The sequence below is a fragment of the Rana temporaria genome, chromosome 2, assembly GCF_905171775.1.
Source record: "Rana temporaria chromosome 2, aRanTem1.1, whole genome shotgun sequence".
Classification (NCBI taxonomy): domain Eukaryota; kingdom Metazoa; phylum Chordata; class Amphibia; order Anura; family Ranidae; genus Rana; species Rana temporaria.
Genome location: NC_053490.1, coordinates 434,335,023 through 434,446,196, shown reverse-complemented (window position 1 = coordinate 434,446,196; position 111,174 = coordinate 434,335,023). Strand labels below are relative to the sequence as shown.

General features: G+C 43.6%; 1 protein-coding gene across 2 annotated transcripts; it reads left to right on the top strand.

Moving 5' to 3' along the window:
* Positions 1-18,370: 18,370 nt before the first annotated feature.
* Positions 18,371-94,021, top strand: SARM1 (sterile alpha and TIR motif containing 1). 2 transcript variants are annotated; one of them, XM_040338352.1, is made up of 10 exons: positions 18,371-18,604; positions 20,587-21,094; positions 41,764-42,382; positions 64,315-64,527; positions 66,506-66,597; positions 74,251-74,486; positions 83,305-83,407; positions 90,321-90,510; positions 90,784-90,905; positions 93,198-94,021. In XM_040338352.1, the coding sequence occupies exons 2-10, from the start codon at positions 20,640-20,642 to the stop codon at positions 93,322-93,324; spliced, it is 2,157 nt and encodes a 718-aa protein (XP_040194286.1). In that variant the 5' UTR covers positions 18,371-18,604; positions 20,587-20,639; the 3' UTR covers positions 93,325-94,021. The 2 variants fall into 2 exon arrangements, with proteins under 2 accessions (XP_040194286.1, XP_040194285.1); XM_040338351.1 differs by having other exon boundaries at positions 18,371-18,739.
* The last annotated feature ends 17,153 nt before the right edge of the window (positions 94,022-111,174 follow it).

Genomic DNA, 111,174 nt, shown 5'->3' with positions numbered 1-111,174 from the left:
TAGAGCGAGGGGACCCACGTCCAAGTTTCCTGGGAAGAGTTGCAGGAAGGATCTGGGCTGGAGGCATACAGTACAGGAACTGTCAGGTACTGGCAGAAAGCATTCCAGTATCCAGGGAACATTGAGTACAAGCCTGACAAGATCCCAGAGACTGTCCTTGCTAATTTTTGAGAAAGCTGCTTCAAATTAACTGACTAAAGCCTCGTACACACGGCCGGGAATCCCGTCAGGAAAAAAACTTTGGTTTTCCTGACGGGATTCCTGGCAAGCTTTCCTTGCTCGCCGAGTGTACACACGGGCCATTCAGAAGAACCGCCGTTCCTTTGAATGGCAAGAACGCGGTGACGTCATCGTCTACGACGAGCATGCACTCGTCACATTCGATGTCGTCGTCGTCGCCGCCATCTTGCTACACCCTACACTGCCCTTGTATGCCACCGCGCATGCGCTAAAGTCTTTTCGAGCATGCGCGGGTTTACCTGGAGACAGGTAAGCATACACACCCTCGGTTTTCTCGGCAGGAAACACCCTGCCGAGAATCCCGATGAGAAAATAGAGAGCAGGTTCTCTATTTTTCTCGTTGAGATTCCCGACAGTTTTTGACGAGAAACCATACACACGCACAGTTTTCTCTGCAATAAGCTCTCCCAGCAGCTTTCTTGCCAAGAAAACTGTGCGTGTGTACGAGGCTTTAGGTATTACTTTTGCAATGGAGTCCACTTAGCTGTAGGCCGCTCCCTGAAGAGCCAGTACAGTTAGGCTCCGTTCAGACATGCTGTGGCCACAGCTCACAGCATGGGGTCCGGTGCATCCCTGTTCACCGATTCAGGTGCGAATCAATGCCGAGTTTTTGCCTAAATTTACACCCGAATCGGATCAGAAGAAGCACAGGACCCTTTCCAAATGTGGAACGTAGCCATTGAGAGCCCGTCGCACACTTCTGTCATGCGAATTGGATGTGGCGAAAACCCAAATCCAATTTGCGTGTCCTCCATTATTGTTTAAACTAAGTAAGGCTCACCTTGTACCCTATCCAAGTTAAATCACCATTAAACACTAAAAAGACATGAACTGCCTGATTATTTAGTTGAGAGACTGAACTGCCATGGGCCTCACATTTAATGGAACTTGGCATAATACAGCCAGCCTGGTCTGGTTTCGGTGCTACACATGATATTAACATGTATTGGAAGGCGGCCCATGTAGGATGCCAAGATGCTCATTGTGTGGATATTTAGCAGAGGTAAGCTCTAATCACTAGTGTTGCTCACGAATATTCGCATTGCGAATATTCGTTACGAATATGGCATATTCGAATATTCGCGAATAACTCGAATTTCACGGCCAAAATTCGCTATTCCGAATATTCGTATTTTTTCAAATTTATTTTTAAAACAGATCACATCCTATCGACGTCTAAAAGCATTGCTGGTATGATTAGAGACCCTGGGCCGAGTAGCTAAGCTGAGGCGATCCTTTTATGTTGCCGAATATTCGCAATCGCGAATATTCGATTTCCGAATATTCGCGAATACTTTCTCCGCCCTTCTTTTGCATCAGAGCCAATCAGAGTTCTCCTACCACAGTTGTCAAAATTTCGCAATCAATTTCGCATTCGCATTAGCGAAATTTCGATAAAATATCACGAATATTCGCGAATACTTTCTCCGCCCTTCTTTTGCATCAGAGCCAATCAGAGTTCTCCTACCACAGTTGTCAAAATTTCGCAATCAATTTTGCATTCGCATTAGCGAAATTTAGATAAAATATCACGAATATTCGCGAATACTTTCTCCGCCCTTCTTTTGCATCAGAGCCAATCAGAGTTCTCCTACCACAGTTGTCAAAATTTCGCAATCAATTTCGCATTCGCATTAGCGAAATTTTGATAAAATATCACGAATATTCGCGAATACTTTCTCCGCCCTTCTTTTGCATCAGAGCCAATCAGAGTTCTCCTACCACAGTTGTCAAAATTTCGCAATCAATTTCGCATTCGCATTAGCGAAATTTCGATAAAATATCACGAATATTCGCGAATACTTTCTCCGCCCTTCTTTTGCATCAGAGCCAATCAGAGTTCTCCTACCACAGTTGTCAAAATTTCGCAATCAATTTCGCATTCGCATTAGCGAAATTTCGCAAAAATTTTTTTTTGATAAAATATCACGAATATTCGATTTTAGCGAATATTTCACGAATATTCGTCTATATATTCGTGATATATCGCGAAATCGAATATGGCGTATTCCGCTCAACACTACTAATCACCTCTCATTAGCAATGCTTTCACTAAGCAGAACCTTTCACTAAGAACCCAATAGTATTTATAAAGACAATGGGTTAAAATAGAAGAAATGGGCTTATGTGGACAAGTTTCCAATCCTGAATCCTGGGGGAGTTATATGAGGAACATTAACACCCCAGCAAAATCAATGATCATTTTAAAAGGCAGATGATGGCAGAAGTATTCTGAATATTCTGAATATGTCGCTTCTAATAGATATTTACTTCAATAACAATCTGCAGTCACTGTGAATTTGTTATTATTTAAACTATTCACGAAAACCTCAGTTTTGCATATAGATTTGTCTACAGTTATGAACACCTGTCTGTTTATATGGTAATTAGATTACTGTATTTATCGGGGTATAGCGCGCGCCGGCGTATAATGCGCACCCCAATTTTAGAAGGGAAGTTTAAGGAAAAAAACGTACATTTTGGATGTCTTGCCCGGCGTCTGTCAGCGGCCTTGTCCGGCATAGCGGCCTTGTCGGTGTCTGTCTGCTGTCTTGCCCGGCGTCCATCGGCGGCCTTGTCCGGCGTTCGTCTGTTTGAGTTTGGCGCCTCGGTCGAGCTGTGCAGAGCCGGATTTCCGGTGTGTTCAGCTCCTCTCGGCTTCTCTCGGCTCCTCTCGGTCTTTGACGGTCTTTATCGGCGGCGCTCTGAGACAGCCGTCAAAGACACAATCGGCGTATAACGCGCACCCACGATTTTCCCCTGATTTTAAGGGGAAAAAAGTGCGCGTTATATGCCGATAAATACGGAATATTTTATATGACGCTGGGTCCTCGTTCACATGACTACGGCTTTGAAATTGTGCGACTTCATCTGAAATCACACTATTTCAAAGCTGCATGTCAGTGCGACTTCTTGTGAGAGTAGCGATTTTACAGCACTGATAAATAGGTTACAATTACTGTATAGCTTCCCTTATGGACATAATTAATTAAAAACTGTGTATAGAAATAAGCTTTTAAAGGGGTTGTAAAGGAAAAAAAAAATCATAATAAATTTACTTTACCTGCAGACATTCCACTTTTCACTTCCTCATTGTTCGTTTTTGCTCAGAAGTTGCTCTATTTCTTCTCTGTTCTGTTCACTTCCTGCTTGTCTGATTTTACTGACCACCGTGAAGGGAGGCTTTACTGCGGTGGTCAGTAACGTGCTCGCCCCCTCCTGGGAACTACATCTGTGTGGCAGGACGCTCTCTACGTGTTAGAGACTTCAAGGAGGTGTGAATTACTGGGCGTGCCGCAATTCCTACTGGGAAATGTAGTTCTTACATGAACGAGTGCCGCAAACCAGGAAGTGAATGAGGGAACAGAAACTAGAACGCCGGAGGTGATATAGATGAAGGAATTTAATAGGTATTTACTCGTTTTTTAACAGAATCATTACACTATTCTGTTTGTCTAGCTTGCAGACATTAATTTTAGGCAAAACATTTTTTTCCTTTACAACTCCTTTAAAATCATAACACTTTGAGAAGATTTTTTACTATAAAACTGGTAAAATAATTTTAGAATATTATAAAAGAGACTATTAAAATAAGAAGCCGTGTTCTACCATGTTATATTTCTTCCTATCCTTGAACATAGAATTAAATAAATAGATCTCCTCCTTTCCCTTCTCTCTCTCTCTCTCTCTCTCTCTCTCTCTCTCTCTCTCTCTCTCTCGCTCTCTCTCTCGCTCTCTTTCTTTCTATGCTGTTAAGCCAAGTATTTGACACCCAAGAATAGCCAAGTGTCTTCTGTACCTTTTTTAAATCTGTTTAATAATTGATGCTGTAATTGCTATTGTTATAACATGCCAGAACTCTGTTAAAAGGAGCACTGATCATAGTATTCAGCTGCCTGGAATATGGTTACTCAGAGATTGATTCATGGCCAAGTGTACTTTGGTAGGACAACAAATGTAATCAATATCTTGCTAACCCATTATTCAAATAATATAAAGCTAAATTCTAGTAAAACAGCTAAATACACTGTGGGCCAGATTCAGATAGGTCAGCGGATCTTTAGATCCACGTAACCTATCTGATTTACGTTACGCCGGCGCAAGTTTTTAAGGCAAGTGCTTCATTCAGAAAGCACTTGCCTCAAAAGTTGCGGCGGCGTATCGTAAATCCCCCGGCGGAATTCAAATTCCGCGGCTAGGGGGTGTGTAACATTTAAATCAGGCGCGTCCCCGCGCCGAATGAAACTTGCAGCGGCAGCACCCCCCCCCCCCGGTTCTCTGCTCCAGGGGACCCATGCCTGAAGCCATAGGTGTGCGCAGCCTATTGCATTAGGGTATGCACTCCAAAGATCAAACACACAGTACCGATCACTCACTGTGTTCATTCAGAAAGGGAAGGGGCTGGTTAATTACATATTTACAGGCCTCTTTCCCCACTTATTCTAAAGCATTCTGCAGTGTGTGCCTGCAGCATCAACCAGTGTAAGGGAGGAGGAGGGAAACCAGCACCGCTGCAGGGGGGGGCTGGCAGTAGAGGGAATCTGTTATATCCTCTGTGTTGTGAGGGACACAAGACTCTGGTCTGGAACAATGGATGTTTATTCATTACAGGTTGTACACTGCAACATGCATCTCGAGATGACAGTACAGGTTATCTGCTTCCTACATGTGCTCTCTCTAAGATGGCTACTATGCCCCTTGACCCTTGTCATCACTGCTGGGTGGAGCCAGCCTTAAAGTGCCAGTACATGTGGAACCCTTCAGGTATAACAGAATCTGAACTGCATAGGGGGATTAGGGTGTGCCCAGGCATCATCAAGTATGCTTTACAAAGGAAACGCTAGATTTCTGCAACGTTCAACAAGGTATCTTTTTTTCACTTGTTGAACAGATAAGATATGTTTTCTGCTGCAGCATCACTAGCCAAACAGGAAGTGAGAGAAAATCTATGCAAATTAAGGTAATCCATTGCCCCCCTCCCCACCCCCACCCAGGCCCTCAGAACTAGTGTCCCCACTTGAAAATTTCAGGGCTGGTCTTAAACAGAAAAGGAGGTGGCCTTGACAGGAATGGGTGGATCATATTTAAATTAGGAGGTGCACGAGTTTTGTCAGGCCTAGATCAGCACAAAACCTAAATACACTACTGCCAATGTGGACCAAATAAAATAAGTTAATTGTTAGGATTTAAACAATGCTCTATTTTTCTAATTTGCTACTATTTAAATTTGCATGCTGCTTATCTGAAGCACACACTCTAGAAATGATTATGTGTGATTGAGGTCATATTATTGTACTGTTACACATTTTAGAGCTCAAAAGTAAATGACCGGATCATACCACAAACTGAGAATACATCAGGATGTAGCCACAAGTTAATCAATGTTTTCTCTTGATTTAAAAACTCCACACTACAAATGTAACCAGCTTTTTTGAAAATATTTTAGGCTGAGCACTTAGAGTCGCCTCAATGCCATTTTTGCAGTATGCGAAATGTTAAATTGCGCACACTTTTTAGAATGATAACTTTGTATACTCTTAGCTAGATTCACGTACGGCGGCGTATCTTTATGCCGGCGTAGCGCATCCCATTTGCACTACGCCGACATAACTTGAGGCAATAACTTGAGGCATAAGTGAGGCAAGTGCAGTATTCACAAAGCACTTGCGTCCTAAGTTACGGCGGCGTAGCGCAAAAGGGCCGGCGTAAGCGCGCGTAATTCAAAGTAGGCTGTAGTGGGTGTGTTGTATGGTAATGAATTGTGACCTCACGTAAATGACGCGCCTAACGAACGGCGCATGCGCCGTCCGCGAGCGTATCCCAGTGCGCATGCTCAAAATCACGTCGCAAATAGTCAATGCTTTCGACGTGAACGTAACCACGCCCAGCCCCATTCTGAATTGGCTTATGCAAACGACGTAAACGACGTGAAATTCGACGGCTGTCCCGACGTCCATACTTAACATTGGCTGCGCCATCTTTTTGGTGGTTTATCTTTACGCCTGAAAACGCCTTACGTAAACGGCATATCTTACTGCGACGGGCGTGCGTACGTTCGTGAATAGGCGTATCTTGCTCATTTGCATATTCTCAGCGTAAATCGCCGTACATGCCCCTAGCGGCCAGCGTAAATATGCAGCTAAGATACGACGGCGTAGGAGATTTACGCTGGTCGTATCTTAGCAACAGAGAAGCGTATCTCAATTTGAGCATACGCTTAAAGATACGACGGCGCGGATTCGGACTTGCGACGGCGTATCTACTGAAGTCTTTGTGAATCTGGCCCTCTGTATTTTCTGATGGAGACCTGTGTAGCAAGGTCCCATGCCTTCTTTTAGTCTAATGAGAACCTCCAGAGCCAGGGATAGCTGACATCCTTCTGTATAGAGTGGGTTGCAAGGCATAGTGGGTGTAATGCAAGGTAGACTCATGGGCGCCAGACGCTTCTTGAATGCAAAGAGGTTTTATTTCTCTTGAACAGAACTGTGGGAGAGAGGGTTAAGGGCCAGGATACCCTTAGGTAGTTGCACTGTTAGTTGGCAGACTCCGAGACTTCTACAGGTAGACAGCCATGCAGGAAAAGGCATCCAGCAAGACACCACATCTGTATGTGTAGGAATGCTGTCTCCTATGGCAACAGTCTTAAAACTGTTTCTAACACAAGTTGTAACAAATTCCTTTACTTTTCTGCAATTACTTCTTGCAGGTTTCAACCCACTGAGCTCACAGTCTCTCTCTCTCTAGACTTTCTGATTCACTACAACTGAATCCCATGAGGTCTTCCAATCTTCACTTCAGTATCTTCCTCAAGCGTCACCCCCGCTTCCCTGCTGGGTCCCTTGGAGGAAGAAGTGAACTGTATATAGGACTGTACTTGGGAAGAATTGTCCCTGAAGCTGTTGAAGTCAAGTGGGCATCCCATACTCTCCAGTCCCTATCCACGTTTATGTCCCTAAATAAAAAAATAAAAAAACAGTCGATGACTGGAAATGCGGTGTGCCTGACTGTGGGGATCCCATTCTACTTGCAGCTCCTTAGGGAGTGCACTACATTAATAAAGTATAAGAAAAATGTAACAAGGGATCTAATTATTTCCTATTCTATCCAAAACTAAAAAAAAATTTGCACTAAAAAAATATTGCCATCACATACAGTGCCTTGCAAAAGTATTCACCCCCTTGGCATTTTTTGTGTTTTGTTGCCTCACAACCTGGAATTAACATGGATTGTTAGAGGATTTGCATCATTTAATTTACAGAACACGCCCACAACTTTGAACATTTTTTTTAATTGTGAAGCAATCAACAAATAGAACAAAATAACAGAAAAGGTCAATGTGCATAACTATTCACCCCCCTAAAGTCAATACTTTGTAGAGCCACCGTTTGCGGCTATCACAGCTCCAAGTTACTTTGGATACGTTTCTATGAGCTTGCCACATCTTACCACTGGGATTTTTGCCCATTCCTCCTTGCAAAACTGCTCTAGCTTCCTCAAGTTGGATGGTTTGCGCTTGTGAACAGCAATCTTCAAGTTTGACCACAGATTTTCGATTGGATTGAGGTCTGGGCTTTGACTAGGCCATTCCAACACATTTACATGTTTCCCTTTAAACCACTCAAGTGTTGCTTTAGCATTGTGTTTGGGGTCATTGTCCTGCTGGAAGGTTTTGCTCAAGAATATCCCTGTATTTAGCACCATCCATCTTTCCCTCAACTCTGACCAGTTTCCCAGTCCTGACTGCTGAAAAACATCCCCACAGCATGATGCTGCCACCGCCAGGTTTCACTGTGGGGATGGTGTTCTTTGGGTGATGTGATGTGTTGGGTTTGCGCCAGACATAGCGTTTTTCTTTGATGGCCAAAAAGTTCAATTTTAGTCTCATCAGACCAGAGCACCTTCCTCCATACATTTTGGGAATCCCCCACATGCCTTTTCGTAAAGTCAAAACATGCCACTCTGCCATAAAGCCCAACTCTATGGAATGTACGGCTTATTGTCGTCCTATGTACAGATACTCCAGTCTCTGCTGTGGAATGCTGCAGCTCCTCCAGGGTTACCTTAGGTCTCTGTGCTGCCTCTCTGATGAATGCCCTCTTTGCCCAGTCCATGAGTTTTGGTGTGCGCAGTGGCGTATCTAGGGTATGGCAGCCATGGCAAGTGCCATGGGTGCCATGGGGAGAGGGCGGCAAAAAGCCACCCTCCTGGATGAAAAAAAACCCACCCGTCCTCCTGCAGCCGCCTCCAGCACTAATGTAGCTCCCGGCGCCGCGCCTACCCTGCTGAAGCACGGCGCCGGCAAGGCAATTGCTAATATTTCTTCTTCTGCCTGGGGAGGGGAGTGACAGGTGCACCCAAGACAGCCGATAACTGGCCAGACCGGATCCACGTAGGGTAGTGTAACAGTGGCGGAGGCAGAGCCTAATGCTCCATCTACCCTCCTCTGCGCGGCATCATCTTATCCCCAGATCGGGTAATGGAACAAAATAGGTAAAAAGCCAAGGGGGTGAATACTTTTACAAGGCATTGTACTACACACTTTAACACTTTAATGGCACGATGTAATTCATGTGAATTCTTAAATGATCCTTTTCCTGTAGGTTTGACATCACGCAATGCTGACTGTGAACAAGTAAAAAAAATTCTGTTCTGTGTATAAATGTGAATTATGCAAGAAGCAAATTCTCACTCTGACATTTTTTCCATTTTCCTACCAGGGACACATAAACTAATTAAGTGGTGCTAAGCAAGTTAAGATAATATCAACATATATTGACCAGAGACCTTGACATGGCAGTCTTGATGTTTCCCTACACAGATAACATTCCTTCATGAAAGGATACAAAACCCTCCATGTAGAAAAGATAAAGACAATTGACACATTTGGACTTAGTAAAAAGTGAATTAAACAAAGTGATAAGTGCCCAGTGCAGTCATTTATTACAGCCAATCAGCATTCATGCTGCTTCAGGTTAGTCCATCTAAACCCTCTTGTTTTTTCTAGGCGAGCTGGCATGGTAAATGTATTAAAAGAAATGCCATTTGCCTTTTTTTTTTATTATTGTAAATGTGACTGAAAAATGGGTCAGGAGGAGGTTTCATATGTGGTTTCATGTGTGTGTGTGTGTTGAGTGGGGGATGGAAGTGGTACCACATGGTGAGCTGCACTCGCCTCATCACAAAAATCTGCAAAACTTTTGCATAGTGGCAGCAGGGTGCCGGGTGTCGGGTGCCGGGTGCTGGTACTCTTTCTGCATTCCAGCACCTGGCGCTGAAAGAACTCCTGTAGTTATTACTGATAGGCCTCGTACACACAACCGTTTTCCTCGACAAAATCCATCAAGAAACTTGGTGGCAGAGCTTTTTTGCAGAGAAAAACAGTCGTGTGTATGTTTTTCGTCGAGAAAACTGTTGTGGATCTCGACGAGAAAAAAAGAGAACAAGTTCTCTTTTTTCTCGACGGGAGTCTCAATTTCCTCGTCGTTTTCCTCATCGGGCTGGGAGACGGGAGCGCACCTTCGGTAAAAGTAGCGTTTGTAATGGAGATAGCACATTCGTCATGCTGTAACAGACTGAAAAGCACGAATCGTCTCTCACCAAACTTTTACTTAACAAGCAGTAACATGAGATTAGTAAAAGCAGCCCCAAGGGTGGCGCCAGTGGAATCAAACTTTCCCTTTATAGTGCCGTCATACGTGTTGTACGTCACCGCGTTTGAGAACAACGAGATTTTGTCTTGACAGTGTGTACGCAAAGAAAGCTTGACAAGATTCTCGACAAGCCTGACAAGGAACTTGCAGAGGAAAATGATGTTTAATTTACGACAAGTTCCTCGGTCGTGTGTACGAGGCCTCAGGTAGTGTGATCTCTGCAGGACAATACAAGTATAATCCCTGCTGGATTTGAGAAAAAGTGAGGAGAGCGGCGTGGGAATATGTGATCAGGTAAGGACCACAAACACAGGGGGGCGCGGGGGGTTAAGTGCACTGCCACTGATCATCAATGCATGGTGGAGAGCAGGGCCGGACTGGCCAACCGGGATAGCGGGAAAATTCCCGGTAGGCCGCCTGCTTTTGCCTTCTGTCACTCAAATATAATCAGCGGCGGGCCGCAGCCGCGATCGCCGCGGCCGCCGCTGTTTTCAATTGTGCAGAGGTGACGGCTGCACTGAGTTTCCTGGGGCTGCTTTTTCATACCTGCAGACTGCGGTAGTTAAAAGCAGCCACAGGCCGGCAGGTTGCGGCCGCCATGCTCGTCGCCTCACTTCCCTGACTTGAACTAGTCCTGACGTTTTTTTTTTCTCCTGCTCGGCTCCTCCCCGTAGACACATGATCAGTGATGGTGCTCACTGATTAGCTAGGTAAGAACTTACCTAGCTAATCAGTGAGCAGCATCACTGATCATGTGTCTACGGGGAGGAGCCGAGCAGGAGAAAAAAAAAACGTCAGGACTAGTTCCATCGTCCCGTGCGGCGCCAACACCGGCTCCTAGTACAATGTCTCTGCAGTGTCTGCCCGGTCACGAGTGAGGGGAGAAGTGAACGGCGTCGCCACCCTGCCTTGGAGCACAAGGTGAAGAAATACATTTAAATTCAATAAAAACGATTCTCTATCTTACCATATCTGCACCCCCCGGCCCCCCCCCCTTCTCTCTCTGTCACCTACATTTGCTGCCCCTGCAATAAGATTAAAATCTGTAAAATAATCTCAGAGAGGAGGGGGGGGGGGGGGGGGCACCGTGCAATGCCTCATGAGAGAGATTATTATACAGGTTTAGGTTACAATTTGCACCCCCCCCCTCCTCTCTGTCACCTTGCTGCCCCTGCAAATTGTAATAAAAAAAAAAAAAAATTCCCACCTGTCCTCCTGCGGCTGCCTCCCGCACTATAGCTCCGGCGGTACGGCACTTTACCTGAAAAATTTGGTTACTTAAAGTGGAGGTTCCCCCTAAAAAAATTCTAACAATACATTGAGAAGACTGATTACACTGCGGGTATGCTGTTGTTTTTTTTTCTCGTACATACCTCGTTATCGCCGTTTCATCCCTCGGCTTCCGGGTATGATTCTAGTGGGGCTGGGCGTTCCTAGTTGATTGACGTTCCTCCGACCGACGCATACTTGACGTCACGACTTTCCGAAAGAAGTCGAACGTCGCTGCGCAGGCGCCGTATAGAGCTGACTCTATACGGCGCCTGCGCAATGACGTTCGGCTTCTGTCGGAAAGTCGTGACGCGCAGTATGCGCCGGTCGGAGGAACGTCAATCAACTAGGTCTTCTCAATGTATTGTTAGATTTTTTTTTAGGGGGAACCTCCACTTTAACTGTTGGCAGTATGGAGGAGTGTGACAGGCACTCCCCATGCTCATTTACGAGTGTGACCGGCCACTCAGCCAGATTGTCATTTGTTTGACTGGAGGAGGCTCCACCTAAAGTGTCAGTATTTTAGCAGCGCTTTACTGTCATTTTTGCGGCGCTATTCAGCCGCTAGCGGGGCGCCTCATAGACTTTGAGCGTCCTGCCAGCACAATGCTAGCGGCCCAAAAGGATAAAAAAAACGTCCGCAAAGCGCCGCTGCAGCAGCGCTTTGCTGGCGGTTCAGCACTGCTGCCCATTGATTTCAATGGGCAGGGGCGCTTTAGAAGCAGTGTATACACCGTTCCTACAGGGCCTCAAAGATGCGGCTAGCAGGACTTTTTTGAGCATCCTGCCAGCGCACTACTCCAGTGTAAAAGCTTTTGCATTGGAGTGAGAAGAGAGGCTCTTTCAGGGCATTTTGCAGGCGCTATTTTGTAGCGCCTGCAAAGCGCCTCAGTGTGAAAGCAGTCTAAGACCCCTTTCACACTGAGGCGCTTTGCAGGCGCTATAACGCAAAGCAGAGCAGAGCGCCCTGAAAGAGTGGTTCCACTCCAGTGTGAAAGCCCAAGTGCGTTCACACATGAGCGGTGCGCTGGCAGGACATTAAAACATTTCCTGCAAGCAGCATCTTTGAGGCGCAATAGGAGCGGCTCCTAAAGCGCCCCTGCCCATTGGAATCAAAGTGACACTTTGCGGCCATTAAAAGCACCCCGCTAGCGGCTGAATAGTGCCACTAAAAATAGCGGCGCTTTACTGCTGATGCCCCCACCGCCCCAGTGTGAAAGAGGCCTTAAAGTCATTATCATGTGCGATTGTGCGTGTGTGCTAAGCAGATGGGGCCGCTGGTGATCCTACTCCCTCTCTCCCCCTGTACAGTGTCAGAGGCACTGGCTCAGCATTGGCAGAGGACTGTATCCATTACAAGGAAACACCCCCTGCACTGCTGCGCAGGGTTGCCAACTCATCCCTTTAAAACAGAACACATATTAATTACACAGGTTCTGTGGCTGATTAAGGAGGTAATTAAACTCACGTGGTGCCTTATTTGCATTAAATTAGCCTCAGAACCTGTGTAATTAATATGTGTTCTGTTTTAAAGGGATGAGTTGGCAACCCTACTGCTGCGTGTCCCTGACCATCACAGTGCCAGTGAGTGTGACCTGTCTGTGTACCACTGCGTGCAGTCACTGTCTGATGTTCCATTCCATTCTGCCTTTCTGCCCAGTGCTGTGCCCATGATACACCGCACCATTCCTCTGCATTTATGGGTGCTGATATTGCTGCATTTAAGGGTGCTGATATTACTGCATTTATGGGTGCTGATATTACTGCATTTATGGGTGCTGATATTACTGCATTTATGGGTGCTGATATTACTGCATTTATGGTTGCTGATATTACTGCATTTATGGGTGCTGATATTACTGCATTTATGGGTGCTGATATTACTGCATTTATGGGTGCTGATATTACTGCATTTATGGTTGCTGATATTGCTGCATTTATGGCTGATATTGCTGAATTTATGGGTGCTGATATTGCTGAATTTATGGCTGATATTGCTGAATTTATGGGTGCTGATATTGCTGCATTTATGGCTGATATTGCTGAATTTAAGGGTGCTGGTAAGGCCATATTTATGGGTAATGGTAAGGCCGCAATTATGGGTGCTGATATCACTGCAATTATGGGTGCTGCTATTACTGCAATCTTGGGTGTTTTTTTTGTTATGGTTATCTGAAAGATGGGTTTCAAATGTTTTGACAGGGGCACAGTTTCAGTGCTTGCCATAGGCGCCATTTTCACTAGAAATGCCTCTGCTCTCGCCGTTGCACCCTCTCTCTCTCTCTCTCACCATTGCAGCCTGGCCCCTCTCTGGCTCTCTCATGGATTTCTCTCTTTTTTTTTGGGCTGGTATATTAATGCTGTGGGGCTGGTATGAAATTATTTCCAGGGCTGGTTTTCATTCCCAGTCCGGCCCTGGTGGAGAGGAGAGGTTAAGGCCCCGTACACACCATAGAATCCATCCGCTGAAAAATCTCAGCGGATCGGTTTCAGCGGAGAGATTCTATGGTGTGTACATTCCTGCGGATATTTATCCGCGGAAATTTCCCAATTCCAGCAGATACAAATTTGTAGACATGTCTACAAATCTATCCGCTGGAATTGGCTCCCGCGGATCGATCCGGTGGTCTGTACAGACTCACCGGATCGATCCGTCCGAAGGGATCCCCCGCATGCGTCGTAATGATTCGACGCATGCGTGGAATTCCTCATCGCGGCGACGGCGCGACACGTCATCGCGAGGGGATTTGGGCGCGGATTTCGATCCGATGGTGAGTACACTCCATCGGATCCAAATCCGTGGAAATCCTCGAGAGGATTTATCCGCGGTATCCGCGGATAAATCCTCTCGTGTGTACTAGGCCTAACAGTATAGTTTAAAGCTGAATTCTGGGGAAAGTGCAAAGGATAAATATTCTTGATGTCTATGGAGCCCAAAACACCTGTAATCTGCCCAAAAAGAAGCTCCTGTGCTTTTTTTGAGCGATGGGCATTTTGCTTCAAGTGACAGAACACTCAGGGGCCATTGAAATGAATGGCAATTGTCTTGTTGGGCGTTTTTAGAGCTAAAGCTTAAAACCAGAAAAACGCCCAAAAACACCTAGGTGTGAACAGAGCCTTACATCTAGGGTACCAGAAACAGCAGCTTTACCTTCGCAGTCCTATGCTACTGCAGGCTTCTCCACGCTGCAAGACCAGCCCCTGCAGCCTCTTCACCTCTAAGCTCTGGCAGTCAGATCCTCCTGACATTAAAGTGGTTGTAAACGTGAAAAAAAAAAAAACCTGTATGACAAAGGCATAATAATACTTACCTTAGATCGAAGCTGTTGCAGCGGCCACTGTGACCGGCGACATGTCTCCCGGAGTTTTTTCTGGGTTTGCGGGCTCCGGCGCTGTGATTGGCCAGAGCCTTGATGATGTCACTCACACGCATGCACACGGAGCCGCTGGTCACAGCAAGCTGCTGAAGAAATGGCACGAGCGAACCGTTTCTTCAGTGCACATGCGCCGATGACGTCTAGGTTTAGGAGATATTTACAGTACCTACAGGTAAGCCTTATTATAGGCTTGCCTGTAGATACAAGTGGTGTAAAAGGGGTTACAACCACTTTAAGACTGATGCAGAGTCAATAGCCCTACATTGGATGGAGAACACAGAGGAACATCTAGTTGAATGACTTTGCAGTCTTTAACTACTTGTCCACCGGGCCTATTCTGGCACTTCCCTCCTTCATGTAAAAATAATTTTTTTTTTGCTATAAAATTAATCAGAACCCCCAAACATTATATATTTTTTTTAGCAGACACCCTAGGGAATAAAATGGCAGTCATTGCAACTTGAATTAAAAAATAACAAAACAGTAAAGTTAGCCCAATTTTTGTGTATAATGTGAAAGATGATGTTACGCTGAGTAAATAGATACCTAACATGTCACACTTTAAAATTGCGCACACTCATGGAATGGTGCCAAACTTCGGTACTTAAAAATCTCCATAGGCGACGCTTTAAATTTTTTTACAGGTTACTATTTTTGAGTTACAGGGGAGGTCTAGTGCTAGAATTGTTGCTCATGCTCTAACGCACGCGACGATACCTCACATGTGGGGTTTGAATGGCATTTACATATGTGGGCGGGACTTAAATGCATGTACGCTTCTGAGTGCGAGCTACCAGGGACAGGTAATAGGAATCACTGTGACAGGTCCTCTTTATGGAGAGATGTGGGGTCAATAAGACTCCTCCAGGCTTGAAAGCATGAGATTGTGAAAAAAAAATCACGATCTCATGCTGACAGCCGCGATTGCGGCTTTGTTTACTTCCGGGGTACCCAGGCGTGACGTCACAACATCGCGTGCCTCCGACGGTCATAGAGATGACTAGTGACCAGTCATCTCTATGCTTCCCAGTCAGCGCCGGCCAATTCGTTCTCCGGGCAACCGAAGGCATCCGGAGAAGCACCGGATGGCGGCGGGAGGGGGGGACGTCCCCTCCCGCTGCCTATAAGAACGATCAAGCGGCAGAGGTGTGTGTAAACACACCTTCCCTGTTCTTCGTTGTGGCAGTGTCATTGATCGTGTGTTCCCTGTTATAGGGAAACACGATGAATGACGTCACACGTCCAGCCCCGCCCCATACAGTTAGAAACACATAGGAGGTCACACTTAACCCCTTCAGTGCCCCCTAGTGGTTAACTCCCAAACTGCAATTGTCATTTTCACAATAAACAATGCATTTTTATAGCATTTTTTGCTGTGAAAATGACAATGGTCCCAAATATGTGTCAAAATTGTCCGATGTGTCCGCCATAATGTCGCGGTCACGAAAAAAATCGCTGATCGCCGCTATTAGTAGTAACAAAAAAAAAATATTAATAAAAATGCAATACTATCTCCTATTTTGTAAACGGTATAAATTTTGCACAAACCAATCGATAAACGCTTATTGCGATTTTTTTTACCAAAAATAGGTAGAAGAATACGTATCGGCCTAAACGGGATATTTATTATAGCAAAAAGTAAAAAATATTGATTTTTTTTTTAATTGTCGCTCTATTTTTGTTTATAGCGCAAAAAATAAAAACCGCAGAGGTGATCAAATACCGCCAAAAAAAAGCTCTATTTGTGGGGAAAAAAAGGACGCCAATTTTGTTTGGGAGCTACGTCGCACGACCGCGCAATTGTCCGTTAAAGCGACGCAGTGCCAAATCGCAAAAACTGGCCAGGTCCTTTACCTGCATAAAGGTCCGGGTCTTAAGTGGTTAACCCCCTTAGCGGTATCCCCGAGCGTGACTCGGGGTTGTTTTTCAATGCTACTATCGGTATCCCCGAGTCACGCTCGGGGTAGATGTGCAGAGCGTGCAGCAGCGCGGCTTACCTTCTCGCTGAATCCACAGGCTTGGTTTACTTACCTTGTCCCTGGATCCAGCGATGTATCCCCGCTGTGTGAGCGAGCGGGTCCTCGCTCGATTCACAGTGTCCCCGTGTGCCGCCGATCTCCGTTCCCTGCGACGTTAGTACGCACGGGGATGGAGAACGGCGCCAAATTCAAAAAAGTAAACAAACACATTACATACAGTATACTGTAATCTTATAGATTACAGTACTATATGTAAAAAATACACCCCCCCCCCCCCTTTTCCCTAGTGGTCTGCCCAGTGCCCTGCATGTACTTTTATATAATAAAAACTGTTCTTTCTGCCTGCAAACTGTAGATTGTCCAAAGCAACCAAAAGTGTCCCTTTATGTCAAAAGTGGTTTTAGAGCAGCTAGAAAACAGCGATAATAAATTATAATCACTTGCAGAATTGTGCGATAGTGATTTGTGGGGAAATTCGTCATAAAAAAATAAAAGTAATGACAGCGACAATTCTGCAACTGAGCAAATTTCAGTGATTTTGAGTTGATTACATTATTGAATATTTTTTATTATAAATATATTATTATTTGTTATAATTATTTATAATTATTTATTATATTTATAATTTTGTTTTTAAAAAAAATCATACCCGGGATGCCTACTAGACTCTTGTTTGGTCAGATTTAACCTGCCTGGCGGTCTTCCCGAGTCTGACTCGGGGTTAGATTTTCCTGCTGCGAGCGGAAACCCCGAGTCAGACTCGGGATCGCCTCGCTAGATCCACAGGCACAAGTTACTTACCTTGTCCCTGGATCCAGCGATGCCACCGCGCTGTGTGAGCGAGTGGGACCTCGCTCGATTCACACAGTGCCTCCGTGTGACGCCGATCTCCGTTCCCTGCGACGTTACGACGCACGGGGACGGAGAACGGCGCCAAATTCAAAAAAGTAAACAAACACATTACATACAGTATACTGTAATCTTATAGATTACAGTACTGTATGTAAAAAAAACACACCCCCCTTGTCCCTAGTGGTCTGTCCTGTGTCATGCATGTCATTTTATATAATAAAAAACTTTTTTTCTCCCTGCAAACTGTAGATTGTCCATAGCAACCAAAAGTGTCCCTTTATGTCAAAAATAGTTTTAGATCAGCTAAAAAACAGCGATAATAAATTATAATCACTTGCAGAATTGTGCGATAGCGATTTGTGGGGAAATTCGTCATAAAAAAATAAAAGTAATGACAGCGACAATTCTGCAACTGAGCAAATTTCAGTGATTTTGAGTTGATTACATTATTGAATAATTTTTATTATAAATATATTATTATTTGTTATGATTATTTATAATTATTTATTATATTATAATTTATAATTTTGTTTTAAAAAAAAATCATACCCGGCATGCCTACTAGACTCTTGTTTGGTCAGATTTAAGTGAGTTATTCCTAAGAATTGCAGGCCTACAGTATAAAACGCCAAATTTCCTTGCAAAATAATTGTACCGCTTTTGGTACGTAATTCCAGGCAGAATCATACCGCCAGGGAGGTTAAAAGAATCTATTTAGAAAAAAAAAAACGAACCTTTACAACCCCATAAGACAATCTACTTCTATGTTTCATTCCGCAGCCATTTCTATAGAGTTATTGTCTAGGAACAATCACTCGCAGGACCATAAACATAGTATCAGTATATAATAAAGCTCTGGAGTGTCTGATCAATAGCACGCACTCCTTTCCTTGTGTCTGTAGTCTATAGGTACAAGTAATTATAAATAACAGGAGGATGTCCCTGTGATCTCTTTGTTCTAATGTATTCACTTCTCGGAAAACAACTCTAGATCTGGGCTGTCCCATTGTCTGCAGCATGCATCCATAGCATGGCTGATTGGAGGAGACGAGAGAATCACCTCCCAACTCTGCTGTATAGCTGTAGCTGAAAAAAGCAGAAGAGGATGTTGTCACCAAGGAAACGAAAAATCTGACTGTTGCCAAGAGGCTGAGCAGAAGATCTGTGACGTCACCCTGCGGCTGTCCATCTGAGATGCTGAAAAACACAGACAAGAGAGCAAGAGAGAGAGAGACAGGTACAGAGGGGGGCAGAGGAGACTCCAAGGCTGCAACACCAGACACAAAGCTGGAGCAAAATCCTCCTTGTAGATATATTTCAATGATTGCATCTTATTCAGGATGATTACGCTTTTATGAAACTGCAGTATTAGGTGAGATGGGGATTGCATATCTATGAGGGTTTGGCTGCATGTTATCATATACAATAACATTAAAATCAAGAACCTAATCATTTTTATTTTAGCCTGTTACGGTTTCCAGGTTGATATTTGAGCATTTTTATGTAATCTTGACATGGATTACTTGTAACTTTAGTTTTCTTGGATATTCTTGCATCTGCAACTGTAAAAGTTAGTGTTACTGCATCCACTGACCCTTTCTACTGTAAGTGATCCTTTGTATAATTTGTGATGACAAAGCATTTTTGTAATGTAATGCGATTGCGCCCAACAGCCTTGCATGTTTTAGTTTATCTGCTATTTACACAGAGGGGGGTTATTTACGAAAGACAAATCCACTTCAAGTGCAGTCGCTGTAAATCTGAGGGGTAGATCTGAAATGAGGGGAAGCTCTGCTGATTTTATTACCCGATCATGTGCAAGCTAAAATGCTGTTTTTTATTTGACTTGCATGTCCCCCTCGGATCTACAGCGACTGCACTTCCAAGTTCACTTTCAGTGCAATTTTAAGTGCACTTGTAGTTTTCACTTGTGAAGACCGGAGAAAAGACTGGATAGCCGCACTTCCACGAAATTCTTAAAAAGTTGCTTTTATTGGGGAGCTGCGGTGGCTCAACGCGATTGGCACTGCACTGACAAGCCATTCACCCAGGGGTCAAGTCCTGGGGAAAAAAGTGTGGGAACTCCCACCCAAGATCCAAAAAAAAAAAATGATACGCTCATATACATAATTACTAAACCGCATGTTTTTTTTTTTTTTTCTTCATTGTGGAGGTCTGCTGCGGGTTATCGCGGGATTTAGAAAGAAGCAATGTCTCCTGGGAACAATGACAAAAGCTCCCAGGAGACATTGCGGCATCGAGGAAGTGACAGAATACCCGCACACTACCCGATGAATCCATATACAGGAAGCGGCCAGTAACATAAAGCATTACCAAGGTTCGCCTGCACCTCACAGTGACTCGAGCTGGGCATCGCCACTTAGTGAAGGATTGGCTCGGGCGGCTCGGCTGCTCTCGGCTGCTCTAGTCCTGCAAAGGGAACTGCGTTCCTGCTGTGAAAAAAGTGCAGGAACTCCGTTCCCACGCGTTCCCGCAGGACTTGAGCCCTGCATTCACCTCTGCAGCTAGGGGTTTGGATCCCGGTCTCAGCTACATGTGAATTGAGTTTGGTGGTCTCAGCCCGGCTCCCGGTGGGTGTGCTATGCGAGGTAAGCCTGCGCCTAGTACGCCCACCCCCCTCCCACAAAAACCACCACACTTACACGCACTCAAAATTGGGTTAACATGCATGCACTTTGACCACGCGGTCTCTAAAAAGAGAGGCGAAGGACTAACGGGGCTGGTTGAGCGGGCTAGATCCTCTCACTCCCTTATAGGGAGTCCCTCTGCCCCGTTGGGCTTCAAAGCGGAGCAGGTAGGGCGGGATGTGTGGGAGGACCCCCTCACACACCCGCCATTGCCACCCGGGGCATGGAGAAAGGTGGCAGATTGCCTCTGGGGGAGGCCTGCCGGCTCCTCTCTCGAGTACACGCACAAAATACACTTTAGGAAAAAAAAAAGTTGCTTTTAATTGTAAAAAATGGAAACAGCACTACAAGTCACAGCAGACAGTGGGGTGGATAGCTGACGCGTTTCGCACTGGGGTATCAGCGCTTAGTCATAGCTCACTTGTAGTGCAAATTGGATTTGCATTTAGTAAATGACCCCCTGAATGTCTTTAATGAGACATTTTGAAGATCTAATCATTGCATGTTCTTGTATGTGTTAATGGTTATTTTTAGATGGTAATGACCTATCTACGTTGATGTTTTGTTGTAGGCTGGATACCTTAAAAATAGTTGTATGACTTCAGCAATGCTCTAGGAAGATCCATGGTCCTCACCCTTCTCATCTCAGCCTACAAACTCTGCAGGCATATCAACATGTTTAACAACGAGCGCCTTGTTGTGCCTGGATATGTAAACAATATGTGCTGGTGGCAGACGTCCGGGGGTACAAGCAAGAGTCAAGACGTGTCCCCAGGAGCTACCGTAGATGTTCAGATGGCTTTGGACAGGGTCCTTCCTGACCTGCATGTGGCCATTTCTAAGCTAAAGCAAGCTATGTGTGAAAAAAGCATCTGTGACACCATCACAGAAATTTTCCAAATGGTGGAAGAGGCATGGGTGATGCCAGCAGTGGGAAGAGAGGTCGCCCAGGGCTTGTGTGAAACTATCAGACTGGAGGGCGCACTAGACCTTCTTTTGAGTTTTCTTCAATCAACAGAGAAGGAGGTGCAGTACAAGGCATGTCAGCTCCTGGAACAAGTCCTGGTGGCAGAAAACCGGTAATTACTTTTAATTACTCTACATTACATTATATAGCCTGGAGCTTCACTATTTAAGTGAGTTATAATGAGTAAGACAGTCACATTACTTTACAAGGAGAGTTATAACACAATTTGGACAGAAAATATATCCAGTTCAATTCTCATTTTACACAGAGCAATAACAGAATCTGAATAGATGACATAGAGGTTTATTTACTAAAGCTAGAGAGTGCAAAATCAGACTCATATCTCCATAGAAACCATTTAGCTTCCAGGTTTTATTGCCAAAGCATAAAGGAGTTGTAAAGGTAAAAGTTTTTTCACCTTAATGCATTCTAAGCATTAGGATGAAAAAACATCTGCCGATTAGAGGCCCCCGAACCCCCCCCCCCCTTTACTTACCTAACCCCTCAAAATTTCCGCGCCGTAAACGCGCAGGCCGTCTTCCCGGCTCTGTCATTGGTTGATTGAAAGCAGCGTAGCCATTGGCTTGCGCTGCTGTCAATTGCATCTAATGACACGGTGCGCCAGGGGAGGGGCCGAGTGCTACAGTCGGCTGCTACGGCTGCCGGCTGTATTACGGAAGCAAGCCTGCAACGACTCAACACCATACAAGCTCGCTCACATGAAGGTGTTGAGTCCTTGCGGGGGGAGCCGAGACAGCTGCCGAGGGACCCCAGAAGACCAGGTTCGGGGACACTGTGCAAAACGAGCTGCACAGTGGAGGTAAGTATAACATGTTTGTTATTTTAAAAAAAAATAATAACTTACTGACAGGGGCGGACTGACAACTCATGGGGCCCCCGGGCAATAGAAGAGTATGGGCCCCCCGGGCTTACAGATGGCCACCAAGCCAGGAGGCAGTACAGAGGCGGGGCAGCTAAAATCTCTGGATTTTCACATCAAAAGCATGTCGGTTTTGGACATATCAGGGACAGATGTAAAAAAAAAAAACACAGATTTTTACATACTGTCCCTGGTTTTACTGAGCCTGGTAACCCTGATGGGGCCCCCTAGTGGCATGGGGCCCTCGGGCAGTGCCCGAGAGCCTCAGTGGTCAGTCCGCCCCTGCTTACTGATCCTTTAAAGAGGAAGTAAACCCTGATGGGTTTTACTTCCTCTTTTGCTCTGTGCAAACCTTGCAAATGAAAAAAAGCATAATGGGTTAGTATGCATCGCATACTAGTCCATTATGTGACACTTACCCACGCTGCCCCCTGTGAACGCCGCGTCCATCTTCGCTCCTCTTTCCTCAGGGGCCACGGACTCCGGCTCTGTGACTGGCCGAAGCCACGTGACGTCACTCCCACGAATGCGCACGGGAGCTGTCAGTCACGGGACACGCTGGGGAAGAAATGGCACGGAGGTGCGTTTCTTCACAGCGCATGCGTCGATGACAACATTGGCGCACTACAAGTGAAATGTCTCCTAAACGGTGCACGTTTAGGAGATATTTCCACTATCTATAGGTAAGCCTTATATTCTAGGCTTACCTATAGATAAAAGTAAGACAAAAGGGTTTACAACCACTTTAATTGAACAAGCTGAGGTTCGAAGCTGATTGACTACCATGCACAGCTGAACCTGATTCTGAGTGCGCCAGCCTTAGTAAATCGACCCCATAGTCTTTAAAATAAAAATATATAAAAAAAAAATATATTTAGAAAGTGAGACTTTTTAATACTACTTTGGGAAAATTATTAGTAGTAAATTACAATATTACAAGTAGTATATTACAAGTATATTACAAGTAGTATTTAAACAAAAACATGAAACTACCTAGTGAATATAATGTGTGTGTGTGATCTTCTCATTTCTTACAAACCTGACCAGCAACAGAGGAAGCAAGTATTAGTTTCCTGCCCACTGGATATCATCATGCGCTTAGCCGTTGCAAGAATCTGTTATGCTCGGCAGTTTGTTGCTTTGAAGATTTGTGTGTATGGTATACATTATTAATGATGAGATAATGTTATACTATGCTGGTTTGCATCAGGGCTCAGAAGACATAACCTTTTCCCCTTTATAAATTTTGGAAAATAAATCAAATAATCCTAAATAATAATGACATTGTTATTGAAAAGGAGAGCTATTTACCAACAAAGTAAAACTTTAATTTCACTTTTGGAAGTTTGTTTTCGTACTCTAAGCTCCCCCATGTAGCAATGGGGTTGTAATCTTTACCCCTTTATCTGATCCAAGTTGGGTAGGAAACCTACAGTTCACAATCAGGAGAAACAAGGTCTAATTTAGTAGAGTCTAAAGGTGGCCATACACTATACGAATTTCGAAAGAATTTTCTTTCAAAAATCCAATCAAAGAATTTTCGTACGAATTTCGCACCGTTAGTGGGCTGCAGCAACATCCAATTTTCGTGCGGCAAACAAATTAAAAAAACCGACATGTTGGAAATTGTCGGAAAAACAAAACGATTTTCTGATCAATGCTGGGAGAATCGTGCGAGAAATGTAATAGAAAAAAAAATGTGCAAGAAAAGAAAATTCCCGGAGAGAAACGAATATCTACGGAGAGAAAATAATATTCCCGGCAACATGAAAGTTTGGTCGGCCAAATTTCGAAAATCAATGGTGGCATCATCGGATCACAAAAAAAAGAACGTTCTGATTTTGAAAAGAAAATTAGTTTGAAATTCGACCATGTATGGCCTGCTTAACCTTTCATCTTCATGGCACATGGAGGGCAGAGCCCCAATAAAGTCTCATGGCTCTTCAAGTGCATTGTTAAAGCAGATTCCACCCGCAATTTTTATTTTTTTTTAAAAGTCAGCAGCTACCAACACTGTAGCTGCTGACTTTTAATAAGGACACTTACCTGTCCTAGGCGCCTGCGTTGTCCCCCCCCCGACAGCGATCGCTCGGTCCTGGCACCTCCATTCTCACTAAGGGAAACAGGCAGTGAAGCCTTACGGCTTCACTGCCCGTTTCCTACTGCTCATGCATGACTCACGCGGCGCTTTACGAATGGGCGGCTGCTTCCTGGGATACACACAGTTCCCAGAAGGCAGCGCGCCCCATTCACCAGAAGACACCGCAACGGAGGACGAGGAAGAAGACCACCACGGTGGAGGAAGAGGCAGAAGAGCTAGTTCCGCATAGCAACCGCCCTTTTTAATGAGTATAAAAAAAAAATCTATTTTTTTTTCCAATTTTTTTTATCAATTCTTCTTTTCAATTTTTTTTTTAGCTTGTTGGGGGAAAAAAATCAAGGTAAAAACTCCACTTTAAATTCAAATCCACTAGAAGGATCTGTGCCATTGCTCATCATATCTTTAATCATTGAGTAATCAGTGGCATCTTTTAACCTTTATACTGGTCCACTTTGATGCTGAGCTCTTTAGAGGTCGCATGAACTGTCTAGGGTATTTTTATGAAGTCCCTGTTTTTTATTTATTTTTTGGTTTTAAAGAAAGGATCAGTAACCTTGGTGTCTTTCTCCTAAGTTTGTCAAATATAGGGAATTGTCTAAATACCCTACATGCCCAACCAGTGGCCAGCAGAGCCCTCTGATGTGGCCCACAAACTCTTGCTCTGGGATGGCGGGTTGGCAAGCCCAGATTGTGGGTTGCTGACCCGCCATCCCAGAGCATCTGTGTTGTTAATGAAGCTGGCGGTAGAGAAAGCAAGCGGCTGCAGAGCCGCATAAGCTGATGCTTCCTGTATAGCGCCACCTATTGTCATAGGCGGAGTGATACCAAATGCACTCTGCCTGGGACAGCAACAGCCGGCGATACCTGAATTGAAGTCTAAGGCAAAGTGCAGTTAACCCGCTGGAAAGCCACAGGTGTACTGCGCTGCACCTTCGGTGTGGATAAACCTCCACGCATCAGTGTGAAAGCAGCCTTAGACCTCTTTGGCATTAACAGTCAGACCCAACCGAACCCTCTGTTCACCTCTATTAAGCCTCAGATGAAAACCGTCTTTTGGCCATATACACCCAGCTACCTCTAAACCGATCCACAAAAAAAACAAAAGGGGGGGATCTGTGTGCCATTCCATCTGGGCAGATCAAATCGGAGGGCCCATAGAGTAGAGCGAACCATGTCCGTGTCCGCTCTGCATATGCAGGGTAAGACATGGACCTGTCATCCGCCCGCTTCACTCATTGTGGCCCATGACTGGTTACTAAGTCGCTTAAGTGGCCCTCTCTCTTTAAAAGGTTGGCCACCCCTGCCCTACACCATCATACCTAGCTGAATGTGAAGTACTTATTTAAAATGGACCTGTCATACAAGATCAGTGGGGGCTGCTAGTTTGTATGCTGGTCATTAAGAGATTGTAGCCTCGCAATGGTCATGTCACTGAAAACTAGCGAATGAATAGGTTGAAAATGATTTCAGCGCACAAAATTAGTGGCAGTGGCAGTAGGCCTGAGCGAGTGCATTTTATTTATTTTATGGCTTAGCCATGGCTTAATAACATTAGTCAGTAGAACCAAATTAGTATCAATAATCAATTTTGCAAATGCAAGAGAATAGAACACAGTCAGGTATCCAGAGTCATTTTTTTCTTCTTCAGCTGAAGCAGTATTATATAAGAAAATGTGTTATATGTTTAAACAAAAGAAGGAAGTTCACAAGCCGCAAGAATATGGTTTCTTTAGCCCCCACAACGTGTCAACTAACAGAATGGATGTACTTTAGCACAAGCAATAAGCTCATTTTTTTTGTTCCTTAATGCCTAACTTGATAAATAATTATTTCCAGGTAGATTCTAGTGTGAAATACTTGAGGTGATAAAAAAACATACGAATAATGAATGATTCATGTAAAGGTTATATGCTAGCTAGTGCATATATACACCTGCGCCTCAACTATTTGTCTCCAAATCAATAATTGTCACAGCAATTAATGGTTGTGAATTTTTTTTTACTGTCTGTTTGCATGTTGTCACTTTAAGCCTAGGTTCACTTAGGTTCACATTGGAGCGATTTGTTATGTGATTTGAGAGATCAAATCGCATGACAAGTCGCAGCCCATTGGCGGCAATGGCACTGTCCCAATAGGTGCGACACTGATTTTGCGGTGCTGCACCGATTTGCAAAAGTAGTTCCTGCAGTACTTTTGCCGATTTAAGGTGCGATTTTAATAGACATCTGTGTATAAAGCCACACAGATGTCTATCAAGTAGCAGCTGAAATTACGCTGACCTTGCTACTTTGAAATCGCGCTACTTCAAGTAAAGTACCGCAACATCAATGTGAACCAGGGCCAATACTAATTTGTAATTTTGTTGCATACACAGTAGCAAGCGCTGTTAAAGTGGTTGTAAACCCTCGATTATAACATTCTTGAAAAAATTAGCACATAACACAAGCAGCTGATCGCTGCATGTGAAAGTTTACTCACTGCTGTCATTAGCTGTAAATCATTTTTTTTTTCGTTTTAATGACGTCACCGAGCTTGCGCATTGTAGCCCCGCAAATCCGGCCATTTGAAGCCTTGCCGAGTTTTCATCTACATTTCCGGCAGTAAATGTGAGCGAGCTCCATGAGCGAGCTTCCCCTCTGTCCTCAGAAGAGAAGTCTCGCGATGTTACAGTCCTCCTGTTTCTGATAACTCCTCCCCCCCGTGTGACTGAACAACACTGCAGCCTCAGACATTGGAACGAGTATATTGGTTGCCGTGGTAACGGCAATCCAGATCGAGGCTTGGTTACGGCGGTACGATGCATGCGGAAGATTTCTAACAGAGACCCAGTAAGGGCGGAAGTGACATCAGAAGGAGAAGCAATGAACAGGAGCTAGAATGGCGATTTCTATACCCGGAAGCATTGAAAAAAAGAACGCTAGCCAACAGGTATTTGCGGGCCTCGTTTTTTTAAATAATACATGTAATAAGCATTGCAATGACCTTGGCTAATAGAATAACAAAAAATAGAAAAAGTAGCCGAGGGTTTACAACCGCTTTAATCACTAGGCTTCTCTCCAGTGTATTATCACAATAATGAATGATTACTTTAAATGTAACATAACTTGAGAAAGATACAAACCTTCAATTACAGATTTTACAGCCTAAATTAAAGGGACACTAAAGGCAGAAATGTTTTTTTTTTTAAATAACAAACATGTTATACTTACCTCCGCTGTGCAGTTCGTTTTGCACAGAGTGATCCGGATCCGTGTCTTCTGGGGTCCCTCGGCGGCTGTCTCGGCTCCTCCTCGCAAAAGCTTTCCACGTTCATGCGAGCTCCCTCGCTTGGTGGAAAGCTTTTGTGAGCGCGCTCTCGTGATACATCGGCGGCCATAGCCGCCGACTGGATCACTCGGCCCGCCCCCCCGGCGCGCCGCGTCATCCGCTGTGATTGACAGCAGCGCCAGCCAATGGCTGCGCTGCTATCAATCCGCCCAGCCTAGCCAATCAACGGCCAGGCTGGGAAACCAAGAACATCACGTGAACGCGCCCGGGAATTTCGAACGGTCAGGTAAGTAAAACGGGGGCTCGGGGGGGGGGGGGGGCGCGGTACCATCGGATGTTTTTTCACCTTAATGCATAGGATGCATTAAGGTGAAAAAACTTTTACCTTTACAACCCCTTTAAAGTTTTGTCAAGTTTTGGGGACATGGATATTTCCTTGTGACTTCACATACAAATGTAGGTATGGATATATTTCTGGGGGGGTGTCACTTATAGCAGCCAATCATTTATTCTTATAGCACAACTCATTAAATAATAACAATTTTAATGGGGAGATTAATAGGAAGTTCTAATATTTTACACTGTAGGATTTATTTTGTAAAAATATTTTCCACAAAGAATTTGACCAGCATATCATCTCTGCATTAGGACTGCCAGGGGCAACACAGTCACCAGCACATCATTTTTCTGACACAAACACTTATGCCGCGTACACACGATCATTTTTCTGGTTCTAAAAAATTAAGTTTTTTTTTTAATGTCATTAAAAATGATCGTGTGTGGGCTTCAGAGCATTTTTCGGGTTCTAAAAAACTGGGGGGGAAAAATTCGAACATGCTCTATTTTTTAACAACATTTTTCGGGTTCTAAAAAATGGTTGTGTGTGGGCTTTAACGACGTTAAAAATCCGCGCATGCTCAGAAGTTATGAGACGGGAGTAAGCACATTCATCACGCTGTAACAGACGTAAAAGTGCGAATCGTCTTTTACTAACACAACATCAGCTAAAGCAGCCCCAAGGTTGGCGCCATCCGCATGGAACTTCCCCTTTATAGTGCCGTCGTACGTGTTGTACGTCACCGCGCTTTGCTAGAGCATTTATTTTTCACGATCGTGTGTAGGCAAGGCCGTTTTAATGATCAAGTTGAAAAAAAAATGTTTTTTCTAGAGCCTGAAAAACTTCATTTTTTAGAATCCGAAAGATGATCGCGTGTACGCGGCATTACTTATGTGTAATAAAAGGCTCCAGACCTTTTATTACACAGTACCCTGCTAGAGAAATTTGGCTGGTCCCTAATAGTTTCTGTCTCTGCACAGTTTGTGTATTTTAATTGGCAATATAGTGTACTATGTACTTCTACTTCACCTACGCTGGGTCAGTACACTTAGGACTGAACTGTTTTGAAAGTAGCATGATCAGTCGCACTACTTATCTAGACGTTGGTTCAGGGTACAGTATATCAATGTAGACCAGTCTCATTTGGACTCTCTAGTCTTTGCTTACCTTTGAGGCCTTGTACACACGGTCGATCCAAACCAATGAGAATGGTCCGACGGGCCGTTTCCATCGGTTCACCGCTGAAGTGGCCTGACGGTCTGATGTGCGTACACACCATCGTTCCAAAAACCGATCGGGTCAGAACGCGGTGACGTAAAACACACGACGTGCTGAAAAAAACGAAGTCCAATGCTTCCATGCATGCGTCGACTTGATTCTGAGCATGCGCAGGTTTTGAACTGATGCTTTTGTGTACTAACCATCGGTTTGGACCGATCGGTCAGCGGTTAATCGGTTCGATTTTAAAGCATGTTTTACAATTTTGGACCGAAGGACAACAGACCGATGGGCCATACACACGTTTGGTTTGGACCGATGAAACTAAACTTCGGTCCATTCTCATCGGTTTGGAACAACCTTGTGTACGTGGCCTGATTGTTACAAATGCCTGATCTTGATAATGTACCACTAAACAAGCCATTCACCCATGGTAGTAGGGAAGGATTTGCATTTAGCTATGCATGTGGGCCTTCCTCAGTGCAGTACTGCAAAAGGCCAACAGACTTGCTACACTGGGTTCTTTTTGAAATGCAAGTTGTCTATCATTTATGCCGACTCACTGGCTTTGATACATTCTAAATGACTAATCAGCCAGTAGATCAAATCAGAGAAAAGTCATCATTTGCAATCTGGTTCAAGGTCAGCGACTTAAAGCTTTTTTAAAAGAAGATTATTAATTGCATCTTCTATGTACTTCTTATGATAGGTTTCCTTTAAGAATTGTTTATAATTCTTATCTGTAGAAAACTTAATTGACAGAGAGATAGCACAAGCCGATCATAAAGCTAAAAAGTAGTGGAAGAAAAATGTATACTTGAGAAAAAGTAAAAAGGGTTCATTTATAAAAAAAAAAAAAAAAAAAAGGGAAAACTGGGAAAGCAATTTTTTATCTGCTCCAAAGAAATACATGTAGAATATGATCGTAGATGTGGAAAATACTGTAATTCCAAGTTTCTTTGTTGCATCTTATACAGTATAGCTAAGACCCTGTGGTAGCAAGTGAGCTGTTCAAGCCGGCCATAGATGGTTCGAATCTCTGCCGATTCAGCATGGACCGGCAGAGATTCATACCATCTATGGGCAGGCTGAATGTACCCAAATCGATCCATCGATCGCCTTAGGTACAGCCAGCATGTTGGATTTTTGGCATGCGATTATTTGCAACAGCTATAGCTGCTAGAAACAATCGATGTGTTCCCCTGGCAGGGACGGCTCCCTGCGCCCCCCACAAGGAGAAGACAATAGCTCTCTGGGAGGGATTCCCATGTCAACACTGAGGCCTCATACACACAACCGTTTTCCTCGATAGAATCCATCAAGAAACTTGGTGGGAGAGCTTTTTTGCCGAGGAAAACGGTCGTGTGTACGTTTTTTCATCGAGGAAACTTTTGAGGAACTCGACGAGGAAAAAAGTTCTCTTTTACCTCGACGGGAGTCTCAATTTCCTCGTCGTGTTTCTCGTCGGGCTGGTTTTCGACGAGAAACGCGAGCGTGTGTATGCTAAGAAACCCGCACATGCTCAGAGTAAAGTATGAGACGGGAGCGCACCTTCGGTAAAAGTAGCGTTTGTAATGGAGAAAACACATTTTTCACGCTGTAACAGACTGAAAAGTGCAAATTGTCTCTTACCAGACTTTTACTTAACACGCAGTAACATGAGATTAGCAAAAGCAGCCCCAAGGGTTGTGCCAGTGGAATCGAACCCCTGCCATTGTATGTGTTGTACGTCACCGCGTTTGAGAACGAGGAGATTTTGTCTTGACCGTGTGTACGCAAAGCAAGCTTGTCGAGTTCCTCGACAAGCCTAACAAGGAACTCGTCGAGGAAAACGATGTGTCTTTTCCGACGAGTTCCTCGGTCGTGTGTACGAGGCCTGACTGTGTTGATGGGGGAATTGAGCGATTTTCTTTCCTGCAACCCATGTTTGCAGGAAAGAAAACCACACAATCTATGTGCTGCCCTAGACTTTGTTGGCAATACGTTAGTGGGATGTCATGACTAAGGCCAGCCATACATTATACAATGCATTTTCCCACAAAAAAATGGAAGAAAAAAAACGTATTGACTTGAGTATAAGCCTAGGGTGTCCATCTGCATGCCTCACTGTGCCTCACTGTGTCCATGTGCATGCCTCACTGTGTCCATGCCTCACTGTGCCACACTTTGTCCATGCCTCACTGTGCCAATGCCTCACTGTGTCCATGACTACACTTACGTTTAACATGGGAGTACATAGAAGGGGTGCCTGGCTTTGGAAAATCAGTGCTTCCCAGCCATTGGTCCCCCAGACAGAAAACTTTGCACACTTGTAGAGGAGAACTGGGGCTACATGTCTGCCAAGTCCAGAGTCTCAGGTCCAGAGGACCTATGGCCGGCTGGTACCGGGTCCCCAAAGTTACCAGAGAAATGACCGTTTAACATGAGAGTCTATGGAAGGGGTGCCTGACTTTGAAAAATCTGTTCCCCCCGGCCATAGGTCCCCCGTACAACAAACTTTGCACACTTTGCCGGCCGGTACTGGGTCCCCAAAGTCCGGGAGATTAGGCACAAAAAGGTGACTTGAGTATAAGCCGAGGGGGGCATTTTCAGCACAAAAAAATATGCTGAAAAACTTGGCTTATACTCGAGTATATACGGTAGTTGAAGGTAAATATAAAGGAGACTGAATTAGAGTATAATAATAATAATTGTATAATATACAGTTCCTTAAAAAAAGTATTAATACCCCTTGAAATTATCCACTGTTTGTCATGTTGCAACCAAAAAATTGAAATATATTTTATTGGAATTTTATGTGGTAGACCAACACAAAGTGGCACATAATTGTGAAGTGGAAGGAAAATGATAAATGGTTTTCAAATTATTTTACAAATAAATATCTGAAAAGTGTGGTGTACATTTATATTCAGCCCCTTTCAATACTTTGTAGAACCCCCTTTCGCTACAATTACATCAGCAAGTCTTTTTAGGTATACCCATTCTTTGCAAAATAGCTCAAGCTCTGTCAGATTGGATGGAGAGCGTCTGTGAACAGACATGTTCAAGTCTTGCCACAGATTGTCAACTGGATTTAGGTCTAGACTTTGACTGGGTAATTCTAACACATGAATATGCTTTGATCTAAACCATTCCATTGTAGCTCTGGCTGTATATTTAGGGTTATTATCCTGCTGGAAGGTGAATCTATACCCCAGTCTCAAGTTATTTGCAGACTCTCACAGGTTTTGTTCTATGATTGCCATGTATTTAGCACCATCTATCTTCCCATCAACTCTGACCAACTTCCCTGTCCCTGCTGAAGAAAAGCATCCCCACAACATGATGCTGTCACCACCATGTTTCACAGTGGGGATGGTGTGTTCAGGGTGATGTGCAGTGTTCATGCCACACATAGCATTTTGCTTTTAGGCCAAAAAGCTCAATTGTGGTCTCATCTGACCAGAGCACCTTTTTCCACATGTTTGCTGTGTCCCCTACAGGGCTTCTCACAAACTGCAAGCAAGACTTCTTATGACTTTCTTTTAACAACATCTTTCTTCTTCCCACTCTTCCATAAAAAACAGATTTGTGGAGTGCACAACTAATAGTTGTCCTGAGGACTCCTGAGCTGTGGATCTCTGCATCTCCTCCAGAGTTACCATGGGCCTCTTGGCTGCTTCTCTGATTAATGCTCTCCCTGCCAGCCTGTCAGTTTAGGTGGATGGCCATGTCTTGGTAGGTTTGCAGTTGTGCCATACTCTTTCCATTTTCGGATGATGGATTGAACAATGCTCCTTGAGATGTTTAAAGCTTGGGATTTTTTTTTATAACCTAACCCTGCTTTAAACTTCTCCACAACTTTATCCCCAACCTGTCTGGTGTGTTCCTTAGCCTTCATGATGCTGTTTGTTCACTAAGGTTCTCTAACAAACATATGAGGGCTTCCTAGAACAGCTGTATTTAAACTGAGATTAAAATACACACAGATGGACTCTATTTACTAGACTATTTTACTTATCACGCTAACAATTCCTACCTTTTCCGTGGAAATCTATAGTTATGAACACACAAAGATGATCAATCCTGATAGAGCTGAGAACACAAACAGCCTGATTATTCAGGTTTTGCCTCGTGTTTACTGTATATACAGCCTCAATTTTAACTAGCTAGATTGGCTCACGTATGTGGATGATTTGAGGTTTGAATCTGAGCCTAGTTTGTTTTACAGTCATTTCTAAGCTATACTCAATCTACAAATGGCCACTACCTCAGCACTTTCCTACATGTGGTCAAAAACAATTTCAGCGTGCTTCTCAAGCAGACATTACTGAACAAGGCATAATTTCAGACAAGCTCAGGGTACTACATTGCTGTAATTTCCATTCACTTGAATGGAGGTTAATGTACTCTGTTAGTGCTTTAGAGGTTTCTTCAGTTTCCCAAAGACGATTCTTAGGATTTATGTATTCAGTGCTAAACTGTTTTTATAAGAGTGATATTACACACACACACCATCGCTGGTAAATGGATCATATTTAAAAAAAAATAAAAAATTAAACACTGAATTAACCCAAAACTGATTTTTCAGAATTGAAGAGATACTGCTGGGTTAAATCACCTATTAGCTGTTCATTTGTTTGGGACTTTGGCAGCAACGTGTCTTCACTAAAGTACCTAACTTCCAGTGGCGGTCCGTCTATAGAGGGCGCTGGAGCGCCGCCCCCTCTGGTGGCTCCGCACCGCCACTGAAATAACATACATTCATGCATTGCATGAATGTATGTTATTGTTGCCAGCTGCCGCTGGTCTAATTCAGATGGCCGGAACTTGAGCGCAGACCACCTAAATAATGGCAGCTGGTTGGCTGTGCGGAAGAGCCTATCAGAGCCAGCGGCTCTGATAGGCTTTCCGAGTACAGCCCTCGTCTCCCGGAAGCTTATCCTCGGAATGTACGGGGGGTGCGTTCCTTGGATAAGACTGACGGCCGTCCCAGCCAATCAGGTTCACTGATTCTGGTTATCGGTAACCTGATTAGCTGAAGCGTCACCAAGGCGGGAGAAGACATCGACGGACGTTGAAGGAGGAAGGTAAGTGCATTTTACAGGGCACAGCAGCGACAATGGGCACAGAGGCGACAAAGGGCACAGTGGCATCAATGGGCACAGTGGGGACAAAGGGCACAGTGGCATCAATGGGCACAGTGGCGACAAAGGACACAGTGGCATCAATGGGCACAGTGGTGACAATGGGCACAGTGGCAACAATTAAAGGGCACAGTGACATGCACAGTGGCAACAATGGGCACAGTGGCGACAATTAAAGGGCACAGTGGTGACAATTGGTACAGTGGCAACAATTAAGGGGCACAGTGGCTGCGTTTGATGGCATGGCACAGTGGTGACAATTGATGGCACAGTGGCTGCGTTTGATGGCATGGCACAGTGACTGCGTTTGATGGCATGGCACAGTGGTGCGAATTGATGGCATAGTGACTGCATTTGATGGCATGGCACACTGGTGATAATTGATGGCACAGTGGCTGCATTTGATGGCATGGCACAGTGGCTGCGTTTGATGGCATGGCACAGTGGCTGCGTTTGGTTGCATGGCACAGTGGTGCGAATTGATGGCATAGTGACTGCATTTGATGGCATGGCACAGTGGTGACAATTGATGGCACAGTGGCTGCATTTTATGGGCACAGTGAGGCTGCAATTTTTTTCTTTTTTTTTTTTTCGTTTGCGCCCCCCCAAAAATTTTGAGCACCAGCTGCCACTGCTAACTTCCAAGCCACCACTAGAGTCATGTTTTTCTTTAGGTAAGGCAAGATAATCAGTACATCTCACGCTACTGAAGCCCTGTACACACCCTAGGTTTTCTCGGCGGTAAAAAGTCTGCTTGGAAAACCGAGGGGAAAGCCGAGAACCTGGCAGGAAAACTGCTATGGAGCTTTGGCCAGGAATCCCGGCCGTGTGTATGCTCCATCGGCACTGCCTCGCAGTCTTTCCCATAGGTGAGTAGTAGATCTGGCAGAAAAAAAAAAAACGCCGGGAATCCCGACGGGATTCCTGACTGTTTTCCTCACGGGAAAACTGCGAGGAGCATACACAAGTCCGGTTTTCCCGGCCGAAAGCTCTCCTGGCAGTTTTCCCACCGGGAAATTCGGTCGTGTGTACGGGGCTTTACAGTATTTTCAACTCTTTTGTTTCAATGTGGGTCAGCACATGAAATATTGTAGAACTACAAACCGATTATGCATTGCAGTATAGTCCCCTTCTAGGGAAGGAGGTTGTGAGAAATGGCTCTCTCCAAATAGATTGTGAAACTCAACCTGTAGGTAACTAGGACCAGAGCCTTCCCTTAGTGAAAGAGTGGGTTTGATAATAAATGTTGCCTATGCATGCTCCTGTTACATTCGTTAACAAACACACCTCTATTACAAGGTTCCAAAACACATTCAATATCTTATGCAATAAATGCATCAAGTCTCTAACAACCCATAATTCCTTTGTGTGCAACAATATGCTGGTTATTGTAATACCAGTTGTTAGATGAAAATATTGATGCATTTGGAACAGTTGACATAAGACACAACTTTAGTCCCTGCATGCAAGGATGCTACAAGAGAAAGGGACCACCCTGAATCAGGAAACTTAAAGCAGCAGTCATGGCAGTACTTAAAGTGTTCCTAAACCCAGGAGCCTGCATTAACGAATGTGATTCCCCGAAAATAAGCCCGGGTCTTATATTAATTTTGGCAACAAAAGACACAGTAGGGCTTATTTTCGGGGTAGGTCTTACCATGTAATGTGCTGTCTTCACTCCCCCTTTTCTCTCCCTGCCTGACAGGAATCCCAAGTGATAACTTAGTTAAAATGCTTGTAAAATCCTATAATCCACTCTATTACAGTAGTATATGACGTACAATGTGTGTGTTTCTGTAATATAATGGTGGCAAATTCCTTCGTTATAGTGCCGCTCTGCTCTTTTGCCCGCAATTATATTACAGAAACACACACATTGTACATTATATAGTACTGTAATAGAGTGGATTATAAGATTTTACAAGCATTTTAAACAAGCTTATTTTAGGAGTAGGGCTTATATTACAGTCCTCCTGGAAAATAACGCTACAGTAGGTCTTATTTTCTGGGTACGTCTTTTTTTCGGGGAAACACTGTATATCTGGTCTTCCACAGTACACAGAACATGGAAATGCAATTATTTTAGTAAATACTAACGCCTAGATACCTTTCTTATCAGCAGTATATAACAGTCTTGCGACTTCTATCAGTGTCTGGTTAAAGCTTGTAGGAGGAGTTTCCATTCTCCCCTGATTGTCCTATGGGGCTGCAGGACCCCTGATCCTCTGTCTGGACAGTGCTGATTGGCCCTGTGCTGATCACGTGTGCTCTCTTAAGAAAAAAAACATAACTCTCTAGCACTACACACCAAACTGAGCATGCACAGAGTGTCCCCAAGGCTCTGTTCTATCAGGAGATAAATTGGGGACAGTGGAAGAAGGGGAGGATCAGAGAAGTCAGGCTCAAACAGCCTTTTTACACAATGCAGAGGATTAACCCCTTAGGGTCCACAGTGAGTATAACAAGCATGCTTTACTGCATATACAGACTGATTTTACTGTTGTGGGTTTAGTAATTCTTTAAACTAAAACATAGGCAAGGATTAAAATACTCACTAAGTGATTAAATCAGCTGCTGAAAGTTATTAAAAATTAGGGTTAAACTTAATTTTAAGGGTGTGTTTATAACTTTTTTTAGCCCCTTCAGTACACCCCTCAGACCCGTAACACCTAATTCAGGGACTTAAAAGGATGGCTGCAATTGGCAGCTGCAGCTCTTACTTACCATCAGAACTATGAAGAAATACTAAAGTTAGATGTGTGGCAGACTTTGCTGCCCCTCTAAAAGGCGATAAATGGTGGGTCAATTTTCAGAGGTGTTTGACAGGTGAAATGTCATTTCCTCACTGCCCGTTTGAACCCTATAAATGTTGTACCACTGTGCTGCAACCCTGTGCATTAAATAAGGTTGAAGGGCAGTTGTGGCATGGTCATGTTTGGTTGTGGTACTGCCTGCTAAATGCAACAGGGGGGGTATAATGTTTGCCACAGCCACAAAGTAAAGTATCAGGGCATATGTATATCCCCCACCAACCACCTGATTTTACCACCCGCTACCTACAAGCTTAAACAAGCTCTTAGGCCCCGTACTCACGACCAAACATGTCTGCTGAAACTGGTCCGCAGACCAGTTTCAGCAGACATGTTTGGCCGTGTGTTGGCCCGAGCGGACCATTTTGGGACGGATCGGACAGGTTTCCAGCGGACAACTGTTTCCCGGACTTGTTTTAAAACAGTCCGCTGGAAACCTGTCCGCCCGGACATGTACGGTCGTCTGTACAGACCTACCGTACATGTCCTGCCGCCCGCCATCCCTCGCATGCGTCGAATGACTTCGACGCATGCGTGGAAGCATTTTTAAGGCGGCCCGCCCACGTCGCCGCGTCATTGTCGCGGCGACACCGCGTCATCGACGCGGCGACACCGCGGACACGCCCCGCGTAATGTTTACGCGCGGGCTTCTGTTCGATGGTGTGTATAGCCATCGAACTGAAGTCCCCGGGCAGTCCCCGGCCAGACATGTCCGATGGAAACGGTCTGCAGACCGTTTTCATCGGACATGTCCTGCCGTGAGTACAAGGCCTAAGAGTCATTTATGAGAGCCGTTGACTCTAATATATCAGATGGGACTACTCTGCTAGTGAATTGGACTTGAAACCAGGGCTTTCAACTCTGCAATCTGTACATATCATGCTCCTGAACTCTGCATTCTGTATGTAGTGCACTCCTGAACCTTGCACTCTATACATAGCACACTCCTGGACCCTGCACTCTGTATGTAGCACACTCCTGAATTCTGCACTCTGTACATAGCACACTCCAGAACCCTGGACTCTGTAGGAAGTACTCCTAAACCTTGCACTTTGAATGTAGCGCACTCCTGAACTCTGCACTCTGTATGTAGCACACTCCTAAACTCTGCATTCCTGATTTTTGCACTCCAGAACTCTGCACCCTGTACGTAGCCCACTCCTGAGCACTACACTCTGTTTGTAGCACACTAGTGGACCCTGCACTCTGCACATAGCACACTCCTGAACTCTTCACTCTGTATATAGCACACTCCTGAACTCTGCATTTCGTATGTAATGCACTCCTAAAATTCTGTGCTCTATATGTAACGCACTGCTAAACTCTGCACTCTGTACACAGCACACTCCTAAGCTCTGCACTCTATACGTAGCACACTCCTAGACTCTGCACTCTGTACGTAGCACATTCCTAAACTCTGCACTCTGAACATAGCACACTCCTGAACCCTGCAAATTGTGCATAGCATACTCCTGAATGCTGCACTTTGTATGTAGCACACTACTGAACCCTGCACTCTGTACATAGCACACTCTTGAACTCTAAACTCTGTACATGTGCATTTCTGAATTTAGGCAGAGTTGGTTTTGGATTTAATACCTCTTTCAGCCGATTGGCAGATGTTATTCTGGCATGCCCCTTCGACAGAAGCCAGACGTTCGGCCAGCTTCTGTTGGACAGAAGCGGTCCGGCTAATATTGGGACTATGTGTACAAGACTTTAGGCTTTTTTTTTTTATTTTTTTTTATGAAAAAGCATTTTACAATAAATAAATATACATGAACATGACAATCACCTAATTAATATCTAAGTAACTTGAAGAACATTTTTTTGTACTAAAAGCTAAGTGGATAGAGCTCAGGATATGTAACCATGGTTTATTATGGCATACGCTGCAATATTGATTTGTTATTGTATCCTGGGATAGAGCATGTTGAAAAGTACAGTGTGTACTGGGCCTTCAGACAGACAGACTCACTTCCTCCTCAATGACAGTCAAAGTATATATATTCCAAAAGTGCTGCTGGGCTACAACATATCTCTTACCAACAAGCTTATTTTAGAAGTAATGGAAGGATAATTTTTTTTCTCTTTTCAACATTATCACTGTATTTATCATCTGGGTAGAACTTGGTGTGCTCAGCTTTACAGCAGATCATTTGTGTGTGTATTTTTTGCACACTCTCCTATGTATTCTATTGTCCTGACAATCCCACAAATTACTGTCAATTTCCTACTTACACAAATGCATGTTCATTTCATGTACCTTCGCACCTTTCCCTTTCCCATATGGTCCAATGCTCTTCCACATTTCAGTGAGTTTCTATGCTGAGCAATTCCTCCCTATCACAGCTGAGAAGTCCATATGACTTTAGAGTCACACGTGTGGGTGTATACACTCTGGTAAATGACAGCTCCCTCCCTTCTCCTTCATACCCACTAGCCTGATAAATAGAATGGGAGTGGGATATTACATCTTGATTGATGGAGGCTTCACCTCCCTGTTATTCTAAGACACACCTGGAGGGGCATGACACACGATGTTATTGCCAATTTATAACAGTTTATTGATATTATTGAATATTTATGGCATTTTATAATGAGGCTAATGCACTGCAATCATGCTTGGTCTTGTCAATATTGATTATCAATTTAAATTTTCACTTATTAGCGCAACTATAATATTTTTTCCATCCAACATTAGTACCTGATCTCACAAATACGCTTCTGAAAGAATGGTCAAACATTCCCATAGACACACTCCTAAATCTTGTGGACAGCCTTTACAGAAGAGATGACGCTGTTATAGGGTGGGCCAACTCAATATTGAACCCTACAAACTAAGACTGGGATGCCATTAAAATTCATGTGCGTGTAAAGGCAGGTGTCCCAATACATTTGGTAATATAGTGTATATACATCAAAAAGAGTCCCCAAGAATGCGGAAAGAGGAGTTTACTGGTACCAAAGGAAGACACAACTTTAAAATACAGGTAACTTTTTTTACAAAACGTTAAGTAAACAATGCTAAAATTGTGAATCTTCCATCATATAATGTATTGTAAATTAATTACCATATTTTTCGCTCCATAAGACGCACCTGACCATAAAACGCACCTAGGTTTTAGAGGAGGAAAAAAAGAAAAAAAATGGTCGATTAAAATATTTTCCATGCCCATGAAATGCAGCCTGACTAGTGCCATAAATGCAGAGTAATATGCAGAGTGACCATTGCCATAAATGCAGACTGTAAGAAGAGAGAAAGATGTGCCAATCTAAGTGCAGTAAGCAGAAAATGTATTAAAAAAAGAATTGTATGTCACATACAGCCAAATGGCTACTCACAAAACATGAGAGGTAAAAGGGCATGTAGATGGTGATGCAGGCCCGATGTCACTTTGGGTGGTCAGCGATTCCTGGTCCCGATCCACATTCCTCAGCCAACAGGAGAGCTCGATGTAATGGAGGTCCAGTATCTCATGAGCCTCAGGGAGCCACGGGGAAGCAGGAAGCCAGATGCGCCGCTCGAGACAGCGTGCATGTCAGCGTGGAGCGCAGCGTGCGGTCCTCGCACGGAAGAGCTCTCCTGTTGGCCGAGGAATGTGGATCGGGACCAGGAATCTCTGACCACCCGTAGTGACATCGGGCCTGCATCACCATCTACATGCCCTTTTACCTCTCATGTTTTGTGAGTAGCCATTTGGCTGTATGTGACATACAATTCTTTTAATACATTTTCTGCTTACTGCACTTAGATTGGCGCATCTCTCTCTCTTCTTACAATATATTCCAGAGCTTGCTTGTGCTTCAGGGCTGCTGCCGCTAGTGCTTATATATGTATTTGGATTACCCTTTGGCAGGGCTTTTTTTCTCAGACACCGTCCCTTAGTTCCATCCCCCTACCCATCTCCCAGTACCACCCCTTTTAGACAATACAGAACCAAGTATCATTTTTTTTTTAAAGTAATTTGTATGGAATTTGGTAATGATATCAAGAAAATCCGGATCCCCTGCAGCCAGCAACAATAGACACTGCTAAGGATCAACCCACAATAAAATCCCCCCCCCCCCCCAGCAACAATAGACTCCTGGCAGAATCAACAGATCTCTGCACAGCCAGCATTAACAGACTCTCCGGCAGCCATCAGCCAACAATAGACCCCTCCCCCCAACAGCAACTGACCCCCCAGCAACTTAAGATCTCCCACCAGCAACAATAGACCTCCTCAGCAACAACAGACCACCCCCTGCAAAAATAGATGCCTTCCAGCTAGAATAGATGCCCCAGCAGTGATCATCAATACCCTGCAGCACACCCCAGCACCCCTTGTCATTACATACAGTCATTCCAGGAGGTGCCGGAACTGCGTTCCCCCGCGTTTCCGCTGATAAAAAGCCCTGCCCTTTGGACTTTTATTGGACATTTGATCAAATCTTCAGTGCTTTTTATGGACCATATCATATTATATTATTTTACTGACCATTATTGTATATGCTCTAATAATCATGCGCCATCTACCACATTTTTTTACAAATTCAGACTGACCTCATGTTATCTCATCTGCCTGACAGAAGACAGAGCAGCCCGAGCGGCTGAATTCTCTGTCTTCTGTCTCAGGCACAGTGTCATGCCCAGTAAGGAGATCGCCTGGCGCCCATGGGGGGGGGGTTTGTATGTCTGTCCCCGCGCTCTCCTGCCTCTCTTCCAGTGGTAATGGCGGGGAACATTGCCGTCGGCGGGGGGGCGGAGCCTGTCGTATATTTGCACCATAAGACGCAGAGACATTTTCCCCCATATTTCTGAGGGGGAAAGGTGCGTCTTATGGTGCGGAGAATACGGTATACCGTTTCTTCATTAGTCAATATTGACCCATCAATATGCTTATTATGAAGATTTGTATAAACAATGTACAATACTTTACATGTATAATGCATTTAAATAGACTAGCTAATTTCTATTTATTGGGTGAACATAATATAATTACCCTATCTGCACTGTTTGTATCTGTGATGTTCTCTCATAATTTTCTATTTATCTACAGGGATCGAGTTGCTCGTGTAGGCCTGGGAGTGATCCTAAACCTTGCAAAAGAAAGAGATGACCCAAGACTTGCTAGGAGGCTCTCGGGTGTCCTGGAGCATATGTTCAAACACTCTGAAGAGACCTGCAGACAGCTCATATGCGATGGTGGTCTTGACTCAATTCTTTTCTGGTGCCGTTGGACAGACCCAATCGTTCTGAGGCATTGTGCCATGGCCCTGGCATATTGTGCCATGTACGGCGGACCTTCCAATCAGCGTCTGATGATTGAGAAAAGAACAGCTGAGTGGTTGTTTCCATTAGTCTTTTCCAAAGAAGATGACCAGATCCGATTTCATGCTTGCCTTGCAATTACAGTATTGGCAACTAACAAAGAAATTGAAAAGGAAGTGGAAAGATCAGGCACACTGGCACTGGTTGAACCCTTTATTTCTTCTTTAGACCCTCAGGAATATGCCCGTTCTCTTTTGAACAACAGTGATAACACGCAAGGAAGGACAGCTGGTGACCTACAACGTCTTGTGCCACTGCTGGACAGTTCACGGCTAGAAGCTCAGTGTATTGCTGCTTTCTACTTGTGTGTAGAAGCCGCCATCAAGTCCGAACACAAGAATACAAAGGTGAAATTAAATGTTGTCTTTACTACTGGCCATTGATCCATTCCCAGCTTTTATTTCACACAATGCTCAATGCTAAACCAACATTTATGGAACAAAACGCATTAGCGCTAGTATATCTCCAATACATTTTCCTGTATGGATGTGTGTTGGTTGGAAGTGTGCTGGTTTTTAACTGCTACCTTCACCAGTAGCACATACCTTACCTGAAGGCTAAATTCACACCAGCAATTAAGACTGACGCAAATTGTAGTGGAAGTTCCCGCTGCGGCTCTCAGAGGCTAGGTGCGGCCGCTGGCCCCATTCACTATAATGACATTATGGTTAACAGAGCCAGCTGCCACACCTAACCTCTTAAAACAAACTTAAGGAATGTCTGATTTCTGCTGCTACTATTTGCATTGGTCTAAACCAGGGGTCTCCAAACTTTCTAAACAAAGGGCCAGGTTACGGTCCTTCAGACTTTAGGAGGGCCGGACTAGGGCCATTGGGAGTAGAAAATGTCCAGTGGGAGTAAACAATACCATGGCCCATATTCAGGTACATTTGCGCTCTATTTGCGGAGGCGCAGGGCAACGATTTTGCCCTGCGCCCCCGCAAATATTTTGCGCTGCCCTCGATTCACGGAGCAGTAGCTCCGTAAATTGCGAGGGCGCGCTGGCAAAATTGCCCGGCGTAAGCGCGCGCAATGTAAATGCTCCCGCCGGGGGCGGGAATCATTTAAATTAGGCGCGTTCCCGCACCGATCGTAAAGCGCATGCGCCGTCGGGAAACTTTCCCGACGTGCATTGCGGCAAATGACGTCGCAAGTACGTCATTTGCTTCAAAGTGAACGTGAATGGCGTCCAGCGCCATTCACGTATCACTTACGCAAACGGCGTGAAATTCAAATTTCACGACGCGGGAACGGAGGGTATACTTTAGCATTGGCTGCCCCTACTATTAGAAGGGGCAGCCTTACGCTAAAGACGCCGTACGGAAACTCCGTAACTTGCGTACGCAGGGCCCGCGCAACATTGTGAATCGGCGTAAGTATGCAATTTGCATACTATACGCTTTTTATAATTCTTTATTTTATATATATCTCTTACCATATACAGAAAGTAAAATACAGACATTTCGGTTTCATTTATGTCATAACAGCCTTTTTTTTTTATCACTTAACTAAATAACTAATGTTCCGCCTTCTCAATATTTACACTCTATATCAAAACAATTCTCCCCTTCCTTGGCTCTGATATATTCTATACATATTCTCATTTCCCACAGCTACCGCCTTTCGAGGGCGCGTCTTGACCATTGTAATGTGATCATTTCCCTCCCATTCTCCCCCCCTCCCTACCCCCCCCCCCCCCAAAAAAAAAGGGAGAAACAGAAACCATTTCTCCCCTCTCTCAAGGATCCCCTCTACACTCCCCCTCCTAATCTCCACGCCCCCCATACTCAGTATATGGAGTCCAAGTCCTCCAGTACTCCTCCTCTCGCTCCCTAAGACCCATAGTAAGATTTTCCATCAGCTGGATCTCGTTTATTCTGCTAAGCCATTGTGCCTTTGTTGGGGGAACCGTGCTCTTCCATAAGATTGGTATGCACGCCTTCGCTGCTGTTAATAAATGTCTTAACAGCGATTGTTTATACTTTTCCATTGACAGTGGGATGTCAAAAAGCAAGAATGCTGAGGGTCTATCTCCTAGGTTTACCCCAGTAATCTCCCGAATAGTGTTTGAGACCATCTCCCAGAATTCTTTTAATTTTTGACAGCTCCAAAAGATGTGTATCATGGTGCCTTCTTCTCTCTGACATCTCCAGCAAGTTTTTGATGTGTTAGGAAAGATCCGATTCAGTAGCGTTGGTGTCCTGTACCACCTGGTCAATACTTTGTATCCCCCCTCCTGGTATCTCGATGCAATTGACGCTTTGTGTGTGAATAAAAAAATCTTATTTTTCTGTTTCTCTGACAGCTTTATACCCAAATCCCTTTCCCATGCCTGTATAAAGATTAGTTCTTGGGGTGAGCTTGATTCAATCAGTAGATTGTACATGTATGATAGCATATGTCTCCTTGGTTCTTTTTTTAGACAGATTTCTTCAAATTTCGACGGTGCTCCTATATCTTCCTCTCGAATTTTTAGAGAACCTATAAAGGCTCTCAGCTGATTTTGTCTCCATAAATCTATATCCTCCCCATATGCCTGTTCCATCTCTTCCTTATGCATCACATGATTGTCAATCATAAAGTGTGTCAGTCTACTGATTCCCTTCCGTCTCAAATTTTTAAAACATCGGTCTTTCAGACCAGGTTCAAAGCTCGGATTGCCCAGAATGGGTGTCAAGGGGCCCAAATATTTCACCAGTTTTGTTTTCTTAGCGACCTTTCTAATCACTCTAAGTGTAGCATTTATCATTGGGTGTTTTTTTACACTCTGAGGTGTTTTACTTTCTGCTATCCATGCCAGTCCCTCCAATGGGATACAACACACCTCGCGTTCCATATTAACCCAGGGTTTGTCTTCCTGTTGTGTGCACCAGTCCGCTATACGGGCTAGATGCGAGGCGTCATAGTAGCCCATTGGGTCTGGGAGTCCAACTCCCCCCTTTTCTTTAGATAGGCTCAATATGCTCCTCCGCACTCTTGCAGGTTTGTCTGCCCATATAAACTTCATAAATCTGGTTCTAATTTCTCTCAGAAATCCCGGCGGTATTTTTATTGGTAAAGTCTGAAACAGATAGAGTATTCTTGGCATCACGTTCATTTTTACTATGTTTATTCTGCCGAACCAAGAGAAAATTTCTTTGTCCCACTTTTGCAGATCGAGTTTTATTTGTTTTATCAGAGGGGCAAAATTTAGTTCAAACACCCTACTTAGCTTCTTTGGTATCTTAGTTCCTAAGTAGTTTACATGGGAGTCTGTCCATCTGAAAGGGAAGTTAGTTACTAGTTGCTGTTTCATCCGGCTATCTACCTCCACTCCCATCGCCTCCGACTTGCTTTAATTAATTTTAAAATTAGATATTTCCCCATATCTTTTTATTTCTGCTAGTAAACATGGTAAAGATGTTGTTGGGGCGGTTATTGTAAACAGTAGATCGTCGGCATATGCTGCCACCTTATATTCTTCTCCTTTCCCTCGTAATCCCTTTATGTCTGTGTTTGCTCTAATTACTCTCAAAAATGGTTCCAAAGAAAGGATAAATATAATAGGGGAGAGAGGGCAACCCTGTCGGGTTCCATTCTGGATAGGGAAAGTGTCTGATTTTATCCCGTTTACTTTCACCCTTGCAGTAGGGCAAGAGTAAAGACTTGAAATCCAGTTCTGTAAACCCCTCCCTAGTCCTATGTGTTGCAGTATGGCTTTTAAAAATCCCCAATCCACCCTGTCAAAGGCTTTTTCCGCATCTGCCGAAATGAGTATTAATGGTTTATTAAGTTGTTGGGCTAAATATATTGTGCTTAAGACTCTTTGGGTGTTTTCTCTCCCTTCTCTGCCCGGCGTGAACCCTACCTGATCCACATGTATCAGGGTGGGTATATACGTCAGTATTCTATCGGCCAATATCCTTGCCAGGATTTTCAGATCCACATTTAGCAAGGATATTGGGCGATAACTCGCACATTGGGCGGGATCCTTCCCCTCCTTGGGGATTACTACTATTTCTGCCATTAAAGTTTCCACCAACATCCTCTGTCCGTCGCGAATTGAGTTAAAAGCCGCGATGAAATTCGGCGCAAGCTTTTCAGCAAAGGTTTTATAATACCGTAATGTATACCCATCGGGGCCTGGTGCCTTTCCCAATTTTAATGATCTAAGGGCTCCTAGAAACTCTTCTGTTGTGATCGGGCCATCTATTTTCTCTGCATTCTCTGTTGTTATACTAGGCATCCCTGAGGCCTTTAAGTATTCTTTTATCTTTTCTTCTCTGTCAGAGATTTTTGCCCTTGGTAATTGTTTATCCAGTTGATACAGATTTGAGTAGTAGTCTCTAAATGCTCCTGCTATTTGTTGCGTAGATCTAGCCACCTCATCCCCTTGAGTTTTAATTTTTTCAATACGATTCCTAGCTCTCGTCTCTTTGAGTGCATTTGCCAACAATCTGCTGGGTTTATTCCCATACTCATAGTATGCTCTTTTGCATCTACTCAATTTAGCTTTTGCCTTTTCTGTTAGCATAAGGTTCAGTTTTTCTCGAAGACCAGTCAGCTTTTCCTCGAGCCGCTGTGTCTGCGCTTTTTTATGTGCTGTTTCCAACGTTCGGATCTCTCCCAGCAGAGTGTCGAGTTTGGCACCCAAAGAGCGTTTTCTGTGTGCTCCTAATGAAATAAGCACACCTCTCAGGTAGCACTTATGCGCCTCCCATGTGTACATTGGTCTCGTTTCATCCAGGTTGTTGATAACAAAAAAGGTGTCTATTTCCTGCGCTAACTGCTTCTCGTACGCTGGGTCTTTTAAAAGAGTCTCATTTATTTTCCAGTTCCACCCACACGGACCCCTCTCTCCCCATTCTATGGAGCAGTTAGTGGGCGCATGGTCAGAAATGGTAAATGACCCTATTGACGCGTCTCGCAGACGGGACAGGATATTCTGGTCAACAAAAATATAATCGATTCTCGTATATGTCTTGTGTTTAGCAGAGAAGAAGCTGTAGTCTTTGTCATGTACGTGCATAGTCCTCCAGCTGTCCACCAACTGCGCATCATGTAACATACATTTTACTTTACGTAATTTTATGTTAGATATGTGGGATATACCCTTTGATACGTCGAGTGTCGGTTCCAAGGCTATATTCAAATCTCCACCTAGGATTAGAACCCCTTCTTTGTTTTGTTGTACTATTTCCAAATATCTTTCCAGAGCGGAGATGGGATTATCATTAGGTAAATAGAGGTTTACCATGGTAACCTTTTGCTCCCCCATTTCTCCCTTTACTATCACCATCCGCCCTTCTTCATCCGTTATTACGTCGGATTCCTTCCATATCATTTGTTTTGAGAGCATGATTGTCACACCATTTGCCTTAGATGTCTGTGAGGCACCATGATAAACCGTTGGAAACCTATAGTTTCCCAATTTTGGAATCTTATCCTTTCTGAAATGAGTCTCTTGTAAAAAGATTACCTGTGCCTTGCTTCTGTAGAGTTCCGCCATTAATTTTGATCGTTTTTCTGGGCTATTTAGGCCCTTTACATTATATGAGGTAAAATTAATCGTATCCATTTTGTCTTAGTTTTTTATACAGGCAAGAGGGAAAAGGGGGGGTGGGGGGAGAGAGGAGGAGAGATCCGAGAGAGAGAGGAAAAAAAAACAAAAAAAAAAACCCTATCCCGTCCCTCGGGAGCTAGTCACTCGTCCGAGTTCCCGAGTAGTTTATTCCCTTTTCCCCTTCTTATCTCCAGCCAGGCGGTCCCTGTTGATCTGTCGACCTGCAGGACACCCTGCCAAAAGCAGTGGTAAGGGAGACAGAGGGAAAGGAAAAAAAAAACCACCCCTTGAACGCCTCCGGCTTTCCTCCTCTTGGAGGAGAGGCGTTTACAAATGGGGGGAGTGTATATGCAATGCAAAGTGTGAGGTGCCTCTGGAGCCCCCCCACGCTTGCCTGCGCGCATCCTTACTCTATTTACTTTTACCATGGGCTTACCCACCCCTTCCCAAAAGGGAGGGGGAAAAAGAAAAAAAAAAAACAAGAAACACGGGATCCCGTGCCTATTTACAGTTGGACGTTTATGGAGCTATTATTGTTCAGTTATACAGTTAGACCGAATATCATTTCCAATCCCCCCTAATTTGGCGGATAAAGTGTCCTGTGGATATGGATCTGAAAAGTCCTTATTAATACAACCTTATTTATATTAATACAATCATTGGGGAAAAAAAAAAATATGAAAAAAAAAATATATGCAATATATATAATAAGTATAATATAATCTATAATCAATAAATAAATAAAACAGTACACTTATATTTATATTATACCTGGTCCTTGTATATAGATCCTTTCCTTAAACCGAGGACCCTCTTACCCCTTGCCCCTAAACCCTAATTCCCCCATTACCTTACTCCCACCCTTATTCTATCTATTTATCCATATTGGTGTATAGGTGTGATTCGTATACAAATTTGGTATACGTATGTGTAAACATGTGTTCTCAAAAAAAAAAAAAAAAATTGTTGCTCTCCACTCTCACAGGAAGGGAGAAAAAAAATTTAAGGGGCTATTGCCTCCATTATCAGTGTGTTGTGTTTTTTGTGTATTAAATCTATAATATAGTTATCCTTTTATGTCTCTACCCTCCCCCCCTCCCATCTTTCCCAAAATTAGTGCTCCACAAAAAAAAAAAAAAATTTTTTGTTACCCCCTCACTACAAGACAAACCCCTCCCTTATCCCTCTATTGGTCCTCGGCACAAGAAAAGAAGAAAAAAAAAGACACAGCCTTTACCACAATTTCCACAGTATTTGCAGTACCATTTTCATACCATTTTCATATCATATCATATCATCATATCATCAAAAAAAAAAAAAAAAACACCCCTAAAAAAAAGAAAACCATCCGTCCCAGATAGGTCAAGGTGGAGGGGAGGGGAGCATGAAGGGGAAAATCCCGCTCCCTGCTAATCTACTATCCTCTGTTTAATGTTCCACAATTACTAACATAATTCCTTAATCCATGATTATCAATTTAGTGTTTATTGATTTAGTGTTTTGCTATTTTACAGATTTACTTTATTTATTTTGTATACCTTTATTACTACCCTTTTTGCTTCACCTGTATCCATAATCCCTCTGAGTTACCTTATCCTCCACCCCAATACCTCCATCTCCCCTCCTCTTTCCCTCCCCGTAAAAAAAAAAAAAAAAAGGGGGCAATCTTCCGTCTGCGTTTGCCCTCCCCCCCCCCAAAAAAATAAAAAAATAAATAAAACACAACACACCAAAAAAAAAAAAAAATATAAAGTCTACTCTCAAAAAAAAAACTTTAGTCCTTCAAACGAAGAGAGGAAAAAAAAAAAAAAAAAAAGGTTAAAGACTATCCATTATCCTTGGGGGTTTATTTTCTCTTCAGATGTTTTTTCTTCCTCTTCTTACTTCAATCCGGCCTCTGCATCTGTTTTTTCTATTTTTTCTTTTACCCCCCCCATAACAGTTCTCATAGTACTCATATGTGTTCCCAATATGGGGAGTCTATATGGGGGCTCTATCCATTGTCATGGGCAACTCTAGCCAATTAGGGACGTCAATAGACTCTGTTCCTAGGAACTGAAAGAGTTCGGTTAGTTGGGCGGGGGATCTCAAGTTGAAACTCTGCCCTTCTTTCTTTGCAATAACTGCCAGGGGATAGCCCCATCGATATGTTCCTTCCTTCGACCGTATAAGTTCTAGTAAAGGTTTTAGCAACCGTCGCCTCCATTTTGTTTGTCTGCAGAGATCAGGAAAAATCTGTATATTACTGCCCTCCCATTTTATTACTCCTTCTTTCCACGCAATACGCATTATTTCCTCTTTGATCCTGAAAAAGTGTATCCTGCATACTACGTCTCTGGGACTCGTCTGGGCCGAATATCGAGTAATAGGAACCCCTTTGCACCCGATCTAGCTCGATCGGTGTGTCTGGGGGATTTTTCAAAACATGGTTTAGCATATTTGTAATCATTTCACGCAGATCAGACCCCTCCAGGCTTTCGGGGACCCCCTTTATTCGAATATTGTTCCGTCTGCTTCTGTCCTCAGCTTCTTCCGTGAGTAATTCTAATGTAGCTAACTGCTGATACTGTCTCTTTAATTCTTCCTCCATATTCGTCATTCTGTGCCCAAATGCAAGACTCTGTTCTTCCAAACTGTTTATTTTGAGCTCCCCCCTCGTCACACCTGAGCGTACCTCCTCTATTTCACCCCTCAGTGCCCCCGTTATACTGTTCGTCAGTATCAGTATGTCCTCCTTTGTGGGGAGTGCCTGTATGAGTGCACTGAGCTTTCTGATATCTAGTGCAGCTTCATTTTCGTTCTCATTTTCCAGAGTCTGTGTGTCTTTTGTGCTCTGGAGACATACCTTTATTTCCCCTGCCTTCATTATGGATGTTTCAGCACAGGGTTCCGGCTGCCCTCCCCCTCTCCCTCTAGACATACCTCCAGTCTGCGTGGGCTTCACTGCTGGAGCTTGGGATGAGGCTTCTGACAATGATTCCCGTCTCCCGGCCATATCGAGCACTGCGTCCGCGATGTCTGTAGTGACTACGGTGTCTGTGGTATAACCAGCGTCCGCTGCGTCCACAGCGTCCGTTCGCAGCAGCGGCTCTTTCTTAGCCTTGAGATACCGGGTGATGTACGTGTGGGTTGCTAGGTTCGATACACCTACACTCCTTCCTGCGCTCTTCCCTCTGCGCGACATCAGCTGTTCAAGAGGGGGTGTATAGCCTCCTTTCGCCGGTCCTTCTGATGGATACGCGCGGCACTCTCGCTGGGGGCTCCTCTCTCACCTCCTCACTCTGCCATGCCTAAGCCACTCCCCCCGGAAACGGAAGCCACCCATACTATACGCTGACCACAATGGGAGCGCCCCCTAGCGGTCAACGCAAGAATGCAGCCTAAAATCTGCGTGGCATAAGAGCCTTGAGTCAGCAATACAATAAGTCAGCAATATTGTTTTGTATAGAGCAGTACACACATTCATCATAGGGGAATGGAGATTTAAAGCGGAGGTTCACCCTAAAAACATGTATTTAACATTCCATTCAGCATAATACCAACATTTACACTATGCCGTTTTTTTTTTTTGCTGTACATACCGTCTTATTGATATTTTCCACCCGGCTTCCAGGTTCTCACTCGCGGGAGTAGGCATTCCTATGCAGAGGCTAAATGATTGACGAATTGTGAAAAACTTCCCCCCGGCGCATAAGGCGCGTCACCAGTTTTCCAAAAGTAGCCGAACTGCTAGTCGGCTCTATACGGCGCTATATGGCGCCTGCGCCTGCCATGTAGAGCTGACTACTTTCAGAAAACTGGTAACGCGCCTTATGCGCCGAGGGGAAGTTTTTCACAAGGCGTCAATCATCTAGCCTCTGCATAGGAACGCCTACTCCCGCGGGAGTGAGAACCCGGAAGCCGGGTGGAAAATAACAATCAGACGGTATGTACAGCAAAAAAAAACAAAAAACGGCATAGTGTAAATGTTGGAATTATGCTGAATGGAATGTTAAATACATGTTTTTAGGGTGAACCCATGCTTTATGGACCTTTGTTGATGGGCTTAGGCTAGGGTTGCCACCTCATCCCTTTAAACCCGAACGCATATTAATTACACAGGTTTTGTGGCTGATTAAGGTGGTAAATAAAATCACTTGGTGCCTTATCTGCATTAAATTAGCCTCAGAACCTGTGTAATTAAAGCGGAGGTCCGCCGAAAAAAAAAAAATTAAAAGCCAGCAGCTACAAATACTGCAGCTGCTGACATTTAATATATGGACACTTACCTGTCCAGGGCGCCCGCAATGTCGGCAGCCGATGCCAATCTGTCCGTCGGCTCTCGGCTGCTGCCGCCGCCACCCTTGGTAAGGGAATCGGGAAGTTCACTTCCCTACTTTCTGAGTCATGCTGCGTGTCCTCACTGGTCCTGCGGTCTTCTGGGACCTGTGTGTCTCCCAGAAGACAGCGAGGGAGGACAGAGTAGGCACCGGAAGTGGCATAGGTCACCGCGATCACCGCAGTGATCTATGCCAGGAAGTGGGAGAAAATACCTTTATTACACAAGTATCTGCTCCATCCTCCCCACTGAACGGTGCCAAATGTGACACCAGAGGGGGGAGGATTCTAAAAAGTGGAAGTTCAATTTTTGGGTGGAACTCCGCTTTAATATGTGTTTGGGTTTAAAATGATGAGGTGGCAACCCTAGCTTAGACCTTTTTTCAATGGCATCAGTTTGACATCAGGTTAAGAAGCTCCTGAAATCACGGAAAATTGATTAACAGTTGCATTTGACCAACAGCTGCTCTACATTTGCCCGCTTGAAGCAGGTTTTTGCATGCCCATAGACTTGTTTGGGAATGCAAAACCTGATTCAAGCAAGCACACATCCATTGACACAGGCCCTTCATCTGATTGCTTTCTACCGTTTAAGGCAATTCTGAAGCCTCGTACACACGGCCGAGGAACTCGACGTGCCAAACACATCGAGTTCCTCGGCCAGTTCAGCACTGAAGCCGCCGAGGAGCTCGGCGGGGCGAGAGCTCCCATAGAACAACGAGGAAATAGAGAACATGTTCTCTATTTCCTCGCCGAGCTCCTCGTCGGCTTCCTCGGCCGAAAGTGTACACACGGCCGGGTTTCTCGGCAGAATTCAGCCAGAAACTCGGTCGGAAGCTGAATTCTGCCGAGGAAACTGGTCGTGTGTACGAGGCCTGACAGTTGTTATAAAAGACACTAATAAAGGAGGCGGTAATCAAGTGAAATCCCTTCTAATTCATTGATTGGTTGCAATCCCGTATCACCCAGAACTGTAGGCAAATCTGTTTACTGATGCAAACTCAATGCTTACATAGTGACTCAGCCAGTTTAGTAATACTGAGAAATTATGGAGGTCCTACAAGTTCACCAACTGCCAACTTCCCTGATTGTTGACTTCTTTTATAATAAGTTCTGAAAGTCACTAGCAAGCATTAAGAGATGTTTGTCAAATTTTTCCATGTGTTTTGGTCTGCTTACTAGTATACAGAGATGTGTCAGGCACAAATGGGCTAGGTGGTGACTATGCAAAAAGGTATTTGGGGCCAGATTCTCATAGAATCGGCGGCGGCGTAGTGTAAGCCATTTACACCACGCCACCGAAACTTACTGGAGCAAGTGCCGTATTCTCCAAGCACTTGCTCCGTAATTTGCGGCGGCGTAGTGTAAATGGCCCGGCGTATGGCCGCGTAAATCAAAGGGGGCGGCTTGTATTCAAATTAAGCACGCCCCCGCGCCGATTGAACTGCGCATGCGCCGGGCGGAAAAATAGCCCAGTACGTGAGCGTCATTGACGTAAAGTCGTATTCGCGGACGACTTAGTAAAACGACGTAACCGACGGAAAAAGACGCCATACTTAACATGGCATGCGGCGGACTGGCGTAAGGTTACCCCTCATATAGCAGGGGTAACCTTACGCTTACGGAAACGACGTAAACGACAACGACGCGGCGCAAATTCGTTCGGGAATCGGCGTATCAGGCTCATTTGCATAGTCAAATGAGAACTGAACGTAAACGCCACCTAGCGGCCAGCGTCGAATTACATCTAAGATCCGATGGTGTAAGTGACTTACACCTGTCGGATCTACGCCGTATCTATGCGAAAATGATTCTAGGAATCATACGCATAGATACCCGGGGCCAAAAACAGAGATACGACGGTGTTTCCTGAGATACACGGTCGTATCTCTTCTGAGAATCTGGCCCTCGGTTTTCTTTTGAAGTGTATGTCAGGTTTAGCATTACAAATGTCCAAATTATCCGTGAATGTTTTTGGTGGATGTTTTTGTAATTTATGAGAAAATGATCATAGCTCAAAACATTTTTGATGTTTTAATGAAACATTAACCATGTATCATTGAGACATATTTTGATTTATTTACACACTATGGGCCAGATTCTCAAAAACGCGCCTATCTATAGGTGGGCGTAGCGTATCTCTGATACACTACACCGCCGTAACTTAGTGAGGCAGGTCCCGTATTCTCAAAGAACTTGCGGCCAAAGTTACGGCGGCGTAGTGTAACTGTGCCGACGTAAGCCCGCGTAATTCAAAGTAGGCTAGTGTGGGCGTGTTTTATGTTAATGTATCGTGACCCGACGTGATTGACGTTTTTAACGAACGGCGAATGTGCCGTCCGTGAACGTATCCCAGTGCGCATGCTCAAACTTACGGCGCAAATAGTCAATGCTTTCGACGTGAACGTAAATTACGTCCAGCCCCATTCACGGACGACTTACGCAAACGACGTAAAACACGACGCTGTTCGTACGTTTCCGACGTCCATACCTAACATGGCTTACCCCTGCTTTATGAAGGGGTAACTTTACGCCGGCGTATGTCTTACGTAAACGTATCTTGCTACGCCAGGCGCACGTACGTTCGTGAATCGGCGTATCTAGCTCATTAGCATATTCGACGCGTAAATCTCCAGAAGCGCCACCTAGCGGCCAGCGTAAATATGCAACTAAGATATGACGGCGTAAGAGACTTACGCCGCTCGTATCTTAGCCGAATTTATGCGTAACTGATTCTAAGAATCAGCCACATAGATACGACGGCTCTCATTCGGACTTACGACGGCGTACATGGCGCTACGCCGTCGTAAGTCCTTTGAGAATCTGGGCCTATATTTATAATAGCTGCTATTCTGCGCTAGGATCAGAATTTTCCTTGGATTCTCTCTGGTATTTTTTTACATTTTTGATGTGTTGCCTAGAATTGTAGGTTGGAGGAACAGGTGACATGTTGCTTGTGTAAGGTGTACCTTGGAATTATCATAACTCCAAATGGGTTGGCCTCATAAGTCAAATGAAATGAGCAATGTTTTGAATTTAAGAAATCATTACTAGTAGGGTTTTATGCTCTTAAAGAACAGTAAAAAATAAAACAACTCCCCCCCCCCACCTCATAACTGTAACAAGCCCTGTACACACGACCAGGATTCTTGGCGGTACAAAGTCCGTCGGGAAACCCGAGAACCTGCTCGGTAAGTTTCCCTGTGTACACACGGTCGGGTTTCCCATCAGGAAAACTGCAGGAGAGCTTTGGCCGGGAATCCTGGCCATGTGTATGCTCCCTCGCAGTGTTTCCCCATAGGAAAACTGCTGGGTTTAAAACCGATGGGAATCCCGGCGGGAAAATAGAGATCAGGTTATCTATTTTCCCACCGGGATTCCCGGAAGTTTTCCTGTCGGGAAAACTGCGAGGAAGCATACACACGGCCGGGATTCCCGGGCAAAAGCTCTCCCTGCAGTTTTCCTGGCAGGAAAACCGGTCATGTGTATGGGGCTTCATTGTTCCAAATGTCCTGGTCTCTAAATTTAACTTAACCTTTAAGACAAACCTATGTATAGCCAAAACATTTGTGGAGTTTGGATAGGGTGAGCATCCCATTCAGTTTTTTGCTTTCTTTACTCCTTGTTCCAGAGATACAACATGTAGCATTTCCCCCAGTGGAGCTGCTGTATTTTTGGGCGGCGTGTTACCTCACGGCTCCTCCGAATTCTCTAGGGGTGAATGATGCGTATGTGCATAAACAGAAGTAAAGGAATGTCCACGACAGGTGCTCTTTTGCTGTGCTCTTTATTACCCAGCCGGGTAAAAACAATAAAACTTGCGGTGAGGAAAGTAAAGTTGAAAGGAGGAAGAATAGCGGATTCAGGCGTAATGATAGGAAACAGTCCTGCTCCCAAACGTAACGCTTCTCTGCGCCACTCCCGCCGGAGTGGGTTCAGTGTACCCAGACAGGCCTCTCTCACTGACCTGGCAGCCGGAGTATCACTCGGACAATTATAGGATGAAGTCTCTGCCACAGACCCTCCTTGGTGAACTTGAACTTGTGAGAAAGTCTCTGCCACAGACCCCTCTCAAAGAGCCTCAGAAGATACCTCTGCCACAGGTCCCCTCTGGGTAGGATTCTTGGAGATATGCCTCCTTGGTTGAGTTATGTCTGGATCTCCTTCAACTTGTCGCCCAGGTACCGACTGACAGGTGATCAGTCTCGCAGTGTCCGGCTACCTGTGATCCCCGGTGGTTTCGTCCAAGCCCTATTGGACCGCCAGCCACTCAATGGCGCTCCTCAGACCGACTCCCCACCGAACAGCACCCAGCTTGGAATCTTAAAAAGAGGGAATCCAGTCGCTCACTGGGTCCCCATCGCTGGTTCAGATGTTCCGGGCCAACATGGTCCCAGAACCAGGAACACCGCGTGGCACGCATGCCCCGGCCAGGTAGGCCATAACGCCGGGGTTCTGTGATGTGCACACCCTAAAGGTGGGTGCCACACTGTACGAAGAACCAATAAAAGTCTGTCCCATAAATACCCCTCCCTAGCATGCACAGCGAGGACAAACACTCGTGATTGGCTGCTGGGAAGAGCACCCAAACCTTGACTCCAATGCTGCCACCTGCAGCACCGGGGCTGGAAGAACACCCCGATACAGCAGACCCAAGCTGAGACAGAGGCCCTATTCTCACACCTAACAATCAGGATCAGAGTCTAACTATACTCTGATCTATGCTTAAATTTGACTAGCACCAGTACTATAAAGTGGGCGCTACAAACATAAATAGGGAGAGGAAATCTCTACAAAGTGAGGAAAAGTCCCCTTTTAGACAGTTGTCATCAGAACAAGCATCCTTATTGGAGGTTTTCCCCTCAACTCCTGCTCTGGTTTCAGCCCAAATATGTTGGATTTCCTGTCACTTTCTGTCTCAGTTACAGTTTACACCAGGACAAAAGATGAGAAGGTAAATCTACCTAGTTGGAATGAATGCAATTACACCCCCCATATGTAAGAAATGTACTGCTGTAATATAAAATAATTACTGTGATTACAGTCAAAAAGGTACTATTGTAGTAAGAAAATCTTGACAGGTGTTCAAATCTTTTCTGTTCCATCCAAAACTACAAAAAAATAAGTCTTGGCATACATACACTTTAAAGGGGTTGTAAAGGTAATTTTTTTCACTAAATAGCTTCCTTTACCTTAGTGCAGTCCTCCTTCACTTACCTCATCCTTCAATTTTGCTTTTAAATGTCCTTATTTCTTCTGAGAAATCCTCACTTCCTGTTCTTCTGTCTGTAACTACACACAGTAATGCGAGGCTTTCTCCCTGGTGTGGTGTTACCTATTTTTTTGTACCTTTACAACCCCTTTAAAGTAAAACAGATACATTCTATGGCCCGGATTCAGAAAGCACTTACGCCGGCGTATCTTTATATACGCCGCGTAAGTGCACCGATGCGCCGTCGTATCTATGCGCCTGATTATTAAAGCTAGATACGCCTGAATTGTGGCTTCATCCGACCGACGTAAGTTTCCTACGCCGTCGGAGCCTGGGCGCATATTTACGCTGGCCGCAAGGGGCGCTTCCATTGATTTACGGGTTGAATATGCAAATGACTGAGATACGCCGATTCACGAACGTACTTGCGCCCGTCGCTATAATCTACGTCGTTTACGTAAGGCGTACGTCCGGCGTAAAGTTAAGCCTCATAAAGCAGGTGTAAGTCATGTTAGGGTATGGACCAGGGAACAGTCATTGTATGTCGTATGTGAATGGGGCTGGGCGTAGGTTACGTTCACGTCGTAGGCATTGAGCCGTCGTATCTTAGGAAGTATATGCAACGTGATTCTTTTTTTTTTTTTTTTTTTTTTTTTTTTTTTTTTTTTTTTTTTTTTTTCTGCAAAAGCTGCAAGTTTGTGTTCCTCCTCTCCTATTTTGATCCCTTTTATTTTTTGGCTAATACGAATCTTGGCTAGCAGGGGTTCCATTGACAACACAAACAGCAGTGGGGACAATGGGCACCCCTGCCGTGTTCCGTTTTTCATTTGGAATGTTTGCGAGAAGCTGCCGTTTATTTTAATTTTGGCCATAGGGGACTGATATAGGGCAGCCACCCAATTCATCATCCCCTGGCCAAACCCCATTTCCTTTAAAGTAGAGAGCATGAGTCCCCAGTCTACCCTGTCGAACGCTTTTTCTGCGTCTATTGACAGGAGTAGACCTGGGGACCCCATTGTCCTCATTTTCCGGATAATCAAAAGTGTTCTGACGCCATTGTCTCTCCCCTCTCGCCCCTGGATGAACCCCGTCTGGTCTGGATGCACCAATTTATTCATTTCCTGCTTAACTCTCCCGGCCAAGATCCTTGCGAACAGTTTTATATCCGTGTTTAGCAAGGATATTGGCCGGTACCCCGGGCATCCTTTCAGGTCTTTACCTTCCTTCGGGATGACAGTGATAATTGCTTCTGAGGCCTCCTTACTTAATTTGTACCCCTTCCCAAGGCCGTTGAAGTACTTACATAGCCTTGGTAGTAGTGTCTCTTTGCATTTTTTGTAGTACATTACTGTGAAGCCATCTGGGCCTGGGCTTTTACCTGAGGCTGAGTTTGTTAGTGCTAGCTTAATTTCATTCTCGGTGATTGGCCTGTCCATCCCCTCTGCGTCGAATTGACTAATTTTTGGGAGTCTTGCCTCTTTTAAAAAGGTTGTGATCTTGTTTTCTTTTTCTCCTATCTGCCAAATCTTTTGTTCAACTGAGTATAATTTTTCATAGTATGATCTAAAAGTTTCGGCGATTTCTTTTGTTGTATGGGCAACCTCTCCTTTATCATTTTTAATTTTGTCAATATAATTTCTTGATTTTTTTTTTTTCACCAACCGAGCCAGATGTTTGCTTGTTTTATTTCCCCACCTATATCTTTCCCCTGCTATTAAGTTGAATTCTTTTCTTGTATCCTGATCCATGAGATCTTTAAGTTGATTTCGTTTGTTAACTAGGGTTAGGTATACGTCTCGTTGTTTACTTTCTTTTTTGTGTATTTGTTCTAGATTGTAAATCTCGTCTATTAATTTAACTTTTTTGCTGATCGCTTCCTTTTTTCTCCTTGCCCCTTCAGAGATCAGAACCCCTCTTATTACTGCCTTATGGGCATCCCATAGGGTAGCCGCCGAGATTTCCTCCGTTTCATTGATCTTAAAATATTCTTCTAGTTCTTTTTTGACCCTTGTTAAACTTCTCTCCTCAATCAGTAGTTCCTCATTTAATCTCCAGCTTTGATAGGGCCTTTGATTGCCCGAGATTTTTATAGAAATACTAATGGGCGCGTGGTCAGAGATCGTCATGGGCTCTATTCTTGTCTCGACCACACCCTCCAGCATTCTGTGATCGACAAAGATGTGGTCGATCCGAGAATAGCTACCATGCACCTGGGAGTAAAAAGTATAGTCTCGTTGACAAGGGTTAAAAATCCTCCATGTATCCACTAACTGACTTCTGTATAAGCTAGCTTTGGCCTTTCTTAATTGTGTGTCCTGAGTTTCTAATGTCCGATGTGATTTATCCACTTTCGGATCCATACAGAAGTTTAGGTCTCCTCCTAGTATTATCTTTCCCCTGCTGAAGTCTTTTAATTTCCCCAAAATTCCCACAATGTATTTCATTGGGGAAGTGTTAGGTGCGTATATGTTTACAAGGGTATAGTCTTCCTCCTCCAGTTTTCCTCTCAGGAAGAGGAATCTCCCTTCTGGGTCAGTTAGTCTATCTGTAAGCACAAACCTTGTACCCTTGGCTACCCCAATTGCGACCCCTCTAGCCCTCTTGGAGATGGTATCTCCGTAATACCAAGTGGGAAAGTCTGGCGAGTACATCCTAACGTTTGATCCTATTGTCAGATGGGTCTCTTGTAGGAATGCAATATCTGCCCTATAATATTTCAGTTCCTTCAAAACCTTATGTCTCTTGTATGGGCTATTCAGTCCCTTAACATTGTATGATAGACATTTAATTACTGGCATCCTCGTTTTTTTTGTTTTTTAATCCTCGACTAGATCTACAATTTTCCTTTCTATGGTACACGCTCGCATCTAATTTTCCAGGTGAGACAGGGCATCTCCCCCCCCCCCCCCCCCCCCCCCCACCCCCCTCCCCCCCCACTCCCCCCCTGCATCCCATCCCTCCCCCTCCCCCGACTAAACCCTCCCCCCCTCCCTCCCTCCCACCCCCCCTATCTGGCCTGTTCAAGACCTCTGAACCATCTTCCATATCATGGTTCAGGTCGTTCTGGGTGGGGTCTGAGACCGCCTCCCCCCCTCCAGTTTTCTACCCAGGAGGGGGGGGAAGAGGACACGGCCCCGGTCCGTGATCGGAGGAAATACCAGACCCAAGAAAAGAAAGAAAAAGGGAAAAAATTTTTTTTTTGCCGGGGGCGTCGATCCGTGCCCTAAAAAAGGGAAAGATGCAACTGGGGGTAGAGCTAAGGAAAGAAGGAGGAGGGGGTGGAGTTTTTGTTCTCCCCCCCTCTCCCTCCCACCTCCGCCTCCCCCCCTACCCCCAGCCTGGCAAGTCAGGGACCTGAATATCCAATTTCCTACAGAATTCGTTTAAGTCCTCGGGGAATCTTAGTGTCGCAGATCTCCCCTCTTTTGTTCCAATTAGACAGGCAGGGAACCCCCAATTATACTTAATATTCATGTCTATCATCTGTTTTAAGAGTGGTTTTAACAGCCATCTCCTTGCCAGAGTTTCTGGGGCCACATCAGTGAAAATCTGCAGCTCCGTCCCTTCAAACACTATCGGGGGTTGCCCCCTCAGCTTCTTCCAAATTGCCTCTTTGTCTTCATAAAATCGGAACCTTATTATGACATCTCTTGATCGCTCGGGGTTCACTCTTTTCGGGTTTCCTACTCGATGCACCCTTTCGATCCTAATTGGATTGTCTATTGTTCTTTCCAATAATGGACCAAATATCGTCTGTGTTATTATCCTGAGGTCCTCGCCCCTCTTCTCTGGTATAGACCTTATCCTTAAGTTTTGCCTCCGGCTTCTATTTTCCTGATCCTCCAATTTATAGAGAATATGCCTCTGTTGATGTTGAATCTGATCAATCTGGGCTTTTAGTGTAATTGATTCCCGTTCTTGTTTCTCTATTTGTTCCTCTGCTGTTTCTATTCTGGAGAGCATATGGCCGAAATCGGTCCTTAAGTTCTGTATTTCACTTTTTATCACATTTTCTAATCTTAACAGCATCTCTGCCATTTCTCCTTTTGTGGGGGATTGAGTGTCCGTGCTTCGTTCATCCATCCTGCTACTTTCCAGAGCACTTCCAGTAGGCCCCTCCTCTCTTAGTTCTATAGATGTTTCTCTGGAATTGTCACTCTGGGATTTCTTATTTTCAACCTTTTTAACTTTATTCCCTTGTTGTTGCTTAATTACACTCTGGGCTCCAAGCGCCCGCGGGCTTTCCCCTCTGGTTACAAATGGCCTTATTGAGCTTGTTGCTATGGTGTTACTTGGGGTGGTTGGGGGGCCTCCTTTTGTTGATCTACTCGTCATCCTGCTCATGTTAGTCTCCTTCTTTCTGATTCTCTTCCCCAGCTTGACCTCTTATTCCCCCAATTGATATACAAATCAATATAATGGGAGAGATCGAAATGAAGTACTAGACTGGGTTGGGCCGGAGGTTTGCTTTGTAGGGATTTGCTGCTCCAACTCTATCCTCTCCTCCTTTACCCCCTTTTTTAACTCTTACCCTACTACTATTATCTCAGGTTTCGGCGGTTCTAACCGTTTGAGCAACGCTGACCAACACTTATCAGTGTACCAATGTCCAAATATTTATGTACACAGAGAGCAGGATAAGAGAGAGGGGATAAAAGGGTCACCTTCCAATCCTTTGTTTATGGGGTTAGTAGGAGGAGACAGAATTTGATCCCCAAATCTCCCCAAAGTTCTTTCTCCTTTTTATCCCCCACTCCCTTCTATTTTTAGTCCAGGAGAGGCGTATTGACCGTCAGTTCTTCCGGTCGTCTGAGTGTCTAGGATTTTTAAAATCCGGGACTAGAGATACTTCCGGGATAGACGTAATCAGTGACCCCTTTTCCGAACCAAAGGGTACCGAGGGACTCCCTAAGTATATGGTCTCGTCGATAAAGAAGAGCAAATGGAGTATTGATTCCAGTGACCCCGCTTTCAAATTGCACCGATTGCACCGATAGTATCCTACATTTGTGGGTCCTCTTCACTCGTATCCATGTTTTATATGAATTTTCCTAGTTTTTAACCAAGGATCCCTATGTAATATATCCAGAGGGTTTATTCATCCCCAGTCTTTTTTGTTTTGTGGGGTATCGTTGTTTCTCCTGTATTTCCCCCTTATTTCTTTCCTTCTTCTCCTCTCTCCCCTCTCCTCGCCCCCTCCCCTGTTATTTGCTTGTCCCCGTTTTTTTTTTTTTTTTTTTTTCTTTCCTTCTTTTTTTTTTTTTTTTTTTCCTTCCCCCCTAAAATTCTTCCTAGTCAGTTATAGCCAATGGTGATTGTATCTGCAAGGGGTATGAATTGACAAAGTTCCCTTATTTACCAATCAGTTTTAGGGCTTTGGATAGGGGGAGAGGGAGGGGGCAACATCAGGGATCTTTCCCTTTTCCTACTGTTTAAACGCCCAAGGAGACTAGGGGACTCCCCAAAAAAAAAAAAAAGAGATGGAGAGGAGTCAAAACCAGGGGTGCCTAGAATTTCCCCAAGAGGAATGGGGCATATAAATTTCCCCGCAAGCAAAAAAGAAGAAAAATAAATTTCCCTTCTTTTTTACAAATGGGCAGACTTCTAGGGGGGCATGCAGGTAAGAATTTGAGTTCAAAAAGTATGTGCCGATTTTACCAATTATAGATACTTCACATGTGCTATAAATAGTCCCTGCCCAGTCAAGTAGAGTATGGAAAGTCTGTAGCAGTCCGTTTATCCATGGTGACACATCTTAACCCTCCTTCTATACAAATTTATTTAGCGTGGGCAGCTGGTTATCTCAAGGTTATCATTTGCCTCCCTTATTGATCTTCCATTCTCCAGTGTTTCAGTTGTGTTGCATTGTTCTGTGACCATATCATATATTTCAGCTCTGATTTAATCCCACATAGCTAAATACATCTCTTTTCTCCATAAACCTGCATTTACTTGCTGTTTCTAATCGCTGGTTTAGACAATCTGATTAAGCAACAAAATTAAGTCCCAGATTCGAATATACCTCTAGGTCTGGATCAGCTGAGAGGAGGGGTGTAGATGATATCTGCCTGGACTCTGCGTGCACGCTGGCTCAGTACACTCACTCACCCCAACGCGGGCCAGCGTCCCATCCGAAGCCGGTGTGGTCAGCGGGGTCCGTCCCCCCTCTACTCACCCCGCGTCCTGTATCCGTTTCTCCGGTGCTGCGGCGCGGCGCGACACCTCGCCGCCCGCAGCCCTTAGCACCACAGGAGGCGATTTGGTCCGATGGTCCAATGGAAAGCCGCTGAACATCACGTGCCACGAACGGAGCTGCCGTCTCCCCTTCTCATTCGGCGCGGTCCGTCCTTCCTCTCAGCAGTCCCATAGCTCTTCACTCCCCCACCCGAGAGCGCATCGCGTCGTCACGTCACGTCCTCACGTGAGCGCGCATCCCTGTGATGCAACGTGATTCTGAGCATGCGCGCGCATGCGCCGTTCGGCCTTTTATTTGCATGGGGTCACGCTTCATTTTAATAGATCACGCCCACTTCCTTCCTACTTTGAATTAGGCGGGCTTACGCCGGCCAATTTACGTTACGCCGGCGCAACAAAGGGAGCAAGTGCTTTGTGAATACTGTTCTTGCCTCTCTATGTTACGTCGGCGTAGCGCATATGAGATGCGCTACGCCGCTCTAAAGATGCGCCGATCTACGTGAATCTAGCCCTATATGTATTTATACACATGTATGTATTTATACTATACACTCGCATTTCATAATAGAAACTTTGCAGGAAGGTGAATATTATACCCAAAAACTGGCCCTGTAAGTGACCTTGAGGTCCGTACACACAGGCCAAATATTGGGCAGCATTGGCTGGTTCAATAGAAAACGAAAGACATTTGGCCATGTGTATGGCAGCCAATATGACAGAAGCCGGCCAGCTTCTGTTGACTGGGCTTGACTAAAAAAGGTCTGCCGATCTGCATCTGTTTAGCACTCTCAGCCAATGCCTGAGAGCGACCGACCCGTATGTTCTGGCGTCCCCCTGTCAGAACACAATAGCTCAGTGGGGGAGAATGCTGTACTAAAATTGCATAGTTGGTACAACGGCTCATTCAAAGCTCTTCTGTTTCTTTGGGTTAAACGCAAAAAAGGAAATAGTGTGTACTAGGCTTAAGCCTCATTGGTTTCATGTTGTAAATTTAGTCTTGTTTACTATTCCAGATATTCAATGAAATTGGAGCTACACAAAGCCTACGGCGAATTGTTTGTTACTCAGTAGACTGTACGGTTTCTGCCCTGGCTAAAAAAGCCCTTCGGATGATGGGAGAAGAGGTCCCGTCCCGCATTGCAAGCTCAGTACCTAACTGGAAACCTCTGGAAGTTCAAAACTGGCTGCAGCAGATTGGCTTTGACAAGTTCTTGAAAGTATTTATGGTACGTAATGCCATACAGTATATTCTGACTCCAGTTGTAATAATGACCTATCCCTTCCTGAGACCTCTATGCCAATCTTCATCAGATGGCTGAACTCACCAAACATTTGGCATCCATGAATATTTTTATTGCATGCAGAACGTTTGAGGCAAACAATAAGATGCAGTAGAAGTGATAATGAAGTGTTTAAGGCGGTCAAAATTAATATTTGTTTCTCCTAGCCTCAATGTGTGCCTTGCAGGAAGAATAGAAAAGCTCAATAATGAGGTGATGGAATTATATCATACCAAGGGGGAAAGGGGGGGGGGGGTTACAGACAAATACATGCAGTTAAAACAGTGGCCTTGGACTGGCAGCATAACCAGTACCATTAACCACTTAAGCCCCGGACCAAAATGCAGCTAAATGCCCAGGCCAGGTTTTGCGATTCGGCACTGCGTCGCTTTAACAGAAAATTGCGCGGTCGTGCGACGTGGCTCCCAAACAAAATTGACGTCCTTTTTTCCCCCACAAATAGAGCTTTCTTTTGGTGGTATTTGATCACCTCTGCGGTTTTTATTTTTTGCGCTATAAACAAAAATAAAGCAACAGTTTTGAAAAAAATTCAATATTTTTTACTTTTTTCTATAATAAATATCCCCCAAAAATATATAAAAAAATATTTTTTTCCTCAGTTTAGGCCGATACGTATTCTTCTACATATTTTTGGTAAAAAAAATCGCAATAAGCGTTTATCGGTTGGTTTGCGCAAAATTTATAGCGTTTACAAAATAGGGGATCGTTTTATTGCATTTTTATAATTTTTTTTTTTTTTACTACTAATGGCGGCGATCAGCGATTTTTTTCGTGACTGCGACATTATGGCGGACTCTTCGGACAATTTTGACACATTTTTGGGACCATTGTCATTTTCACAGCAAAAAATGCATTTAAATTGCATTGTTTATTGTGAAAATGACAGTTGCAGTTTGGGAGTTAACCACAGGGGGCGCTGTAGGAGTTAGGGTTCACATAGTGTGTGTTTACAACTGTAGGGGGATGTGGCTGTAGGACTGACGTCATCGATTGTGTCTCCCTATAAAAGGGATGACTCGATCGATGCAGCCGCCACAGTGAAGCACGGGGAAGCCGTGTTTACATACGGCTCTCCCCGTTCTTCAGCTCCGGGGAGCGATCGCGAGGGGGCGACTAGAAACAAATAGCCGCCCCCTCACCCTGGATTGCTCCCAGGCTAATTCCGACCGCCGCATGTACCGGGGGGGGGGGGTCCCGATCGGACCCGCGGAAGGGCAGGGACGTATATATACGCCCATCTGCCTGTACGTGCCATTCTGTGGACGTCTATGTACATGCGGCGGTCGTTAAGTGGTTAAAGTGGTTGCAAAGGTAGAATGTCTTATGCAATCTCTGCATTAAGGTAAAAAAAACCTTCTCTGTGCATGCAACCAAGCCCCCCCCCCCCCACACACACACACACACACAACCACCACCACTTTATACTAACTAACAAGATCTCGATCCAGGGCCGTTGCTCTCTCCACTCTCTCTCTCTTCACTGGACATGGAGCCATTGGCTCCTGCTGATGTCATACAAGCCAATGAGCAGAGAGTGGGGGCAGGGTTAAGCCAAGCTGTGTGTGTGTCAATGGACGCACACAGCGTGACTCAGGACCGTGCCCGTGCAAATGCCCCTATAGCAAGTGGTTTATTATGGGGGCAAAGAGGAGGAGGAAGGAGCGCTGGCAGGTGACCCCAAAAGAGGAGGATCAAACTGCTCTGTGCAAAACCAATGCACAGAGCAGGTTAGTATGACACATTTGTTATTTAAAAGAAAAATATGTTTGCAATCACTTTAGCTAGAGAAAAGCATATACACAAATGCAACTGCATTGCCCATGTGCTGTTGGAGTCAGAACACAGTATATGTCCATGCTGTCTGCCTATGTATCTCTATGTAACACTGTGCTGTTTATGACAGGAATATCAGATTGATGGTGACCTCCTGCTGAGGCTGAATGAGACAGACCTGAAAGAAGATTTGGGTATGACCTCCAATATCGTCAGGAAGAGGTCAGTGCGTAATATACAAAGAGACATGAAAGCCTAGTATGAAACATTACACATATACAGTATCTCACAAAAGTGAGTACACCCCTCACATTTTTGTAATTATTTTATTATATTTTTTCATGTGACAACACTGAAGAAATGACAGTTTGCTACAATGTAAAGTAGTGAGTGTACAGCTTGTATAACAGTGTAAATTTGCTGTCCCCTCAAAATAAATCAACACACAGCCAATAATGTCTAAACCGCTGGCAACAAAAGTGAGTACACCCCTAAGTGAAAATATCCAAATTGGGCCCAAAGTGTCAATATTTTGTGTGGCCACCATTATTTTCCAGCACTGCCTTAATCCTCTTGGGCATGAAGTTCACCAGAGCTTCACCGGTTGCCACTGGAGTCCTCTTCCACTCCTCCATGATGACATCACAGAACTGGTCCTTGCGCTCCCCCACCTTCCGTTTGATGATGCCCCACAAATGCTCAATAGAGTTTAGATCTGGAGACATGCTTGGCCAGTTCATCACCTTTACCCTCAGCTTCTTTAGCAAGGCAGTGATTGTCTTGGAGGTGTGTTTGGGGTCGTTATCATGTTGGAATACTGCCCTGCAGCCCAGTTCCTGAATGGAGGGGATCATGCTCAGCTTCAGTATGTCACAGTACATGTTGGCATTCATGGTTCCCTCAATGAACTGTAGCTCCCCAGTGCTGGCAGTAGTCATGCAGCCTCAGACCATGACACACCTACCACCATGCTTGACTGTAGGCAAGACACACTTGTCTTTGTACTCCTCACCTGGTTGCCACCACACATGCTTGACACCTTCTGAACCAAATACGTTTGTCTTGGTCTGATTAGACCACAGGACATGGTTCCAGTAATCCATGTCTTTAGTCTGCTTGTCTTCAGCTAACTGTTTGCAGGTTTTCTTGTGAACCATCTTTAGAAGAGGCTTCCTTCTGGGATGACAGCCATGCAGACCAATTTGATGCAGTGTGTGGCGTATGGTCTGAGCACTGACAGGCTCACCCCCCACCCCTTCAATCTCTGCAGAAATGCTGGCAGTACTCATGCATCTATTTCCCAAAGACAACCTCTAGGTATGACGCTGAGCGCGTGCACTCAACTACTTTGGTGAACCTGTTCTTTTAAACCTGCTGTATGGTCTTGGCCATCGGGCTGTTTCAGGGTCTTGGCAACCTTCTTATAGCCTAGGACATCTTTATGTAGAACAACAATAACTTTTTATAGATCCTCAGAGAGTTCTTTGCCATGAGGTGCAATGTTAAACTTCCAGTGACCAGTATGAGAGAGTGAGAGGGATAACAACAAATTGAACACACCTGCTCCCCATTCACACCTGAGACCTTGTAACACTAACAAGTCACATGACACCGGGGAGGAAAAATGGCTAACTTGACCCAATTTGGACATTTTCACTTAGGGGTGTACTCACTTTTGTTGCCAGCGGTTCAGACATTAATGGCTGTGTGTTGAGTTATTTTGAGGGGACAGCAAATTTACACTGTTATACAAGCTGTACACTCACTACTTTACATTGTAGCAAAGTGTCATTTCTTCAGTGTTGTCACATGAAAAGATATAATAACATATTTACAAAAATGTGAGGGGTGTACTCACTTTTGTGATATACTGTATAATATATATATATATATATATATATATATATATATATATATATATATATGTGTATGTGTATGTGTGTGTGTGTGTGTGTGTGTGTTTGGAGAAAATGTATTTCTTCAGTCCATATGTTTATATATACATATATATATTTTAAATACATTTAAAAGTTTTATAGTTTGTGTAGATGTTTTTTGTATTTTTGTATATTTGTAATATAGAACTCACTGTGGTGGTCATGTTTACTTATTTGACACATTTTTGGGTATTTAACTTGGATGCTCACAGGTTTTTTCAATTCTGTCAATTATCAATCAATATCACACATGCTTTTTTTTGGATGTTTATATATATATATATATATATATATATATATATATATATATATATGTATGTACATATATATATATATATATATATATATATATATATGTATATATATATATATATATATATATATATATATATATATATATATATATATATATATATATATATATATTTATATATATTACTGTATACCTACATGTTTGTCTAGCACTTTAGCTATGATTAAGCACTGAACCAGGTGTAAAACGCATTAGCTGCGCTTGTTAGTTTGTATTCTGTGCTGTTGATGCTCTGTTTTTACACTCAAAGGTGAATATATTGCAGCGCAGCTTTCCTTTGTTCCATGCTTTGTGATTTTTATTTTTTATGGTTTGGTATATATATTTGTCAAAATACAGTCAAGGTGGTTGAAAAGAAGTTGATCGGTTGTTCAACCACAGTGGCCATACATGTGGCAGAATTTCAATCTATGTATGGCCATCTTAACACCCTGTTATATTTATAACTACGCATTTTGCCAAAAGCCTTCCAAGCACACAGCAGTTACATTACATTTTAAGACACATACTTACAAGATTACTTTAACTTGTTTTCCACCTTAATGTTTACTGATAAGGCTTTAAAGTCACTTAGATCAATGTACTGGTGAAATTTGTGTCTTTCATCACTGATTGGTTGCAGTATTATAAATGCTGATTAATTTAACACTGCGGTTGCATGTAACAAGTGCAAGTTTAATAAATGTCTGCATAGTGACTGAGCCAGCATAGTAATGATGTAGAATTATGAAAGTTTATCACCAGCCAAATTTGCTGATGGCAAAGTTAGAGCATAGCAGGCAGAAATGCTGAAATTCACCAACACACAGCAGGCCCCTATATTGTTATCTGTATACTAGTGAAGTGGACGTGATTTAAAGGCCACAAATAGGATGGTAATTGGTGAGTGGGTTAGTGGTCCTTTTACCGATAAATTTAAAGCCCATTTATACCCCTAAAGGCGTGTGAGTAAATTTCTCAAGAGTAGAACAGACATTTGACAGTGTGCTGGGATGACTGCAGACATCTGCGGGAATTACATCATCCCTTTGCCAGCCAATTGGCTGAAGACTGAAACCCAGAAGTACCTGGAGAGAAGATGCCAGTGATGGTTAGGGAGTCCCAACGCTGTATCTTGGCTTAGGCCAACAAGACCCAGGCCTAGGGCAGCACTTTGCAGGGGGCAGCATGAAAAGAGTCCCCGCTCAATTGCGCTACACTTGTGTAGCGCCAGTCTTATGAGGTGGACTGGGCCGCAAGACAAACCGGTCTGGCGCCTTGATAAAGCAGCCGCACTGCTGCCGATACAAGGGACACTGACATGGTCACTTATACCTGTCAGTTAGGTAGTAGGACTCTCCTGCAATCCTTCGCTTGTGTCAGTTGTACATATTAAGGAATCTTAATTTTATTTCTGTTGATGGATTTATTTGTTCCTGCCCCCAATCCTTCCTTTGCTCACTGCCGGGACCACATACCTCCATCACTGTGCTATATGATATCTGCTACACCATGGCATGGTTATATCTCTTAGTTCGCCATAAATTTAGCAGAACCTTGGGCCAGATTCACAAAAGAGATACGACGGCGTATCTCCTGATACGCCGTCGTATCTCTGTGATCCGCCCGTCCTAACTATGCGGCTGATTCATAGAATCAGTTACGCATAGATAGCCCTAAGATCCAACAGGTGTAATTGACTTACACCGTCGGATCTTAGGATGCAATTCTAGGCCGGCCGCTAGGTGGCGAGGCCATTGCGGTCGGCGTAGAATATGCAAATGACTAGTTACGGCGATTCACGATCGTCCGCCATGCCCGTCGATCTAAATTTACGTTGTTTCCGTAGCGATACGCGTCGTAAAGTTAGGGCTGCCTCCTAGGTGTTCTAAGCAATGTTAAGTATGGCCGTCGTTCCCGCGTCGAAATTTAAAAAAATCACGTCGTTTGCGTAAGTCGTCCGTGAATGGCGCTGGACGCCATTTACGTTAACGTCTAAACAAATGACGTCCGTGCGACGACATTTAGCGCAATGCACGTCGGGCAATGCACGACGGAGCATGCGCAGTACGTTCGGCGTGGGAACGCGCCTAATTTAAATGGTGCCCGCCCCATTTGAATTAGGCGGGCTTGCGCCAAGCGGATTTACGTTACACCGCCGCAAGTTTACAGGTAAGAGCTTTGTGAATCAGGCACTTACGCTGTAAAATTGCGGCGGTGTAACGTAAATCAGATACGTTACGCCGCCGTGGAGCAACGTAATTCTCTCTGAATCTGGCCCTTTGTGCTTAAAGTGGAACTATTTGCAACACTTTTTTTTCCATTTTGGATTGTTAATTTTTTTTTTTCATCCGTTAATTTCCCTTCTTTTTTATGCCCCATAGCCAAACAGGAAGTGAGAGGAAATCGCTGCAGATTAAGGGACACCCCCCCCCCCCCACCCCACACACACACACGGCCCTCAGAACTAATGTCCCCACTGGAAAATTTCAGGGCAGGTCTTAAACAGGAAGGGGTGTGACCTTGACAGGAAGGGGTGGGTCATATTTAAATTAGGGGTTGCATGAGTTTAGTCAGGCCTAGGGCAGCAAGTACCAAGAGCTGACATTTTAATTGACCCTGTACATTTTAAGTATAATTCTTCCTTTTAGATCTAATGATTTTATATCATGCAGAATGCAATAGAAGATCCTGGATTACACAAACGTAATCAGGAACTCCCAAAACATCCAGGTAGGCAGGAACAGGGGCTGTAATAGTGACAGTGAGATCTAGCTGTACAAGTACACTATTAAAAAAATATACACTGGAAGGCAGGTGATCACATAACTAAAAATATCACTTTCCAGTGGACGTTGTGTGTGCATTTTCTTTGTGAATGTTTTTGGGATATTTTTGAATTTTCGGTGAAGAGTTCAGGGCTAAGGTTTATGTTTGTCCAGGACACATATGTTTACTGTTTTACTTGACAAAGTATTTGTCAATTTGTTCAGCCAATCTTGTGACCTGCAAACCTTGTTACCACAAAAAAGATTACTTTACTGCAGTCTGGTTTAGCTGTACTACTTACCGAATAAATGCCCTGCTAAGGGTCTGTTCAATAATTTTTATGGGCCACAAGACACATTAACGGGGGTTCACCCGTAGAGGGCACTTTTCCCCCTTAGATTCCTGCTCGTTTTTACTAGGGGAATCGGCTATTTATTTTAAAATATGTGCAGTACTTACCCGTTTACGAGATGCATCCTCTCCGTCGCTTCCGGGTATGGGCTTCGGGAGCGGGCGTTCCTTCTTGATTGACAGTCTTCCGAGAGGCTTCCGACGGTCGCATCCATCGCGTCACGATTTTCCGAAAGAAGCCGAACGTCGGTGCGCAGGCGCAGTATAGAGCCGCACCGACGTTCGGCTTCTTTCGGCTACGAGTGACGCGATGGATGCGACCGTCGGAAGCCTCTCGGAAGACTGTCAATCAAGAAGGAACGCCCGCTCCCGAAGACCCATACCCGGAAGCGACGGAAGAAGATGCAGCTCGAAAACGGGTAAGTACTGCTCATATTTTAATACAACTAGCCGATTCCCCTAGACCAAACGAGCAGGAATCTAGGGGAAGAAATTTTTTTTTTTTACAAATGGGTGAACTCCCGCTTTAATGTGCAAAAGTTTGCAGCATTTTTTTGTAGTACACTGAAACACATATCATGTGTTGTGGTGCATTGTTGTGGTGAGTTGGGGTGCCTTCAAATTAATGTAACCACAGCACAAAAGCACATGTGCAGTGCGTTACTGCATGTTGCACAATGGCCTTATGTCAGCGATCCTTAAATGTAACGAGGTATTAATGCTGATTTCAGGTAAGGATGCTAAAGCAAGAAATAAGTGTGACCTTGTAGTGTGCCATATATGTGTAAACCACAGGACAGACTGAACAGAGTTACAAATCTTTTGACTTCTGTTCAAACACTGTCCCGATTCATGGATCAAAATGCTGCAAGTCCCGGCTGCACCAGGCTGAATTTTCGATCCATGACCAGCTTAATTCTGTTTCAGTCTGCTAGACGCTCCCTTTCTGATGCCGCGTACACACCATCACTTTATGTGATGAAAAAAAACGACACTTTCTGTGAAGTAAAAAATGACGTTTTTGAAACTTCAATTTTCAAAGACGAAGTTGCCTACACACCATCGTTTTCTCACAATGATCTTGCAAAGTGAGGTTACGTTCCACCACGTTTTACCATTGAAGCTTGCTTCATAAGTAGCTTCTGGGCATGCGTGGATGAAAAAACGTCTTAGAAAACGACGTTTTTTGCTACACACGGTCAATTTCTGTGAAGTAAAAAGTGCACTTTTGAAAAACGACACATAAAATTGAAGCATGCTTCAATTTTTTTTGGTCGTTTTTTACAAGACATAAAACGACGTTTTCCCCCACACACAGTCAATTAAAGTGACGTTTTTAAAAACGTCATTTTTTTTCATCACATAAAGTGATGGTGTGTACGCGGCATTAGGCCTTGTACACACGACCGGATCTGTCCGATGAAAATGGTCCGCGGACCGTTTTCATCGGACATGTCCGCTGGAAACATTTGATCTGATGGCTGTACACGGACAGGATACGCAGTGACATGGCCGCGACGATGACGCGGCGACGTGCGCAACCCTGGAAGGTCAATGCTTCCACGCATGCGTCGAATCACTTTGACGCATGCGAGGGCTTTCGGCCAAGCAGACATGTCCGGTGAGTCATACAGACGACCGAACATGTACGACGGACAGGCTTCCAGCGGACATGTTTCTTAGCATGCTAAGAAACATTTGTCCGCTGGAAACCTGTCCGCTCGGCCGGGAATCAGGTCCGGTCGGCCGTACAGACGACCGAACATATCCGCGGAAACTGGTCCGCGGACCAGTTTCAGCAAACATGTTCGGTCGTGTGTACGAGCCCTTAGGCCCCGTACTCACGACCAAACATGTCTGCTGAAACTGGTCCGCGGACCAGTTTCAGCAGACATGTTTGGCCGTGTGTAGTCCCGAGCGGACCATTTTCGGGGGGATCGGACAGGTTTCCAGCGGACAACTGTTTCCTGGACTTGCTTTAAAACAGTCCGCTGGAAACCTGTCCGCCCGGACATGTATGGTCGTCTGTACAGACCTACCGTACATGTCCGGCCACCCGCCATCCCTCGCATGCGTCGAATGACTTCGACGCATGCGTGGAAGCATTTTAAAGGCAGGCCGCCCACGTCGCTGCGTCATTGTCGCGGCGACACCGCGTCATCGACGCGGCGACACCGCGGACACGCCCCGCGTATTGTTTACGCGCGGACCTCTGTTCGATGGTGTGTACAGCCATCGAACAGAAGTCCCCGGGCAGACATGTCCGATGAAAACGGTCCGCGGACCGGTTTCATCAGACATGTCTGCTCGTGAGTACAAGGCCTCAGAGGAACTGCCCAGCAGCTATTGCCTGACTTTTATGTATTTGTGAATTTTATTAGTAACTTTTGTAAACTAACTTGTAGTTTATGTACAAGAATTCCTGTTTATGGATATTCTTTTTACTAATTTTATGCGATACAGTTTGCAGAACCCGTAGAAATTACCATTTAATTTCTGAAAGACCACATTATTTCCTCACTTAAGGTTTTTACGTGAACTGGTGGAATTGAAGACTTTTGCCAACTACTCCACATGTGACCGCAGTAATCTGGCTGACTGGCTGGGCAGTGTAGAGCCAAGATTTAGGCAGTACACTTACAACCTGGTCACGTGTGGCATTGACCGCAACTTTCTGCATCACGTCACTGAACAGCAACTGGAGAAGGACTGTAACGTTACTACCGGCTTCCACCGAGCCCGTATATTAAATGCAGCAAGAGGTGAGACCTTGGTTGGTAATTCTTTATTTTTTACCCGTAATAGACATATATGATCTAAATATCACATTCATGGCCCACATCCATGAATAAAAAAACTGAATAAGGGACATTCCTCTTCCTCCACTGGTCACATTTGCACCCCCTCCCATCACTGGTCACTGCTGCATCTCCCTTTTAACACTGTTGCTCACCACTGCACCCATCCTTGGCTATTGCTCACCTCTGACCTGCTGTACCCCTCTTTTACATCTGGCAAACTCTACCACTCCTGCACCCCTCTTCAATCACTGAAAGCCTCTGAATCCCTGCATCCCCTTCCTTCCACCAATCTCTTCTGCACTTCTCATCCACTGCCAATTACTGCTGCCCCCCTGCACCTTTATTCCCCCTCTGATCACCTGTTCAACCTGTACACCCCACTTCTACATGTCTTAGCTGAGTCGAGGCAGCAGACAGGACAATGTAAGATGTTGTAGTGTCTGATACAGTTAGACAACTATTCATCATAACATCCCTCTTCCTCCACTGGTCAACTCTGCACCCCTCTTTCACCACTGGTAACCTCTGCATCCTCTACACCCCTCTTTCTCTACTGCGCAACCCCAGAACCTATCACATTCCAGTGTTAACCTCTGCACCCCTGCACCCCCTTTACTCCACTGGTCGCCTCTGCATCGCTATTTCACCACAGGTCAACTTTGCACCCCCCTTTCAACACTGGTAACCTGTAAACCCCTTTTATTCCATTACCTCCACTGGTCACCTCCGCAATCTTTTTCCACCATTGTTAACATCTGTGCCCCTTTTCCTCCACTGGTCACCTCTGCATCCCCTCATTTCACTGCTTACCTCTGAAGTCCTCTTTGATCATTGTTCAACTCTTTCCACCATTGGTCATCTTTGCACTCCCTTCCACAACTGATCACCCCTACATCCCTATTCCACCACTGGTTACCTCTGACCTCCTTCACCCTTCTTCCATCTCTGGTAAGCTCTGCATCCCCAACACCCCTCTATCTCCACTTGTCATCTTTATACTCCTCCTCTGTATTCCCTCCCCTATACTTCCATTGATCACCTCTGCCCACCTTCTTCCACCTCTGGTAACCTTTGCATCCCCAACACCTCTCTACCTTCACTGTTCATCTCTGTACTCCTCTTCCACCATTGGTCAGTTTTGAATTCCCTCATCCTCTGCCCCCCTGTGCCCCTCTTTCAGCACTGGTCACCTCTGCAACTTTAGGGGAAGGCTATTTCTCTTACTTGGTGAATGTTGAAGCCCTATTTTTGCCCTGCTTTGCCACAGCTTCTGTAACTGGAGTTGGGATGTTACTGATAATAATACATGCTGATATTACTAATCTATAGCTCTAAAAATATAAAAGCTGGAAGCCTGCTTATGAAAGGTTCCACCAACATAGTTATTTTATTAGTTATCACAGCCAGTAACCAAAGTAGGATTAGGAAAGTAGTAGTTAGTCACATTCAACTGTACATGGCCTGTAATGTTGACATCTTTCAGCTGGTAAAGGGCCGAGGTTTCCTGGATTTGATTTACCAAGGGTTCAGCAAATCTTGTTCAAAAATTGCAGAACTCAAACTCAGAGGCAAAACCCAAAGGTTTTTGGGCTAACAGCCAAACTATTGTATAAAAAAGGCATGGGATGCTGGGCACATAGGGAACAAAATGCTTGGGCTTGCGGAACAATACGATTTTCACGAACAGTCTCAATGACAGTGTGCACTAACGGAGCATATTTGGCTGTGGAATTGTTTTTTTTTCTTTTATAGTTGGCTTGTCTTAAATACAGGAGCAGCACCCCAATCAGATTCTTTCAGTTTAACAAAAGAAAAAGCTTGTTTTCAGGCAGCTTTAGAAGTGACACCTGCTTTTTCCATCAAGTGGTAATAGACCGGCTTTGACTGGCAGAAATTGGCCAGTAATTCACTGAAGCTGTCCTTGTTCTTGCCTATGCAAAACTGTGCTGCCACTTCCCCATTTTAACCACTTCCTTACTGGGCACTTAAACCCCTTCCTGACCAGAGGACTTTTTGCGATTCGGCACTGCGTCGCTTTAACTGACAATTGCGCGGTCGTGCGACGTGGCTCGAAAACAAAATTAACGTCCTTTTTTCCCCACAAATAGAGCTTTCTTTTGGTGGTATTTGATCACCTCTGCGGTTTTTATTTTTTGCGCTATAAACAAAAATAGAGCGACAATTTTGAAAAAAAAAAAATATTTTTACTTGTTGCTATAATAAATAGCTCAATTTTTTTTTTTTACGTTTTTTTTTATCCTCAGTCTAGGCCGATACGTATTCTACATATTTTTAGTAAAAAAAAAAAAAAAAAATCGCAATAAGCGACTGGTTTGCGCAAAAGTTATAGCGCCTACAAAATAAGGGACAGAATTATTATTATTATTTTTTTTTTTTTACTAGAAATGGCGGCGATCTGCGATTTTTATTGGGACTGCGACGTTATGGCGGACACATCGGACACTTTTGACACGTTTTTGGCGCCATTCACATTTATACTGCAATCAGTGCTATAAATATGCACTAATTACTGTATAAATTTTTTTTTTACTAGAAATGGCGGCGATCTGCGATTTTTATTGGGACTGCAACGTTATGGCGGACACATCGGACACTTTTGACACATTTTTGGCGCCATTCACATTTATACTGCAATCAGTGCTATAAATATGCACTAATTACTGTATAAATGTGACTGGCAGGGAAGGGGTTAACACTAGGGGGTGAGGAAGGGGTTAAATGTGTATCCTAATTAGTGTTCTAACTGTGGGGGAGGGGGGGTGACTGGGGGGGTGACCGATCTGTGTCCCTATGTACAAGAGACACAGATCCGTCTCCTCTCTCCCCTGACAGCACCGCTGTCTGCGAGAGCCGGGAATGAGAGATGATCTCATATGTAAACATATGAGATCATCTCTCATTGGCCGCACAGATCGCCTAGGAAACGGCCGCTCCGATTGGCCGTTCACGGCGATCTGTGACTGGCTGTGTCCAAGGGACACGGCCAGCACAGCAGTTCCCCGCTGCGCGCTCGGGAGCGCGCGCGGGGAACGCGAAAAGGGGCGGCCGTAAAAACACGGCCTCCCAGAGAAGTAGAGCCACCCGGCGGCCGTATATAGTCGTACGGCCGTCGGGAAGTGGTTAATCAAGGTCTCATTAACAATTTTAAGACTGTAGAAGATAGGGCAGTTTAACCACTTCCAGACCTTAGGTGTTTTTCAGATTTGGTGTTTGTAAGACTAAAACATTTTTTTCTGCTAGAAAATTACTTAAAACCCCCAAACATTATATATATTTTTTTTCTAACACCCTAGAGAATAAAATAGTGGTCATTGCAATAATTTTTGTCACACCGTATTTGCGCAGCGGTCTTACAAGCGCACTTTTTTTGGAAAAAATTCACTTTTTTGAATTAAAAAATAAGACAACAATAAATTTGGCCCAATTTTTTTACATATTGTGAAAGATAATGTTATGCCGAGTAAAATGATACCCAACATGTCACGCTTAAAAATTGCGCCCGCTCGTGGCATGGCGTCAAACTTTTACCCTTAAAAATCTTGATAGGCGACGTTTAAAAAATTCTATAGGTTGCATTTTTTGAGCTACAGAGTAGCTCTAGGGCTAGAATTATTTCTCTCGCTCTAACGATCGCGGCGATACCTCACTTGTGTGATTTGAACACCGTTTTCATATGCGGGCGCTACTCGCGTATGCGTTCGCTTCTGTGCGCGAGCTCGTCGGGACGGGGCGCTTTAAAACATTTTTTTTTGTTTTCTTATTTATTTTTATTTATTTTATTACTTTTTACACTGAAAAAAAAAAAAATTGATCACTTTTATTCCTATTATAAGGAATGTAAACATCCCTTATAATAAAAAAAGCATGACAGGTCCTCTTAAATATGAGATCTGGGGTCAAAAAGACCTCACATCTCATAATTAGACTAAAATGCAAGAAAAAATGAAACTGTCATTTTTTCAAATGACAAAAAAAAAAAAATGTTTCTTTAAGAGGCTGGGCGGGACTGACGTTTTGACGTCACTTCCGCCCAGCAGAGCTATGGGGACGGGCGAAGGAGATTTTTCCTTCAGTCTCGTCCCCAGTCACCAGCCGAACGGTCCCGATCTGCTCCGCCGCTACCGACGGCTCCGGTAAGCGGCGGAGGGCGCGGAAGAGCGGCGGGAGGGGCCCTCTCCCGCCACCGATAATGGCGATCTCGCGGCGAATCCGCCGCGGAGACCGCCGTTATCGTGTACCGGACCGCGCACACTAAAGATCGATACCTCGGTTGTGGCAGCAGCTGCTGCCGTTACCGAGATATCAATCTTTAAAAATAGGACGTACATCGTCGTGCGCAGGTCTGGAAGTGGTTAAAATTGACCATATTTTTTATTCAGAGGGACGTGGCTGAAATTTACTAGCGAAAAAGAGTACAAACAGGGGTTTTACTGCAGCAACTGAGAATCCGTAGGTGATACAGTAGTGTAAAATTGTCCGGCAACAGGTCAATTTTAAATAGCAAGCCTAGGTCCAAATTTACTGGAGACAAAGAGCACAGGCAGATGTTGTATTACAAGAATTAAAGATACAACAGAAGTGTAGTAGTGTCAGGGCCGGCCTTTGGGGTGTGCGAGCTGTGCGGCCGCACAGGGCGCCATGGGCAACAAGGGCGCCGTACGGTCATCACAGCTTGCAGAATGTGAGTCGCAGTCAGTTACTCACATGATCATCACAGGAGTCCGACTCCTACGAGTCCCAGCAGCAGGCGCTGCCAGGTCCCCCTGCCCTGGGACTGGATGAAGAGCAACGCATTGGCTGCGGCACCTGAAAAAAAATGGCTGCTGCCGGCCCCGACAGGCACACTGCTCGGGAAAGCCCGAAAACGTTCAGCTATTCTCGGGCAGACGGCGCATGTGCAGTGGCGTCTAAGTGCAGGGCGGCGACATTTTTAAATGCAAAGCCGCACCGTCCACCGAAAGGGAAGTCACACTGAGCCCCTGGCCCTGCATGCATCTACTTTTTCAGATTTTTATAGCCAGCCTACACACAGAAGGGGGAGGAGGATATAAGGGACTTAACATAAGAAAAAAAAAAAGAAGTAAAATACAATTATTATTTGTTACAAATATTCTTTTCCTCCTTGAGTATGTTTAGGTGACCAGGGGAAGAGGGGTGAAGATGGGGGGGGCGTCACAGGATTAGCTCGCACAGGGCGCCTGAACACCTAAGGCTGGCCCTGAGTAGTGTAAAATCGGCCAGCAGCAAGACTAGGCCCAAATTTGCTATAAACAAAGAACATGGACTGGGGTTTTACAACAAGAATGACATTAGTCTTTTATGGGGATAATGGGTGCAGTGAATGTGAGTGATATAACATGGGGTGCTTTAGGCGCGCACACACACACACACTTTCAGGCTGAACTGAAGTCATTTTTGAATTGGAATAATTGGAGTTTATTCAACCTTACCAACTATGTAAGGTATGTAGTGCTGCAAACAAAGGGCAGCTCCAACAACAGATGGTCAGTGACAAGTAAATTCTTTGCTTTCAGCTCCCCAAACTTAAAAAATCAACATAAAATAAAAAATAACCACAACAAAAAAGCTTGCTATGGATGGGACAACAGCTAAAAGCTCCCACTGATCTCAAATCAACCATACAATAAAATTAAATAAAAAAAAAAGCTCCCAGTAATAAGAACAAAAAGCGGCAAACGGTTGATTACACACAGTAATAGGCCTATCTGTGAAAGATTGAGTAATGGTATGGACTTGAGACCAAAAGGAGTCTGGGGCAGGGCAGGTAGTGTACCTGGCCTGTGTCCACAGCGCCAACAGAGATTTGGGATGGAGGGATACATGACATGGAGTACCTTGGAGGTGGAGTATTAGCAGGTGACAATCTTGTACCCACATTCTTGTTACTGGTTATTAATTCAGAATATTTGTATGACAGACAGAAAATTTTGGTTCGTTCTTTCAGGGCAATCATGAGTCTTTTTCCCAGTTCCCACCTCCTTTAAAGTGAGGGAGTTGGCTTAACCAAACGAAGCTTTATTGGCCCTTCTAAGCCCTCTTGCCATAGTTCATAGACCATGCAGTGCATTATGGTTTTAAAAAAACTCTACTTAATGAATCTGTGCAAAAAAATGCCAGGATCACGAATCTCAAAGCTGCATGATTCTCCTGGAACCTTTTTGCAGCTTAACAAAGCCACTTTTTCAGTTCTAATGAGTGTCAGGAATATTTTCAAGCATTTTACATGGGTGTCTGTAAATGCTGGGGTTATGTTCCTTGGTGGAAAACAAGACAAACATAGAGGGCCAGATTCACGTAGAATCGCGGCGGCGTAACGTATCGTAGATACGTTACACCGCTGCAAGTTTTCATCGCAAGTGCCTGATTCACAAAGCACTTGCGATGAAAACTACGCCCGCGGCCTCTGGCGCAAGGCGGGCCAATTCAAATGGGCGTGTGCCATTTAAATTAGGCGCGCTCCCGTGCCAGACCTACTGCGCATGCTCCGTTTCGCAATTCCTGTCGTGCTTTGCATGCCGTGACGTAATTGTTTCGAACGGCGACGCGCGTAGCGTACTTCCGTATTCCCGGACGTGTTACGCAAACGACGTTAAATTTTAAATTTCGACGCGGGAACGACGGCCATACTTTAGACAGCAATACGATTGCTTACTAAACTTAGGGCACCCAAAACGACGACTAAATTTGCGACCGGAAACTAGACTAACGAACGCTAGACTAGCGGACGTAGCGAACGCGAAAATCCATCGTGGATTGCCGTAACTCCTAATTTGCATACCCGGCGCTGGTTTACGCCGCAAACTCCCCCCAGCGGCGGCCGCGGTACTGCATCCTAAGATCCGACAGTGTAAAACAATTACACCTGTTGGATCTTATGGATATCTATGCGTAACTGATTCTATGAATCAGTCGCATAGATAGAAACAGAGATACGACGGCGTATCAGGAGATACGCAGTCGTATCCCCTTTGTGAATCTGGCCCAGAAAGTGTAGCGCATATACAAAAATAAACGTAAATATAAAAATCACCCAGTTGAATAAATGAATTAATAAAACACATCAATAAACATAATCAAAAATTGTGTGAATAAATTTCAATCATAAAAAATATGTAAGAACACTATAAAGTGTGTGTAAAGTCCTCAGTGAAAATAATATGGATCCAAGAAAAAAGTTCAAAGTGAGAACAAGTGACGTTACTCCCAATACTCGAAAATAATGTGCAATAAAGAAGTCCACCACCGATCATTGAAGGGGAAGCTTACCAGAAATACTGTACCCTAATGGACATACGTCCAGAGGGTCAGTAAAGCAGAATGTAAACCACTGTTGAGCCTGGATCGTCAGCTGCAATCACCACTAGAACAACTTGTACATCAATCCAAAAGGAAAACCAGGAGGGCGATAAGGATGAGTAGGTACTTCCAGGAGGTGCCCAATTGGGGCCAAAAATGTATACCAATGGATGGAGGTGTTGGAAAAGAGGAGAAGAGCACATAGCGTAATACGGAATAGGTACCAATGTTTAATGTAGGTAAGAACACTTACATTCCAAAAAGATGAACAACGCTTTTCAAATATACAAAATGGCAGCGGTAGGGTATGTTCCTGGCATTTGTTACAACTATTATAAAAATGTGCTTCATATACAGATTTGTAGATTCTCTTTCTAGGGGTTGTTTGTATGTCAGACAGTGTAATCAGCATCTTTGCTGAATGACTAATGAGATAAAACAGCCATTTCTATGCAGCACTACTAAGCATGCACTACACATGTTCATGTAACAAACTGATATTGATAAACATTTACATTAAGATGGGCATATTCATACCCTCAAACTTGTCACAGTGTCACCTGCATGTTCACATGGGTTAGGTGTTAGTGTTCCCAGCATACCAGCACAAAGAGATTTCAAGTAAGGGGTGGCCAGTTGTGGATAAATATTAAAGGAAAGCTTTGTAACCTATATGCATTTCCAGACTTTGAAGGGATTTGGAGGGTAGGGGATTATCGCGGTGCCAAAATAGAAACCAGACATATACTTTATTTATCAAAAATAAGAAATTTTATTAGATTTACAAAAGGATAAAATCGGGTTCAAAGAGACAATAGAACAAGACAAATCTTGGGAGCAGTGCATAGAGATATAGTTGCGGATCAAGTCTACCCTACTAGTTTCGCCAGTCAATGGCTTCGTCAGGGGATTTAAGACTAGATCATCTCAGTAAAAGGCTCTAAAGAGATAGAACAAAAAGAGATTTAACAATTTCATAAATTTCATGAATTACAATAAAAACCATAAATTTATTCACATAAATAGTTCAAATTATAGATTTTACTGTAATTCATGGAATTGATGAAATTGTTAAATCTCTTTTTGTTCTATCTCTTTAGAGCCTTTTACTGAGATGATCTAGTCTTAAATCCCCTGACGAAGCCATTGACTGGCGAAACTAGTAGGGTAGACTTGATCCGCAACTATATCTCTATGCACTGCTCCCACGATTTGTCTTGTTCTATTGTCTCTTTGAACCCCTACCCTCCAAATCCCTTCATTTAACCAAACCAGGGATGAGGTGCCATATCTTTACGAGGACTTTCGATCATCACTAACCTCTCACATTTCCAGACTTTATTTTTAACCATGAAGTAGATTGTGCATAAACTGTATAATGTGCTGTGTATGGCTGGATATGTAGCGCTGTTAAATAATGTGTCCTTCTTGCCCACGACAGAGATGCTGCACTCACCCCTTCCATGCAGTGTGGGTAAATCAAGTTATGATGGCCCTGATGTCTTTATCAGTTATCGAAGGAGCACTGGATCACAGTTGGCCAGGTGTGTTAAAAATGCTAGGATTACTATCTCTGTGTTTTTGTGACTGATATTGCTTTTGCATTAAATTGGTTGTAAAGGTAAAAGGTTTCTTACCTTATTGATATCTCTGCATTAAGGTAATAAAACCTTTCAATGTCAGCTCCCACCAGCCCCCCAAATACTTACCTGAGCCCTCTCTCAACCCAGCGTTGTGCCCATCTGCAGCAGCACTGCTCTTCTCTCCCCTCTTCTCACAGGAGGCTTGGCAGCAGCGGTAGCCATTGGCCTGTAGGCAGAGAATGGGGGTGGGGCCGAGCCTTACTGTGTGTGCCTGTATAGACTTACAAAAGCCTGCCTCAGGATCCAGTCTGCTCGAGTGCCCCCAAAGCAAGCAGCTTGCTATGGAAAAAAGGAGGCGCCAATACCACTGGTGGGGAACCTCAGGAGAGGAGGATCGGCCTGCTCTGTGCAAAACCACAGCACAGAGCAGGTAAGTATGTCATTTTTTTATTAAACCTTTACAATCACTTTAATTTCACATGTCCATTATCATGTCCATTATCATGGACAGTGTAGAGCAGGGCTGCCCTCGAAGGGCCGTACAGAGTGCAGGTTCAGGAGTGCGCTATGTACAGAGTGCAGGGCTTGGGGATGGATTACATACAAAGTGTAGGGTTCAGGACTGTATTACAAACGGACTGTAGAGTTCAGGAATACGCAACTTACAGAGCATAGAGTGCAGAGTTCAGGAATGAGCAACAGACAGAGTGCCAAGTTCACTGGTTTACAGAGGGCAGAGTTCAGGAGTACATGGTGTGCAGAGTTCAGGAGAACTTGGCGTATAGAGTGCAGAGTTCAGGAGTACACAGCATGAATAGTTCAGGAGTACGTGGCGTATAGAGTGCAGAGTTCAGAAGTACAGGGTGTGCATAGTTCAGGAGTATGTTGTGTACAGAGTGCATAGTTGAGAAGTATGCAGTGTGCATAGTTCAGGAGTATGTTGTGTACATGGGGCCAGATCCACAAAAGGGATACGCCGGCGTATCTACTGATACGCCGTCGTATCCCTGTTTCTATCTATGAGACTGATATTGGGGAAGGTAGTGCTGCGCTATTGGGTAGTGGATGGACGGGTGAATGGACAGGTGAGGAAGGGGAATGGAAGATGGTATAACTGTGACAGTATAACCAAAATAGCGTAAAAGTCAAAGTGAAAATGATCAGTGAACAATAACAGTGCTAATGCAAATCATATAACTCCACAGGTTCCTCTTGGTGCGATGAAATACACTACAAATAAAGTGATAAAAGGTGCAAAATAATGTGTGTAACACAACACCCAAATAAAATGGGTAATAAAAAATAAGCTAGTGATAAACAGTCCATAAACAGGGTTTGAGAAATGTCAGCAAAAATATAAATAATATTTTAAAAGTCCAAAAGTAAGACAAAGTGCTGGTGTAGGTCCGCAATGTGAAGTGAAGAGGGGATGGATATCCAGTGATTCTTTTACAGTGAATGAGGATATCCCCTTACCTTACTGCTGTAAGGTAACAGCATATAAATCCAACCACATTGAATGGTTATCCGAATGGGCTCTGATCCAGAGAAGACAGGTCCTCCTTGGAAGTCTCGTCCCAGATTGATCAGTGTCTCGCCCCAGAGAAATAAAGCATCGATAGTGTAATACCGTTTTCTAAAACTTTAATTCTCATAAGCAATAAACGAAGGTACTCACACAGTTTAAAATACAATTAGGCATGTAAAAAGAGGGGCAGTCTATCGCCAGCGTCACCTCCAGTACCTCTCAGTGGACTCATGCGCATTCGTCACTATCATGTGACTTCCCACCTGATGAAGTCACATGATAGTGACGAATGCGCATGAGTCCACTGAGAGGTACCGGAGGTGACGCTGGCGACAGACTGCCCCTCTTTTTACATGCCTAATTGTATTTTAAACTGTGTGAGTACCTTCGTTTATTGCTTATGAGAATTAAAGTTTTAGAAAACGGTATTACACTATCGATGCTTTATTTCTCTGGGGCGAGACACTGATCAATCTGGGACGAGATTTCCAAGGAGGACCTGTCTTCTCTGGATCAGAGCCCATTCGGATAACCATTCAATGTGGTTGGATTTATATGCTGTTACCTTACAGCAGTAAGGTAAGGGGATATCCTCATTCACTGTAAAAGAATCACTGGATATCCATCCCCTCTTCACTTCACATTGCGGACCTACACCAGCACTTTGTCTTACTTTTGGACTTTTAAAATATTATTTATATTTTTGCTGACATTTCTCAAACCCTGTTTATGGACTGTTTATCACTATTTTTTATTACCCATCACAGTTATTTGGGTGTTGTGTTACACACATTATTTTGCACCTTTTATCACTTTATTTGTAGTGTATTTCATCGCACCAAGAGGAACCTGTGGAGTTATATGATTTGCATTAGCACTGTTATTGTTCACTGATCATTTTCACTTTGACTTTTATGCTATTTTGGTTATACTGTCACAGTTATACCATCTTCCATTCCCCTTCCTCACCTGTCCATTCACCCGTCCATCCACTACCCAATAGCGCAGCACTACCTTCCCCAATATCACTACGTATGGTTTGATACACCTTTCAGTGCCGCAGCTGTACCCCCCCCCCCCCCCCCCCCCTGATAAGCGCGGTAATACCCATTTTTTCAATATCTATGAGACTGATTCACAGAATCAGTTACGCATAGATATTCCTAAGATCCGGCAGGTGTAATAGTTTTACACTGTCGGATCTTAGGATGCAGTACCTCGGCCGCCGCTGGGGGCATTTCTCATCGAAATTCCGCGTCGGGTATGCAAATTAGCACTTACGGAGATCCACGAAGCGGTTTCCCTTCGTGAAGTCTCCGTAAGTTGTTCGTTTGCAAACGCAAAATTAGGGCTACTTTTACAAAGTGTAAAGTTAGTACACCATGTAAAAGTAGACCCTTCTTTCCCGCGACGCTGTAAAAAAATTTTTTTTCCCGCCGCATCTCTTTTTTTTCCCGACGCAACTTTTTTTACCCGGCGCGATTCACAAAACTTGGCGTAACGTAACTTCGCGCAAAGCACGTCGGAAAAATCGCGTCGGGAGCATGCGCAGTACGTCCGGCGCGGGAGCGCGCCTAATTTAAATGGGACTCGCCCCATTAGATTGGGCCCGCCTTGCGCCGGACGAATTTAAGTTACACCGCTGAAAATTTCTAGGTAAGTGCTTTGTGGACCGGGCACTTAGGTAGATATTTTGCGGCGGTGTGACTTAAATAGGAAAAGTTAAGTTACGGCCGCTCGTTGTGGATCTGGCCCAGAGTGCATAGTTCAGAAGTACGCGGGGGGGGATAGTTCAGGAATATGTTGTGTACAGAGTACAGAGTTCAGAAGTACAGGGTGTGCATAGTTCAGGAGTACGTGGCGTACAGAGTGCAGAGTTTAGAAGTACACGGTGTGCATAGTTCAGGAGTATGTGGTGTACAGAGTTCAGGAATACGCAGCTTGCAGAGTTAAAGTGGAACTTCACTCTTCCAATCAACATAGATTATTTTAACCCTCATGCTGCTAGCATTAGTAAATAGATAGAAATGTATATAATATTTACTTGTTTTAAAAAAAAATTTTACATTTCTTCAGTTACTTCCTAGTTTCTTGCCTAGGCAAATTATGTCATACATTCCAGGAGTCTTCAGGAGGTGAGGAGGGACTTTCTTAGCCGAGCACCCTCTACTGCATGCATGCTTGAGCTAAAAGCAAATGTATTCCAGCAAGTAAATGCTACATGAATCATTTGCCCTCATCCAAGATGGCCACGTCCAGAAATGCTAGGGGGTTGTTTTTTAAGGGTTTTTCTCAACAAATCATTGATTGATGGGGGAGTTTGCTTGGAATATTAAAAATGAATTAAATAGTGTTTTTGGCTTGTGGTGCTCAGATGCAGATCCCCTTTAAAGGGGTATGAGTTTTTTTTCCCCCCGCTTCCCCTCTCTCTCCTCCTCTTCCCATCTTTGCCTTTTCTTTCTCTTTATTTCTCTTTCTACCATTCTTCATTGTACTAGACTTTCTCTTTAAAAAAAACTGTAAGATAAGGGATCCTCATCTATGTTTATATGTTTAGGTCACGGGACAGAAATGTTGAAAGAATTTTTGTACAATGTAAAATGCTGCTGGTGTTCATTTGCACTCAATATTCCTCACATAGTTATTTTACATTCACCCTGTGTACATTGGTATACTGCTATTTTTTGTACTGGTCTTGTTCTATTGTTTGTTTGACTTGGACATGCCTTTTCAGATGAAAATTTTATATTTGAAAAAAAAAAGTATACAGCAGGGTTGAGGAGTGCTCTACATACAGAGTGCATGGTTTAGGGGTGTGCTATGCACAAAGCGCAGAGCTATCTTATACAGGCTGTCCACACCTCACTTCCACCCCTCCTTCTTGACTCTGACCTCTGCACCACTGTCACGTACCTGGTTGGAGGCCAAAATGCCAAGAGGGCTCCCCTTGAGGCTGAGTGCAGTACACCTCTGAGGTTGGGTACAGAGGGTGTAGTGCCCAGAGAAGCACAGGTTGCCAGATGGATCCAGGAGAGAAGAGCTGGTGAGTGCCTGAAGAATACTGGAGAATACAGGAAACACTGCTGGGCTGCAGTCTCAAGGAGTCCTCGGTAACACTTGGCAAGGTGTGCACAAGGAGCAACAGTGGAAGCCGGCTGGGAATCAAACACTGTGGATCCAGGCAGGAGATGCAGGTTGCAGGAATGGAGACAAGCCAAAGGTCTGGTATTGGAAAACAGGCAGGAACAGATAACTGAAGCAAAGTCCGTGAAACAAGCCGAGATCAGGTGCTGGAGAAGGTAACAAGTCAGTAAAGCAAGCCAGGGGGTCAAACCAGGAGAGCGGATCAGACAGGTCAGGAACAAGCCCGGTCACAACAGGAAATCCAAACAGCAGTAGTACAGAGGCTCAGGAACTCAGGAAGGCTGACGACAATCCAGCAATTTGGATCAGACAGTGGCAGCCTTTTATAGGCCAGCAGGAGGATCCACCTGTCACATGATGTACCTATGGCTCCCATTTTTTCTACTGGCAAGATTGCCAGTACTTCTTCTATGGCCATTTCCCTGACAATAGGCCATCAGGAGGATCCACCTGTCATATGATGTGCCTATGGCGCCCATTTCTTCTACTGGCAAGATTGCCAGTACTTCTTCTACGGCCATTTCCCTGACAACCACTTTCCTCTACCTCTGCACACATCTCCATCCACAGCTCTTATCTCTCCTTTCCCCCAAAAGCTTCCTTGCATCTCACTTACCCGGCTTGGCTCTAGTACCTCCTGCGGACTAGATCCTTTCTCTCCCACTTAGGCCTCGTACACACGACAGAGATTCTCGGCAGAATTCGCAGAGAAACTCGGTCAAAACCCGGATTCTGCCGAGAATCTCTGTCGTCTGTACAGTTTTGGCTCGATGGAGCCGCCGAGGAACTCGACGAGAAAATAGAGAACATGTTCTCTATTTTCTCGTTGTCCTCGTTCTTCTATGGGAGAAGCCGGCCCGCCGAGCTCCTCGGCGGCTTCATCCCAAAACTCGACGAGGAACTCGACATGCCAAGCACGTCAAGTTCCTCTGTCGTGTGTACGGGGCCTCACAGAGAGATCATTGTTCGGCATCTGTCCTCGCTGCAATCCACCTGTGGGCATGTGGGCTGTAATCTGTGAGAGCTGCGAGACCCTGGGGGGGAGCCATTCTTAAACACAGAAGGATTCTTTGGGCCAGATCCACATAGATCGGCACCAGCGCAGCGTATCTAAGATACGCTACGCCACCGTAACTTACTTGGCTTTGTTTCAAATCCACAACGAATTTGCACCGTAAGTTACGGTGGCGTAGTGTATCTCTGGCGGCGGAATTCAAATCGGCGATTAGGGGGCGTGATTAATTTAAATGAAGCGTGTCCCTGCGCCGAATGAACTGCGCATGCTCCGTTTCGAAATCTCCCGCCGTGCATTGCGTGAAATGACATCGCAAGGACGTAATTTTTTAAACTTAGACGTGACTTACGTCCATCCAGATTCACAGACGACTTACGCAAAAAAAAAAAAAATCAAATTTCGACGTGGGAACGACGGCCATACTTAACATGGCAAGTCTAACTATACGCCGCAAAATACCAGCTTTAACTATACGCCGGAAAAAGCCGACTAGAGACGACGTAAGAGAATGCGACGGCCGCGCGTACGTTCGTGGATCGTCGGAAATAGCTAATTTGCATACCTGACGAGGAAAACGACGCGAACTCCACCCAGCGGACGCCAAAGTATTGCATCTACGATCCGAAGGCGTACGAAGCCGTATGCCTGCCGGATCAAACCCAGATGCCGTTGTATCTTGGTTTGAGGATTCAAACTAAAGATACGACGCGGGAAATTTGAAAGTACGCCGGCGTATCAGTAGATACGCCGGCGTACTCTCACTGTGGATCTGGCCCTCTATTACAAGTGATAGTAGTAAGTGGGGAGCGAAAGGCGAGAGCCAGGGATGGCGGAACCGCTGGAAAAAGCCCTGGGTGCGAGGGCCACATGAAATGGCCTGGCGGGCCAGTGGTTTAGTAGTGAGAACTGTGGTCTGGCAGCACATGGGTTTCTGTATTCAGTTATCACCGGGAATTGTGTATATTCTGTAATTCTCTAATTCTAGAATGTAGAGCCGGAAACTCGTCCTTCCGAAGAAATCACTTTATTTCTATTGTATATACAGAATTTGCTTTGATAATTATAACGGTGACATGAGATACATTTTTGAGGGTGAGGGACTGATGTGAATGGTTCCTTGTATTCTGATAATTGCAGCTAAATGTGTGTTTTAGTAACTCATGAAATAACTTTCTGTATTCTTTCAGCCTTCTGAAGGTACATTTATATCTACATGGCTTCAGTGCGTTTATTGATGTGGAAAAGCTGGAGGCAGGGAAGTTTGAGGACAAACTGATTCAGAGCGTGGTCAGCGCAAGAAACTTTGTCTTGGTTCTTTCATCTGGTTCTCTGGACAAGTGCATGGGGGACAATGACTGCAAAGACTGGGTGCATAAGGTTAGTGATTGAATAGCTGTGATCTCTCTGATGATCCCCAAAGTGGATCTTCAGCCAAACCTTTCTCAATGAAGGCTTGTAAATTTCGTAGTGTTTTTATTGCCCTTTGCTCTGTGTTCCCATAGAGGAGAGTTCACCTTACTTTCTGTCTCAGTGACACAGAAAAGTGCTGAAAAAAATCTCTTAAACAGCAACACAGCAGCAATAAGAGCACTTTTTGTGACCGATTTCCATGTGTGTCTGATAGCTGTCACTGGTTTCTACTCTTTGCAGGAGATTGTCACAGCATTAGACTGTGGTAAGAACATTGTGCCAGTTACCGATCACTTTGAATGGCCAAACCCAATAAGTCTCCCTGAGGACATGAGAGCAGTGCTAAAATTTAATGGCATCAAGTAAGTTTTACTTTTTACAGCATGTATCAATAGCAGAATCTATATACAGTAGTTAACAGCAGATAATACAGGCTTGATTCAAGTTGTTCTTGTGCATTAGACATTTGTGATAAAAATTTGGACAAAATATATGTTATTTGGAGATTTGGATGTATCCAAATTTCTGAATGACAATGGTAACGAATTTCAATTAAACGAAATATCGCAATGAAATAACAAATTATCCAAATTCAAAAATGAATTTAAAAGGAACACTAAAGAGAATTTTTTTTTTTTAAATAAAAAACATGTTATACTTACCTCCACTGGGGTCCCTCAGCGTCTGTCTCAGTTCCCCCCCCCCGCAAGAACTTTCCACCTTAATGCAAGCTCTCTCGCATGGTGGTAAGTTCTTGCGGTCACGCTCCTGTGATACAGCCGGCAGCTATAGCCACTCACTGTATCACTCGGCCCCGCTCCCGGCACGTTGCGTCATTGGATATGATTGACAGCAGTGCGAGCCAATGGCTGCGCTGCTTTCAATCAACCAATGAATGAGTCGAGAAGCCGACCGAGAAGCCAGCGCGTTCACGGCGTGGGACTTTCAAAGGGGTCAGGTAAGTAAATGGGGGCTCGGGGGGGGGGGGGGGGCATTAATGCTCGGATGTTTTTTCACCTTAATGCATAGAATGTATTAAGGTGAAAAAAACATGTACAATAAATACAGTATAAAAATGAATAGGATGATTACTATTTATGCTGCTTTATAAAATAGAATAGAAAACATTGAATAGAATAAAATAGAACAGAATAGGAAAAAAAAAGAATAGATTAAAACTGAATAGAATAGAAAAAAAATACAATATAAAATAATAGAATAAAACAGAATAGAATATAACAGAATATAATAAAATATAATTAAACAGAATATAATAGAAAATACAAGAAAAGAAGGGAATAGGATAGAATATAAAGTAATAAAATAAAATAGAAAAAAATAGACTAGAAAATAATATAATTTTAATTCAGTTCAGAATAAATTAGAATATAATAAAATATAACCAATATAGACATCTTAGGACATTTGGTTTCAATGGTGTTTATTAAAGAATTTTCAAGTTTACAGGATTATACGTTACATTCATAAAATTTGTTTAACAGTGACAGTAGCCCCGCAGGAGATACATATTATCTAAGGACATTTGAATAAAATAGAACTGAAAAACAGAATAGATTAGAATAGAATAAAATAGACCAAATATAGCTGTCTTCCTGAAATACAAAAATAACGAATATATTACCAAATTCAAATATATGAAACAAATTCTGATAATGAATCATTCTAACATAACAAATATGATGAAATTAAATGATTTAATTAACAAATGAATCAGAAACAAAACAAAAATCTTTCCGTCATGCAAACCACTAGTGTGCATGTAAAATGCTAGGTAATGCACATTTGTAGGTGAAAATGGGCCCACTTGACTTGTATAAAATAGACATGTGTGAACAGGCTCTTGAACAGCTTGACAAACAGGGAATAATATCTAGTGACAGGTGTCAGTATAATAGTTAAAGTGGTTGTTAACCCACTTCTATCAAATCTTCTTATCCCTTCTGTACCTTAATAACATGTGTCCCTGCGCCTGTGCTGGTATAAGCAGGGAGAGGAGGGGAGTGGGGAGGAGGACAGAGGAGACACAGGAGAGCTGCAGATAGCAAGCTGCGAATGACGGAATCACGCAAACAGACCACAATGTCAGGACTCAGCAGCAATGATTATTGTGGTCTGTTTGTAGAGGGGAGGGTATAGCCAGGCAGGATCAACCAGATTTTTTAGGGTATACAGGGGGCCAAATGACAAAGCACAAGCACTGTGCTGTATAACATGCTTTAAAGGAACGGTATATGTTTTGTTTTTTTGGGTTAACAAATGCTTTAAGATGCCATATATGAGACCATAAGTGTAACAAATTTGGGTAAAGCAAATTTTGGTTTAGAAAACACTTTAGAAACTTTTTCTCAAATAACTTTTTATTGAAAATAGTTGCTTACAGCATACAAAAGCATGCGATATAGCATAAAGGAAGATGTACAAAAAGGGACACAAACCAGCATACGTCACAGACCTTCCGGTAATAAAAAGAGTATGGTTTGTCAGTACACTAATAAGCAATAGTAAGCACATATCCAAAGTCAAGTTTGTTAACTCACTTTAGAAACTTTTACATGTTCAGACATGGCATTATTCTGTTCACATTATTCTGTGCTCAAAAATCATGTCAATGTGTCTAATTATCTTATTACCAGATGGTCTCATGAATACCAGGATGCAACCATTGAAAAGATTATTCGCTTCTTGCAAGGTCGCTCCTCTCGGGATTCCTCTGTTGGCTCTGAAAGTCTAGATGGTACTCCACCTCTTGGTGAGAAGTAGAACATGCAATGAGAAGCCAAACTCCAGACAAGTGATACCTGTAGACATTCCTGTTCCTGTCCCTGGCCTAACCATGCTGTGCTCTGGAGTAACGTCTACTGTTCTTCAAGCTTTCAACTCCTCCAGCTTGGTCTTTTCCCTCCAGCACCTTGAGATTTCTCAGGAGAACCAACAGAACTTTCCGTAATGATAAATGGGATCAATCTGTAGCAATAGTGCACTAGGGTTACATAGATTACTCTTAAAGGTAACATTTTACTCAATCACCGGTGGCCAAAAAGCAGGGTTACTCTTCAAATGCATCTGTTCATTAAGCTTGATTCCTCTTGCAGACAGAACTTCAAAAGACAGTCAGCACTGGCTGTTATCAGGATCTTACCCAAACACCTTTTAGTATTTCACAGACAACTGCCAAGCGGTTATTAAATCAGGATGTGCAGATCCTTCCCGGTAGTGCTACCAATAACGGAATCATAAGATGTTATTCAAAGTCTGGAACAAAATAAGTGACATATACAGCACTATCAGTGAGATTATAGGATCTCCAGCTCTCTGTAATACATGGCTTGCCTTTCATTCTTTATGTCTATATATTAAAGCCACCCTCATTTACACTATACCTCCATATTACTACCGCTCCAATCTAACCCTGAATCGGCTATTTACATTTTAATTATCAGATGTGTACCTTATATTTGAGCCTTGGTTCCGGTCTGCCCCCCTCGGGTTTTAGACGGGTTTTCTGGCGTTTCCTGCGCTGCGCTGTGCCTGCTGGGAGCTATTCTCAGAGCTCATAATATTCTGCTGTTATGAAACATCGCGCGACTTCATTTTGGAGGAAGTGACGCCGATGTAAACAAAGGAAGGGGCGGGCGTTTTAAACGTCTCCATTGCAGCCCAGATACTGTTACACGAGGCTCTGTTATCATCACAACGGGGCGGGAACTTTTCATTCATACGCCTGCCGTTGCGATGACAACAGAGACGCTCACGCCGCCGGGCACATTCGCCAGTGTGCATGCACAAGATCGAGTGGTGGATGCTGGGACAGCATCCACCGCAAATAGGAAGTAGCTCCTTGTTGGATTCGAGCGCCCAAAGCCAAGATGGCCACGGGACGCAAAGGAGAATAAAAGTTTTTATTATGGCTGAAATAACAGCGGAGGGGCGGACGAAAACCGGAAACGTGAGTTTAGCACAGCAGTGCTAATAACATTTTAATTTGCAATAAAAAAAAAAACGATTAAGCCGCGGGAGATCCGCTTTAAGCTAATATATAGCAAAATATTTAAGAAGATTCCTATTATAAATCTTGTAGACTTGATCAGTATAATAAAAAAGAAAAGCTATGTATATAATCAAAGACATTATTCAGTGATGTTTCTCTACCAAATGTAATTTTCCTGTTGGACCAACATATAATGGAGGAACTGCAGGCAAATAGCAAAGTTTAGTGTTGAAATACACCATTCCTATGCAAATTTTGCAGCTTCCCGTGTCATGTGCCTGGTCATTGCACGGTAAATCAGCATTATTATACTCATGCAGCTCAGAAGATAGCAGGCATGCGGTGCTTCTGTATTGAATTGGGAATCTGTTGGATTATCTTACTTTGTAAGGTGGCCGAGGTTTATGAAGCAGGCAGTTGAGATCACCAAAACCTCTGAACTTCCACGTCCCTTTGCATTTCTATTGTCTACCCAGGGGCAGCGTCACTGTCCAATAGGAAAGCATGGGGGTGGGAGGAGTTGGGTTGGTTATTGATTAAGAAGCTGTAAGGTCAATATTTTCATAATAGAAGATCAGGACTTTGGTGATCCATGGACACTGGAAGGTAAACTGTGCTGGCGAGCGGGCACCTGAAAGTGCCTGCTTTATAGACATGGAAGCCAACTTCCAAAAAGTAAGATGACAAAATCAGATGTGTTCCTGCAAGGCTTTAAGGGTAACAAGATCAAGATTTTGTGTCTCAAATGAAAGAGGAGGCATTAAAAACTTTCAGATATCGCCGCCTTTCAAAAAACAGCATACCGGAGTTGAGTTTTATAGACTAGCTCAAACAGTGAGTCTAATTGGAACCACCTTACAGACACCTCTTATGGGACTCCTATGGCCAATTGTGTATTTTGGTTTTGTGCTGCCCTAGGCAAGACTAAACTCAGGCACCCCCCTATATAAATTTGTCCCACCCCTTCTGTCCATTGACACCCGCCACCATCCAGTCCGCCAAAAACAGACAGATGGGGGATGTATTCCCCATCTATCTGGCGGATTGGATGGCAGTCAAATGGAAATAGACAGGCGGTTTGTTTCCATCTGACCACCCCATAGAGGAGAGTGGGCAGTGTCTGTGTCCGCTCTGCATAGCGGACAGATCGCCTGAGCAGGCGGATCAGATTTACGGAGCTTACTATGTCTTTTCTTTTTTCTTACTTTATTTATTTTTTGTACAGGTACGATTTTATTTTTTACATTTTATATTATTTATTGTTTTTTTTATTTTATTTTATTTTTTGGGGGCTTTGGAGAGACATCAGGGGTATAAACATACTTATAATGTCTCTTTTTTGAGACAGAAAGGGACTAAAGACAGTCCTTTTCTCTGCAGAATGAGCTGCACTGTGGATGAATGAGATAGGAGTCTGTATAGGGAGAGACTCCTATTCATTCATAAAATTAAATATAGTAAACAGTGTTTACAATATTTCATTCACAAACTGACAAATAGTAAGCACAGGTTTCTGTTTAATGAATACAGAAGCAATCAGTACTGTGATCACTATCTGTATTCTTTCAGGAAAGGAAGGAGGCTGTTAAACACATTGGCCAGCAGCTTCAGGCGAGGGGGAGCCCAGCACTCACTGAGGGGGGGTTCACTGAAAGGGGGGGTCGGATAAGTAGGGGGGTCTGTTTGGCCAAACAAATACCTCTGTGGCTGCCCTGCAGCTCCCAAAGTTGATGGGAGAGCAGAGGAGGGAAGCCAACAGCTGCAGGTGATCGGGTTTGCTAGGGGGGTGGGGAATCAGTGCAGCGGGGTGAAATGGCAGGGGGAGGGAGCCTGGGGGAAGCACCACCCCCCTGAAAAATGCCGCCCAAGGCAAACGCCTTGTCTGCCTTTCGGTAGATACGCCCCTGCCTATGGCATCATGAGGCTATGCCACCTAACCTAATAATACACCCAATCACAGAACCCATCTATCTGGGCAAGAGCATTTAAGTAGCATAACATCTCACCAACTCTTTTATTGTTCTAGAAAATATTACTTCCCACCTTAGACTGGATGGTCCTTGTTTCTAGTTACTCATTGGGAAGAGCAATGTTAGATCCTCACACTTTGGGGTCTATTTTTGTTTTCAGTCAAGATTCACACAAAGATCACCCAAGATTCACATATTTTTCTAATTGGAAAAATACAGTATGTGAATCATGGGTGAAATGTATGTGAATCTTTTGTTAAAAAAATGTATAGTTAGACCCCTTGGCCTCTTCCATGAAAAGATTTATGGAAATATATATATATATATATATATATATATATATATATATATATATATATATATATATATATGTAAAGCCCTGCATAAATTGTTGGCACTATATAAGTACTTGTAATAAGTAAAAATAAAATAAAATAATAAATTGTACAAACACTTTGTAAGATTCAAATGCAAGCAGCTAATGGTGCAGACAAACTGCAACCTGATATCTCGCTGGATCGGGGCACTACAAAGTGTAACTATGAATGTATTAAAGATGAACTTTAAATGTATATATAATGTGTTCAAGGAAAATGTTTTTATTTTCTCCAGTATGGGAACATAAGTCCAGATTTTTCTTTTTTTATGGACTTAAAGCAGAATTTCAGGACCCTTATCTACCCCCCCCCCCCCCCCCATGCACATAAAAATGATGTTAAATGTTTGAAAAGAAATGCCTTACTTTTTAAAATATTAATGTTTCTACCCAGGCAGCGCATGTCACATTCGACATGTTTCCTAAGGGGAAATAGGAACTACATTTCCCGTGATTTTATTGGAATGCACTGACAGCACTGTGCTATCGATAGCAGCTATCAGCATCAATGACAATAAATGACTGCGGGCTGGTCGCGACCAGATGCTGCATAGTTGCCAAAAGTTAAAAAAGAATTTCAGGGACACCTTTTTTTTTTTTTTGCTGTATGTCCAGCAAGCGATTGTAAGCAAAGAATATACTTCAATAAGGTGCAGGGTAAACAGTGCAGAGTTCATCAGTAAGAAGCACAACATAGAAAATAAAGTGCAGGAGTATAATGTACAACGTAGTGGATGCAGTGCAGAAGTCAGCACTATGAAGGATACAGCACTGTGTACAGAGTTCAGTGGTCAGCAAGATTGTCAGTAAGAAAAAAAATATGCCCCACAGTTGGTGTAAGAAAGTGGGAGTATAAGACCCTCCCTTATCTCTATACTACAATGTCTAGCTCGTCATTTTCCACCCCCACCCCCCAAAGGACCCCCAGTGCCCAGGTGTCTGCGTGGACAGTGCAAGTGTACCGAGTACATGAGTAGCATCTCAGCTCTCCACCTCTCACCAGCTTTTTCATTCACTGCATCCTCTTCTCAGTACTGCCATAGTAACAGCTCAGGACCCACTTGCTCTGCCACCCGCAAGCACACACTGAGCAATGTGCTGAATTGTCTTGGAGTGGGGGGGAAGGATTTGCATACGAATGAGACAGTGCGTGATTTGAATATGAATGAGCTTAAAGGGGTGGGAGTGCTGGGCCGAGGTAACCACAGTGACCTTCGGGCTATGATCCCGGGACACAGTTTTCAAGGAACAGATAAATAAAAAGCAGGACTGTCTTGGCAACTTCAGGGTAGTTGGTAAGTATGGTGTTATGGAGATTTTACCTCATGGAAATCTGGTTGAGTATTACATGTGGAAGGTTTAAGCACAAATTGGAAACAAAGTCCTGGAAGCGGGAGTCCCTCCTCAGTTTAGGAGGCATATGGAAGCAGTGCTATTAGTAGTAGTAGTGCAATTAACCAATATTACTAAGGTCAGAGGCACCAGTATAAATACAATGACAAATCTGTGTAAATAATTGTATTGAATTACTGTATAGCTAAATGTCTAATTCTCAGTAATAGAGCAACAAAACCACCTTTATATTTTACTCATGTATGCAAACTGGATGGAAAGTGGAGGGATGCGTTTCTCATGCCAACCTGTCATGTCTGTAAATGAATTGAAAGACCAGTTGGTAGTATACAGTAAAACCTTGGATTGCGAGCATAATTGGTTTCCGGAAACATGCTTGTAATCCAAAGCACTCTTATATCAAAGCAAATTTCCCCATAAGAAATAATGGAAACTCAGATGATTCATTCCACAACCATTTATTCATACGTCTTTCAGTTTAAAGTCCATAAAAAAAAAAAGATCATAGCAATGTGATAGGTTGTGTAACCATAAAATGTCCATCCACAAATGGAAGCTTCCACAAGGAGATAAGAAGCCAAATCCTGCAAGAGCTACAGAGTATAAAAAAGAAGAGAGACGCCTCTAAGTGTAACAATATGGTTACATTTAATGAAGGGAAAACATTTACTAACTTGCATGGTTGATGAATAAAAAAAGGCATGTCTAAGTATGCAGGCATCGGGGTAAAGCTGTCCATGCAGATCATCCCCCGCACCGCCGACTCTCACCGCTGTCAGTCTGCAATCATGACCAGGAAGACTACCCCGCAGTAGAGTAATCTGAAAGTGAGGCTTTAACCGCTTGTGGAGCGCAGTGTGGAAGGGACAATGTCAATGGCGGTGCGGAGGATGGTCTATGTCAGGGATATGCAATTAGCGGACCTCAAGATGTTGCAAAACTACAATTCCCATCATGTCTCTGCCTTTGGGTGTCATGCTTGTGGCTGTCAGTCTTGCTATGCCTCATGGGACTTGTAGTTCTGCAACAGCTGGAGGTCCGCTAATTGCATATCCCTGGTCTATGTGGACAGCTTTACCCCGGATCCCTGCATACTTAGATGTACCTGTTTTAATCATCAACCATGCGAGTTGCTAAATGTTGTACCTTTACCTAAATTAGCGTGTCCTGCAAAACGCTCTCAAACCAAGGTTTTACGGTTCTTACCTTTCTGGCAGCCTATGTCTCCAACCTCTGCTACATTCCAATGCTGCAGCTTCTGTCACTCTCTTAGCATTTGATGCTGCTTTGTCCCCTCTTTAAAACAGAACTTCACCTAAATCAGGAAGTTCCACTTTATGTCCTCCTCTGCCACATTTTTTTATTTAAGGCAAGGGGGGGTACATATTTTTTTCAGATAACCGCTTGCACTTCTGCTGGAATTGCCCAAGTGATTCCCCCAGAAACTCTCCCTGCCCGCAACCTCCTGGGACACATCACAGGTCCCAGGAGGCTGCGGGTCCATTCACAAAGCACAGCACCACTCACGCATGCGCAGTAGGAAGCTAGCTGTGAAGCCACACGGAGTTACAGCCAGATTCTCACAGTAAACATTGCGGTGTTGGGAACCCTGAAACTGGCCAAGAACCGGTCGGAGTAAGGACAGCTGGATTCCTGGACAGGTAAGCTTTCTTTTATTAAAAGTCAGCAGCTGCAGTATTTGTAGCTGCTGACTTTGAAATGGCTGAAAACCCTACTTAAAGTGGATGTAAACCCACTCTTAACCTTTCTAAACTACTGCTATAGTGCTGATCTATAAGGATATAGATGCCTCCTGCATGTATCCTTACCTGTCAAATGTCCCCTTCTGTCTGTTATAAGAACAGAAAAACTGCAGATTCTGTGGGTGGATCTGTTGTCTGGAGCTCCGTGGGTGGAGTCCTGATGTCAGTAGACTCCCCGTCCTCCTCTACACAACATGCATTTTTTCCCGTGTATTCCTTACACTAAATTCTGCTATAATCATTAACATCCAGTCAAAATCCAGAAAAGTAACCATGACTTCAGAAAAGGAGTGGGGGTGGTAATTAAAAAATAATTCCCGTCTCCAGGCTAGTGCATGAGATATGTGAATAACCTGTCACTCACAGCAAGGGGGGCGGAACTGACTAAGGTTTTTTCTCTGTAAGTCTGTTTTATTTCACTGAACAATAAAAGAGGATTGCTCAGAGCTGGATTAACTGTGTGGCAAGACTGGGCACAGATGACAGGAAATCTCATACTCCTTTTTTTGGCATGCTACCTCCGCCCACTTTTCCTTTCCACCAGTGTGTACATGAGGCCCTGTACCCCGTAATGGGTAATCAAGACCTTCAGGTAACCAGACTGCCTTTTCACAAACCTCTAGAATTGATATTCAGGTAGAAATCCTTCTAATGTGGCCTTCCTAAGACTGTAAATCCTTTCTTGTTCTGAGTGCCCAAATTTAATTTGCAGCATTTTTTACCTGTTCTGCAGTCTTGTTATTTGGAATAAAGCTTACCTGTAATTATGCAGTACAAACATTAATAAAGATATAAACTACCACCTGTTTCAATTGCGTGTTATTTATGAGACGATTCATAAAATTGTGTTCAGCTGTTAGCTTTCAATTTAGTTTTGAACATAGAGGATTGGACTAGTACATGTAGTCATAAAATATCCACTGACAATATAACAGTGCATTAAATAGAACTCTTATTTTTATCTGCTTGTATTCAGGCACTAGGGGCTAGTTTACACTAGGGTTGCTCTCTGAAGATCTAACCACATTCAGATCACTCTTCAGAGGATATTTGACATGCAATAAGGTGTTGTATCGTCGCACCACTGCCTAATTTACCCCTTAAACCCTACACTAGCGCATACCTATTCAGCTGATGAGTTGTGTTCAGGGACGACAGCAGGAATAATTTTTGTACTCCCCCTGCTCAGCATATAGGGGGAGCAGTAAAAGCATGGCTTAGAAGCACATTTTTATCATCTCCCAATACACAGACGAACTAGACCTAAAAGCACACATTTGTCTGTATCATTACACATGATGGGAAAGGAGAATTATAAGAGGAAACCTATTCACAAACCAATTAGGGAGCTATTTCTGCAATTTTCCTAATGCATGCTTTAAAGCGTAAAAAAAAAACATTCCACTCTGGATGATCTACAGTTACAGTATCTCACAAAAGTGAGTACACCTCTCACATTTTTGAAAATATTTTGGGATCAATAAGTCATTTTCCCTCCCCGGTGTCATGTGACTCATTAGTGTTACAGGGTCTCAGGTGTCAATGGGGAGCAGGTGTGTTAGATTTGGTGTTATCGCTCTCACTCTGTCATACTGGCCACTGGAAGTTCAACATGGCACCTCATGGCAAAGAACTCTCTGAAGATCTGAAAAAAAAAAAAAAAAAAAGAAGAATTGCTTCTCTACATAAAGATGAATAAATATAAAATTCCGCGCCCAATTACCAAAAGAAAAATAAATTAACAAAAAGCTGCTCCTCATAAACAATACTGAATTGTGAACATTGAAGGTGAAGATAGAGGGCGCTAAATAACACACATGTTGAACCTTAATCAATATATGGTGCAACGCACACAACCAATCAACCAATTGATTGGTATTAGTATGCTGAATCTCACAAAAACCTTTATAAGGAAACAAAATAGAAAAAAAAGGAAAACAATATATAAACAATCAGAAATTGCAGATGACACTGCACATTTAGTGATCCTACATAAATATCATTCGATGTGTAAATATATATAAAAGTCCCAATATTCAAGAGAAAAATATTCAAAATGTCTTCAATTGTTGTGATCTTCCTAGAGATAAAAGTGAGAGAGTGCCACCACCACACTTGAAATCTTCAATTTCCACCCAAGGTGCTTTGAAAATATAATGCTCTTACCAGAGCTTGTTGACCACTTTTGTTAGAAAAATAGTCAAACAAGCATATGCAGGATTGTGCCTGCGCACATAGGATAAGGATAGCTCAGTCTTAGATCCAGACGCTCCAAAAGAGATAATATGCAAAAGAAGAGACCAGGAGGAGCCAATAGCGTGATACCGTTTAATTTAAAATAACATTAAAAACATGGAAATGCCAAATGGCCGCTTACTTCAAAGGGTGCCCACCCGGCACTGAGGCTGTAGACTTTTGACCGCCAATCTGCGGTTCAAAATTCGGATACCCGGGGGAGGAAGCTGGCGCCGTCACACCAACACGAGATCCTACGTATCAACACCACAGAGCAGGGGGACGTCACGTGACCAGGTCTTTTACATATTATCTCTTTTGGAGCGTCTGGATCTAAGACTGAGCTATCCTTATCCTATGTGCGCAGGCACAATCCTGCATATGCTTGTTTGACTATTTTTTTAACGAAAGTGGTCAACAAGCTCTGGTAAGAGCATTATATTTTCAAAGCACCTTGGGTGGAAATTGAAGATTTCAAGTGTGGTGGTGGCACTCTCTCACTTTTATCTCTAGGAAGATCACAACAATTGAAGACATTTTGAATATTTTTCTCTTGAATATTGGGACTTTTATATATATTTACACATCGAATGATATTTATGTAGGATCACTAAATGTGCAGTGTCATCTGCAATTTCTGATTGTTTATATATTTTTTTCCTTTTTTTTCTATTTTGTTTCCTTATAAAGGTTTTTGTAAGATTCAGCATACTAATACCAATAAATTGGTTGATTGGTTGTGTGCGTTTGCACCATATATTGATTAAGGTTCAACATGTGTGTTATTTAGCGCCCTCTATCTTCACCTTCAATCTACATAAAGATGGCCTAGGCTATAGGAAGATTGCCAGACCCTGAAACTGAGCTGCAGCACGGAGGCCAAGACCATACAGCGGTTAAACAGGCAGGTTCCACTGGCATGGTCGACCAAAGGAGTTGAGTACTGGGGTAGCATTAGGCCCTTTGGACCATAGTTTAACGCCATTTGAGAAATATTGTATGGAAAAAGAACCAATCATGCATGCATGCAGTATCTAAAATGTATGAGTTATTGAATAAACCCCCGGAGAACTTTCGGTTGCCCTTCCTTCGAAAATGGGAAATAGATCTGGGGAGGACCTTTTCAGAGGACAAAAAAATGTATATGATACAATCCATATTTAAGAAAGCAACATGTACAAAAATACAGGAAACAAATGATAAATTATCTCACAATGGTATAAAACCCCAGAAATACTTCAAAAGTGTTTTCTGAATATATTAGGTGACTGTTGGTGATGTCAGACTTTTTTTCTGGTCCTGCCTCAAAGTTTAGAAAATCTGGAAGGAAGTCTGGGAGATCATTCAAAAATTTAGTGAGGTAGAAATACGGGAAAATCCAGCGTTCTTTTTGCATCTGTCAGAGATTCCGAGGGAAATATATAGAAACTCCATCCTGTGTCATATAGTGAATGCAGCTAAAGCATGCATACCGTTCAAGTTGAAACAGATACAACCTCCTACCGTGAGTATGTGGCTTAAAAAGGTAGAGGAAGTGAACAGGATGGAAGATCCAAATAAGGGCCGTAGATGGAATATTGGAAGGTAGTAGTCACACTTAGGCAGATACTATCCTGGAAAGGGGAAGCAGTTAGGATTAGGGGGAATTGAACGTATCGATTTACCTTTTGTTGTACATATCCAGGAATGAAATATTAAATTGTGTAAAGATGGTTTATTTTAATTATCCTTTTCCTGCCCTTGTATAAAAGAAGAAAAAAAAAAAAGGTAAAAAATGAAGAAATTATAAAAAATTATTTTGTCATTTTAAGTACAAAATAAGCTGAATAGCCTTATTTTGATTTATTACTGTGAACAGGTTTGAGTAGAAACCTTTGAAACCGTCTTGTGGAGGTACTGGCACAATTACTTTCTGAGGTAAGAGGTGGTTCAGAGCCTTTTGCAAATCTAACTTACCTTGGCCAGTCTATGGTTGATTTGAAAGAAGAAAGTGGTGTGGAGGCAGAGCTTTAAGCTCTATTTTGTACCCTCTTGAAAATACGAATTGAACCCATCGGTCTGGGATGTCTGTGACCCAGAGGCAAATGGTAACAGACATCCCCACACTTATGCGTGAGGGCACCCCTTCATTGTGAAGAGGGCTTGGGGAAGGCTTTGCGGCTTTTGTGGGCCAAGCCTTGTGCTGAAAGGAAGTGTTAAACTTTAGGCTTGGTAATTCAAGCCTGGGTAGAGCAAACAGGTGCTCTTCATTTTGAGTTGCTAAGGGCTCCTGCTAAACAGGTTTTTGAAATCCTCTTTTGCAAAAGTAGAACCTTTTCTCTGATAAAATGGTTAAGTGCCTTACCAAACATGTCTTCCTTAGATGGACATTTGTGTGAGGCACCTTTTGCAGGTAGCTTCAAGCGATTGTAAAGTCTTGTTTCAAAAACAATAACAAACATATTATACTCACCTCCAGCCCAGATCCTCCTCTTTTTGGGACCCACTTCGCTGCTCCTGGCTGACTTTGATTGACAGCCACGAGAGCCAATAGCACCACTGAGGCATCTTAGCCAATCAGGAGGGAGAGTCCCAAATGGCCGTGGGACTTGTGGACATCGCTGGGGCTCAATATATAAACATATGGTGCAGCGCTGCAGAATATTCAGTACTTTGAACGCCTAATGAATAACATAAGACAATATTGAGTAAATAAACATAACAAACATATAGATGTGTGAAGTAAGTCCTTTAAAATATATATTCCACTGCCGTGCTCAAATATTCTTAAATAAATAAATTAGTGCCACCACCATCAGGTGAATTGATTGCTCACCTCACTCCTGTTAATAACAGACTTATTTTACAACTCCCGCCAGTCTCTCTGAAGTGGATTTAAAACTTCTTTCCTTAGATCTAGTACTCCTGTCTGGACCAATTCTCCTCACACGCACCACATGTAACACAAAGGAAACTCTATTGTGCTCTCCGTTTGAATCATTTATTAGGACGCCCCAATTAAAATACACTTGCAAGAAAACAGATTAAAAACAGCATGTATAAATCACCAAACGATCGTCAGACTGCTCACCTCGCCATTCAATTTTCGGCAGCTGTGTGACGTCCCGGACTGAGCTCCTCCCTTCTATACACGTTTCGCCATTGGATTGGCTTCTTTAGTAGGAACTGAAGAGAGCCAATGGCGCCATTTCTGCATCTCAGCTAATCAGGAGGGAGAGTCCCAGGCAGCCAAGGGACTCGTAAACATCACTGGACAGAGATGGGGCTTAGGCAAGTGTTAGGGGGTGCTGGAGAAGCTGCTACACACACACACACACAAGGCTTTTTATACTACTGCATAGAATGCATTAAATGAAAAACCTTCTGCCTTTACAACTCCTTTCATCTGTTCAAGGTTTAAGTCATAAGATTCTGCACATGTGAAAAGATTTAAGAGCCATTCTGGACATTTGTCTCATGAAATTCTAGGGCATCCACACAAAAAAAACAGCAGAAAGCAATTGCTGTAGTTGATTTGTAAAAGAACAATCCTGAAATACAGGGTTATGTTGATTGTTCATTGTCCTAGTCCAGTAAGCTGAAGTTTGATGTAATGACATGGCAGCGAGAGATGGTTGCAAGGCTGGGAGAACAAAGTCTTGAGGAGCATCTCAAAATGGTCTAGCTGCAGAATCCTTGAAAAAAGTAACATCTTCAATAGGTACAGTGAGGGGTCTGTTTGTAACAGACAGTAGGATCGACCACAGGAATAGCCTACTTCTTTGCCAACTTATTCCACTGAATGGAGATGGGCTTTTGGGGGGGAATGTTTAACGTGACCCACTCATCGTATAGTTACATAGCTGGTAAGGTTGAATAAAGACATTAGTTCAGCCAGTTCAACTTGTGTGGGGGCGAGTTTACAGCAAAAATAATATTCATATATCTGTATGTTGTGATCATTTAGATACCCATCTAATATTTTTTTTAAACCATTGCTGACACCACCGCTTGTGGAAGGGAGTTTCACATCCTTACCACTCTGACAGTAAAAAAAAAAAATGATTGCACAGTTTAAGATTAAACTGCTGCTCCTTTAATTTCAATGAGTGGTCGCGTGTTTTCTTGTTTTTTTTATAAAAAAGGATCAACTCATGTAGGGCGGCATTTGTGGTTGCCATCATCCCTTAATTGCTAAACGACCTGGGACCTTTCCAATCCTTTTATATACGCAGACTACCCTTTATTCATTTACCGATTACATTTTTGGGGGGTGTCCTCTATTTTTTCTGATATAGTGATATGGGTAGGACTTTTAACGCCATTCATTGAACCTATTGATTTCGTCCACCCTATGGGTTGTAGGGATGAGGAGTTCTTTTTAAACGCTCTATACAAGGGGAAGCATCTGCATCCTGAGACACATGCCCTTATCTCTTGGCGCAGATTTTTAAGCGATGAGTGAGATTTACTACACACATTGTTTATTTAATGTGGATGGTGAATTATCCTGTTGAATATATGTTTAATATGTATCCATATTTTGATCTGTTCTAGATGTGATACGGTTATATACCTTGATGAAGAATGTTTTCATTCAAAACGCGTCGGTTTTTCGTTCCAACTTGCCATCAATCATCTGGTGATGGTATTCTATGACGGACAGTATCTATATCACATATCATTCAATTTATTGTATATTTTTATATATATATATATATATATATATATATATATAATTTTTGTATTTATCTATTTTGTAATATTTGTATTTTGTAATAAATTTGTATAATTTTTGAAGTTTCTATTTGTTGTCTCCAAAATCCCAATCCTTTGAGGTTTTTTCAAAAGTTTTTTTTTTAAACTCTCTGAAACTGAAAAAAAAAAATTCCCCATGCTGGGGACTGCACATTCTATCTGTTCGGGGAATGTTTTGCAGGATTTAGTACCCATAGATGCATGGGACATGGAGGAATGTCAGGCTTTACAATGCCAAGGCTTTTGTTGAGAAATGCCACAAGCTTTTCAACATTAGCAAGCAAATTGCGTGAAGCTCCTTCTTAAAAAAAAAACACACCATAAAACAAGAACAGCAATCTGGGGGAGGAGAAATGTTCCACAGCTTCCTCCATTACTGCCTCAATATCCTCTTCACCCCCTCTGTCTGCGTCCTCTAGGACTGGCATACCAGGTTCCTACACAGATTGAGAAATGAAAGTAGAAGAGGCAGGGAGTTTGAGCCCTGGACAAAGATGGCTGTAGTAAGGCCATAATCTATCAAAGGAATTGTGACATAAATGTAGAATATTCTGCTTTTGGCATGTAGGCTGCATTTTGGGTGCCTGGAATACAGCTGGAAATAGCTGCAGATATGAGTGTTGGAATCAGGGTCTGCTCTGGTGCAAGGGATGCAATGAGGGTGAGTATTGTGCGGGTCTTTGCCATACGAATGTTCACCTGGTCAGCGCCATGGCTACAAGAGAGGGTGTTTCCCTGGGGGAAAATAATGTAGTAGAGTGCAGAAAATAGGGTCTGGAAGAAGTATGCATGTAAACTTTCAAATCCTTATGACAAAAGAGTGGGAAGAAGCTACTCAACGCAATGCGCCAAGGTGAGCATTCATCCAGGATTCAGCACCCGAAGCAAACATTACAGGCCATCCTTACAGCGTGGAGTTTGTTCCCAAGGTTGCAGCAATCCATACACACAGCTTCTGTGTAGACATTACAAGACCGTATGGTGTTGCTTGAAGAAATAAACGAGTGAATCGGTCCATCACCTTCAGACACTAGCACAAAACGGAGGATTCCCAGAGTGGGGTAGGGTTATAGGGGACGTGTGTCCCTTAAAAGCTTGGTAGTGTCTAAACACCTGAAGGTTTGCGCCTGTAACCATTGGTGTGTGTCAAATTTGCCCATGCCCTGTAGTGTAAGGATACATGTACTGTAGTGTTTATTTTTGTATATGCATGTTAACTTTTTTTTTTTATCAAATGTAAAACCGCTTCACAGAATGCACCTCTAAAAACAGCTCCCACACTCCTATGCTTACATTTTCATTTTAAATATTGCAAAAAAAATTAGTTAAAGAAAACAAAGTCCACTCTAAAATATCTCCAGAATCACAATTAGCTGTGGGAATCAATGAGTTCCCCACCTTATATGTGCTACAGCTAACGCACAAATTATCCACTGTAAATAAGATTATAACTCCTGTGCCTAATGATAACACTCCGCTCATTAAATCCACTCTATTCCTGCTTTAATTATTTATGGCAGTTATAACATCCAGGCCTGTGCAGGCATCCCATGCAGACTCCAGAAGGGGACAGATCAGTGCTTATTGCAGGGCACAGTTACAAATTACAGAGCAAAAATCAGAATTGGCCAAATCACAATATTGATTAGTGGTGATGGTGGAAAATATTTTTGCTTGCATTAAAAAAAAAAACTGTACCCTTACTTCTGTGCTGGTTATACTTAAAGGGGTTGTAAAGGATTCCCCCCCCCCCCCTAAATAGCTTCCTTTACCTTCATGCAGTCCTCCTTCACTTACCTCATCCTTCCATTTTGCTTTTAAATGTCCTTATTTCTTTTGAGAAATCCTCACTTCCTGTTCGTCTGTCTGTAACTCAACACCGTAATGCGAGGCTTTCTCCCTGGTGTGGAGAAAGCCTCTTGAGGGGGCGAGCAGGACACACTCTACTTTGCAGATAGAGAAAGGAGCTGTGTGTTAGTGGGCGTCCTGACACTCCTGCTAACCCCCCTCAAGAGGCTTTCTCCACACCAGGAAAAAAGCCTCGCATTACGGTGGTGAGTTACAGACAGAAGAACAGGAAGTGAGGATTTCTCAGAAGAAATAGGGGTCCTCGCTCGATTCACAGTGTCCCCGTGTGCCGCCGATCTCCGTTCCCTGCGACGTTACGACGCTTGGGGGCGGAGATCGGCGCCAAATTCAAAAAAGTAAACAAACACATTACATACAGTATACTGTAATCTTATAGATAAAATAGATAAATACACACCACCTTGTCCCTAGTGGTCTGCCCAGTGCCCTACATGTTCTTTTGTATAATAAAAACTGTTCTGCCTGAAAACTGTAGATTGTCCAAAAGTGTCCCTTTATGTCAAAAATGGTTTTAGAGCAGCTAGAAAACAGTGATAATAAATTATAATCACTTGCAGAATTAAGCGATAGCGATTTGTGGGGAAATACGTCATAAAAAAAATAAGTAATGACAGCGACAATTCTGCAACTGAGCAAATTTCAGTGTTTTTGAGTTGATTACATTAAATAATTTTTATTATATTATTGTTATAATTATATTATAATTTTGTTTTTAAAAAAAAAATCATACCCGGGATGCCTACAAGACTCTTGTTTGGTCAGATTTAAGTGAGTTATTCCTAAAAATTTCAGACCTACAGTATAAAACGCCAAATTTCCTTGCAAAATAATTGTACTGCTTTTGGTACGCAATTCCAGACAGAATCATACCGCCAGGGAGGTTAAGCATTAGCACTATATTCTTACATGCACATTAGGTGTCCACTTCTTATATGGCTCTTATACCCTCAGAACATAAGTGAGGGGGGTGGGGGAGCCTAGATCCATGTCAATGTATGAACTGCATTGTTGAACATTCTAGCCAGCCATTTATTATAGGAATCATAAGACAGAGATAAGGGATAACTTAACAGAAGGGATAATGTATTCAGACTTTTGTGTCCAGTTGCGGCACATTAACTTGCATTGCATCAAGGCAAGCCACTACGAATAGTGCTGGCAACGAACCACACCCAACCAAAAAACATTTTATTTTTATTTTTTGGTAACACAGCACACTTCAGTGCACAGTATGTTATAGGGCGATTATACTTTCCCACTTTTGCTTCTGAGTCGTCACCCTTTCACACATGCCAGGTGGAAACTACAGGCAGCCATGTTCCTCTGTGTTCACTAATCAAAAGCCAGCACAGAATGATGATGTGCAACCAACACTGGAGGGCCTACGAGTAGACAGAAGTGGCAAAAGGTGTAAGTCCTGTGGCCAAATGCAGTGATTAGACTGGTGTTCTACCACTAGAACAAGTTACACCTCATGTGTGATAACTATTGTTTACAAACCTGATTTTCTTTTTAAAGCCAATGTCTGCTTCAATAGCAAATGACATCATAATGGTAGCAAATGGCCACTACTGGGTCTCATCTAAATACAAGTAGATTCATGATGTCACATACCTCTACAGGGGAGGGGTACAACAAAGAAGGCTGTAGTCAAAACAATAGAGCACTAGGTTTCATTTGCTTCATTGATAAGAAAATGTACCGATTACTCCTAAAATGCTAACATGGCAACATGAGTTATGCTATTAAAATGGCAATTTTTTCATGCAAGGTCTGAGATTATATATATATATAAAAAATAATAATAATTAAAAGAAAAACACAACATTGTACAAAGAAAAACACTTAGGGCAACTGATTCATTGCTTTCCCTTAGATCCTCCCCAATCACAGAGACCGCTTTACAACACGCTTGAGACTGAACCTTGCAGTAGACGCAAAATGGTCATATCCATTTTAGATGGATGTGGCATTTAACCCCAGAACGCAGGATTTTCAGAACATAAAATGATGCAAAACAAAAGCGGAAATGAAAAATGTTAACCGACATCTTTAAGACATTTTCTCTCCATCTGAAAAAACATATGGTGGGGTTACAGGTTCTGAGCAGCCACTGTGCTTACAATGTTTGCCTTGAAGATTAAAAAAAAAAAAAAAAAATTATAGAAAGATCATTTAAAAAAAACAAAGAAAAACAAAGAAAAACAAACAACCGATACTAATTCACAGTAAGTTTACAGAATACCGTATTTTTCGGACCATAAGACACATTTTTTTCCTCCAAAAATGTGGAGGAAATGTCCCTGCGTCTTATGGAAC

Coding starts and splice junctions, on each gene's coding strand:
- SARM1 (XM_040338352.1), top strand. CDS start 20,640: ATGGTCCTCACCCTTCTCATCTCAGCCTACAAACTCTGCAGGCATATC. Junction 66,598..74,250: donor TCCAATATCGTCAGGAAGAG/GTCAGTGCGTAA, acceptor TCCTCACTTAAG/GTTTTTACGTGAACTGGTGG. Junction 74,487..83,304: donor TATATTAAATGCAGCAAGAG/GTGAGACCTTGG, acceptor TGCCCACGACAG/AGATGCTGCACTCACCCCTT.